Genomic DNA, 121071 nt, shown 5'->3' on the forward strand with positions numbered 1-121071 from the left:
ACCCCAAGCTGAAGGGACAGCTTCTTGTAGTGAAGGGATAGGTATCTCCAAGCCCATTCAATTCTTGGCCTTTGTGCTGAGCCTGCCAACACAGATGTTAATTGTGGGGTGAACACTTGCCTGCTGGAACCTGAACTATGAAAGGAAGCCAAACTCTAGCTAGTTCAAGTAAGAGAGGGATAAAAAACAACAAAGGGCTGCTACTGATTCCTGCAGGAACAGCCAACAGCATGCTGCTCATCTTTGTTGACAATGCAGCCTGGCCCCATGGAGGCAACCAAACACAAAAGCTGGATTATGGCAGCATTCAGATACACCGCAGGAGCCTGCAGACTGCAAAGGGAAAGGCCAGGCCAGATAGAAACATCTCACCAAGGGGGAGTGGATTTGAATCCAGCATAAGTGTGTGTAGCAACCAAACAAAATACCAAATGGCTGTTCAATCCTGAATGACAATTGATGGTTTGATTCTAGTTTCTAGAGGACATGTGTCTACATTACCATGTGGCACTAACTGACCCCGAGTTAAACAGCTGGTGGGCCGTGACCACTATTTATCTATCTGTTCCTAACTCTCTCATTGTTACTGGCATACCCTCTTGGGGTCTATGGCCAACATCTGTATCATCAATAATTTCAACAGGAATCTGCCAAGGGACCTCCAGACTGATATGAGAGACAGAGGAGTATTCTGCTCATTGAAAACTAACAACTACAAAGGAAACGTTAGAGGAGAAAACCCTAATGTATTTATTTTTACATCATATTTACTCCTTTGTGCCTATTTCCAGACCCTTCCTCCCTAAAAGAGATGTCCAGCCTGAAATGCCATCCATAAGTGGATTTGTAAATATTGCTTCTACACAATGAAGCAGTGAGCATATGCAAGCTGTTAAGCTTAATAATAAAGTGCTCCAAGGTTGGAGGGATACTGGTGCAGAAATTTCTGTAGTCAGGAGGGACCTGATCCGTGAGAAGGATTTGTTACCAGGAAAAATGGCAGAATTAAAATTGCAGGGAGGTTACAAAGTCCTTGCACCTTTAGTTAAGGTACACGTGGAAACTGGTGATTTGCAGGCTGAACTGACTGTCACAGCAGTGGTACACAATTTTGCACTGTTTCTACTGGGGAATGGCTTTTTAGATGTGGCAGAATCTGTCCCAGGATTTGTTAGTAGCAAGAAGGAATCTTGTGATGAAAGCCTCAGAGGGGCGGGTGAAGTCACATGTGCTGCTGGAGAAATAGGAGAGTGTCTCTTTAATTACTCTGTAGCAGTGGAAAATAAGCCATTGGGGGCAGGGATGGTTGAGGCCCGTTCCTGTAGCCCTGGGGCTCAGAGCAGGTCCCTGCTGGAGAGGGTGGATAGAGCCCTCTCCTATCCTGTGATCATCTCCCTGGGTGGTGGGGATAATCCACCTTGTAATGAGGTGGCCTTCCCAGCTGCTGACTGCCAGGAAGTGGCAGGTCAACAGGGGACAGGCCCTACTCTGGGGTACACAGAGACATGTATCCCGGAGATGGAAGTTGGGGTCCTGACAATTTCTGTGGTGGGAACAGACCTCTGTCCAAAGGGACAGAAGACTCTGTGTCTAAATTCATACCATGGTACACAAAGGGATTGGAAAAAGCAATACACACTGAACAAGCTAAACTGTGTAAACAGAGCCTGTCCACCATAGATTTGCTGGTTATCTTGTGTCTTTGGCTACTCCGCCTCTGGGTCAAGACAAAGGAGTTAATACTGGTGGTTAACCCTTTGAAGATGTGTGACGTACCTAATTTTTGGAAAAAACTTTTGTACATACTAGGGATGGTGACAAGACAGTCCCACATGCATGTTGCTTTTCAGCCTATACCGGTAAACATGCTGAAATCTTGGCACAGCAGCAAAAGCATAACAGTCCTACACTGCTGTGTAGAAAGGGAAACTGAGGCACACTGCCTCCTGGCATTGGTAGCTAAATGCTAAGACACCTACACTTTAACAGATATTGCTATCTGCATTCTGTTAGTTCATTGGCTCTCAAACTTTTGTACTGGTGACCCTTTTCACATAGCAAGCCTCTGAGTGCGACCCCCCCACCCCCATAAATGAAAAACACTTTTTTATATATTTAACACTATTATAAATGCTGGAGGCAAAGTGGGATTTGGGGTGGAGGTTGACAGCATGCGACCCCCCCCCTGTAATAACCTCATGCCCCTCTGAGGGGTCCCGACCCCCAGTTTGAGAACCCCTGTGTTAGATACTGTGGGCTGGGGGCGGGGTAGAAGAAGAGGGGCAGAAAACTGTGTAATACATTAAGTTTCTGTAATGCAGGCAAAGCTAATGAACAGTGGAGTAGTAGTATATCGAAGCCAGGTTCTCCAGCTTTCACTTCCTCCCTTTGTTAATCTGCTGACCACTGTTGTTTCCCTTACACAGCCTTGCAGATCTCTAGGCAACATGTTTCAGCCCAGCCTCTGGGAGTGGGGGAATAGTGCACAAGTGAAACATGGCATAAAATCCACTCATCCAGTGCAGCTGTGTGAAGATAACTGAACTAGTACACAGATTTTGTCAGTCACTAGAGAGATGACAGGGAACGATCAAAGTCCATTGCTGTGTGTGTTGGTCTGGATCTAAACTGTGATCAATGTGCACCCTTAAAGGGCAGCTGTTGTAGGAGCAGCAGTGATCTGTATGTTCAAAAAGTCTGTTACACCCCCCTCCCCCTTTTGTATTCTCTCCCTCCTTGAATACCCATGAAGTGGCTTTCCCACTTCCCCTCCCTCCTGGAATGCTTGTGGGATGAATGGGCTGCTTGAGCAGCTGGAAGATCAGAAGAGCTCCAGGTAGACTCTGATTAGGCAGCGCTCACACACCCAATGCATGGACACTGCCCGAGGTGGAGTGACCAATCAGGCGCAGCCAAGTCATCTCTAGTCGCAAGCCATGAGGAGCAGGTCCTTAAAAGGGGAAGGGGCCATATGCTTGGGAGTGCACTCATAACATTGTACCTCCTGAGAAGGGCCTTTGCCTAGACCACCTGGCCAGTGGTTTACTGCATTGCATAGCATCGGTGCCTTGGGAAGACTTACCTTCATCAGGGCCGACAAGGGGAAGCCAGTACAAATTACTGGGGCCTGCTGGTCCAGAAGGGGGCCCAGGGCCCAGCTTTGTTGGCCTGGTCTGCCCTTGCTGGGGGGCCTGAAAAATTTTTTTCACCAGGGCCCAAACCCGCTCTTGGCAGCGCTGATCTTCATCACACTGTCTATTGATGTGCTGTGAGACACTTACCTTCTGCCAAACTGGTGGGTCATTAGTCCTCCCTAAGCTTACTAGCTGGCCCAATTTCAGTTAACAGCAGCAAGGAGAAGAAGAGAACTCAGGCAAGATGGGGGCAGGGGTGGAGAAGGAGTAAGGAAAAAAAATCAATTACTTGTTAAGTTGCTCAAAATGAGGCAAAAAACAGCCCTAGTCTTTTCAAACTTATACCCTAATCTCTTACCCCAGAGAGAAGCAAGGTGGGGGTTGCCTTATCTGTAATGCACAAATATTTCACAGAAATTAGATTTTCTAAGAGGCATTTTTTCTGTGAAATGTACTGAGTGGAAATCATAAAGCATCTATTTTTTCCCTAGGATAGTGATAATTTTTAAAAATTATGATTGTTAATGGGTTAAATGAGTTGTCATGCAGTCCCAGGCTACAATGGGACCCTTTTAAAAATTGCTTCACTCTTGGCAGGAGGTAAGGTCATTATGGCATCTGTATAATCTAAAATCCCCACGCTGTAGTCACGAGTTTAAAGCACTACAGTACTAAGTTCATAACTGACTTACCATTAACACTGCTGCTGTGCATTCTACCAGCAGAGGGAACCCAAATGGTTCCAGGCTATGCTGACTTCCAGGAAGATCCAGATCTTGTGATAGGGAAATAACAGAATTGCCTTGAGAGAGGTGGGGGGAGAGGGAGAAAACTTTTTTTGCTGTTTCCTAGCTGGAAAAGGGGTAGGGCCAGAAGTGTCACTTAAACAACGAGGAGACTTTGTTTTATGTGGACATAAGCTTTCATGGGCTAAAACCCACTTCATCAGATGCATGGAGAGAAAAATACAGTAAGCAGTATAAATATTACAGCACATGAAAAGATGGGTGCTGCCTTACTCTGTGTGTGTGTGGGGCGGGGGTTAGTGCTAATGTGGCTAATTCAGTCAAGGAGGAAGTGGTCTATTCTCAACAGTTGACAAGAAGGGGTGAATATCAACAGAGAGAAAGTTATTTTTTGTAGTGCTAACGAGGCCTATTCAATCAAGGTCGAAGTTGCCCATTCCCAACAGTTGACAAGATGGTGTGAGTATCAACAGAGAGAAAATTACTTTTTGTAGTGACCCAGCCACTCCCAGTCTTTATTCAGGCCTAATTTGATGGTGTCCAGTTTGCAAATTAATTCCAGTTCTGCAGTTTCTTGTTGAAGTCTGTTTTTGAAGGGTTTTTTGGTTGAAGAATTGCCACTTTTAAGTCTGTTATTGAGCGTCCAGGGAGACTGAAGTGCTCTCCTACTGGTTTTTGAATGTTACAATTCTTGATGTCTCATTTGTGTCCATTTATACTGCTTACTTATCACTCCATGCAGATGATGAAGTGGGTTCTAGCTCATGAAAGCTTATGCCAAAATAAATGTGTTTAATCTCTAAGCTGCCACAAAAACTCCTGGTTGTTTTTGCTGATATAGACTAACACAGCTACCACTCTGAAAACTGTAACCTTGTTCCTCTTATCTGTCAGTTTTCTTAGAAGCCATAAGCATCAAGCCAAGCTAAAGAAGGGATTGACAAGGGGGAGGGGACATGCATTGTTTTGTGTCTCCTAGGGCTGCCGACTGATTTTTCAGCATGTACTTTAGCAAGATGTTCAACTCGCCCCTTGTCTAAAAGGGCTGCAACCGTCCGATCCCTACAGCAATGACTCCAGGCCCTTCGGAATTCAAAGAATGCAATTTCCACTTCTTTTTAACTGGTTTCTAGAGCGCTTGTTGCAAGAGGCACTGCCCATGTTTGCCTACCCCCCACCCCAGCCTCCACTGGTTAACCCTTTCCCAGCAGACTCAAGTGGGTTGTGCCGAGTTACTGAGCCCGCTGACTTGGTGCCTCCCAGGGGGATAAAGGGAAGTGGTCAACGCTTCTTAGTTACATCTGCAGTGGGTTTTTTACTCATGAGCTTATGCCCAAATAAATCTGTTATTTTTTAAGGTGCCACCGGACTCCTCGTTGTTGTTTTTGTGGCTACAGATTAACAGGGCTACCCCCTGATAACTGACTTAGTTTAATTACAGTGAGACCCAGCCCCGGCAGTTTTGTCTCCATGCGGGTTGCGAGGGTGTAATCACGTCAGGGCACAGCCTAAACCTGCAACACAAACAGCCCCCCCCCCCGGCGGGCGGATGGGGCACCCTAGCTACAGGGGGCCAGAGTGAGACGGGCGGGGTCTGCTCGCAGGGCAGCGCTGCGGGGGTTGCGCTACCGGTCCCGCGCTATTGCACCGGGCTGAACTCCCCGGGAGTGACCCGCGCCCCTGCGCTGCAGCGCGGATCCCCACCCAGAGCGCGGGGGGCTCGGCAGCCGCGTTTCCCGGGGCGCCGTTGCGACTGTCCAGCCCCCTGGCGCTTTAGTGTTTTTCAGTCGCCATCCAATGGGGAGAGGGCGGGGCGGAGCCCGGTGCCCGCCGTGTAACTCGGGGCTGGGAAAACCTGCAGGCCTGTAATGCTCAGCGCGCCCCGAAAGCAGGCCCCGTGGGTGGCGTCTGGGCTTCGCTAGAGAAGGCGCGAGAGCTGGAGGCGCCCCGGGGGCCCGGCCCTTTGCTAGCGGCTGGCCTAAGGCCCTCCCTTGGGGTAAGCGGGTGGGAGGGAGGCCGGGCACGTTCTGGGGATGCGCGTTTGCTCCTGCCGGGAGCAGCTTGGCTCCCGCACCAGAGCAGTGCGGGCAAAAGGGACGGGGCAAGGCAGCCGTTCTGGTGATGCACATTTGCCGGCTTTCACCCCCCATCTCTCTCTGATGCTGGTGGGTTTTGCTGTGTGTTTTCAGCAGTGATACATTTCAGAGCTCAGTCTGAGCCTGGCCGCCTTATGGAAAGGTCACTCCTTGCCTGGCTCCACCAGGCGAGAGCTGATCTCCGGCAGGTCTGGGGGAGAACCGTGTTATAACCAGTGGGAAGTGCTGTCAGTTTCCCTAGCGCAGGCGAGGCTTGGAGCAAAAGCTGTTACCCAGAGTCCAGCTCTTTATGCACCTTTCCCGTATCCATGCTGCCATCTGAGGCCCAGGAGGCCGCCAGGGTGAAGAGATCATTGGGGGCCGGGTGGTAGCACCCACTGCTGAGGCATTAGCAGCAGAGTCCAAGCAGAACATCTCGTTGAGCCCGCTGCTCCTCTGTCCAGCATCCCCAGGCCTGACAACCACAGAGCAAGGAACTCTGGGGGCCTGCTTACAGAACCAGGGGCCCAGTGACCAGACAGAAACAAAGCACAAAAGCAGGGAGCAGGAGCCAGTTCCGTGCTCAGTTGAATTCAGGACTTTTAAAAACATGCTTTGGTGGAGTTTTTGCCAAGACAGTGGGGCACAGTCTGCTGCAGGAGGGTTTGTACTCGCGGCACAGGTGCATCCTCTGTTGGGTGTATAAGGAACACGTGGTGATTTGAGCACTGGTTCAGGTGAATCCAAACTCTTGTTCTCATAAGGTTCTTAACCCCTCCAGCGTAGGCCATGTTTGGGTTAGTTTATTCCTCCCTGTAGTAATGTGTGCACCTGTAAAGCAGCCCATCTTTAACAAGCCCTTATGTGAACAAAAATGTTTCATGAAATTATTTTGAATGAAAACATTTGGGGGGTGGGGGAGAAGGATATAAATCTTCTCCTGGAAGAATTGTGAGCCTAATCACAGCCACAATTGATTAGTGCCCAGGGACCAGAAAAATCTGATGAGGGGAGGCAACATGGTCTGAGTGTAGGAATTGCATTCAGGAGCTTCTGATCCTGATTAGGTTCATGGCCTGGGGCTCATCGCTTCACCTATCTGATTAAGTGACAGGGGTGAACAGTAATTAGGAGGGCCCTACCAAATTCATGCATCACAGACAGTGAAATCTAATCTCACCCATGAAATCTGGCTAGTGTATGAGGGAGGGGCAGGGCTGGGGGCACTTCCTGTGCACTGGTCTCCAGATGCTAGTCCTGGACGGGCTGGGAGGCAGGGGGCTTCCTCTTCCCCTGCAAAGGCAGCTTCCAGGGCCTGGTCAGACCCATGTCCGGAAACCTCCCCCAGCTGCAGGTATCTCCATGGCTGCTGGTTGGGAGCCCAGCTCTGAAGGCAGTGCCGCCACTAGCAATAGCACAGTAGTGAGGGTGGCAATACCGCGGCCTCCGTCCCCCCAACATTAGCCTTGCGACCCCGGCATGACTCTGTTTGGGTCGGGACCCCTGTGGTTACTACACTGTGAAATTTCCGATTTAAATATCTGAAACCATGAAATGAACGATTTTTAAAATTTTATGACCGTGAAATTGCCCCTGAATTTGGTAGGGCCCTAGAAATTAGTTGCTGTTCGTGCACAGTTAAACACCAATTATTCTGGTCAAGATGAGGGAACTTCAATAAGTAACTGGCAATGGCTAAACATAAACCAGATCTTCTAAAAATGCTTTCAGTCCTAAGTGGTGAGAGAACCCAAGTTTGTTTGAAATTAGGGCTGTCAACCAATTAAAAAAATTAATTGTGATTAATTGCACTGTTAACCAATAATAGAATATAGTTTTTTAAATATTTTTGGATGTTTTCCACATTTTCAAATATATTGATTTCAATTACAACACAGAATACAAAGTGTACACTGCTCACTTTATATTTATTTCTGATGATAAATATTTGCACTGTAAAAAAAAAAGATAGTATATTTCAATTCACTTAATACAAGTACTGTAGTGCAATCACTTTATAATGAAAGTTGAACTTACAAATGTAGAATTATTTACAAAAAATAACTATTCAAAAATAAAACAATGTAACACTTTAGAACCTACAAGTCCACTCAGTTTTATTTCAGCCAGTCGCTCAGACAAACAAGTTTGGTTACAATTTGCAGGAGATAATGCTGCGCACGTCTTGTTTACAATGTCACCTGAAAGTGAATACAGGCCTTCTCATGGCACTGTTGTAGCCGGTATCACAAGATATTTACATGCCAGATGCACTAAAGATTCATATGTCCCTTCATGCTTTAACCACCATTCCAGAAGACATACGTCCATGCTGATGACAGGTTCTGCTCGATAACAGTCCAAAGCAGAGCGGACAGATGCATGTTCATTTTCATTATCTGAGTCAGATGCCACCAGCAGAAGGTTGATTTTCTTTTTTGGAGATTCGGGTTCTGTAGTTTTCACATCGGAGTGTTGCTCTTTTAAGACATCTGAAAGCATTTTCCACACTTCATCCCTCTCAGATTTTGGAAGGTACTTCAGATTCTTAAACTGTGGCTCGAGTGCTGTAGCTATCCTTAGAAATCTCACACTGGTACCTTCTTTGCGTTTTGTCAAATCTGCTGTGAAAGTGTTCTTAAAACAAATGTGCTGGGTCATCATCTGAGACTGTTATAACATGAAATATATGGCAGAACGCAGGTAAAACAGAACAGGAGAAATACAATTCTCCCCCAAGGAGTTCAGTCACAAATTTAACGCATTATTTTTTAAACGAGCATCATCAGTGTGGAAGCATGTCCTCTGGAATGGTGGCCGAAGCATGAAGGGACATATGTATGTTTAACATATCTAGCACATAAATACCTTGCAACAACGGCTACAAAAGTGCCATGTGAATGCCTGTTCTCACTTTCAGGTGACATTGTAAATAAGAAGCAGTCAGCAGCATCTCCCGTAAATGTAAAGAAACTTGTTTGTCTTAGCAATTGGCTGAACCAAAAGTAGGACTGAGTGGACTTGTAGGCTCTAAAGTTTTACATTGTTTTGTTTTTGAGTGCAGTTATGAGACAAAAAATCTACATTTGTACGTTACACTTTCATGATAGAGATTTCACTACAGTACTTTTATGAGGTGAATCGAAAAATAAACAAAAGTAGTATCATTTTTACAGTGCAAATATTTGCAATAAAAAATATAAAGTGAACATGTACTGTATTCTGTGTTGTAATAGAAATCAATATATTTGAAAATCTAGCAAAACATCAGAAAATTAATAAATTTCAATTGTTTAACAGTGCGATTAATCGCAATTAATGTTTTTAATCGCAGTTAATTTTTTTGAGTTAATCACGAGTTAACTGTGATTAATGGACAGCCCTATTTGAAATATGTATTTTTTTGGCAGTGTCCCTTTAAGACATTAACGGGTACCATTAGCCGTGGATTAATAAATGCTCCTATTTGGGGCAGGGACTGTGCATAGGACAGCAACAGACAATCAGGCACATTGGTGAATTCTGAACTGTGTAAATGGCTGAGTCTTGACTGTGTGTCAGTTCCTTTTTTAAATGCAAAGAGATGGAAAGTGCTGTTTGGAAGGCAAAGAAGAGGGTCCTCCCACCATGGATGGCAGCGAGGGAAGTGGAGCCAAGAAAGACTATGTCAGCAGTGAGAGCCAAGAGGGCGAAGAAGCCAGCTGTGGCAAGGTAAGCGGTTTGTGCAGCTGTGCATCTGGGGCTGCAATCGCATTGGCTCCTGCGTGCAAAGCACCATTGGGCCTGGTCAGCGCTTGGCTAGGAAACCTCCAAGGAGAAGGGAGGGTATCACACAAAAGTGGAGTTGGAGGCTCAGTCAGGGTGTTCTTCCCTGTGTCAGAGCTGCAGGGAGCGCTGTGCTGGCAGAGCTGCTGTCTCTCAGGAGAGACAGAAAACACAGAGCTGTTTGCCTTGATCTTATTACACTCTTCACAAAAGCTGGAGCCATAGTTGAATCCCTTGTTGGGTATTTACCTTCTCTCTGAGCTATGTTATTCTTCACTCCCTCTTGTGCAGCGTTCCTGGTACTCGATCCCTGCTGCTGGATTTGTACATGAGCCCTGTTCCCCCAGCCTGTACGGTGCTTTGCAATCCTCCAGGGATAACTGTTGTGTTTAGAAGTGTAAGGGATCATAATGGTTATGAAAATATACAGAAAGGAATGATCCAAAAGGGTTCTGATTTCTGCTCTGAGCTGATGTACATTAGGAATAACTCCACCCAAATCATCAGATTTATACTGGTGTAAAAGTGGTGTGAGAGGACAACCAGGCTCCAGCTTCTGACTTCCTGCTATTGAAAAACAGGAACTTGCAGAAACAAAGGCAAACAGTACAATGACCCCCTGTGCAGACATTCCTTACTCCTGGGGGAATTCTATGCCAAAAAAAAAAATTCTGCACACAATATTTTAAAATTCTGCATATTTTATTTGTCAAAATAACACTATGCAATCATGCCAGTTTCAATTATATTTGAAACCCCTTCAGCAACCCAGTTCCTGTTTCTCTGCCCCCTCTCCACAGAGCCCAGCAGGGGGGTCAGACACCCACACCCCCTCCCCGCAGAGCCCAGCTGCCAGGGCCCCCAGCCCAGACACCCACACCCGCTCTGCCACAGAGCCCAGGGATCCAGAGGGAAAAACAGCCTGATGCTGGGTCCTGAGGGGCTTGTATAGAGTTTCCTGCATGCTGCCTCCTTCCTTCAGGACATGCTGACAACTGCAGCTGCCAGGAACCCTCCAGCCAGGGGTGAGCTGGAGCTGGTTCGCACCGGTTCGCACGAACCGTTTGTTAAATTTAGAAGCGGTTTTAGAACCGGTTGTTAACTGGCTTCCCTGCGAGGGAAGCTTTGATGGGCTCTGGCCGGGAAGCCTGTAATTCCTCCTCCCGGCCGCTGGGGGGCGCTGCGCTGTGCTGCGGGAGCCATGTGAGCTGCCTCCTGGCCCCGTTGCTGCTGCTGCTCTTTGGAACTCTGGCCTGGGGGCTCCTGCTGCTGCCGGTGGGTCCCCAGATGCGTCCTGCTGCTCCCAGCCGCTCTCCCCGTGTGAGTGTCTGCACCTCCTGCCTGTCGCACCCGCTGCCCGCAGCCACCCCCTGCCCGCAGCCACCCGCAGCCAGCCCCTGTCTGCATCACCTGCCCGCAGCCAGCCCGTGTCACACTCCCTGCCTCCAGCGAGCCCTGCCCCACGCCCCTGTCTGCAGCCAGCCCCATGTCCACTGGTGCCCTGCAGTTCTCAGGGCACTAACCCTGCACACCTGCTTTAATGAGGGGGGGGCAGGGAGCAGCTGGGACCCACACATGTGCACACCCTAGGGTGACCAGACAGCAAGTGTGAAAAATCAGGATGGGGGGTGAGGGGTAATAGGAGCCTATATAAGAAAAAGACCCAAAAATTGAGACTGTCCCTATAAAATTGGGACATCTGATCACCCTAGCACACCCCAAGGGAGTGGTGGGGACCCACACATGTGAAAAGGAGCTCATTTCTAGTTCAGCCCCATCTTTTTTAAAAAAGAACTTTAGGTAGGGTCAACATACATCTGTATTTTCCCAGAGATGTCAGGCTTTTCGGTTCTTAAATCGCTGTCTGGGCGGAATTTTTAAAACTAAAAAATTCCTCCTGGGAAAATATGGACGGATGGTAACCCTATTGGTACAAAAAATACATGCTGTGGCACATCCCTTAAATCACAACTTTTTATAGGGAACCGGTTGCTAAGATTTTAGCAGCTCATCACTGCCTCCAGCTCCCTCCCCTTCCCTCCCCTGCAGTGTCTTCTATTGCGAGCTAGGCTCTGCCAGCTCCAGCGCCCCCCTAGTGGCGTCCAGCAGCTCTGCAGTCCATTTCTGTCAGGGGGAAAAGGAACTGTTGTGCCAAAACCATTAATTTCTGCCCAAATTCTGTATTGTGCAGTGGTGCAGAATTCCCCCATGAGTACATTCCTCTGCTGTTTCCTATGCTGGTTGTGTTTCCATGGGGGCAGCTTTCACATTTCTGCCCATGACAGTGTTCCCCATCTGATCCCTGCTTTTGTTTTCTCTTTGATCTCCTCTTGGCCTGTTCAGGACCGTGACTGTCTATTGTATGAACGAAGCAGAGCTGGTGGACGTGGCATTGGGGGTCCTGGCTGAGGTGAGCACTGAGGCCTGCTGGTCCATCTTCCTGCCAGTGCAGCAGTTTCCTAACATGTCCCTGTCCTGATGCTTTTGCCCAGGCTAATTTAAAATGGCTGGCTTCCACCACTTCCCTTGGGGAAACTCCACTGTAGGGAGGCTAAATGGAAGTGTTCTCCTTTGTAACCAGCCACCTCCATTTCAATGATGCCATGGTCCAGCGTGTGTAATATTGTATCACGCCCCCCTGGAAGCATTGTGATGTAAGCAACAACAGTGAATGGGTCAGGCAGGAGGAGGGAATGGATGACTTGGGGGTTGAAGCACAGACTTGGGAAGTGTGCATGCTATTTCATGCTGTGTCACACACTCCTGCATGACCTTGGGCAAGCCACTTAATCTGCCTGTGCCTCGGTTTACCCCTCAGAAAGTGGAGATAATGGTACACCCCCCTCGCCAGGGCATTGTGAGGGTTACCATTTGAGATGCTCAGACTGGTGAGGAAGGCCATAGGAATACCTATAAGTAAATGCGTGGAGAGAAGTCCTGCCTCTTTACACACACGCCCTTGTAATCAGCAGGAAGGCGGTGCAGAAAGAGGGCACCTGGTTAACGGGGTTTAGTAGCATGATTCCCAATAATTATTTATTTTGAGGGGAGGGGAGGTTTCTCTGGAATACTGCAATTCCCCCCCTGCCCCCTAAGCGTGTCTGCCTCTCCCTCTCCAACATCTGCATCACAGGGACCCTTGCTGTGGCTGAGGGAGCCTCCAGCCAACCAGTCCTGTGTCCTGTGCCAGGGGTGGGGGATGGGAGTGTGTGTGCGCATCTGGAGAGTAACCTGCTGTGATTTCCTTCCCGGCCTTGTGGGGGCTGGGAGACGCCACCTGGGTTTGATGTGCCGGGGGATGCAGGAGCTTGTCAGACACTCACTTGGGTGCGTAAATGCTACAGTGCTGACTTCACACACCTTGCAGGAGATGATGTTAATGGCATCTCAGCAGCTTTCTCTCATTAGGCTGGCAGCTCCCTGGGCTCTCTGCCTGGAGTCTCCCACTTCCTGTGGCCTTGATCCTGCAGTTAGATCGCTGCAGGCAGACCCTGGCTTGTGCATCGGCTTCAGTGATGGGTGCATGGGTCAGCCCACATGACTGACTGCCGGACTGGCCCTTAGTTGTTCCTGACTGTTAAAGTTCTCCTGTTCACTCCTGGAGAATCCGTTATTCCTCAGGAGATTAACCCCCCCCCCCCTTCCCCCTGAGCACTAAAGACCCCATTACACTCTCTTTGAAGGTGCACAGGTGTTAACTGCAGCGTCCTCACCAAACTTTAGCTTGGGTAACTCTGTCCAAATTTCCCCTGCAGCTTCAGTGGTGAAGAGCGGCGTTCTTCACTGCCCGGCCTAAGCCGGCGTGTTGTGTGCTGTTAAGTGGGGTGGGATGCAGCAGCTGTTGATCAGCCTTCCGTTGATTGGGGCCCCGGTGCCGCTGGGGATGGGTGTTTCTCCCTCTGGCTTGTGACACGCTTGGGACGAAATGCTTTATGGACACATACGGTTTGTTTCTGTGCCAGAATTGTAAATACAAGGAAATGGAGGGGAACGTTCCATCTGAAACCGAAGGGGAGCAGGAAAGCCAGCAAACGCCAATGGAGCCTCAGTGGAGTCCAGCAAGCAGTGGCGGGGCCAGCACCCCCAGGCCAGACCCCAGGCCTCAGGCTCAGCCAGATGCTTTGGGCTGTGCTAGCAGGACAGACACGGAGGACGACGAGGATGATGCTTTGAAATACGTCCGGGAGATATTTTTCAGCTAACGTCTTGCAGGGTTTTTTTAAGCAGAGCAAAAATAATGCTAAGGGAGCCGTAGTGGGGGGGAGGGTGGGGCAGACCCAGAGGCTGGCTCCAGTGGGTGGGGATACAGCAGTGTGGGGCTGTACGGGTGCCCCCAATGTCCTCCCAATTCAAAGGGCGCCCGGAGCAGTGGTGTGGATGGGGCCCCAGGAGAAGGGAGCAGGAGAGAATGTCTGAGAGGAGCTCGCCCTTGTTCTGCCATGAGCTGCATGGCCAATGTCTGGTTCAAGTACAGCCCTTGCCCAGCCTCTCACCTACCCCTAACACTTCCCCCTTCATAGCCTCTTCCTTGTGAGCCAGGGGTCCCCTCCTCCGCAGGCCAGCTCCCCAGCTGATACTAAGTGGCCTCCTGAGTATCAGTCTCTGCCTAGAAGTCATGGAGACTGAACTCCCCTCCCAGCTCTGGGGTGGAGCTCGGCAGGGCAGGGCAGGCACTTGAAGGTGTGGGGGAGACTTGCTGTGTAGCAACCCGTGATCTGTGAGTAAACAGTTTGTTCTGCAGGGCTGTCATTGGGGCACCTTTTATCAGTATTATATTAACTTTGAAAGGTTATTAAAATATTTAATGTCTCTTTTAAAAACAAGTGTCCGTGTGCTCTGACTGCACCTGTGCTGTCTCCTCCCCCACCTGTTAGCGTGATATCACCTGTTAGCGTGATATTTACCTTATCTGTCAGTGGACCTGCATTGTCTCTGCTTGATGACCTGGCGAGCCAAAGAAGCAAACCGGATCCATTGTCTAGGGCAGGCCTGTTCACAAGCTCCCCCTGCTGTGCCTGGTTTAAATGCACTTTAGTTATAATTTCTGCATCTACCCACAACTCTTAATACCCCCTGTGCATCTACCTCAGGCAGGAGTAGTAGTGAGCAGAGAGTGGTTAGTTTGCAAACGATCGCTCTCAAGGCATATTGTGTACAAAGATTATTGCAATGGTGCGAATACAGGGGGCTTTGAATCACGCGTGTTACTCAACCAGAGAGCAGATATGGCACCAGCTGAACATGTTCTACAACATTGCACCACCGTGCTCCAGCTCTACGCTAGTCAGTCCTTGGCCTGAGCCTACCAGACAGTGGGGAGAGGCTCAGTGGTGCTTTCTGCCCAACTGGGACCTACAAACTGTGTGGTGATGCCACTATCTCATTTGCCATGAACAAGTAGCGGGTGGTGATAGTTAGCTCTGGTCCGCACCCATAGAGACTAAATCTGTGCTACGGGGAAGGCTCAGCACCTGTTTCCCAACTGTCTGAGCTGCATTTTCTGCCATGTTAACATATAAAATATGAGCATCTAATTTGAAATATTTTGCGGGCGGGTTTGAATGCACACTGCTGTGCTGGAAAAGGTTTTCCACTGTCATCGTTTTGGCCTCCTCTTTTTCAGTCTCCTGGCTAAGATCAAAGATAGTAACATCTTTTACTGGGGACACCCGCCATCCACCTCCCCAGCTCCCTGACCGCCCCCATCCAACCCCCTTGCCTTCCTGACTGCCCCCCCAGGGATCCCCGCCCCCATTCAACCCCTGTTCCCCGCTCTCTGATTGCCCTGACCCCTATCCACACCCCCGCCCCCTGACCATACCGCTGAACTCTAGCCAACCCCCTCTGCTCCCTGCCCTCTTACCGCGCTGCCTGGAGCACCAGTGGCTGGTGGCGTTACAGTTGTGCCGTCCGGCGGGAGCCAGCCACACCACTGCGCAGCTCAGAGCACTGTGTCAGGCCGGGCTCTGCAGCTATGCCGCCCAGAGCATTGTGCCGGTGGCGCACTGAGCTGAGGCTGTGGGGGAGGGGTCAGGGTCAAGCCTCCTGCGCTAGGAGCTCAGGGGCCGGGTAGGAGGGTCCCGTGGGCCGGATGGGCCATAGTTTGCCCACCTGTGCACTAAACCTCTGTGACTGATTAATTAAAATAATGTCTTTATTTCAGTGAGTTAAATGTGTAGTAATATGGAATGATTACTTTATGAGTACATTTAAAATAAGCTTAGAAATACTGATTAAGAAAATGTAAAACAGAGACTATACGCATTATGTGTTCTGGGGTCAGCAACCTGTGGCACACAAGCTGATTTTCAGTGGCACACTGTTGCCGGCCTGGGATACCGGCCGCTGGCCTGGGGCTCTGCTCCTGGTCTCGGCCCAGTGCTCTGCAGCTGCCCCCAGCTGTGGCCCACTGGCCCCAGCCTGGGGCAGTGAGGGGTGCAGACAGGGGCAAAAGGGGGCGCAGCTCAGCACCTCCATCTTAAAAATTGTTCCAGCACCACTGGGATATTTTTAAGTCCTGGTTTGCTGCTTAGATCAGGCCCTGTGGAACAGCGCACTGCGTTTGATGTTGTGCATGCCGTCTGTCACCCTCATTTTTTTCCCCACTGTGACAAAAATGTCAGCTCCTAAGAAAGCAAAGTTAGATGTCCATTCATTTCAGCCTTCCTGGACAGACACATTTGGATTTATTCAAAAGAAGGACCGTGCTGTTTGTGCTTTCTGTTATGAAAGTGTTGTTTGTCGTACATCAAGAGTTCGACATTTTGAAACGAAGCACGAGAAAACCTTTCTTGACAAAGCAGACAAGACTGAATCGATCAAAAAGGCAGTAGCAGGATATGAGAAGCAAAGCAGTGTTTTTAAATATTTAAGTGTAAGTAAAAATCAAGCTACAGGAGGAAGTTACAAGATTACACAGTGCATTGCAAAAAACAGAAAGCTGTTTACAGATGGGGAATATCTAAAAGAAGTTTTTCTCAGTAGCTTGGAGGTTTTGGTCAATGATTTGCCAAATAAAGATACAATCATATCTAGAATAAAAAACTTCCTGTCTCTGCTAGAACAGTTGAGAGACGCATAAACAAAATGGCAGAAAACATTAACTAAAAGCAGATGACAGCATTAAAAGACACAGCAGTGTTTAGTGTTGCAGTTGATGAGCGTGTGGATATAAACGACGTTCCACGTTTGGCAGTTGTTGCAAGATATTGTGCTTCCAATGAAATCCAAGAGGAACTTTGTTGCCTAAAACCCCCGCATGGCACAACAAAGGGGGAAGATATAGTGGGAAGTTTTGTAAGGCATTTTGAAGAATGAGGAGTTGACATCAGAAAAATATTGTGTGTGACAACAGATGTGCTCCTGCCATGGTCAGAAAACAGAAGGGATTTGTGAAGTTACTTGAAGATCAAATTGGCCACCCAACAGTCAAATTTCACTGTATCATCCATCAAGAAAACCTGTGTGCTATGATTTCTAATTTAGAGCTTAATAATGTGATGAATACAGTGGTGCGAATTGTGAATTTCCTTGTTGCTCGATCTGCTTTGACTCATAGACAGTTTCAAGCACTGCTAGAAGAGATGGACACTGTTTATAATGACATTCCACTTCACAGCAACATTCGGTAGCTAAGTTGTGGCAAGGTTTTGATGCCTTTTGTAAACTGTTTTGATGCAATCAAGGCCTTTTTGTCGGAAAAAGGACAAAACTACCCTGAACTGGATGATGACAAATGGCTGTGTAAGCTCATGTTTCTAACTGACATCACCGCTCACCTAAACGGACTCAACCTCTGTCTCCAGGGTGCAGCAAACGGGTCTGGAGCTTTATGAAGCCTGGAAGGCATTAGTTGTAAAAGTAGCAGGTTTTTTTTCCTCGGGATATTCGAACTTTGACTTTCCGCTACTTCCAACACATAAAAGAGCTATCGACACGTTGCACTGTCAGTGTCGATGAGATTGCAATGTACATGCAACAACTGAAATCAGAATTTTCTGACAGATTTCAAGATTTCCAGAAATTTGGCCCAATGCTTTCTTTTCTAATTAAACCTGAAAACTTCAACGAAAGTGACTTGGATTTGTCTGAATTTCAGTGGATGGGTGTTGAAGATTTTGAAATGCAGCTCATTTAGGTAAAAAGCTCAGAATTGTGGCTATCAAAGTTTGGAGATCTGCGGAGGTCATGGGGCCTCTATTCTGACCTGCTGGACATCCCTGCCAGTGAAATTTAACAGTTTGAAGAAAATTGCATTTGCATTGCTTTCAGCATTTGGATTCACATACCTGTGTGAACAGGTATTTTCACATATGAAATCTGTCCTCTGTCCCTCTCAGAGTCAGTTAGAAGCCTGCGTGCAGATTAAAGTATCCAAATACATGCAGACATTGGAAAACTCAGCTAGGAAAACCAAGGGCAAGAATCACACTAAACTGATAAGATCTGCATTTTAATTAAATTTTTAATGAAGCATCTTAAACAACCTTATTAACTTTACATACAACAATAGTTTAGTTACGTAATATAAACTTAGAGAGAGAGACTTTCTAAAAACATTGAAATGTATTACTGGCACGCAAAACCTTAAAGTACAGTGAATAAATGAAGACTTTGCACACCACTTCTGAATGGCTGCCGACCCCTGATGTATTCCATAATATTTAATGTTGTATTCAGCAAGACAGCTGACATGCCCTTACTGCGAAGTTTTTGCAAATAAATCTCTGTCAAACTTCAGGGAATATCAAAAAAACCTGTGACCGATGTTTTTTATTCCCAAGTTTAGTGCTTTTAATTAGGTATCTTCTGCATGTCCAGAACCTTCTGCATCTTCACGTTCTGGCATGCAGTGGAAAACATGCTCCATTATCTTTAGAAAGAAATTGCAGAAGAGTGGTTTTTTCAAATGTCATTTGCTTCATTTTGGTTCAGGGATTGGGTTGGAAAGGGGTGACCGGGGAAGGGAAAGGAAGGGAAGGGGGGGGGAGGGTGGTGCCTGGGCAGAGTGAGGGCGGGGCCCAGGTCAGAGCAGGGGTGGAATATAGGCAGGGCCATGGGCTGGGGAGCTAGTGTCCCCAAGCTGCAGCTTCACCCACCGCCCATGACAGCAGATAAGAGCGGGTCGGCTCCCGCACACCCAGCGCGCACTGCAGTGCCCTTATGCAGCGGCCGTATTCACAGAGCTGAAGGCGCCAGCGTGGCCCATTCTGTGTGAGGGAGAGGGCTCGGGGGTCTCTGCCGCTGTGAGGCAGGCCGGGTGGCTCGGTATCTTTGCTCATCGCTCCCTCCCCAGGCTGCGAGCCCAGGCTGCCGTCGGGCATAGGGGCACCAGTTTAATAATATTGCGTTGGGCCCCATAAATCCTAAAGATGGCTCTGTGAACTGCCTGACAAACTTAGACATAGAATAGCGTTTCGGCCCAAGGCTGTACACAAGAGCTAGCTGACTATCAGAGGATTATAAAAACTTGATTGGTACGTTCCCACAAGCTTGCACTGCGTCTTCCTCCCTCTCTGCCTTCAGACCTGCTGCTCCTCAGGGGAAGGGCTGCCCGTTTCAAGAACCTCCTTGAACCACATGAGGTACATAGCAGCAGCAAAAAGCTGGAGCAGCAGCAGGGCCTGAGCCCCAGCTAGTGCCATGAAACCCCCACTGAGTTCAGAAATTTGAATGCAACCCCAGGCCTGGAACAGAAACAAGCCAAGGCCACCAGCCAGAAGAGCAGCCGAGAGGCCCAGCACCACAAACGTCACTTCCCAGGCCTCTCTGGTGTTTGCATATTGGGCCTGTATGATTAAAAATGGGGAGAAGCTACAGAGGACCTGGACAGTGTATACACAGAGCCTTGCCAGCACTAGCTGAAACTGGTCAACCCCCATGTCCATCAGGTCCTTGAATTCTAGGCACTGCAGCTCTCCAGCCGTCTGGTTCCACAGGCAGAAGTTGTAGAAGCCGATTCTTTTGTGGGGAAGGTTGATGATGTTCCCAGCTTCCCACATCAGGGCATAGAGCAACAAGAAAAAGGACCCTGCAGCCAGGAGGAGCATGCTCCAATACAGCTGGCACGCCCCAGTTCTCTGCTTCAACAGACCCATTCTAGTTTCCACACTAGCTCCTCAAGACCACAGTAGCGCCTCCTCGAAGAGACCTGCCATGAGACATGAATGGGGAGAGCCCTCAGTGTCAGTGTTCATGCCAGTAATCCCACTGCTACCTCCATCCCCAGGTAACATGCTGACAGAGGGAGTGGTGCAGCCCCTTCTCAATGGCTGGTCTACTAGAGGGTAACAGCTTACTAGTGCTCAGAGACTTTACAGTCAGAAGGGACCATCATGATCAAGTCTGACCTACTGCACACTGCAGGCTACAGAACTCACCCAGCCACTCTTGTAATAGACCCCTAACCTCTGGCTGAGTTACTGAAATCCTCAAATTGTAATTTAAAGACTTCAAGTTATTGCAAATCCACCATGTACTCTAGTTTAAACCTGCAAGTGACCCCTGCCCCATGGTGCAGAGGCAGGTGAAAAAGCCCCAAGATTCTCTGCCACGTTCAACAGCTGCTGACTGCTTATATGAGGGGCTGTTACACGCACTGTTAGTTTCCTGCATGTGGCAAATAGGGACTTTCCTTCCTCTGGGAACAAGCAAGGGAAGAAAGGAGCAAATTCTGTGAATTAACCAGGAGAACATTTAAACATTAAACTAGAAGCAAACACGATTTCCTGACCACAGCACTGGGCTGCAGGTACAAAGGTTAGAGTTCCAGCTGTCTGTGCAGTGGGGCTCCAGTTTGAAATGTGACTAGAAATACCCTGTTCTCTCCCCAATCCCACAGCCAGTTTGCTCTGGTGACAAGCCAGGAGACGGTCACTGTGCGGAGGAGAGGCATGAGCGTTGCCTGGTTGTTCCACTGTAAGTTACCCATCCGCGTGTCTAGCTTCAACCTAAAGATCTCTGTCAGGGTGGGACCTTCCAGATACAAACTCTTCTCTTCTGGCCTGGGAGTCAGTTATTAGGCCAGTTAGTTGCCAAGCTTGATAGTGTGAAAGCCTTGGTGTCATTTTCTGTAAATGCCTAGATTAGCAGCAGTGTCTCCTCCAAGGGAAAGCACTTTTGCTTTCAGTTCTGGTGAACAGATGAATGAGTCATGGGAAAACAAACACAAGGGGTGGGATTCCTATTGCCTGAAGTGGCAGTTAAGTGCCTACCTTTCCCTCCTGAATCCCAACAGAGGGAACTAAACGATCTGACCGTGGCCTCTAGACCCCAAGGAGACAGGTGCTGTGGGAACCAACCTGAAGGCTCTTGTTCAGCCTGACTTCTTAGCAGTCTTCACTGTCGACTTCACTCTTAGCTCCTTGGCTTTCTTTCAGCTGTATTTCTGTGGCTTGTGATTTAGGCTGAAAACCAAAATCAGATGTAAAAGGACAGTCCCCAGCAGGCCTATGCAGGGAAAGGGATCAGCAAGAACTGCTGCCTCAGCCTCTCCAGGCTGACTTGCTGGTTGCATCTGCATGTAGGTATCAACAAGGGGCTGGGAGTGTATGGGGGCCAGCCTACTCCGTGCTTGGCTTTGAGCACTTCAGAGAGAGAATTTGCCTCTTCAAGCATAGTTAAGGGTAAGATTATGTCACGAAAGTTACGGATTCTGTGACTTTCAGAGACCTCCATGACATTTTCTAGCCCCGGGGTGGCAGGCTGGATCTGTCAGCTGGTGGGGGCTTTGGAGCTCTGAGATGCCGTGGGCAGATCCACCCTCAGATGTTTGGTTCTGGCAATGAGGACTTCACTGAAGTCCCCTTGGATCCTGCTATTGGCTGTCACCACTGAGCCACCAGGGGCAGGTGCTGTCTCACATCTCCCAGAGCCTGGCAGTTATCGCCTGGGGAGGGGATACACTTAAAGCCTCTAAGCCACAAGCTCAAACCATGTTTTAAGTGTATCATGGTGGGACCACTGGGCTGTGCTCAGGGCTCTGGGTGTGGCTGTAGCACAGGTGGTTCCTGGGAATCCTCAGTGCTTCCAGCTCCATGCTGAGAGCCCAGGCCAGGGAGCCGAACTCGCGTCTCCCAGATAGTGCTCATAGCCAGTAAGCAGGTCTCTACGCTAACCAACAGGCCACAATCCATCTTTCTGCTATTTGACAAAGGCTTACATGACAGTGTAGGCGCCCCCTTCCCGCCGCCCACCCGGCTCACCCACTCTTTGAGGGAGGGGCCCAGTTCTCTCAGCATTACCCCTACACCATCAATACCTCACTTCTGCTTCCGCAGGCTTCGCTTAGAGCTCTTCTGGCGAAGCCTGAATGTGCTTCTGCGCTTGTCATTGGGGTCCAGTGCACTGTAACAAACACAACCACACAAATAGCTCAGAAGTAGGTAAAAGCCAGACCCGGGGGAAAAGGGGGGAACCACAGGGCAGGTACGTAGTTGAATAGATTAATAGTTCCCCCTTGATTTCCACCTGGGGCACCCTGCCACCCTCCCCAAAAGACCCTGGTTTCTTGCTGCAGCCTGTCCCATCCAAAGGGGGATGAGACCGGGGGGTGGGGGTGGTCACAGCAGCAAAAAAACTACTTGGCTGACATGGGGTTCTGGGCCTAGTTGGGGTGGGGCAGGAGCTGGGCCAGGGAGCTGGTGCCAGGCCGGCGGCCTGGGAAGGGCTGGCGTGGGAGCGGGTGCCGGGCTAGAGGCCTGGGGGGGGGGCTGGCATGGGAGCAGGTGCCAGGCTGGAGGCCTGGGGGCAGGGCTGGCGTGGGAGTGACCACAGAGGGAGCCCCCAGCAGCCCCTCTGTCAGTACCGCCCTAGCCCCAATCATGTCCCCACCCAACTTCCAACAAGTGTAAAAATAAAAATCAATAGAAAAATAGAAAAAAAAATCTTAAAAATAAAAATCAAGGTTAATTGTCAAATTTAGAACAAAACTGGAATTCTGCCAAACCCACCAATGATGTAAAGGCCCAAAGTCTTGCCATGGCCCTGACTGGATACTCAGTAATACACTGGAGACAGGTCTGGCGGCAGGGGGTGGCGAACTACAATGCCCCATCTGGAACCAGCCTGAAACCCGGGTGGCTATGGGAGTGTAACAATACCAGGAAACTCTATTTAAATACCTGTTATTCTAACATGATGAACTATACAAGGTACCTCCATCAGCACTGAAATGCAGCTGGTGGGGTGGGGCTGCAGCCAGCACGCTTCAGTACAGTATTGCAGGGAGAAGGCCAAGGCAGTGGAGTAAAGCCCTGCTCAACTAGGAAGAGCCCACAGGGTCTTTGATGTGCCCGCAACACAGAGAGGGTCGCGGTTTTTGAAGTCGCAGCTGAATGCCCAACCTCAGCCCCTACATTCCATGGCATTCAGTGGCCGCGGTTCACCCCAGCTGGAGCTGACGCAGGGCCCCGCTCAGGGGTTGAGGGGAGGCAGCTTGCACATCGGCTTCCAACAGCCCCAGAATTCCCAATTTGGGCCCTGGCACTGCTCCGGGAAGCCCTAAGGGCTGCTCTCTGTGTGCCCCAGTCGCTGTGGCATAGCCAGGGTGAAGGCTTGCCAGCCACCTCTCCCGCCTCCAGCTGCCCCGGACGGGTGTGTGCAGAGCCAGCTCGGTGCCTGGCAGAGGTCCCCTGAACCGGGGTATTCTGGAGGGTGGGCCTTACAGCTGCGCTGAAGTCCCTTTGTGACAGCAAAGGTGAACCAAAGGGGGAGAGGGCAGTTCATAAATCTCCCCAAAGTACCGCTCCTGGGAAGATGGAAGGCTGAGCTGACCCACTGGGATTTAAACCTGCATGTGATTGGTGCTGTCCTTTCCCACATAAAGGGCACATGCATTCTTCCAAGGCCAGGGAGTGTCAGCTTGGAGCCAGGGGAAAAACAAAGACAGGAAAGAACTCTGTGCGCGTGCGAGTGCGTGCCCTGCCCACCCGTCCGTCCATCTCCAGAGTCTGCAGTGACTCTGCCTCTCAAAATGGCTGCCTGTCCTGCAAGCAGGCAGTAGAGTTCTTAGATATTTAAAAGGTGCCCGAAACAGACACATCAATTACATTGTCAACACACGCCACCAGCAGCCGTTTTCAGGTGGGCACCATTGGGGCCTGTCATCAGGGATGAGCTCTTCCTCTGCCGCTACCATGCGGTAATTCGTCAAAAGGCTCTGTCCCTGCTAATCTATCATTCCTATATATCAGAAAGGCCATGGCCCAGCTACCTGCACCAGTATGGGGAGGGCGTGGTGGTCTTATCATTTTCTACTGCACCTGCTTGTTCCATCTCTCCCCTGGTTTGAATGGAGGGTGCCCCACTTCAGAGGGGAGGATCTGAGTAAATCAGGCAGCTCTCCAAAACGAGATTGGTTGCTCAGCCCTTTCTCGGCCTGACACTGTGCCCTGGTTCTGGCTTAGACAAGGACAGCCAGAGAGAGGGTGGGAAACAGAAGGAACAGGGGAAGGAGAGAAAACAATCAGAGCAGAGGAGACATCAGAGAAGAGGAGAAAACAGAAGAAGCCTGAAGAAGATCCATGCTACCAGAAACAGCAGCCCTGCCAGTCTCAGATGGGAGGGCCCACTCTTGGCTTCAGAACTTGGCAGAAATAACAGAATGACTAAGTCGTCTGACCCAGGGTAAGCGCTCTGCAGAACTAAACCACAATGAAAAACAAACAAGCAAAGGGGGAGGAGGAAGGGAAAAGAGATCCTGTTTCCTTTGGCATTCCAGATTAATCGCCAGTCTCCTGAACATCTCTAGAGCACACCCTAAAATGCTTCCAGATTGCATGTGTCACTCTGGAAGATGGGAACTAGAGCAGATGTCCCCCTTCCCCACCATTTGAAACTGAAAAACATTCAGCAGTTCAAACTTGACCCCTTGACCTCTGTTTTCCTCTCGGGGGCCCCCCACCCTACTCCATTCTGACACAGCTGGAGTGTTCTTCCTCACCTACTGATCCCTGCTAGGTCTTTGCCAAACCATTTTGGGACCTGAGCAGAATTCTGGACTAAATGGTGATAACTTTTGTGACAGCCCCATCCCCAAATTACAGATCTGTAGACAACTAGAGCGGTGTCTCTCAACCTTTTCAGACTACTGTTCCCCTTTAGTCAGATTTGTCGTGTGTACCTCCAAGTTACACCTCACTTAAAAACGACTTGCTTACAAAATCAGACATAAAAATTACAAAAGTGTCACAGCCACACTATTACTGAAAAATTGCTGGACTTTCTCATTTTTACCATACAATTACAAAATAAATCAATTGGAATATAAAGTACTTACATTTCAGTGTATAGTATATAGAGCAGTATAAACAAGTCATTATATGAAATTTTAGTTGACTAAGCACTGACTACGCTAGTGCTTTTTATGTAGCCTGTTGTAAAACTAGGCGAATATCTAGATGAGTTGATGTACCCCCTGGAAGAGCTCTCTCTACCCCCTGGGGTATGCATCCCCCTGGTTGAGAACCACTGAACTAGAGTACAGCTGGTATGTTTACTGCGTGCATAGGTGTGTCTGTGGAGATAATCTGTAACAGTGGGTGTACTGGTCTGCATGTGTATGAGCAGGTGGGTTTAAGTAAATGGCATGTAGTTGATAGGGGTAGGGATGAGCTCTGCAAAAACACAGGCGAAGTCATCCCTTTCCCCCCCTCCCCCGTCCTCTTCCTTCCCCTGTGGCTGGAAACAGCTCTCGTCTCTTCCCTCCCACACAGTGCCAAGGCTCCTGCTGCCATGTTCTGGTGTGAACCCTGGCAGAAATCAGGGGGGAGGGGGAGGAACGTTCACTGAAAATGTAGGTGTGAGTGAGATTAGGTGCCTAAAGGATTTGGTAGGGGGGTTTCTGGATCACAGTGGAGCCTACACTGGGACTTAGGTGTCTGAACCCCAGAATTAAACCCCTTTGTGGATCTGAGCCATAATTATCACTTATAACATGAAAACTAAAAATAATGGGGGCTGGTTCTGCTCTCAGTTACTCTGTTTTTTCATGGTTATAATACTCCACTGAAATCAATGGTGTTGCTCATGAGTTGCCCCGGGGCGAGAGAAGAATCAGGCCGAGGAGATGTAAACACTGATAGGGACATTTGACTGTGTGAGAGCCTGGAAGTTAGGTAGATACAATACAAAAATGCTAATAACCAGATTTTTACTTTTTCAATCAATTCAACTGACATCCTCAAGTAGAAATCTAATCCACTGCAAAAAGAGAGAGTGGAAAGTAGTTTCAGGTGCTTCACATATTCTCTTGAGCCCAATTCCCTATTTCTGTGATTCTTTACAGTCACATTTTTTTCCCATTAAAAATTTTTGCTTTCTCTCCCCTCTTGCGGTGCAAAAATCCCATGCAAACAACAAAGGAAGCTGACTATACAGAGAGTACTGCCAATTTCACAGAGTAAACAACAGGGGAAACTGACTATGATTAAACTAACTATACCCATAATGCTCTCAAATACACAAAGGAATCAAACTGAAAAAATAAATATATGTCTCCCGCATCTCTTTCCATTAGACTGATCGTAGGCATTCCATATATAACAGCAACAGGTAAACAATTCAGACAGAAGTAGGATTTTTAAGTTGATAGGGTCCCTTTAAAAGACTCAGGAGGGAATAGACCCCTGTATTTTGCATGCACAATATAATCTCAAAGAGACATCGCTCCTAGCCCACCAATAGGGTACTTACATGAGGACCACCATTGTGCTGATTGCTGAAGCCAAAAAGAAACACCAGCAAGAAGCGGCACTTGAAGTCCCGTTCAGTTGATCCTCTTTAGCACAGTTCAACGGCACTGTCTGGGATGGTGCGAGAGCAAACCTCGAGCCTGTGCACTTCAGCTGGTCTGAAGCTATTTACTTATGATGATAAACTTTGCCCTTGGTTATGTTTTGACTCAACAGATTTCACTTTCATTTTGACTGTTTGGGACTTCCCACACAATACTGGTTCTAGCCTAGTCACATGAATGTTCGTAATGCCACACCCTATTGTTAACCAATTTACAAAACAAATTTAGCACGGAGCTGGAGTGCTCAGGCAGATTTGCACTTGTTTCCTCGGCTGCTACTAAAAAGGGGGTTACTTACTGAGCGTAAAGCCAGGCTTCACTAGAAACTTTTGCCAGTAGAGCAATGTCAGTTGCAGCTGTGATGCTTTTACAACTTTTCTATACCAGCAAAAGCCCTAGTTTAGATAGTTATAGTGGCCTAAAAGTGCGTTTGCTGTGGCATCTTACTTTGCTTGGGGAACAGCTATAAGCTATACTGGCAAAAGCACTTTTGCTGGTATAAGCTGTGTTCACAGTAGGAGGGGTTTGGCCTTATAGCTATGCTGTACTATACTAGCTTTTCTAGTCTAGACCCTGACCTAAGTCTTTTTTTCTCACTCCCATTGACCCTCTTTTCTTCAGATCCCAACTTTCAGTATAGCTTCTGGTGGTTCTGAGTGTCCACTGCCCTTCACACACAAACACACCCGTTGTCTATGAAATTCTAGGTCTCTTAGGAACTGTCACACTGCACAGTGGTTATCTGTCAACTACTTCTCAGAAAAAGTTCCATGTGGCCAGGCAGATAACTAGTGCGGTCTGGCGGCAATGACATGAAGGAGAACAATACTTACCCCCAAAGAACTGTGCAGAGGATTAGTTATAGAATCGCTTTAAAGTGCTCTGAAGGTGTAAAAACGTGTATAGATTATTTTTACCTTCAGCAGAATCAGTCAGGAGATCAGATCAGAGCCCCAGAAAAAAGCAGCAATTACACCAGCTTTTTGAATTCTGATACTTCCAGGCTTCAGGAAGTCACCCCAAACTTTGCAAAATCAGAGAGTGGTAAAAAGAGGGGGGTTTAGCTTTAGGACCGTGGGCTCATTAGTCACAGAAAAGAATATACACAGAATTGATTTGCTTCTACTGATACAGTGTAGAATGAGCATGGACTATGAAATGGAATTCTAACCTGTTCCCCATTCACACTAACAGAGCATTTACACAAACAAGTGGAAGAACTAAGTGCCTTGAAGCAAAAATATTAATTCACCTTCTTGACTCAAATTTGTACACAGATTTGTTGAAGAAAGCACCCTGAGTTCACCATGGTCAGAATTCACACAGCCTAGACTGGGAGCTATGAAACAATGACCTAAAGAAGATCTAACGGTATGTCTATGCTGGCAGAGTTACAGTGCCGGCTGTTACAGCGCTGCTCAGAGAGCACTGAAAGGAAACCGCTATTGTGTGTTCACACTGTCAGCTGCTGGTGCAATAGTGTGTTCACACTTGCAGCAGTATTCGGAGTGGTGCAATCTGGGCAGCTATCCCACAGAGCACCTCTCTCTCTTCTGCCACTAAGAGTTGTGGGAAGGAGGAGGGGGTCGTGGGACATCCTGGGTCCTGTCCCGATGCCCTGTGATGCATTGCTTCACATCCCAGCAATGCCTGTACTTCCTTCCGCATTTAGCACCATCTTTCAACCCTTTGTGTACTGCATGCTCTGCCTCTTCAGTCTGCAGGAATGGATCCTGCACTGTTGACCAGTATGCTGCTCGCTCTGGCTAACACATCATGAGTGGCAGTAGAGTTATTCCTTAAACTACAAAGGCAAGAGGAGTTTGACATTGATTTTGCCACATGTAGTAGCTCTGACACAAGATTGCTTGTGGCATTCCCGGAGGTGCTGACCAAAGTGGAACGCCAGAGACCAGGGCTATTATAGGGGCACAGCACAGGGTAATAAGGATCAGGGATGCCTTGAGGCAGCAATTTGAAGCTGAAAGTCACTAATATTTGTTGCCATGCTTGGGAGTGCAGTGCTTGTAATGCTAGGAGGTGATAGTTATTGGTGCAGAAGGTGCATTATGAAGGTGTAAGAAAACTGCCTGTTGCTTTGCAGGGCTCTGTTTGCTTTCAATTAATGGAATAATCGCTTTCAAACCAAAACAATTCTTTTATTAAAAAACAACCACCAGAGGGGAGAGAGAAACAAAAACACACACATCAGCATTGTTGCACTTCTCCAAGCTCCTGACTGCATGCATCTCTGACCTCCAAGTTATCCTCTGCCTCTGGGTCCCCCTCCGCCTCCCACTCCACATCCTCGTTGAAGATTTTCTCCCCTGGCTTGGTCCACTCTTGACTGGCATGCAAGCCACCGAAGTATCCACAGTGGCCTTCGCAGTGGAGGTGAGGTCACCATCGACTATCGTGTCCAGCTCTTTGAATAACCAGCAGCTCATGGGCGCAGCACCGGAGTGGCAGTTTGCCTCCTGTGCCTTGTGGTAGGTGTTCTGCAGCTCCTTCACTTTGACCGTGCACTGCAGTGTGTCCCAGTCATGGTCCCTTTCTGTCATGCATCATGAAATCTGTTTGTAGGTATCATAATTCCTACTGCTGGAGTGCAGCTGGGACTGGACTCCAAATGCTGATGAGGTCCAGCAGCTCGGCATTGCTCCAATCAGGGGATGCCTAGTGCATGGAGCAGGCATGGTCACCTGGAAAGATGAGCTGAGACCACCACATGTGTCACCAAGCAAACAGGAAGGGAATTTCAAAATTCCCAAAGAAGGGGTGGGGATGATGGTTGGTCACCTGAGGGCAGGGCAGTAGAGTTCAAATCGATGACCAGAGAGGCGAGAAGAGGCATTGTGGGACACCTCCCAGAGGCAAATTGCAGTGCGGTAATCAACGAGGGTGTCTACACTGGCACCATGGTGCTGTACCGCCGGCGCAGAAAGCTGTACACCTCTCATCGGGGTGGTTTTTTTACAGCGCTGCTGTGACATTGCAGTCCATAATGTTTTATCTCTGAGGGTGACATATTACCTGTAATCAGTTTCTTAATGTATTAGGCTTAGACTTGAATGTTTTTGCTTTATTTTGCTTGGTGACTTACTTTGTTCTGTCTGTTATTACTTGAAACCACTTAAATCCTACTTTTTATACTTAATAAAATAACTTTTGTTTATTAATGAACCCAGAGTAAGTGACTAATACCTGGGGGAGCAAACAGCTGTGCATCTCTATCAGTGATATAGAGAGTGGACAATTTATGAATTTATCCTTTATAAGCTTTATACAGAGTAAAACAGATTTTTGGGGGTTTGGCTCCCACTGGGAGCTGGGTATCTGGATGCTGGAGATAGGAAACATGCTGAGCAGTTTTTAGTTTAAGTCTGCAGCTTTGCGGGTGTGGCCCAGACCTGGATCTGTGTTGTAGCAGGCTAGCATGTCTGGCTCAACAAGGTGGGGTTCTGGAGTCCCAAATTGGCAGGGAAAATGGCTCAGAGGTAATTCAAGCACATCAGGTGACAGTCCCAAGGGTGTCTCTGTGACCAAATTTGTCACAGCTGCAGCTGCACAGTTTCGGCGCACTAAGTGGCTTGGCAGCAGGGCCAGCTCCAGGCACCAGTGAAGAAAGCAGGTACCTGGGGTGGCCAACAGAAAGGGGTGGCACTCCATCCTTTGTTGGGGTGGCAAGTCCGGGTCAGCGGCAGTGGCACTTCGGTGGCAGCTGAATCGGTCCACTTCAGTCTTCGGCAGCAATTCGGTGGGAGCTCAATCAGGTTTTTCTTTTTTTTTCTTTCTTCTTTTTTTTTCGCAGCCTGGGGCCAGGGCCGTCCGGAGGATTCAGGGGGTCTGGGGTCTTCGGTGCCGCCGAATTGCCACCGAAGACCGGGCACTTTGGCGGTGGGTCCCGGGGCAGAAGGACCCCGCACAGCTAAATTGTCACCGAAGACACGGAGTGGAAGAAGCTCCGGGGGCCCAGGCCCCACCAGAGTTTTCTGGGGCCCCCGGAGCAAATGAAGGACCCCTCTCCAGGGGCCCGGAAAACTCTCGTGGGGGCCCCTGTGGGGCCCAGGGCAAATTACCCCACTTCCCCCCCCCCCCCGGGCAGCCCTGCCTGGGGCAGCAAAAAAGCTGGAGCCGGCCCTGCTTGGCAATGTATACACCCAGGAGTTACAATGCAGAAAGCTGCTTTACTGTGCAGAAACTTGCCGCTGTAGACAAGGCCTAAGAAAAAGACCAGTAACTAGAGAATGTAAAAGTGCAATAGAAGCACATATAAAACAAGTGACATGAAAGACTATTCCCTGAATAAAGGGCATATACAACAGGAGGAGGCTGGAAAAAGCACCGGGTGAGTTACTACATTGTCCTTTCTGGAGACATGAATTCCAATCCTGTTTCAAATCACAAGTGAAAATGCTGATTTGTCTCAGATGATGCTCTGGATTAAGAAAAAAAGGGGATGCTCCATGCAGTTAGGCTTGAGGTGTATAAGCAAAGCAGGTCCTGGCTCAGTGAAGGGCACAATAACCAACTGGAATCAGCAGAGGAGGTAGGTGAATTAGAAATGTTACATTTTACTTATTGTCATTGTTGGCCATAGCTTTTACTGCTTGCTTTGCTTCACTATTTGTTTTCCAAGGAGGCTGGGTTTGTGTTCCTCTGATGGAGGCAGGATTCCCCAGGTACCTTGCCCTGTAAGGTCTGAGGCCTTTTTCTGCAGCCATAGTAGGAGAGCAGCAGCCATGAGCCAAGACTCAGGAAGTCACATCCTCACATTCCTTCTAAATTATATCAAAACAATGTAATATTGGGCTGTTAAGAAGGCACCATCGCCAGATAAGCAAGGAATCTCCTAAGATGTTTAAAGAAAACTTTGTTTGATGGCCCTCTGTCTGGCAAGGAATCTCTTATCAACAGTTGGGGGTGTGAAATCTATTTTGTTTATCTCTATGGTTTCTGTCTGCTTCTTTGATTGTTTCTGTCGCATAATTAATTCTACAAGATTTAAATCAACTAAGATGGTGGGGTATGAATTATTTCACAATATGTTAGGACTGGTCAAAAAATTATTTTCTAACATTTCAGTAAAATGATTGGTTGAAGTATAGCTAAGCGGAACTCAAGTTTCACTAGATAAACTGAGGTCCAAGAAAGAGACCAGCTGGGAAGGAAAAAGAAAGGAAAAGGGAAAAGAATAATAGGAAGGAAAGACCTGAAAGTAGAACTCACCCCCCAAGACACAGCCCAAGAGCAGAGCTGCTAAGAATCCTCTGCATGACTGTGACATGAAGCACCAGAATCCAGATGAGACTGAACTTGCCTGGGCAACGGGGAAAGTCCACCTGTGTGATCAGCATTGGTGAGTACAGCACTGTATGCTTAGCATGTGTATTTTGCTTGGTAATTGTTAATAAATAGAAGATAAGGATATTACTGTGTAAGGCTCTTTCACTGGTAAAAAGATCCTGGAAATGTACAGAGGAGTATGCCCCGAGCCCTAGGAAATGGGTAAGAGTGGGTACTTAAGTGAACCAGATTACACCCGGAGCCTTAGGAATTGGGCATGGGTGGCCCTGAGCCCTAGAAACTGAGTAAGGGCAGGTGCCTTTCGCCCAGAGCCCAGCCAGAGACCTGGCAAAGGGCGAGGGTGTGTAAATCAACCAGGTTATGCCTTGAGTCCTAGGAACTGAGTAAAGGTGGGCGCCCTAGAGTGTGCGGGTAACAGCCCCACATCTGCCACTGCTGTTGAGGCTGCTATACCTGGAGGTAGAGTGCTTCAGGGCCCGTGAGGAGTGTTTGGGGGCCAGGCCATGACCTCCTAGTAAATGTACCATCGTTTTAAACTGATACTGTAATTTGTTATCCTGGTGAGGTATCAATACTGTTTGCAACATCTGCATGCTGGACCTAACCCACTTCATGTTTTCTTTCAACTGCAGGAAAACCTGCTGGAACTGCCAGCTGGAGAGTAGCAAGTGTGAACCTTCTGTGCAAAGGCTGTACAGCTAGTCATGTCTGTAAGTCTTTATGGGATCAGGCCTTAACATTTCATACACCACTCTCACTAGTCACATGCATGGAGTGAGTGTTCAGAGGATCGATGCGCTGTACTAAAATGAGCTATCTTGAGATCGCTACTGGCTCAGGATACAGCTGAAGCATCTACAGTTACAGCATTATCCTGTTTACTTGCAATATCCTGTTGTTCAGTACACAAGAGGAGGAAGTCAACTCTGTGTTACTGTGACATTCCCAGGGCATAGGGAAGCTGTGTTTGTTGTGATATAAAGCCGAGTAAATATGAGAGGGGGTTCCTTTTGGGGCTCTCTGTTATCTGACCCCCATTTCATGTGAGCGTGGATATGTTCCACAATGGTAATAGATACACATTTCTGGGACAGGGGCGTCAGGTTTGTATAATTTTTGGTGGTGCCCAGAACGGATCCAAGTCCCGCCCCGTCCCCCCACCTGCCTTGTAAGCCGATATATATTTTTAAAAATAATGTAAAAATGGTCTGGAAACAGTAAGTGTTTAACAGTTTCCCTATATTGCACAATGTGGGGGTGGGCGGGGGGATGAGGGCTCTGGCTGGGGGTGAGGGCTGCAGGGTGGGGCCAGGGATGAAGGGTTCAGGAGGGGGCTCAGGGCTGGGACAGAGGGTAGGGGTGCAGGGGGGTGAGGGCTCTGGCTGGGGGTGCAGGCTCTGGGTGGGGGCAGGGATCAGGAGTTTGGAGTGCAGGCAGGCCCCCCAATCCTCTCCTTGCCGGCAGCAGCAAGCTCCAGGGGAGCCCCCCCCCCACCTGACAGGACACTCACTCCACCACTGTCACTGCATGTGCTCCTAGGGACCCTCTCAGGTCCAAGGAGTTACACTTCCCCGGAGCAAGAAATCCTCATTCAAAAACAAGAGCGACAAGAGTTCAGAGGGAAATCAACAAACTTTCTCCCCCTCTCAACTCCGGAGAGAGACTGGGGTGGGGTGGGGGGTGAGACTTCATGCTGCATCCCGGGAGAAGCCCTGAAAGGAGCTGCTCACGTGCGGGAGGTGCAGCGAGAAGTCCTGCTGGCCACAGGGAAGCATGAGGCTACATTGCACCCAGGGAGGCAGAAGGGAAAGAAGCTGGCTCAGTGGGAGGGGGAAGGAGGAGAAGCAGTGAAGTTGTTTGCTGCTAGGAGACAGAAAAACAGCCTGAGTTTCTCCCCCCAAAGTGGAGATGGGGAGGAGGAAGCGTGGGGGGGGAGGGGTTGGAGTGCTCTGGCTACAGCCACAAAGAAGAGAAACTAGCAAAAGAAAAGAAAAGAAAAGAAAAGCAGAGGAGAGGAAGGGAAAGAACAAGCCCAAAGCAGGCTGAGCAGCCACCTGGGGCTCCCTGAGCTGCTGCAGTCACTCACTCACTCCTCTGAACCTCCACCCAAACACCTGAGCCTGCCACCAGCACCACTCCCTTTTGTAGCCAGCAGCGGCAGCCGCCAGCGAAGGAGCACAGCGCAGAGCGGCAGGGCAGCCGCCTGCTGCCCAGGGCACAGGCAGGGACGCTCTGGGGGAGGCATGTGGCAGCAGGTGGGGTCAGGGGATGCTCTGCGGGAGTTGTGAGGGGTGGCAGGCGGGGCTGGGGGAGAGACCCAGCCCCCAACATTGGTGGAGCTGGGCCCCTGTGCCCTGAATATTGCTGGAGCCTGGGAATCATAGACCCATGTAACTCACCGCCCATGTTCCAGGATTCATCACAAACTGCGTGAGCTCTCATGGAACCTCCCTGAAAAACTGCCCTGAAGCCAGTTTACTCAGCTGCGTGGGAATTCTCCTTGGCTGGTTGAGGATTCCCTGTGCAGAGAGGAATCCTGCTGGTGGTGTGAGCTGTGGCTGCCAGACTAGGCCCTGGAGGTTGCTGACTGTTGGTGCAGGTTAAAGTAGGCTGATCTAATCTGTGCCAGTGGACTGGCCTGGCGCTGAGCTGCCCAGTGATCAGGAGGGTGCAAATGGCACCTTTACAATCTGCTCTGGAGCTATGCTGAGGCACACTGGTCACAGCTCAGGATCTGTCCCACTACTTGAAGGTTTCCTATGGTGCCTATCATTAACTGAGGCAATTAGGAATTACATGGAAATCCAGTCCTGGGATTTCCAGGAAACTTCCTGTTCAGTTTTACTGACTGTAAGAATGCCTAATAATTTCTATTTTGTGGGGAACACTGTATATCAGTTCAAGGAATAAAACCAGAAACATGCATTGCATCATTGCCCCATATGTTAAGCTCTTCTCATAGGGTCACATGTTCGAACAACACACCTTTATTCTAGTCACAACAAACACTAAACGCACAGCGAGGTTCTGGGATACAATGCACTCAGGTATCGTCTGAGTACTGAGAGAAGCATCTCTGCACTTAGCACTTTTAGCCAACTCTACTGATGTTCTCAAACCCCAAGCTAGTGTCCTTGGGATTAATCCCGGCCCATCTTTGGGAAGGAACAAATATTAAATAGGCATAAGCACAATGGATTAGCTGGACAGCAACAAAGACAGCAGTTCTAGTCACATCTAGGATCCAGCACCATAGCAAGGCATGCGACAAGATGGAATTTTTTAAGGCACTTTACTTACTTTTAGCTTTTTAATTTTAGAATAAACTTCTGTTTTTTGCTTTTGCCTCACAGTGCAATAACATCCTCCTTTACTTCCCCAGACTCTCTAGCATAGGCAGTCCCTGATCTGCATTCCCTATATTCCCCCAAAGGTCCTAATCTGTGACTAGCAACCTTCAGCTGTACAGAACTGGATGGAATTCCCCTAGGAGTCCATTAGCACTGTTTCTTAAAGTGGCTGATAGGGTCTGAACTGAGTAACACAAATCCTTCCCCTTTTTAGTTTTCCATTCTGGTCAGACATCATTTTAATTCTGAAGAAGTCAGATGATTCAGGTGTTTTTCTTATGTCTGAAATTCACTGACAAAAAATGAAAAAATTCTAAAACAAACTTAAATGCTGTGCCTTCTTTAGCTGTCACTCAGAGGTTCCGGAAAACTAGAATCTGTCTTTCAGGACAGTGTGAGGCTAAACTTCTTTGCACTGTATACACTTCTGCTGCATTTTCAGAGCACTCCTGCCAAAGGGTTTCCCCAGGACTGGAGTCCTAATCCCTCAGGGTATCTGATGTGAAGCCACTCATTTCCCAGTGTTGATGTCCTGTCTGAATGGAGCCTGGCTGGCTGTATATTTTAGCTTGTAAGGTACCGTTTTTCACAACATTTGCATCAATTTCTAAGCCTGACAGGAAATTCACCCAGTTGCGACTGGACGGTCTTGTAAGTAGAGTCTGTGACCCAGGCTCCAGAGTTTTTCTCTTAGCCACTGCCTTGGTCTCACTATTGCACAATAATCCTTTTGTTGATGTCTTCTTCATGGCACATAGCAAAGATGCTGGATGGAATGTTTCTCTGTTGTCATGTTGGGACAGTAAAATCATTTTGCTTGATAATGTAGGCCTAGACATGTTCCCTTTCATATTTGAACAAGTTGCCAGGTCTGCTCTGTATAGAAAAACAAAACATGTCAGTCAGTGCCTTACATGTATCTCAGTCTACCCTATTCAACTTGCATTATAGACATGTCTACAAAATACCATCTGGATACCAGAGGATTCAGGGGGCCTGGGGTCTTCGGTGGCGGGGGGCCCCGCCGCCGAATTGCTGCCGAAGACCCAGCACTTCGGTGGTGGGTCCTGGGGCGGAAGGACCCCCCGCCACGGGTCTTCGGGGCACTTCGGAGGCAGGTCCCGGAACGGAAGGACCCCCGACCGCCGAATTGCCACCGAAGACCCAGAGCGGAAGAAGCTCCGGGGGCCCCGGCCCCGCAAGAGTTTTCTGGGGCCCCCGGAGCGAGTGAAGGCTCCTGCTCCAGGGGCGCTGAAAAACTGTCGTGGGGGCCCCTGCGGAGCTGGGGCAAATTGCCCCACTTGCCCCTCCCCCCCGGGCGGCCCTGTCCAATTCTGTCTATCAAATCAATTGATCTATCATTCTAGGTATTTTACAAATTCTATATTGTAGTTAATAACTCTTTCTAGCAGCATACAAATATAATCAAAGGAGATTTCTTCTACTATTGGCTAAATCCAGTGCTGGCCACACTCAGTTGAACTGCTCAGTACTGGGTTTTGACTTAGTTTTGGGGTACAAACCATTGAGAGGTGGAGATAAAGAAGAGGTAGTGAGAGGGCAGTCCTAGCCAAATTGCATTCTGGGTAACTGAACATGCTGGGAAATTTAAACAGCTAGGGTTCAACTGGATATGAGATAGTTTTTACTTCCTGTGCGAAACTGTTGTATAGTATCATGCCTCATAAATCGTTGCAAATCAACTCACAGGTGTCCATTGTCAATAAAATGATACCTACATACAGATTTTGTATGATTGTAAAGTGCTATGGGATTCTCCTGGATGACAGATGATAATTATTATAATCTATATGGCTTATGACCCTCCAATTTATCTATCACAGAGCATGAGATATGCATGTCAGTCTCAAAAGATAGGTTGAGTGGCTTGGTGAATAAATCTCTCAACAGGGATCAAGAGTCAAGATCAGCTTGAGATGCCAAACAAAAATGAGGGCTATGTTCTTAGCTCAGTTGCTACTGGGTAGGAGTTTGCATTACAAAAAAACAATGCATATGATAGACCACAAGTGGAAGTTTCTACTCAGGAGAGACTCAGAGGTAAGCTTGTGCAGTGAGAACAGAGAAATCCCTGAGCGGGTGAGATCCCTCATTTTTCAGTTGCCTAGCTGTGTATGGCTTAGAAATAAAGCAAGAACTTTTGCTTCTGTTAGTGCTGACACCCTCATTGTTCATGCCACAATGTACATTCAACGTATCACGGACAGGATAAGCAAGTTCAGTAACTGGACTCTTCTTCACCTACCGGCGCTGGCCAAAGGATTTTGGCTGTGGTTCACCCTCATGACACTTTTCATTGGATTCCCTACCCTTTGCACCAGGCACTATAGGGAGAGAAAGTTGCAATGTTTCTTGTGTCTGGCATGACTTGATCATCCTAACATTCGCTCCTTGGTTTGTTGTCCTGTTTCGGCAGGACCTTGAACTTTTCAGTGGAGACCTGTTCTTCACTTTTCTTTCTTCCCTGCTTGAACTGCTCTTTGCATTGTGATCCAGATCTGGGCCAAAAAGGAAAAAAAGCTACACCACATCAGCCATGTGTGAATTCTTTATTAGCTAAGATAATACATGGTTTTACTGAAATGCGAACCTACTCTGATAGTTTAGTTTAACTTACAAGAAATGGAAAGTCTGGCAGCAGGGGTGCATCCAGTATGAGCAGTGATCTACAACATGCTTTACAGCCTAATATACTACAGTGCAGGGGTTCTCAACTTTCTCTCTGAGGCCCCGCTCGACATGCTATAAAAACTCCAGGACCCAGGGGAGGGGTGGGGGTGCCTCAGGGCAGGGTCCTTGGGCATAGGCGTAGTTTGCCTTCTATTTGGGGGGGTCAGGGGTCAGCGGGGCTTGAGCCACCTCCGCATGGTGGGGTCCATGGAGGGAGTTTATACATTTAAATTATAACTCAAAGGTGGGGTGCTTAGCTCAAAAAAATTGAAAACAGCTTAAGGTGCAGGGAGGGGGTAGCGAGGGGCTGTGTGCAAACAGGGGGTGGCTGTGGGTGCAGGGAGGGGGGTGGCTAGGGGCTGTATGCGGGTATGGGGGTAACTCGGGGTGCAAGGAGGGGGCTGCTAGGGGCTATGTGCAGGTGGGGGGAGCTCAGGGTGCAGGGAGGGGGATAGCTGGGGCTGTGTGCAGGCAGGGGGGTAGCTCAGGGTGTAGGGAGGGGGATAGCTGGGGCTGTGTGCAGGCAGGGGGATAGCTCAGGGTGCAGGGAGGGGGATAGCTGGGGCTGTGTGCAGGCAGAGGGGTATCTCAGGGTGTAGGGAGGGGGATAGCTGGGGCTGTGTGCAGGCAGGGGGGTAGCTCAGGGTGCAGGGAGGGGGATAGCTGGGGCTGTGTGCAGGCAGAGGGGTATCTCAGGGTGTAGGGAGGGGCATGGCTAGGGGCTGTGTGTGGGTATGGGGGTAGCTCAGGGTGCGCAGAGAGGGGTAGCTGGGGCTGTGTGCAGGCAGGGGGTAGCTCAGGCTCCAGGAAGGGCATAGCTCAGGGTATAGGGAGATGGGTGTTAGGGGCTGTGTGCAGGAGGACTCCCTTGCAGTCCCTGTTCCCGGAGGGGTCAGCCAGCCACGGAGCCAGGTCTCCCCCACTAGGGGGCTCTTACTGGCTGCCTCTGCGGGAGCAAAGGGGGCTGGCAGCTGAGGAGCAGCTTCAATCTGGGGCACGAGCAGACCAGGAAATGCTGCCATTGCCTGCTCCATGGCACCAGCCAGAGCAGCAGTTGCCCCGCACTGCCCGGCTCTGGCTTCCTGCCTCCGACCTGGCTGGGGAGGGGGGAGAGAGGAGATGGCGGGGGGCGCTCAGGGAGATGTGGAGCTGCCCCCGGGATGGTGCTCTTATGCTGCACTTTGGGGTAGGGGCAGCAATGCCCTCCATGTCTCCAACCCAGCCCACCATGGGCTCAGGCTTCTGCCCCACAGGGAGCACCAGGGCTCGGGGCTCTGGGATTCAGCCCCGTGCCTCCCGGCTTCAGCTCTGTGAGGGGTGCCAGGGATTGGGGCTTCAGTCCCACGCCTCACCCGGCTTCAGCCCTGTGGGGGGCGCTGGGGATTGGAGCTTCAACCCGGTCCCTCCCAGCTTCAGTCCTGGAGGGGTGCCGGGGACCGGGGTTTCAGTCCCACTCCTCACCCGGCTTCTGCCCTGTGGCGGGTGCTGCAGATTGGGCAGAGGTTAACATCCAGTGGAAAAGATATAGATTCATCTCCTGTGTCCTGGTAAATTTACTCAATGAAACCAGTTCTGACATCCTCTGGCATGTAAGTTATTGCTGAAAACCTAATGGTTGTTGTATTTTTCAGCACAATCATTGCACTTCCATCATCTAACTCATTGCTTTGTAAAATGCTTTGGGATATCTGGACTAGGGAATGCACTAAACAAAAACAAATCCTGTTGTCTTTTGGCACCTAGAATACTTTAATTAAAAACATATAAAAAACCTTTTGTACAGGTAACTGTCTTTTCTGTGCAGCCGGTGACCCTTCTGCCTTGGTGCGTCTCTACACTTTGGGATGTCATCTTGAAGAACGGTGAATAGAGGTTTGCTCTCTTAGGTAAGGTTGCATCTTGGGACATGCTTTCTCCTAACCCCAGTGGCAAACAATTCTTTTCAAGAACATTCTCTTCGGCACCCTGAGTCAGTCTCTCAGAGCTGAAAGAAATGGCATTCACACCAGTAATTAATTTATTTCCAGACTAATTAGTGACTATATATATGTATATAAAAGACAATGACACTGTTACAGCTGGACGATCTCCTGCTGTTACATTAATGCCAAGTTAAAGCGGGGCATTTTCCCATATAGTTAAACTGTACAAAACAAACTATGGTGGCCCAATCATTTTATCTGATGGATAGTGATGCAAATGACATTTGGCCACTGTACCACCATCCAGCCAGGATCTTATACTGGTGCCCATGCTAGGAGTACTGGAGAGTCACCAGAGTAGCACAAGAGTAAAAAACAAGAACAATGATATTTCTTTTTTAGTTTCTTTTAATTTTTTTTTAATACAAAAGTATGAGAAATAAGGTACTATTGTGGGAAAGCTTGAATGAAGAGGTGGGTTTTGCTTTAATTCTCAATGTAGAAAATTTAGTGGTTAACTTTATTTCATAAGCTTTTCAGGGCAGGGACTAGCTTTTTGTCCTGTGTTTGTACAGTGCCTAGCACACTGGGATTCTGGTCCATGACTGGTGCTCCTGGGTGCTACCACAATAATAATAGTAATAATAATCACAATAATAATCAAAGAGGTTTCAAGTCTTGCTCTGACTCTTGTGAAGGTTCCTTCTCTGCTGAATACTGAGATCCAGACACTAAGTTTGTCGTTAGCTACTCATGCAAGCCATCTTTGGCATAAAAGTATTTTTTTTAAAGTATATGTTACTTTTATAAATAAACTGGATGCTGACTGGCCAAAGCTTTATCCCTCTTTCAAATATAATAAGTGTTTTTCTGCCATCCTGCAATTTGACTGGCTACCAGTAGCACTGATTCTACTTTTGAATGACATACCACCAGGAACTGCCAACCCAGGAATAGCTTACAGTGCATATTGAACAAGCAAAGGGAACTAACAGCCTATCAATAGGTAGGTATTTATGTACATAATGAACACTGAGCGTCAGTGTTACTTGTATAAAAGTCCTGCAGATCCAGAAGAGGATACAGCCTTCAGAATTCACTGCCAAGACAGCCCAAACCTGGAAGTGCAGATATCCATGTCTTACCTGTAAGTATGTGAGTAGTCCCATTGACCTCAGTGGGGCAAATCACATGCTTAAAGTTAAGCACATGTATAAGGATTTGCAGAACTGGGGCCTAAAATGGCAAGACAAAATGACAGAAGAACAGAAAGTCAGACAAATAAAAAAGATCAGTGGGGGAAAAAAGGCCACCACCACCACATATTCTGAAAATCATCTTCCAAAAGGGGATCATCCTTCCCCTGGTAAATGATTTTAATCTGTGTTTCAGTGTATTTCCCTCTCCACATCATAAAGAGGGACTTTGAAAAATCAAGCTGGGATCACTCTTTCCCCTCCAAGAGAAATTCTGGAAGTCAAATATAATGTTCTCTTACCTGAAGCATTTTCCCACTTGCTTGATGGAGGTTTTAACAGGCAGCTTTACTATAAAAAGTGGGAAAGAAATCATTACTGTAATGAATGTGCACCTCAGATTTAGAGGAAATAATTCATCATACAATACAATACCCTGATTTTTGTCTTTACAGTTTACTTCCACTTTTGATGGCTAATGTAAGTCATTGGAAGTTGTGGGTGATTAGGACCTCTGAAAATCAAGCCACTTATTTAGGTGCTTAAGTACAGATTAGTAGCCCAATTTTAGGCATGCAGCTTTGAACATTTTGGCCTTGGAGCATATATCCATTATCCTGCTAGTACCTCAGCTGGATTTACCATGATATTTGAAACAGCACAACTGATCAAATAGCCTTCAGATTAAACAAAATTTAGACTATTTAAGTTTGGTAGATGAGCAACATACATTATAACTTAAATTGAATATGAGTAAATGCTGATTTTATTTATTTAATTTATAATCATTTCTAATGTGCTCAGTACCTTAGCATCTGAGCACCTCTAACATTAATGAATTAGTTTCAGCACCCCTATGAAGCAGGGAAGTATTATTATTTTTATTTTACGGATAGGAAAACTGAGGCATAGAGCAGCTAAGTGATTTGCCCAAGATCACACAGGACAACTGTGGCAGCGCTTGGAATTGAACCTCAATTACCTGACTCCCAGGTCTGTCTTTAACCACAAGACTATCCTCCCTCCCATTTGTTAGTATAGTTCTATCAAAGAAAAGTCCCCTCTACCGCACCTAGTTTCAATATGTGTGACTCAGGGTCTCTGGGTTCAATACCTGACCCTGTCACAGACTTCCTGTGTGACTTGGGGCAAATCACTTCATCTTTTTGAGCCTCCATTCTCCATCTGTAAAATTGGGACAATAATATTTCCTTTCGCCCTCACTTTGAATGTCCTGCCTACTTACATTGTAAACTCTTAAAGAGAAGGACAGTGTCTCCTCCCATGTACAGAGAGAGCACCTAACCCACCCCTAAGCACTACTGTAATACAAATAATAATTATATCCCAACAGTCTTGCTCTGGGGATTGTCAGCTATCTGATTATCTCTAATGTTAATATGGCATTCAATTTTCTAGATATGTTTTACCCGTCCCAGTTTCCACTACTCCTCACCTCTTCGCTGTGCCTTTTTTTCTTTCACTTTTGGCCTATTCATCACCTTGGGAAGCTGACACCCAGAGATTGCCCCATTTCCTGCTGTTGAACCTATATAGCACATTTGTTTGAGGATGGCAGGAGGGAGAAAAAGTCTCTGGGATATGAAATGTTTTAGAGGTTGGGACACATTGGTCCAGTCCAAGTCTAAGAAAACAATAATCAAGGTCAAAGATAAATGCATTTAGTCATGCATTTCCATTAGTTATTGCTTAGTCATTCTTCCTTTAGCTAGTGCCATTTCCAGGAAAACCTGGCAGAATATAATCTACAAATCTCTATAAAACTGTTTATTTTTGGATATGCAATACAATAGCTGAGGACTGTGTATAACCCCTCTAAAGGCTGCAGGCCAAATCTCAGAAACCGTATTCCACTAATGAATGTTCAAGTTCCTTGTTAAACTCTTCTTCTGCAGACAGGCCTTGAACAAGCAAAGCATTTAAGCCTGTGCCTAACTTTAAGAACATGAATAGTCTCACTGAAGTCAATTATTCCTGGAACTCTTTGTGCCCACAATTAGAGGCTGAGGCAAAAAAAAAGAACAAGGCCAGATTTTTTTAATCTATCCCTCAAGAATACCTGGGCTGGTATATGTATTTGTACTATATCTGTGTAGATGTGAATATATATACACACCGCTCTGAAGCTACTTTTACTCTAAATAAATAGTGTGTGTTTGTGTGGGGGGATTAATAGTGAAATACAATATATTCCAACAAGAGAAACTCTTCAATTGCTATTATTTAATTTAAAAAGTTGGCAAGCTGGAGACCAGCAACAAAACTTTTTGTGGAATTTTTGAAAGTCTTAGCTGTCATCTTGATCCACTAACCCAAAGACGGAGAAGGAGGCAAAATGTAAGGAAAAGTTTAAATTATTTTTCTACTTATTTTTAAATATATTTTTTTCTGCTTCCCATCAAATTCAACAACAGAAAAACCATCAAGCAGATAGCCTCCTTGCTAATGGAAGGTACAGCAGCTCTGAATTCATGTCAGGAAAAACTGAGGGGGATCCAGAGGCCTGTTCTTATGCAGCATGAATGGAAAGCATGAAATCATCATTAAAACAAATTGTTACAGTATGACATTATTATTATCCCTCAGTATTATATCATGGGTTTGTTTTTTTAAACAAATAGCCTTCACAACATACAAGATCTTTACATATAAAAAAGAGAATTTATCCCTATGAGTTACCAATAAATCATAAGAACATAAGAACAGCCATACCGGGTCAGACCAAAGGTCCATCTAGCCCAGTATCTGTCTACCGACAGTGGCCAATGCCAGGTGCCCCAGAGGGAGTGAACCTAACAGGCAATGATCAAGTGATCTCTCTCCTGCCATCCATCTCCATCCTCTGACAAACAGAGGCTAGGGACACCATTCTTACCCATCCTGGCTAATAGCCATTTATGGACTTAGCCACCATGAATTTATCCAGTTCCCTTTTAAACATTGTTATAGTCCTAGCCTTCACAACCTCCTCAGGTAAGGAGTTCCACAAGTTGACTGTGCGCTGCGTGAAGAACTTCCTTTTATTTGTTTTAAACCTGCTGCCTATTAATTTCATTTGGTGACCCCTAGTTCTTGTATTATGGGAATAAGTAAATAACTTTTCCTTATCCACTTTCTCCACATCACTCATGATTTTATATACCTCTATCATATCCCCCCTTAGTCTTCTCTTTTCCAAGCTAAAGAGTCCTAGCCTCTTTAATCTTTCCTTGTATGGGACCCTCTCCAAACCCCAAATCATTTTAGTTGCCCTTTTCTGAACCTTTTCTAGTGCTAGAATATCTTTTTTGAGGTGAGGAGACCACATCTGTACACAGTATTCGAGATGTGGGCGTACCATGGATTTATATAAGGGCAATAATATATTCTCAGTCTTATTTTCTATCCCCTTTTTAATGATTCCTAACATCCTGTTTGCTTTTTTGACCGCCTCTGCACACTGCGTGGACATCTTCAGAGAACTATCCACGATGGCTCTAAGATCTTTTTCCTTACTTGTTGTAGCTAAATTAGTCCCCATCATATTGTATGTATAGTTGGGGTTATTTTTTCCAATGTGCATTACTTTACATTTATCCACATTACATTTCATTTGCCATTTTGTTGCCCAATCACTTAGTTTTGTGAGATCTTTTTGAAGTTCTTCACAGTCTGCTTTGGTCTTAACTATCTTGAGTAGTTTAGTATCATCTGCAAACTTTGCCACCTCACTGTTTACCCCTTTCTCCAGATCATTTATGAATAAATTGAATAGGATTGGACCTAGGACTGACCCTTGGGGAACACCACTAGTTACCCCTCTCCATTCTGAGAATTTACCATTAATTCCTACCCTTTGTTCCCTGTCTTTTAACCAGTTCTCAATCCATGAAAGGACCTTCCCTTTTAACCCATGACAGCTTAATTTACATAACAGCCTTTGGTGAGGGACCTTGTCAAAGGCTTTCTGGAAATCTAAGTACACTATGTCCACCGGATCCCCCTTGTCCACATGTTTGTTGACCCCTTCAAAGAACTCTAATAGATTAGTAAGACATGATTTCCCTTTACAGAAACCATGTTGACTATTGCTCAACAGTTTATGTTTTTCTATGTGTCTGACAATTTTATTCTTAACTATTGTTTCGACTAATTTGCCCGGTACCAACGTTAGACTTACCGGTCTGTAATTGCCGGGATCACCTCTATTTTTAAATATTGGCGTTACATTAGCTAACTTCCAGTCATTGGGTACCGAAGCCAATTTAAAGGACAGGTTACAAACCTTAGTTAATAGTTCCGCAACTTCACATTTGAGTTCTTTCAGAACTCTTGGGTGAATGCCATCTGGTCCCAGTGACTTGTTAATATTGAGTTTATCAATTAATTCCAAAACCTCCTCTAGTGACACTTCAATCTGTGACAGTTCCTCAGATTTGTCACCTACAAAAGCCAGCTCAGGTTTGGGAATCTCCCTAACATCCTCAGCCATGAAGACTGAAGCAAAGAATCCATTTAGTTTCTCTGCAATGACTTTATCGTCTTTAAGTGCTCTTTTTGTATTTTGATCGTCAAGGGCCCCCACTGGTTGTTTAGCAGGCTTCCTGCTTCTGATGTACTTAAAAAACATTTTGTTATTACCTTTGGAGTTTTTGGCTAGCCGTTCTTCAAACTCCTCTTTGGCTTTTCTTATTACACTCTTGCACTTAAGTTGGCAGTGTTTGTGCTCCTTTCTATTTGCCTCACTAGGATCTGTCTTCCACTTTTTAAAGGAAGTCTTTTTATCTCTCACTGCTTCTTTTACATGGTTGTTAAGCCATGGTGGCTCTTTTTTAGTTCTTTTACTGTGTTTCTTAATTTGGGGTATACATTGAAGTTGGGCCTCTATTATGGTGTCTTTAAAAAGGGCCCATGCAACTTGCAGGTATTTCACTTTAGTCACTGTACCTTTTAACTTTTGTTTAACTAACCCCCTCATTTATCTCTAAGGAAAAGGATAAATGGACACAAATCAGATATTAGGAATGGCAATATACAAAAACCTGTAGGAGAACACTTCAACCTCCCTGGCCACACAATAGCAGATCTTAAGGTGGCCATCCTGCAGCAAAAAAACTTCAGGACCAGACTTCACAGAGAAACTGCTGAGCTCCAGTTCATCTGCAAATTTGACACCATCAGCTCAGGATTAAACAAAGACTGTGAATGGCTTGCCAACTACAGAACCAGTTTCTCCTCTCTTGGTTTTCACTCAACTGCTAGAACAGGGCCTCATCCTCCCTGATTGAACTAACCTCGTTATCTCTAGCTTGCTTCTTGCTTGCATATATAAACCTGCCCCTGGAAATTTCCACTACTTGCATCCGAAGAAGTGGGTATTCACCCACGAAAGCTCATGCTGCAAAACGTCTGTTAGTCTATAAGGTGCCACAGGATTCTTTGCTGCCTCTCATTTTTGTATAGTTCCCCCTTTTGAAATTAAATGCCACAGTGTTGGGCTGTTGAGGTGTTCTTCCCACCATAGGGATGTTGAATGCTATTGTATTATGGTCACTATTTCCAAGCGGTCCTGCTATAGTTACTTCTTGAACCAGCTCCTGCGCACCACTCAGGATTAAATCTAGAGTTGCCTCTCCCCTTGTGGGTTCCCGTACCAGCTGCTCCATGAAGCAGTCATTTACAGTATCGAGAAATTTTATCTCAGCATTTCGTCCTGAAGTGAAATGTTCCCAGTCAATATGGGGATAATTGAAATCCCCCACTATTATTGGGTTCTTAATTTTGATAGCCTCTCTAATTTCCCTTAGCATTTCATCATCACTATTACTGTCCTGGTCAGGTGGTCGATAATAGATCCCTAGTGTTATATTTTTATTAGAGCATGAAATTTCTATCCATAGAGATTCTATGGAACATGTGGATTTGCTTAAGATTTTTACTTCATTTGAATCTACATTTTCTTTCACATATAGTGCCACTCCTCCCCCTGCACGACCTGTTCTGTCCTTCCGATATATTTGTACCCCGGAATGATTGTGTCCCATTGATTGCTCTCAGTCCACCAAATTTCTGTGATGCCTATTATATCAATATCCGCCTTTATCACAAGGCACTCTAGTTCCCCCATCTTACTATTTAGACTTCTAGCATTTGTGTACAAGCACTTTAAAAACTTGTCCCTGTTTATTTGTCTGCCCTTTTCTGATGTGCCAGATTCTTTTTTATATGTGACTGTTTATCATCTGATCCGGCCCTTACATTATCCTCTTCCGTCCTCTGCTCCTGACTATAACCTGGAGATTCTCTATCATCAGACTCTCCCCTAAGAGAAGTCTGTGTCCGATCCACATGCTCCTCTGCAGCAGTCGGCTTTCCCCCATCTCCTAGTTTAAAAACTGCTCTATAACCTTTTTAATGTTTAGTGCCAGCAGTCTGGTTCCACTTTGGTTTAGGTGGAACCCATCTCTCCTGTATAGGCTCCCCCCATCCCAGAAGTTTCCCCAGTTCCTAATGAACATGAACCCCTCCTCTCTACACCATCGTCTCATCCACGCGTTGAGACTCTGAAGCTCTGCCTGCCTACCTGGCCCTGCGCGTGGAACTGGGAGCATTTCTGAGAATGCCACCATAGAGGTCCTGGATTTCAGTCTCTTCCCTATCAGCCTAAATTTGGCTTCCAGGACATCTCTCCTACCCTTCCCTATGTCATTGGTACCTACATGTACCAAGACCACCAGCTCCTCCCCAGCACTACACATAAGTCTGTCTAGATGCCTCGAGAGATCCGCAACCTTCGCACCAGGCAGGCAAGTCACCATACAGTTCTCCCGGTCATCACAAACCCAGCTATCTACGTTGCTAATAATCGAATCTCCCATTACTAACACCTGTCTTTTCCTAGAAACTGGAGTGTCCACCCCCCCCCCCCCCGGAGAGGTAACCTCAGTGCGAGAGGCAACCCCAGCACCATCTGGAAGGAGGGTCCCAACTACGGGAAGGTTTCCCTCTGCTCCCATTGACTGCTCTGCTTCCCTGGGCCTTTCTTCCTCCTCAACAGTGCAGGGGCTGTCTGAGCGGAGGTGGGACAATTCTACAGTGTCCCGGAAAGCCTCATCAACATATCTCTCTGCCTCTCTTAACTCCTCCAGTTCCGCCACCCTGGCCTCCAAAGTCCGTACATGGTCTCTGAGGGCCAGGAGCTACTTGCACCGACTGCACACATACGCCACCCGCCCACAGGGCAGGTAATCATACATGCAACACTCAGTGCAATAAACTGGATAGCCCCCACTCTGTTGCTGGGCTTCTGCCTGCATTGTCTCCTAGTTAATGGAAGGGTGGTTTACAGAAAGCGGTTCTAAAATGTGGTTTGGTTTGTAGGTTTTAAGGGGACTACAGGGGAAGGGTTAGGACCGACAAGGGACTCCCAGTCCCTTCCAAACTCCCTTGCGAAACTCCCTGTTAGCAGCCCCTGGTCGCTTGTGCGCGGCTTTATAAAGCCCTGGCCTGAGTGAATGCCCCGCCCACTGATTAAGGCTCAGCCAATTATCAGAGGCTTTGAGCTTTCAAACCTTCCTTTGAAGCTCACGGCCTCCAACTGCCAGCCACAGCACACGGTCCTTCAAACACCCAACCAGACTGACAAACACAAGCTCAGCACACAGCAAGTAACCCCCAAACACAAACAAACACACACTACAGACAGTCACTTACCCCACAGATGCTGTATTTGCTCCTCCTTCACCTGGAGAACTCCCTTGCGAAACACCCTGTTAGCAGCCCCTGTTCGCAAAAGCCTGACCATGAACCAACTCCATAGGGTTTCCTGCATTTTAAGTGCTCAAATGCACACATTCTCCTTACTTATTTATTATTTATTATTATTAATAATAATGTTATTGTTATTATTACAGAACACCAAACTTGACAGACTCCCTATGAGTGATGAGGCCACCTATGTCGGAAAGGCAACTTATAGTATCCTCAGTATAGCTATAGACAGAAAAAATATGTTATCACATATGTATACTTAATTGATACACAATAAAGATACACACTCGCACACCGTTACTCACCCAATCCCTGTTCAGGAAAATAAGGACTGAGATACTGTTCTGTGTAATTTGCTTGCACAGCTGGTACAGCTTCTGGAAAAGATTTTAAAGATTTAAGGGAAAGCAAGCTTCAGGTTTTCTAGCTGAATAACATTTCAACATGGTTGCTTAACCAGGTCAGAAATGGGCCAGAGATCAGATGTGAGCAAAGATGTATTTTGAGCTTTGCAACATTTTGCAAATGAAATGTTATGACATTTTGTAAAGGCAAAAATATTGATTGTGTGTCTGTGGAGAATCTTTCTGGAATAAATAATTATTAAAGGCATAAATAAATAAAGTCCAAGAAAAAACAAAAATTAACAGTAGGGTGGGGCGAGGTGGGAGCAGGGAAGGCTCATACTTGTAATTGTATTCTTCTACTTTTCTCATAGCTTAATTTACAAGTTCCCAACTCTACGATAAGCTAGTGGGGTGTGTGATGTCTTTCTGCTCAGTTGTAGGCCCATGAAGCAGCAGTCTAATGCTATGTCCTACAAATCCCATCAATTATCAGTGCTAAAAGACAATATTTGGATTACAGGGGCTTCATACCCCTCTTCCCTTCCCCAAAAAGTGAGGCTTACCTTTCACCATGGGATCAATTTCCTTAAGTATTTTATGTAATGCCATACTGCTAGTCTGTAAGAGAGGACAGAGACATATATTTATGTTATTACACTGGTCTACAATTTTTGAGAAGTCGTCTGCTCCAGAAATAAAATGTGCTATTTATTATGTATTTTGATGTGCTGAATTCAAATATGACAATTAAAACAACTGATTGGCTACTGTTTCTAAGATATTTAAGTTTTTACATTTTATGTCTATGTATATTGTGTAGATAGTAGAGTTTTAATCATAAATTGTAAACCTAGGTCTTTTCATGTGTTTATGGTTGCTTTACATGATAATATTTCACCTGTCCTGTTTATGCAACATTTTAAAAATCAGCAAAAGGGTTATATAACTAAAATTTATTATGAAACAAAAAGCAAAAAACTATTATGTACATAGTTTAGTCCTATTCAGTGTCTACTCGGCGCTTCTTGACTTGTCTCTTGTATTCATTAAATGGAGCATCTCTTGTCACTGTCCAGCAATAGTCTGCAAGCATTGATGGGCTCCATTTGCCCTGATAGCGTTTCTCCATTGTTACAATGTCCTGGTGAAATCGCTCGCCGTGCTCGTCGCTCACTGCTCCGCAGTTCGGTGGAAAAAAATCTAGATGACAGTGCAAAAAATGTATCTTTAGTGACATATTGCAACCAAGGCTTTTGTATGCCTTGAGGAAGTTTTCCACCAACAACCTGTAGTTGTCTGCCTTGTTGTTTCTGAGAAAATTTATTGCCACTAACTGGAAGGCTTTCCATGCTGTCTTTTCCTTGCCACGCAGTGCATGGTCAGATGCATCATCTCGAAGAAGTTCACGAATCTGAGGACCAACAAAGACACCTTCCTTTATCTTAGCTTCAGTTAACCTTGGAAATTTTCCACGGAGGTACTTGAAAGCTGCTTGTGTTTTGTCAATGGCCTTGACAAAGTTCTTCATCAGACCCAGCTTGATGTGTAAGGGTGGTAACAAAATCTTCCTTGATTCAACAAGTGGTGGATGCTGAACACTTTTCCTCCCAGGCTCCAATGACTGTCGGAGTGGCCAATCTTTCTTGATGTAGTGGGAATCTCTTGCACGACTATCCCATTCGCAGAGAAAACAGCAGTACTTTGTGTACCCAGTCTGCAGACCAAGCAAGAGAGCAACAACCGAGGCCGGCTCCAGACCCCAGCGTGCCAAGCGTGCGCTTGGGGCGGCGTCCCGCGGGAGGGCGGCAGGCGGCTCCGGTGGACCTCCCGCAGGCATACCTGCGGAGGGCCGCTGGTCCCGCGGCTCCGGTGGAGCATCCGCAGGCACGTCTGCAGGAGGTCCACCGGAGCCGCGGGACCGGCGACCGCCAGAGCGCCCCCACAGCGTGCCGCCCTGCTTGGGGCGGCGGAAATCCTAGAGTAGCCCCTGGCAACAACCTTCAAATCGCCACAAAGCTGCCACTGATGTTGGTCATAGTTTATGCACCTCAAAAGTTGTTGCATGTTGTCATAGGTTTCCTTCATATGGACTGCATGACCAACTGGAATTGATGGCAAAACATTGCCATTATGCAGTAAAACAGCTTTAAGACTCGTCTTCGATGAATCAATGAACAGTCTCCACTCATCTGGATCGTGAACGATGTTGAGGGCTGCCATCACACCATCAATGTTGTTGCAGGCTACAAGATCACCTTCCATGAAGAAGAATGGGACAAGATCCTTTTGACGGTCACGGAACATGGAAACCCTAACAACACCTGCCAGGAGATTCCACTGCTGTAGTCTGGAGCCCAACAGCTCTGCCTTACTCTTGGGTAGTTCCAAATCCCTGACAAGGTCATTCAGTTCACCTTGTGTTATGAGGTGTGGTTCAGAGGAGGAGGATGGGAGAAAATGTGGGTCCTGTGACATTGATGGTTCAGGACCAGAAGATTCATCCTCTTCCTCTTCCTCGTCTGACTCAAGTGAGAATGATTCTGTTGCATCAGGAACCGGCAGTCCTTCTCCGTGGGGTACTGGGCATATAACTGATGGAATGTTTGGATAATGCACAGTCCACTTTTTCTTCTTTGACACACCTTTCCCAACTGGAGGCACCATGCAGAAGTAACAATTGCTGGTATGATCTGTTGGCTCTCTCCACATCATTGGCACTGCAAAAGGCATAGATTTCCTTTTCCTGTTCAACCACTGGCGCAGATTTGTTGCACAAGTGTTGCAGCATATGTGTGGGGCCCACCTCTTGTCCTGATCTCCAATTTTGCAGCCAAAATAAAGGTGATAGGCTTTCTTAACCATAGTGGTTATACTGCGCTTTTGTGATGCAAAAGTCACTTCACCACAAACATAGCAGAAGTTATCTGCACTGTTCACATAAGTACGAGGCATCTCTGCTCACTTTGGCTAAACAGAAATGTGTCCCTTTGCAAAATCAAACACTGACAAATAAGAGAGCACGACACTGTATGATTTCTAGAGCTGATATGGGGCGATTTGTTCAGCAGAGTGATGTAAGCTTTGTTATGATTGCATCATCCATGACTTCTAGGAATAACATGATGCAATTCATATCATGTATGACACAATACCAGCTTCAGATTGCATCATTCATTGTTTTGCCTAAAAAGCAAGTACTGTCCAAACCCAGTCATAGATTTATTCATAGATCCAGTCAAAGATGTATTTTAGTCATTTCTGGTTTAAATTGAGATCCCTTCCCTTTATAACTCACTTATCCTCTGCCATTCCCAAGTCAAGGGTCGTATATACTGACCCAATAGCATATCTTGAAAACTAGAGCCAATCAACAATTGTAAGCATCATTTTCGTTCTCAGTGACACAGAATTAGTAAAGTTTGACTACATTTATTTCAGAAGCATTTTGGCTGTAGATCAGTATTATTATTATTAGTCTACTCTTAATGAAACTGAGTGAGAGACGGAAAGAGAAAATGGCATTGTGCTGCTGCTCAATGGTTTGTTGAGGGAGTGCAAATTGGTTCATTGATTTCCCCAGAAGGTGAAAACTTGGGTAGAAGTTGGGTGGTTTGTTCAAGTGGGAGAGGGGTAATTGGTTGAGGCTGAGTGGTTTCAGGAAGGCTGAACTGTCTGGTTGGATTGTTGTTGGGATGGGCAGAATAGACTGACCATGGAGTGAAGCAGGATGTAGAGGTACTGGGGACATTCAGACTGATGTAAAACACTGGGTGACATGATAGACCTTGTTCCTGGAATTCTTAATTTGGGGATGGTAGTGCAAACTGAGAAAAAAATCAAGCAGGAAGACTCATGGAATATTGATTTTATGTGCAAAGAGATTCAGTTTTATGTTTCTTAATCATTTTTAGTGGCAAAGCTAATACATGAAATAATTTTACAAATATGATTTTTGGGATGACTGGGTCTCTTTACCAGGTTCATGAACTAATAAAACAAATGAATCAAAGGTAGTAGAGACATGGATTTATCATCTTTTATTTATGTTCTGCTCAGCTATATCTCTGGCACTGCATAACAGTGAGAAGGACCACAGCAAGATTCTTTAAGATGAAACTCACTATCCCGATTGAGAGTCTTTTAAAAAGATTTGGGCCAAACACTCAGCTGGTGTAAAATATCATTGCTCTACTGAAGTCAATGGAGTTATGCTGGTTTATGCTAGTAGAGAATCTGGCCCTTTGTGCACATCACTTTATTTGTAGAACTAGTGTAGCTTTTAATAAGTGGCAGTGCTTACTAAAGCAGGTTGCGTATCACTGTACTTTTTGAATACAATATTTAGTGTTCCTGGGCCATCTGAGGGCCCCTGACAACGCTTCCTTTAGGCGGTGGCCTGAGTGGTCGTGAGGTTTCCTTTTTTTTTTGTAATTCCTTGATTCCTCATGATTTAGCAGCCTGCCTGACAAGTGCTGTCTACTGTGTCAACCAGAATCTTTCCTACTGGCCTCTTCAAGCTAGGTTATGTAATACTTGTAACATTGTTTTGGCTCACCAGTCTACTATGCCTGAAATTTACAAATACTTTACATGCTCTCTATCACTAAATCCTAGTTTGGACTGACACTCTTGAGTAGGACTAATTTAGACTTGTGGCCTTAATTAATGCCCTTTTTGCACCTTCACTTCTCAGCTGGGCCCACTGTTTTAAAATCCCATGTATGAGGGGTACTGAGGGTAAAAAAATAAAGAAACAAACAAAAGCTAACCATCATATTAGGGATGGATGCAGATTGATCCTTCTGGACAGCATGATTTATAATAGGAACTATAACCTCCTAGATCACAAGATTCTTTCTGCTCAAATACAAGTACCTGGACTTTGGTGACATCATTGCTTCTGGAACTAAAGGGGAGATAGACTGAAACCTTTGAAAAGAGAAACGTATAAATCATATGACAGAATGACACCATCGACACCACAAACCAATAACTTACTTCATGCTACTATTGTTCGGAGAGCTCTCCGTAGACTAAAGCAATTAAATAATTCCAAACATCTTTTACAATTTTACTTATCGTACACAATGGGAGTCAATAAAGGGAAAATAGCAAACAGGCTTGTATTTACCTGCATAAGAAAAAGCATCATGTTTGAAAACAGTTTCTAAACACAATCTAAAACACGGTTTCTCTAAACCAATTCTGAACAGTTTGGACGAGATTTTTTTTTTTTTTAAATAGGAACCTAAAGTTAGGCATCTAAATAACTGGCCTGAATTTTAAAAGTGCTGAACACTCAAAGGCGCCCATTGACCTGTATGGATACTGCTGGCACTCAGCACTTTTGAAAAACTGGCCACTTTATGTAGGTGTTTACACAGAGATTTAAGAGCATGACTTAAAGCTCTAATTTTTTGAAAAATCTTGACTTTAGGGCTAGATTTTCAGTGATCAGGACCCACAATAAGAGTCTCATTTTCAAAAGAGCTCAGCTCCTACAAACTAAAGAATTCAGCACCCAACATACTGAATTCTTTTGAAAATCTGACCTCAATTGTGGAACCAGATTTTAAAAAATCTGGTTCTAAGGGGCTAGAATTGCGGGGCTCCTAGTTGTATCAAGAGGGGGCCAAAGTGGGATGGGGAGAAAAACACAAATATGAGATACCATTTTGAACTTCAGTATCAGACGTAGGCCCTGAACTTGTAAGAGATTCTATGCTGATGATCCCTTGTGCCGCCGCAGAACCCCACTGACCACCAACAGAATAGTGTAAGTAAAATGGCAGACACTGAGATCACTCTGATTTTGTTGCACAAGGCTTATTCTAATAACAAAAGATCCAAGACTCTCTTTCCTGCTTTAGAACTTCATTCCCATGTTCCCTGCACACACTGTGCAACTCCATCAGTTTTACTTTCTGAGTAAGATGTATCTGGGAAAAAACAGGAAGATACACCATGCGTCCTTTAAATCAACAGGCAGGATGGAAGCTGCACTATGGTTAGAAATGGGAAGTCTGAGACAACAGTTGATCAGTAACAAATGTGTATTAAGTTCTAGATATACAGTGCATTATTAATTACTATTTTTTGTATTCTGAAAGAGCCCACAGTATACTAGGTGCTGCCCCCACATACAGAAAGACACAATACTTCCCCTGAAGCTTTCGGGCTTCCAATCTAAGGCTCCAGTCCTGCAAACACTAATGCACATGTGTAACTTTACACATGGGACTTGCGAGATAGGATAAGTTGAAACAGAATCATCAGTTATACATTTCTAATTACTAAATAAATAATAATAAAAACACCCACCCGTCCTGAGGCCACTATATTTACAACGAAGACCTGAGTCCTTCCGTGAATCCCCTTTAAACTTGGCTAGGTTAACAGAACACTCATTTGATTGCTACATAGCTGTTCTTGGCCAACGGCATTTGGGTTATGCAACAATTTACGGGAACTTCCTTTTGACCTGCCTACCAACTGTGTGTCTGACTATGGTGTGTTTGTGTGTTCTAGACATGAGTGATAGTATTGTTTCTTTCCTGTTAGCAGGCAATGTACCTGAAAGAGCAGGATTCTTGTAAATTTCAATTTCCTGCCTGAACATAAGAAGGTTTATTTCAGGGGTCAGCAACCTTTCAGAAGTGGCGTGCCAAGTCTTCATTTATTCACTCTAATTTAATGTTTCGCATGCCAGTAATACATTTGAACGTTGTTAGAACGTCTCTCTCTCTAAGTCTATATTACAGGGGTAGGCAACCTATGACACACGTGCCGAAGGCGGCACACGAGCTGATTTTCAGTGGCACTCACACTGCCCTGGGTGTTATGCATTTTAATTTAATTTAAATGAAGCTTCTTAAACATTTTAAGAACCTTATTTACTTTACATACAACAGTAGTTTAGTTATATATTATAGACAGAGAAAGAGGCCTTCTAAAAATGTTAAAATGTATTACTGGCATGTGAAACCTTAAATTAGAGTGAATAAATGAAGACTCGGCACACCACTTTTGAAAGGTTGCCAAGCCCTGCTATATTATATAACTAAATTATTACAAGATTGCAATCTTATATAACTAAACTAAATAAGGTTTTTAAAATGTTTAAGAAGCTTCATTTAAAATTAAATTAAAATGCAGATCTTATCAGTTTAGTGTGATCCTTGCCCTTGCTTTTCCTTGCTGAGTTTTCCAATGTCTGGCACGTATTTGGATACTTTAAGCTGCACGCAGGCTTCTGAGTGATCAGTTGTTAAGAGGCTCTGAAAGGGACCGAGGACAGATCTCATGTATGGAAATACCTGTTCACACAGGGATGTGGATCCAAATGCTGAAAGCATTGCAAATGCAATTTTCTTCAAACAGTTAAATTTCACTGGCAGGGATGTCCAGCAGGTCAGAATAGAGGCCCCACGATCTCTCTCGGTAGCTTCAAGTGCACTCCGCAGATCTCCAAACTTTGATGCCCACAATTCTGAGTTTTTTAACTGAATGAGCTGCATTTCGAAATCTTCAACACCCATCCACTGAAATTCAGACAAATCCAAGTCACTTTCGTTGAAGTTTTCAGGTTTAATTAGAAAAGAAAGCATTGGGCCAAACCGCTGGAAATCTTGAAATCTGTCAGAAAATTCTGATTTCTGTTCTTGCATGTATATTCCAATCTCATCGACACTGACAGTGCAGTGTGTCGATAACTCTTTTATTTGTTGGAAGTAGTGGAAAGTAGAAGTTTGAATATCCCGAGGAAAAAAACCTGCTACTTTTACAACAAATGCCTTCCAGGCTTCATAAAGATACAGACCCGTTTGCCCTGCCCCCTGGAGACAGAGGATGAGTTCGTTTAGGTGAGCTGTGATGTCAGTTGGAAACATGAACTTTCACAGCCATTTGTCATCATCCAGTTCGGGGTAGTTTTGTCCTTTTTCCGACAAAAAGGCCTTGATTGCATCAAAACAGTCTACAAAGCGCACCAAAATCTTGCCATGACTTAGCCACCGAATGTTGCTGTGAAGTGGAATGTCATTATAAGCAGTGTCCATCTCTTCTAGCAGTGCTTGAAACTGTCTATGAGTCAAAGCAGATTGAGCAACAAGGAAATTCACAATTCGCACCACTGTATTCATCACATTATTAAGCTCTAAATTAGAAATCATAGCACACAGGTTTTCTTGAATTTACAGTGAAATTTGACTGTTGGGCGGCCAATTTGATCTTTAAGTAACTTTACAAATTCCTTCTGTTTTCCGACCATGGTAGGAGCACCATCTGTTGTCACACACAATATTTTTCTGATGTCACCTCCTCATTCTTCAAAATGGCTTACAAAACTTTCTGCTATATCTTCCCCCTTTGTTGTGCCATGCAGGGGTTTTAGGCAACAAAGTTCCTCTTGGATTTCATTGGAAGCACAATATCTTGCAACAACTGCTAAACGTGAAATGTTGTTTATATCCACGATGTCATCAACTGCAATGCTAAACACTGCTGTGTCTTTTAATGCTGTCATCTGCTTTTCATTAATGTTTTCTGCCATTTTGCTTATGTATCTCTCAACTGTTCTGGCAGAGACAGGCAGTTCTTTTATTCTAAATACAATCGTATCTTTATTTGGCAAATCATTGAACAAAACTTCTGAACTGCTGAAAAAAAAGATGGTTACTCACCTTTGTAACTGTTATTCTTCGAGATGTGTTGCTCATATCCTTTCCAATTAGGCACACACACCTAACTGGAATCGATATGAGCAAGCACTCGAAGAAAAACTTCTTTTATATATTCCCCATCTGTAAACAGCTTTCTGTTTTTTTGCAATGCACTGTGCAAACTTGTAACTTCCTTCTGTAGCTTGATTTTTACTTACACTTAAACATTTAAAAACACTGCTTTGCTTCTCATATCCTGCTCCTGCCTTTTTGATCGATTCAGTCGTGTCTGCTTCGTCAAGAAAGGTTTTCTTGTGCTTCATTTCAAAATGTCGTCAAACACTTGATGTGCGACAAACAACACTTTCACAACAGAAAGCACAAACAGCACAGTCCTTCTTTTGAATAAATCCAAATGTGTCTGTCCAAGAAGGCTGAAATGAACGGACATCTAACTTTGCTTTCTTGGGCACTGACATTTTGTCAAATGTACCCCTCAACTCTCAGCAGAAAAAAAAATTGCGATAGACGGCCCGCACAACATCAAACGAAGTGCGCTGTTCCATGTGGTGATATAAGCAGCAAATCAGGACTTAAAATATCCCAGTGGCTCTGGAACAATTTTTAAGGTGGGGGTGCTGAGCTGTGCCCCCTCTTGCCCCTGTCTGCACCCCTCACTCTCTCAGGCTGGGGCCAGTGGGCCGCAGCTGGAAGTGGAGCCCTCCGGACCAGTGTCAGGGACCGGCAGCAGGCTGAGCGGGCTGGCAGACAGAACCCCGGCTGGCAGGGGGCTGGTGGCCAGTACCCCAGGCTGGCAGTGGGCTGAGTGGGCCTGGTGGCTGGGACCACAGGCCGGCAGCGGGCTGAGCGGGGCTGACGACCAGGACCCTGGCTGGCAGGCGGCCGGTACCGCAGGCTGGTAGTGGAGCCCCCCGGACCGGTGGCTGGGACCCAGGGCCGGCGGCCGGGATCCTGGCTGGCTGGGGGCTGGCAGATAGAACCCTAGGCTGGCAGCAGAGCCCCGAGGCCGGCGGCCGGGACCCAGGCAGTGTGAGTGCCACTGAAAATCAGCTCGCGTGATGCCTATGGCACACATGCCATAGGTTGCTGATCCCTGGTTTATTTTGTGAACACTCAGCAGTGGTCTTGTCATTGATATGCCAGAAGTCCCGTTCTATTCCATTTCGATCTAATGGTAAAATTCCCATGGACTTTAAGGGGAACATGATTGGGCATGTGTATTTGTCTATAGTGTACTAAAGTATTAATTTAAACATGCTACTTGTTATAAGGGAATCAGATTTTATATCCAACAATGCTGACAGTGTGCTTTTGACACAATTAAACACAAGAGATGCTAGCTTGGTCAGTTAATAAATGCCAAGTACCATGTTACCTTCTTTGAAAGGTAGGAAGGTATGTGAATCGGCGTCACATATCATGAATAGTGAAAATATTTTGATATTCAGAACTCTGGGCTGAAAAGGTTTCCAAGATTATTTAGAACCATCCATGCCTTTTTCTCTAGAACCCCAATAACCCTCTTCTTTCCCTCCTCTTTACAGGCCCCAAAATGTTTGATAGGATTGATGGAGAAATGCGAGAAGAGTAACATTTTAAAGGACTGACAGAAATCCCCATAGGAAGGAAATCATGGAGAGAAAGTTTTTACAGAAGTAGAGGGAGAGTAGTAGGTGGCTTCTGAGGTCAGAGGGGATCTGGTCAAATCCCCTACCCCTATGCATGTCCCTACTGAAAGGGCGAGGCTATCAAATAACATGCTAGTGGAGACTGAATTTTAGCATCTTTGGCCTCTCTCAGATTCTTGGATGTTGATACCTTCCTTTCACTGGAAACCTGTGACCTAAGATAAATACATTTTACAGTAAAAAGAAGTGATCTTTTTCAGATTAATTACACTGGTCTACAATTTTTGAGAAGTTGTCTGCTTCAGAGATAAAATGTGCTATTTATTATGTATTTTGATGTGCTGAATTCAAATATGACAATTAAAACAACTGATTGGCTACTGTTTCTAAGATATTTAAGTTTTTACATTTTATGTCTATGTATATTGTGTAGATAGTAGAGTTTTAATCATAAATTGTAAACCTAGGTCTTTTCATGTGTTTATGGTTGCTTTACATGATAATATTTCACCTGTCCTGTTTATGCAACATTTTAAAAATCAGCAAAAGGGTTATCTAACTAAAATTTATTATGAAACAAAGGCAAAAAACTATTATGTACATAGTTTAGTCCTATTCAGTGTCTACTCGGCGCTTCTTGGCTTGTCTCTTGTATTCATTAAATGGAGCATCTCTTGTCACTATCCAGCAATAGTCTGCAAGCATTGATGGGCTCTGTAACAGGGTGGACCCCTGCTCCGGCCCTGAAGGGGTTAAAAACAGCCCTGGGCCTTATAAGAAGGCCCGGGAAGCCAGAAGCAAGACAGTCTTCCTCTGCCTGAAGAGGGAGAAGGGCCTGGCTGCAGGGAGCTAGAGACTGGATACCTGAGTGAAGCAGGGCTGGGGAAAGGCTGAGGAGCTGGGGAGCTCCAGCCTGGAAAGCCCCAGGCTGCAGCCTAGCTATAGGCCAAGAGGTATTGCGGGTTGCAAGGGGCAACCCAGGGGTAGGCAAAGGCAGCAGGTCCAAACCCCTTTGCCTGTGATGAGTAGGCTGATACTGCAGTCTGCCCCAGGGTGTGGGGCTAGACAATGACTGGCAGTAGCCAATACTGAGGCGAAGTGGGGATAGTAGGGTGGGGGTTCCCCTGGGAGGGGGAAACCCAGTTAAAGGGGCACCGGGGTCCTGGGAGGGACATGGGGGCCAGTAACGGACAGGTGGATCACCAGCCTGCAGAGGGCGCGCCAGGGCTGGACGAGCTAATTCCCCAGAGTCACCAGCAGGAGGCGCCGCAGGGGTGAGTCTGCCCGTTTACAGGCTCCATTTGCCCTGATAGCGTTTCTCCATTGTTGCAATGTCCTGGTGAAATCGCTCGCTGTGCTCGTCGCTCACTGCTCCGCAGTTCGGTGGAAAAAAATCTAGATGAGAGTGCAAAAAATGTATCTTTAGTGACATGTTGCAACCAAGGCTTTTGTATGCCTTGAGGAGGTTTTCCACCAACAACCTGTAGTTGTCTGCCTTGTTGTTTCCGAGAAAATTTATTGCCACTAACTGGAAGGCTTTCCATGCCGTCTTTTCCTTGCCACGCAGTGCATGGTCAAATGCATCATCTCGAAGAAGTTCATGAATCTGAGGACCAACAAAGACACCTTCCTTTATCTTAGCTTCACTTAACCTTGGAAATTTTCCACGGAGGTACTTGAAAGCTGCTTGTGTTTTGTCAATGGCCTTGACAAAGTTCTTCATCAGACCCAGCTTGATGTGTAAGGGTGGTAACAAAATCTTCCTTGATTCAACAAGTGGTGGATGCTGAACACTTTTCCTCCCAGGCTCCAATGACTGTCAGAGTGGCCAATCTTTCTTGATGTAGTGGGAATCTCTTGCACAACTATCCCATTCACAGAGAAAACAGCAGTACTTTGTGTATCCAGTCTGCAGACCAAGCAAGAGAGCAACAACCTTCAAATTGCCACAAAGCTGCCACTGATGTTGGTCATAGTTTATGCACCTCAAAAGTTGTTGCATGTTGTCATAGGTTTCCTTCATATGGACTGCATGACCAACTGGAATTGATGGCAAAGCATTGCCATTATGCAATAAAACAGCTTTAAGAATCGTCTTCGATGAATCAATGAACAGTCTCCACTCATCTGGATCGTGAACGATGTTGAGGGCTGCCGTCACACCATCAATGTTGTTGCAGGCTACAAGATCACCTTCCATGAAGAAGAATGGGACAAGATCCTTTTGACGGTCACGGAACATGGATACCCTGACATCACCTGCCAGGAGATTCCACTGCTGTAGTCTGGAGCCCAACAGCTCTGCCTTACTCTTGGGTAGTTCCAAATCCCTGACAAGGTCATTCAGTTCACCTTGTGTTATGAGGTGTGGTTCAGAGGAGGAGGATGGGAGAAAATGTGGGTCCTGTGACATTGATGGTTCAGGACCAGAAGTTTCATCCTCTTCCTCGTCTGACTCAAGTGAGAATGATTTTGGTGCATCAGGAACCGGCAGTCTTTCTCCGTGGGGTACTGGGCGTATAGCTGATGGAATGTTTGGATAAGGCACAGTCCACTTTTTCTTCTTTGACACACCTTTCCCAACTGGAGGCACCATGCAGAAGTAACAATTGCTGGTATGATCTGTTGGCTCTCTCCAAATCATTGGCACTGCAAAAGGCATAGATTTCCTTTTCCTGTTCAACCACTGGCGAAGATTCATTGCACAAGTGCTGCAGCATATGTGTGGGGCCCACCTCTTGTCCTGATCTCCAATTTTGCAGCCAAAATAAAGGTGATAGGCTTTCTTAACCATAGTGGTTATACTGCGCTTTTGTGATGCAAAAGTCACTTCACCACAAACATAGCAGAAGTTATCTGCACTGTTCACACAAGTACGAGGCATCTCTGCTCACTTTGGTTAAACAGAAATGTGTCCCTTTGCAAAATCAAACACTGACAAATAAGAGAGCAAGACATTGTATGATTTCTAGAACTGATATGGGGCAATTTGTTCAGCAGAGTGATGTAAGCTTTGTTATGATTGCATCATCCATGACTTCTAGGAATAACATGATGCAATTCATATCATGTATGACGCAATACCAGCTTCAGATTGCATCATTCATTGTTTTGCCTAAAAAGCAAGTACTGTCCAAACCCAGTCATAGATTTATTCATAGATCCAGTCAAAGATGTATTTTAGTCATTTCTGGTTTAAATTGAGATCCCTTCCCTTTATAACTCACTTATCCTCCGCTATTCCCAAGTCAAGGGTCGTATATACTGACCCAATAGCATAACTTGAAAACTAGAGCCAATCAACAATTTTAAGCATCATTTTCGTTCTCAGTGACCCAGAATTAGTAAAGTTTGACTACATTTATTTCAGAAGCATTTTGGCTGTAGACCACTGTTGTTGTTTTATCACAACAGTGTGTCCAAACTCACTCCTTCTGAATTAAGCTGCCCATATGTTATTCTCTGGTCAGATAAAAAACAACTTCCTAAGCTGAAAGAAGGTACCTCCATAGGTTAGAGTACAGAAAAGCCCTCACATTTTTGCTTCCAGTTCCTTTGTTCTTAGTGATGCTGTGAAAATTCTCTTCTGACGTTTTGGCTTTTCTCTAAATGGAAAACAATAAATAATCATCTTAACGCATAAGGGAAAATATTGCAGCTCAGGAAAAGGGTGCTACAGAATGCTAGGGTTCCAATGTTAAAAGCATGAGATGTGGGCAAACACCTGAAGATGAGTGCTTTTCTCTTTTTTTTTTTTTAAATTGGAGATATGCCAATCTCCTAGAACTGGAAAGGACCTTGAAATGTCATTGAGTCCAGCCCCCTGCCTTCACTAGCAGGACCAATTTTTGCCCCAGATCCCTAAGTGGCCTCCTCAAGAATTGAACTCACAACCCTGGGTTTAGCAGGCCAATGCTCAAACCACTTAGCTATCCCTCCCCCCCATTCTAGTCACAAAACAGTTATGAATCCTGGACACAAACATACCTCAAACTGGTAGCAGGCCCCACTCCTCCTCATCTCTGCATACCTGTCTTGTAACTGCTGGGATCGAGGGTAGGGGGTGGTCTTGGTGGCACTGTTGCCACTCTTTTGTAATTCCATAACATTAATATAGGGGTTCCGGTAGAGGGAGCTATGTATATATAGCACAGAGCACAACCAGATTGTGAGGCATCTGCTTATCAATCTATTTAAACCAGTGTTCCCCAAATTTTTTACCTCACATCCCCCCTTACCCCTGTCTGTGCCCCCACCCCCCTGGAGCCAGGGTCAGGAGCGGGGCCACAGCTCTGGGAAGAGAGGACACAGACAGGAGTAAGGAGGCCGAGACTGGGGTCATAGCTGGGGATGGGGGCGGGAGCAGAGCAAAGGCCAGGGGCCGAGGCCAGCCAACAGGGCCCAGGGCCGGCAGCCACAGCTGGCAGCCGGAGCCCTGGGCATGGGGCTGGCAGCTGGGTCGCGAGCCAGGAGTGGAGCTGGGTGGTGTTCCCTCCCCGCTCCCTGTGGGGGCTGGCCCAGGCCCCAGCTGTACCCCCCCCCGAATGTTTCTCCACGCCCCTTTAGGGGAGAGTGCCCAATAGATTGGGGACCGCTCTGATCTAAACCATTAATAAAACCCCCAACACTACCGTATACATACACCCCAAAAAGGCATATCATGGAGAAAGCTGTTAACTTATTACTATTTTTTCTTTAAAATTTGTGAGCTATTTTAGTTTTCTAGACTTGGTCAGGCAAAGTGTGGGTGAGGACTGCATGCAAACTTCCCCCAAGGGGAGTTGGACAATGTACTTAAATAGTGACCCAGGATATCCCTGGCAATTCAAGTCCTAACCCTCTTCTGACAGCTTTAACAAATGATACAAAATTCTGTGGCCATTTCTTCAAGGCCACAAGAGGGCCCACATCCTCAGAGGAGGAAGAGTATTGCACGACATACTGCATCAGCAAGTGCTCAAATGATAGTAATTCTTTTTTCCAGAAGTGGTGGTTTACTATGCTTTCAAACAGATCTGGCAAAAGTTATTAATCTTCCCCAAGTAACAGCTTACATAACAGTTTACTGTTTCTTGCTACTATCATACATACAGTAGAAATGATAATCCACACAATGTACAAAACTGCAAAACGTCTGTTAGTCTATAAGGTGCCACAGGATTCTTTGCTGCTTTTACAGAACCAGACTAACACGGCTACCTCTCTGATACAATGTACAATGTGCACAGGGCCGGCTCCAGACCCCAGCGCGCCAAGCAGGCGCGTGGGGCGGCATTTCGCCAGCAGGGTGGCATTTGGCTCCGGCGGACCTTCCGCAGTCATGCCTGCGGGAGGTCCACCGGAGCCCCGGTATGAGTGGACCTGCCGCAGGCATGACTGCGGCGGGTCCCCTCTTCCCGCGGCTCCGCTTGAGCTCCCGCAGGCATGACTGCGGCGGGTGCGCTGGTCCCGCGGCTCGGACGGAGCTCCCGCAGGCATGCCTGCGGATGCTCCACCGGAGCTGCGGGACCAGCGCACCCGCCGCAAACACTTCTGCCCTGGCCACGGGACTGGGGAAGGGCGGCGAGTGCGCCGCCCTGCTTGGGGCGCCGTAATTTCTAGAGCCGCCCCTGAATGTGCACAACACATTTTTAGTCTCTTTCCACATCTCAGCAAAGATTTAATAGCAAATGGCATGGTGAAAGTTCATATGACTAGGATTTCATTATTTTTACACTATGTACAACACTACGTGTGTTAGCAGAATGTGAGGTGAGGTCAGAAGTAATTAGAACTGAAATTCACTAAATAAAGGCCTGATTCTGTGAAGTGCTGAGCATCCTCAACACTCATTGACTTTAGTCTTTCACAGACGATACTCTGTATCTTGCAGGATCTATATTGCAACATCCTTACTTTTTTATTGGTTGCTTGCTTACTGGCTAATTTGCAAAGCAGTAATTCACAATGCAGTCATTAGTGCAAAATTTTAAGGTTCTAGTGATCCTCCTAATTCTGTTGGATGGATAAATGCTACTACAATTCACTGTCTAGCACGTATTTAACCCCTGAAATAATCATGCCCTACCACTTGTTCTTGTGTATGTTTTGTATGGTTCTTTTCCAGTGTTTCTAGATAGGAATTCCTCTCTTTCTTTGTTTTCATGCACTTCTTCTTGGAATTTACCTAGCAAACAAACCAGAATTTATATGGATGAGAAACAACAGCACCTTACACTTCTAAAGTTCCACTGTCTTGGGTAACTGAGGTCCGGATAAAAACAGTCATGTCTCCCCAACTTCTATTATTTTCATTGCAAATTTCCTCTATTGCCTGAAATCAGTTATCCAAAATGATTTAGTGTCCCCCATGACATTTGGACAACCAAGGTCATACTGTAGTGCTTTGCATCCTGAACCCTCGAGTAAACCACAAATATGCGTGTCCTAGAACGAACTTTTGTGGCGCGTCTATATTAGGGGTGGGCAAACTTTTTGGCCCGTGGGCCACATCTGAGTGGGGAAATTGCACTCAAGGCCATGAATGTAGGGCTGGGGCAGGGGGTTGGGGTGCAGGAGGGAGTGCAGGGTGTGGGAGGGGGTGTGGTATGTAAGAAGGGGCTCAGGGGAAGGGGTTGGGGCACAGGAGAGGTGCGGGGTGCGGCAGGGGGTCAAGGTGCAGAAGGGTTGCAGGAGGGTTTTGGGGTGCGGGCTCCAGCCTGCTTACCTGGAGCAGCTCCGGGGTGGCAGCGGTGGGCAGCGGGGCTAAGACAGGCTCCCTGCCTGCCCTGGCTCTGCACCGCTCCTGGAAGCGGCCAGCACCATGTCCCTGTGGTCCCTGGGGGGGGGGGCAGAGGTAGTGCCTGTGGTTTACAACGAACCACAGGAACCTTCTATGTCCCCAAAAGATAGCAATATGGAAATAAGCATCCTTCAAGTCAAGGGCAACAAACCAGCCCCCTGGATCCAGAGAAGGGATAATGCAGGCCAAGGAGGCTATGTGGAACTTTAGTTTCTTCATGAATCTGTTGAGGTTTCGGAGATCCAAGATCAGTCTGAGGTTGCCGTTAGGATTAGGAAGTAATGGGAGCAGAACCCCTGGCCTCTTAATTCCATCAGCACTGCTTCCACTGCTCCTGCCCTTAGGAACGACTGCACCTTCTGGGTTAGAACTTTCTCATGAGAAGGATCCCTGAAAAGAGATGGGAAGGGAGGGTGGGAAGAAGGGGAATAACTGAATTGAAGGGTATATTCCACTTCTATCATGCATAGTACCCAGCGATCTGAGGTAATGAGTGCCCACACACGACAGAGGTGGGATAAACAGTCCACAAACTCCAGAGAAATTGAATCCATACTGCGTCCTGGTAAGTTGTCCCATCAAAAGGCCTGCTTAGACCTTCCCGAGTGTCTCCAGGGAGTTGGGGGGAAGGCAGGCACAGGGGCAGATGAGGATTGGGATGGAGGCCTCCTCTTGTAGTCTCTGTTTGCTGTAGTGGATAGAAGCAGGCCATTGGTTGGGCCCTGGAGCTTGTATGCTTCCTGGTGGGGGCTGGTGTATGCAGCTTCAGGGATTTAAGGGTGGCTCTAAAGTTCTTTAAGCTATGCAGCTTCGAGTCTGTCTGCTCCAAGAAAAGCGATTTGCCTTCAAATGGAAGATTCTGAATTGTCTGCTGAATTTCATAGGACAACCGATTTTTGGCAGCTTTAGCCTTGGGAGTCAGCCCCTGTTGACCCTGTCTCTTCCTTTTGTTTGCTGCTGAAACAACCAGCAAGCCCAGTGGCTTTTGGGATGGACCAAGTACTTCTTTTCCATTGTCTTTGCAGTAGGTTGGAGAGATGCAGGAGTCTGCCACAGAGCTTTTATAGGCTCCAGGATGGCATCATCATTCAATGGCACGGCCACATCAGGCTGCTAAAATATCCACTCGGGCATGGGAGGATTCGGAGATCTCCTCCACCTGGATACCCAGGTTCTGGGCTACCCTCCTCAGGAGCTCCTGGTGCACCCTGTAATTGTCCTGAGAGGGCGTGATAGTTGTTCCTGACACCGCCTCTTCGGGAGAGGAGGAAGTAGAAGCCTGTACAGGCACAGGTCTGTGTTCTTCTCCTTCTGCCCTGGATGGGTCCCGTGGGGGTGGGTCCTGTAGGTTGTTACCAGGCTCAGCACCGGGGACCGATCCCTGTTCCGAAAAGGATGGTGGGGGAGCTCTTGACTTCAATATGATGGAGTAGGACCTTCTGGATTGGGGGCCATGGAGTGGATGGAAAGTCCAGGGATTCCAGAATGGCCACTGCAGTGGCATTTGCCACTGTGCTGGTGGCCAGGCCGTCGGCAGCATGCCCTGGGTCATGTCAGCTGTAGAGTATCACCAATTGGAGTGGTGTCTTCTCCTGCATGAGGCGTAGGACTCCGCTTCAGAATTAGAGTCTGGGGAGTCACTTCTTGGCGACCAGGACAGAGCGGTACCAACTGGCTAAATTTCCTGTAAACAGCATGGCCACGCAGCAGCCTATTTAGCGCCGTGCAGTCTGGGCCCAGGTGCAGCCGAAGCAGCCCAGCTTGGCCCAGCCCTAGGCATGGCGTGGTCCAGCCCCAGGTAAAGCCTGGGCAGCGCGGCCCAAGGCACAGCCACAGCAGCCTGGCCTGGCCCCAGGCACAGCCAGGGCAGCACGGCCTGGACCTAGGCGTGGCCGGGATGCCCCTCCCCCAGCCCAAACCCAAACCCAGCCCCAGCCCAGACCTGCTGGGACTGGGGAAGGGGCACCTATCCTATAGCCCCAGCCCCAGAGCTGCCATGGCACAGAGAGGCGCCTCTTCCCCGCAGCCCAGGTGCTGCTGCGGGGAGAGAGATCTGGGGGGAGTCCTCTCTCCCTGGGGCAGCCTGCACCCCAAGCCCCTCATCCCTGGCCCCACCCCAGAACCCACACCCCCAGCTGGAGCCCTCACACCCCTGCACCCCATCTCTGAGCTCCTCATCCTGGGCCCCCCCTCAGAGCCCAACCCCCAGCCAGAGCCCTCACAATCCTGCACCCCAACCCTCTGCCCCAGCCCTAAGTCCCCTTCCACACTTCAAACCCCTCAGTCCCACCCTCACCACATGAATTTTGTTATGTGCACCAATATGAAGGGGCTGTGTCACACATCACCTCGATATTGGTGCACATAACAAAATTCATTCCACTCATGTGTGGGGAAAATTAGAGGGAACACTGCCGACCGGTATTGGAGAATGGTGCTGGGAAGGAGGAGATTGGTACTGCGCCAACATGTCTGGCTTGCCCTTCGACAGCACCTGCCTCGGTGTCGCACTGGTCCTTGTTTCCAGTGCTACCACTGTCAGTTCTCAAACGGCTGGGGATGGCGGCACTGGGAGGGATAGTTAGACCCTCACTGCCTCAAACGTCTCCCGTGAAGATGGTAGTATTAGGGCTATCGAACCCTGGGAGAGCCCAATGGTACTGGATCAACAGTGTCCTTCCCACGGCTGGAGTCAACAGTACCTCATGCCCCACTGGTGTCTCTGAATGGCCCAGCATAGGTTGTACTCTATTGGTGTCTCTATGGCCCAAAGACCTTGGAGTTGGAGAACGCCCCCAGTCAGTGTTTCTCTGCTTCTTTGTCAGCACTGCTGATGGAGAGTGATGCCCAGAGTCCCGTCCAGGAGTTGACTTCCTCGGCGCCGGGAATGCATGTCGGTGCCGGGAGCCCTGGGCCGTAGGTGCGGAGTCCTTCCTCAGTGCCGGGGAGGCAGAATGGCGCTGTGCCTCCCTCAGAGATGCCAGGGCGCTTCTCACAGAAGTCGAAGTGCTCAGTACCGAGTCCACATGACTTGGCTCCAAAGGGGGACAGAGCACTGCCTTCATGAGGAGGAACTTAAGTCTGGTGTCCCTATCCTTTTTTGTTCTGGGTTTGAAGCCCCTGCAGATCCTGCAACAGTAGTGCATGTGGGCCTGCCCCAGGCTCTTAAGGCAGCTAGTGTGTGGGTCACTAACCGGCATCGGTTTATGGCACGACACCCACGGTTTGAACTCCGGGAACTGAAGCATATCCTGGTGCTGGGAAAGGGCTAGCCCCACTAAGCAGGCTTTGCTGCTGACTATACTACTAACTAGCTAATTAACTAACTAAAACTCAACTTAAAAAAGGTAACTATTTACATTGTACAAAACAAGTTCAATGAGAGAAGGTACTTGCGGGAAAAATGCAAGAACGAGCGGAAGTTCCAGCGACCGTCACGGGTGGTAAGAAGGAACTGAAGGGGCAGTGTGGTCCTGTATATCAGCGCTATGAGGGCGTGATCTAAGGGGGCACCAGAGGCAACCCAATGGATACCACTGAGGGAAAACTTTCTGGTGGCAGTGCTTGGGGAGAGCACACACCTACACCGGAATGGACATAAGCAAGCACTCGAAGAACCCCCAGATCCTTTTCTGCAGTATTCCTCCATAGGCAGTTATTTACCATTTTGTAATGCACAATTGATTATTCCTTCCTACGTGTAGTAATTTGCATGTGTTCTTACTAAATTTCATGCTATTTATTTCAGACCATTTCTCGTCTGTCAAGATCATTTTGAATTCTCATTCTGTCCTCCAAAGCACTTGCAACCCCTCCCAGCTTGGTATCAACTGCAAACTTCATAAGTGTACTCTCTATGATATTCTTGTTATCCTTTATGTCCCTAGCTAGTTTAATCTCATTTTTTGCCTTGGCCTTTTTAATTTTGTCTTTACATGCCTGTGTTGTTTTTTTATATTTATCCTTTGCAATTTGACCTAGTTTCCACTTTTGTATGATTCTTTTTTGAATTTCAGATAATTGAAGATCTCCTGTTTAAGCCAGGATGGTCACTTACCATACTTCCTATCTTTCCTATGCTTTGGGACAGTTTTGTGCCCTTAATGTCTCTCTAAAAACTGCCAACTCTCCTGAACTCTTTTTTCCCTTTGCCTTGCTTCCCACAGGATCTTAACTACCAATTCTGAGTTTGCTAATGTCTGCCTTCTTGGAGTCCATTGTCTTTATTCTGCTGTCTTCCCACCTACCATTTCTTAGACTCAAGAACTCTATAATTTCATGATCACTTTTATCTAAACTGCCTTCCACCTTCAACTTCTCAACCAGTTCCTCCCTGTTTGTCAGAATCAAATCTAGAATTGCCTCTACCCTAGTCGCTTCCTCCACCTTCTGTAATAAAAAGTTGTCTCCAATGCATTCCAATGATGCATATTCTTTTAAACTGCAAAAATATTTCTTTGTAACCAGAAAAGCTAGAAACTGTTTTTCTTTTGAAATGGAAAACAAAATTCTGAAGAACTTAGTACAGAAGATTATGACAATTACAGAACATTATGTGAAAACCCTAATTTTGTTTACTGTTCTGCATTATAGATTTGGACTGCACCTGGAAATACTGTACAGATCACTGACATGTGATAGACTAGGTGTGGGCAAACTTTTTGGCCCAAGGGCCACATCTGGGTGGGGAAATTGTATGCAGGGCCATGAATGAAGGGCTGGGGAAGGGGGTTGGGGTGTGGGAAGGAGTGTGGGCTGTGGGAGGGGGTGTGCAGGAAGTTGGGGTGCAGGAGGGGGGCAGGGTGCAGGAGGGGGCTCAGGGCAGGGGGGAGGGGTGCAAGATGGGGTGTGAAGTGTAGGAGGGGGCTCAAGGCAGGAGGTTGAGGTGCAGGAGGGGGTGTGGAGTGCGGGAGGGGGCTCAGGGCAGAGGGTTGGGGCATGGGGTGCAGGAGGGATTCGGGGTGTGGGCTCTGGCCAGGTACCGCTTACCTCGAGGGCTCCGGGGCGGCAGCAGCATGCAGCAGGGCTAATGCAGGCTCCCTGCCTACCCTGGCCCCGCGTCGCTTCCAGAAGTAGCCAGCATGTCCGGCAGTGAGGTGGGGCAGGCAGCTCCAATGTGCACTGCCGTCTCCTGTGGGTATCACCCCTGTAGCTCCCACTGGCCATGGTTCCGTGTTCCCGGCCAATGGGAGGTGCGGGGGGCGGTGCCTGCAGGCGACGGTAGTGCGCAGAGCCCTCTGCCCCCACCTCCCTCAGGGGCTGCAGGGAGGTGGTGCTGACCGCTTCTGGGAGCGGTGTGGGGTCAGGGCAGGCAGGATCTGGCCTGCAGGCTGTAGTTTGCACTCCCATGTGATAGACCAAGACAGTCTATTAACTGTACTTAACACTATTCATGAGGAGACTCCAGAAGCATATTCAATTTATTAACTAGCATTATGACTAGTTTGTTACATACACCCCTACCCCAATATAACGTGGCCCAATATAACATGAATTCGGTATAACACGGTAAAGCAGCGTTCCGGGGGGGAGGGGGGGGGCTGCGTGCTCCAGCGGATCAAAGCAAGTTTGATAAATTTTTTACCTATAACGCAGTAAGATTTTTTGGCTCCCGAGGACAGTGTTATATCAGGGTAGTGGTGTACTTTCACCTCCTGTTTAGCCTAAGCACATAAAACTGTTCTTTCAACTCGAGGAATTTCTTTCTTGCTACACTCAGTAAAGAGATCTAAGCAGCTGAAAGAAGTTTATAGTGTACCTGAGTATCTGGTTTTAGCCAGTGTGCAGCTGTGTCATTGGAATCTGAGCTGTCAGAAACGTGGGTACTGTGAAAGATTTAATGTTGTTTTATTTCCTTAGTTTTGGACTGGAAAAAATATTTTGTTGAATTCATTCATATAATAAGGCAGTGCTCTGCCCTCCCCCCACCCCAATAGTAACCCTATTGGGAATGCTATATAGATAGTGGTTTTCACATTTCTCTCATCTAAAGCACACAATCCCACTGTATAGGCTGCAGGACCTGCAGTTAAGCAATATAACAGTGGGGACCTTGATCATGGGGACTACAGGGTTGTCTGACAAACCGTGGTTCCTCAGTACAATTTGATGTGTGCAGATGACATTTCCGGTTTCTAGATAGTCATAATTCTACTTTGCATTTTCACTCTATTTTATGTCATTTCATCTAATAACATTTCATCTTGTTTTCCATAACTGAGCCTTCTATTAGTTCTCTACCAAGATCCAATGTATCGCAGGCATTAAGATAGGCCTGTCTGTATTAAACAAAATAAAACAAAACTTCATCTCTTCATTTGCTTATTATTCACCAAGAGGAGTGAAGACTTCAGCTTTGGGACATGTACTTCTTAGTAATTCATAATGCAGACAGTATTTTGAAGAGGCAGTTTTGAAAATAATGCACTGACAAGGGCCAAGAGATATTTCATTTCCTGTATTAATTAGAAGCATCAAGATTTTTAAAAAGTTACAAAATATTACTCCTTGTGAAATGAGTTTGGAGATCTCCGAACTATTCACAATAGGCCAATGTCCACATCTCATTAATCACCTGCACAATTGTCATTAATTAATTTGTCAGTTTCAGCAGTGAGATCAAGGAATGATTGGGCCCTGGAGATTGAATTCCTCCCGATATCTAGGGGTGGATCATTCAGGGGAGAAGCATATTGCTGGGTCATTGTGGGGAATCATGTATTACTATTGCTTACGACGGACCTATTCTATAGCTAAATGGAGTACAGGACTTCAGACTGGCTCCTTTCTACAGCAATACAGTAGAACCTCAGAGTTATGAACACCTCAGGAATGGAGGTTGTTCGTAAGTCTGAAATGTTCGTAACTGTGAACAAAACATTATGGTTATTCTTTCAAAAGTTTACAACTGAACATTGACTTAATACAGCTTTGAAACTTTACTATGAAGAAGAAAAATGGTGTTTTCTCTTTATTATTTTAGTAGTTTACATTTAACACAATACTGTACTGTATTTACTTTTTTCCCCTGTCTCCGCTGCTGCCTGATTGCGGATTTCTGGTTCCAAATGAGGTGTGTGGTTGACTGGTCATTTCGTAACTCTGGTGTTTGTAACTCTGAGATTCTACATGTACACTGAAGCAAGTGATACACTTTATCCTACAGCTAGACTCCTCTGCAAACATGTACAGTTGAAAAATAGTGTATTGATTTACATAACACAGCTGATCTAGTTCTGCATCAATTTACAGTCAGTGCAATTCCATCTCTCCCTAATGCCGTTAGAACCCCACACTGAGCTAAATGAGAGCCTAGCTTTCTTTTGTAGGACAGGGCCAAACTTGAGCAGACAAAGGGGTTCTATCTGCAGCCAATTGACCATTAAAGACTCAACCTGAGATTCATATATAATTATCTTCCAGTAATTTTAAAGGTAAGTTCTTGGTAATTAATCTAATGCCTCGTGTAGTTCTCTTTACCGAAGTGCACAATAAGGTAGAATATATCTCAATATCTCTCAATAGTTTTGATTTACCTGGAATCTTTGTCTAAAATGGCATCTGTGACAGAAGCATCTGAGTCACAATTAAGGTTCTCTGAGTTGGTCTTAGCTTGCTGTTTCACCATTTCCTCTAATTCTTTCAGACACAGATAATACTAGGGAAGATCATACACTTAGTTAATAATGAAGTCCATTGCCTTATTGAAAGGCACTTATCAAAACCAATATAGTGTTTGTTATTATTACCTTACAGAGTGCCACATTTTATCACATAAATAGTTTTATTCCAATAGCTCTAAAAAGGACTTTTCTTACCTTACTCTTGTCTGGATCACAGTAATCCAAGAGGGCATCACAGAAATGGTATCCTATTGACTCTAAGTCTTCAATGTTGAAGTGAGTACCCTCTCTATTACCTGAAACATCAACAGAGATACTCACAAATGAAGACATAACTGTCCTGCTCACTCCCTGCAGTGATATTTTCAGGATGGTGGTTGAAAGTAAGTTAAAATTTCTTTGGTTCAAGACTAGTTACTGCTCCACAAACTTATAATATAGCTCCCAGAAAAACACTCCACCCTCCCAAAACTCGTGTGAAGTCTGTTGGTTTTCCAAGACATCTTGGAACAGTTTTCTACCATCTCAATACAAAGCTCGAATGGCATGATTATGACATTGTCTTGTTCTTCCTGTGCTCCATCTGACTGAAGCCAGAGTATGAGCAAAACTTCTTGGAATGGATCTGATGGTCCCCATGCCTTTGATCAAATAAGGAAGTTAGTGCTTCTCAGTGTCCCTCCACCTCTCACTAGAGGTCAGAGGTTCATTTCTTTCTTTCAGGAGTGGCTCACAGTAATTCTCCACACTGGCAATCAATAAAACCAAAATGACCTTAAATAAAGCACAGTTTATTTAGCATACCAAATAGAAAATAGAGAGAAAAGTCATGTAACTACAAATTAAACTGAATACACTTGTTCATTCTAGAGACTGCACAAAATGTTAGGCTGGCTGGCCAAAAATTTTGGGATAATAATCACTGAATAGTTCCTATAGCAAAGCTCTGACATTCTGAACTTGGCAAAGCCATGTGTTTGGTCAGCACTCTTGGTCTGTGTGTGATCTCCTCCTTTCTCTGGGCAAGCAAACACCCTCTTTTATAGCCATGATCAGGACCTGATTTACCATGGCACCAGTGGTGCCATAGTGCTGGGCCCAAGCTCAGAAGGGGGCCTGTAACACTCGCTTCCTCCCCTCTGCAGAAACGGAGCCTCAGAGCAGTCCGGATCCAGCATGGGACCTGAGACCCCCACAGGGCCCTGGGAGATGTAGTTCCTTGGCCAGCTCCCTGCCAAGAGAGCCTGCCCTGGAGCAGGGACGATACTACATTTCCCAGCATTCCCTTGGCCGCTATCAACAGGAAAAGGAGGGGGGGAAGCTGAGAGACTCCATGCCCTGCAGTTTGCTGTGAATGAAGAGCTGACTGCTAGAAGGGGGTGGCAGTGTGAATGGGAAACAAGTGTGCCCAAGGTGTAGAAGGCTTTGGCCCAGATAGCACCCTCAGAAGACTTCCCCAGACTGTCTTAGGGATGCTGATGTGACCTCGCCTGGCAGCCCCCAAAGAAGGAACTGGGTGGACTAAATGGACAGTGCACCCCTCTATCTGAAGCCTACCAAGGGAGGTATGTGGATCCCACTAGAAGTTAAAATGAAAAGTAAGGGGGGGTGGGGGCTCTACTAGAGGACCTGGGCAGCTTCAGATACAGTACAGGAGAATTTCCACTTCTGAGCCATGAAAACAGAAATTGACTTTTCCCTTTCCAGATTTATTCAGAAAGGGAATCTAGCACCTGCCTTCCAGATTTGAACACCCTCAAAATTCAGGAGTGCTCAGGCTCAATTTGGGCAACTGTTACTTCATTTCTCCCAAATCAAATATGCTGATACACTGTAATTTGCTGTAGAAAAAGTAGGATAAAATTGAGCAACAAATGCTGGGGTCTTCCCAGTGCTAACTAGGACTGGAATTGCTATTTTCAATAGCCGTTACCATTTTTTTTAGTTTTGTTTGTTTAAAAGGAAGACAGTGATATTGCACTGGCAAATTCCCCATGGAAACAAAGAATGGAACAAAAGAATAATAAAGGCCCCTCAAGGATAGTCTTATAATATGGATCCAGATATCTTCCAATCACACAAGCTGAACATTGTTCCACTTTACAGCACTTCTGTAGCCATGCGGGAATCAGTCCTGTCTGTGTTCTGTGCACATCCAAAATTCTTACTGAATTCAGAAGTGCCTTGCTTTTGTGACCATACTACCTGATATTTTCAGCCCTTGTAAGCAAAGCAGGTTTACATTTAGTAATTGGGTGGGAAGCCTCTCAGAAAAAGTTAGGTGCTGTAGGAGGTGTTGCTTATTCACTAGGTCATGTGAGACCTTCCTGTTACAATCGTAAACCGGTGCCGCATAGAATGCACTTTGCTCCTAGAGCAGGGGTAGGCAACCTATGGCACGCGTGCCGAAAGCGGCACTCAAGTTTATTTTCAGTGGCACTCACACTGCCTGGGTCCTGGCCACAGGTCCGGGGGGATCTGCATTTTAATGTAATTTTAAATGAAGCTTCTTAAACATTTTTAAAACCTTATTTACTTTACGTACACCAATAGTTTAATTATATATTATAGACTTATAGAAAGAGACCTTCTAAAAGAGTTAAAATGTATTATTGGCATGCAAAACCTTATATTAGAGTGAATAAATGAAGACTTGGCACACCACTTCTGAAAGGTTGCCGACCCCTGTCCTAGAGTCTAGAATGTTTCTGGTATATCCATTTCTAGCAATTCCATTTAATTTGGTAGGCAGGCCCACTAATTAATTATGTATTGGTTTCCAGTACGTCTGTAATAACTGTGGCCTGAAGTTAATTTATGCATACCCTGTATTAAAATGCTCACTCTAACTTCATAGAATTTGTCATTTATCTCTGTTAAATAGGATTTTTTGAGGATGGTAGCTAAAACCATCACAGATCACTACTGCATCTGTAAAAACAATCAAAACCAGATTTTGTTTGATGACCCCTACAATCTTCCTTGAATAAAAAGGACTTACCTAGTTTAGATCCACAAAAAGTGGCTTCCAAAGTATAGCTGTTGCGGATGCCCATCTTCCACATCACTACTCGACCTGTCCCTTCTTTGCTTTTCTGTACTTTGAAATTGCAGTCTGGGAATGAAAACTTAAAAGAAGGATGTAGGGTCAGTTCCCTGTCTTTTAAGGAGCACCCTTTCCCACTAAAGGAGACATGAAGATAGCAGTTTTTTCTTAACTTCACTAATGTGTAAAACTTTCAAGCCCAAGTAGGAAAATAGTTAAAGGTTCAATCCATCCTTCTTTCACCCTGTAGTACATAAGTATTGCATCACACATGGTGCATGGCAGTCTTTCAGTATTTAGGTACAACAGAGCGGTGGGTGGAATGAGAATCCGTCTTTGATTATACCAGTTTGTTTTACTTTACACATGTAACACCTTTTAATACTGCTGTTCATACTATCCCCATTAGTTGAACTAGTACCAGACTGCTGGGCCAGCCCCCCAAAGCCTCCATTTCTGTTTTTAATACTAAGATGGTGTGAGATGCATGTTTAGTAAAAGTCTGAATAGCTCTTCTGTCATGGGTGAACAAATCAATAATTTGGTATCCTGGACCACATGGAGCTTTGGATCACCTCCTCATTGTTTTCTGAAGAAAACAGAATTAGACTCAAATGCTACAGTAATAAATCTAGTGTGATAGTTTGTGTGTTGTGCTATTATTGAATTGCTGAATCCCTATTGGTTTAGAGAATGAATCTGTTGTGTGTTTTAGCCAATCAGAAGTCATTTTTATCAATAAAAGCACAATCTTGTAATGCTTAGTACCTTTATAAATAAATTTGTTTCCAACTGACTGACATTTTAGCAAATCAGATTGGCTTACATAGGTTTCATTTAGTATAGGAAAGGACTATTTCAAGTTAGCAACTTGCTTACCTTATCTGGGCAGTTCTTGCTCATCATGAGAGGAAAGATGCGTTGGTGCAAGCATGGCACCTCTGCTTGCTCCCCACCATCACAGCCATACATGAAGACATTCTCTTTTCTGCTATGACCATGAAGATCACAATACAGGAGAATGTCACGTTCCTCCATCACTCTGTAACAAGAGAGGAAACAATATTTTACTATAAATGCTTTTTTTTTCTGCATCAGCCAGGGCTGATGGGTGGCAGCAATCTTCATAGGAATAATTAAATACATAAACATATGCTTAGCTTTAAGTATATGAGTAATCTCATTGATTTCAACAGGATTACTCATGTGCTTAGAATTAAGCATGCACTTAGATGCTTTGATAGATCAGTGCCAAATAGCTCAGCACCTTGCAAGATCAAGCCCAAAAAGTGTGCCATGGCTTAGTAACAACAGGATCCAAGGCTTGCATCAGAACTTTGTGTTCATTTTATTAAAACAGTTATAATGGATCAATCATTCTTCATGAGTCCAAAAAGTGGGAGTCATTTTTTTTTAAATGTGGGTAACTGAACTCTATTCCTTTTCATATCGCATTCCCTTGATCTTCCTTTCTTCAACAACTATTATCTGGGTCTTCCCTTCCATCTCCACATTTCCCTTCCCAAATACATTCACCCTGGCAAATTTCCCCTCCAGTCTTTTCAACCCTCAATAGGAACGATCTTCTGCCACTTCAGGTGTACATTAAAACAATTTGAAGTATTGCCCTAGAATGCTACTTTTATGTTCCTTCTTGTATGCCACATGATACACAATGCACAATCTTGAGACTTATAACACACTACAAATATATAGCACAAAACGGTGTAGCAGATAGCTCTTTTCCCACTCAGGGTGAAAGTAGTATCAGTTTCAAGTATTAGTTTTTTGCAGTATTGCAAGTTTTGGAATATGCTGCATTTTGTCTATAATTTTTTAAAAGAAACTTTGCAAAACTGCACAAGCTTTGGAAAAAAAATGGGATTTAACACATCCCCAAAAAGGCAGTTCCAGTAGGATTTTATGCAGGTGATGTGATATCACCAGAATCATTCATGCTGGGCCATCATTCTGCACAGGAGTTGGCAGTTCATGATGGATCAAGAAAGAAAGGGGAAAAAAGGATTACCCTTTTTTAATTGATAATGTGCTGAATGTGAGTCTGGATATTTGGGGCATTTCAGCAGGTTTTTCTAAATGTATTTATTTTTCTATTTTGCTATACCAGTTGCCTTTAAATTGTAAAACTGGGATGCAGGGTGAAGAGAGGGTTTTTCTGCTACACAACTTTGCAAAATCTAGCCTGTATCCATCTATCATAAAAACTTTTGTCCTCTCTCAAATCTAAAAAAGTTGTCTCCTATGGGAGAACAGTCATTTTCATTCTCTAGCAAGCTCCAAAGTCCTTCCCCAGATTCATCAGAAACTCTTGAAAGGGTGAGTATTAGACAGGCCAAAATGGAAATAAGTAAAAGCCAGTGTTTGAATTTGAACTTCTTTGAATATTTTTCTGATGGAAAGGTGGTAAGTTAGACAGCAGGATTTTTGTTTGAAGAATGTAGAGGCACAAAGGGAAAGGACTTATGATTAAACATGTACCTGAGAATCAAAACATATTGTAAATGATATTGTAGGTTAAATATTAGTTTTATGAGCACTGACAGAGCCCTTTCAAAGCTAAAGCCATTAGAAGAACTCAGTTACATAAGCCAAACCTGAATGGTGACTCTGGGTATGAAGTTATATGTATAACCAGATGACTAGATGTCTGCACTGCATAAGGAAGTGAAGCATTAAAAACCAAACACATTTATACTGAAATATAAAGTAAACCTGATAGGACTAGTAGTCAAATACAAGGTTGGGATCCACTCTGGACTTGGCCCACTTTAGGGCACTTTCCTGCACCGAGGGCCGGCTCCAGGGGTTTTGCCGCCCCAAGCAGCCAAAAAAAGTCACGATTGCGACACGATCTGCGGCAATTCAGCGGGAGGTCCTTCGCTCCTAGTGGGAGTGAGAGACCCTCCGCCGAATTGCCGCCGAATACCTGGACGTGCCGCCCCTCTCCGGAGTGGCCACCCCAAGCACCTGCTTGCTAAGCTGGTGCCTGGAGCCGGTCCTGCCTGCACCAATGAAGTTGGCAGATATTTTCCCACTGAATACAATGGGAGCAGAATTAGGGCCTCCATCTGTAAATCTTGATGGGGGGCAGTGAGGAGCAGGACTATGAAAAAAAATCACTTTCTATTCTGGGATTGATGGTTCCTGAAAAATTCTCCTCCACTACCCAAGATATCTTTTCCATTCCCTATATTAAAGCTATATTACAGGGTGCTGTGCAACAGAAGAACATTGTAAACTACAATAAAAACTCATGCTTCTTAGAATTTACACAAATAATACAAACGGAATTGGTTAAATATGAGATGAGAGGCAATAAAAATAAGGCAAATATAGTGCAAACAGTGGTTATACTAAATAACAGACACTACGAATACAAAGGGTTTTTTTTGTTCTGAAGAAAGGAGAGATGATGTTACCTTCTGATCATGTTCCGGGTGTACCAAACAGAAGGAAAAGATTCTTTCAGGTCTGATTTGTAATTACGATTTAAGTCCTGACCTACTAAGGAGCAGCGATAATTTCCCACAATCACACCATCTGGGTTCAACATTGGTACCACTTTGAAGACAAAAGTGTCACGGAGCAACCGAGCATCGCCTGAGTTGCCCAGAATGTAATCCAGAAAGCCCTTCATTATCCAGGAGCTGTTTGTTTCGCCTGGGTGCACCCTTGCAGTCAAAATCACAGCTGCCTTACGCTTTGCCTCCTTGCCACTTTCTGAGGGGCTGGTGATGGTTAAAACATACACTATGTTTCTTGCTAGTGAATGGCACAAGATGCGGATCTTGCAAAACGTTGACCTCACTGGATCTCTAGAGATGGCTGCCAGGTAGTCCTGCAGGTTGGAATAGGTGTAAGGATAGCAATGGGCAAAGTAGCAGGTGTCTCGATCATGTGGGAACTGGAATGTCCAAGTGAGTGAGAAATACTGATGCCCATCTTGGCCAAGGTTGTTTTTGTAATACTTGATTTCATCTCCTGTTCTTTGCCAGCCAACTCGGTGGATCTTCGCATCCACTTCTGAGTACAACAGTGGACGCATACCGTGGTTGTACAGGCTGGTGGGCTTGGTGAAATTGACAATGGTGAAACGATAAGGCATTCCTGCCTGAGTGTTGGTTACTCGGAAGTAGTACCATTGGGTGTGTCTGTTTGTATAGAGGTCAGTGCGCAGTGTCAGCTGGTACTCGAATTCACTACTGATGTACAGAAAGAAGACAAGCATTTTTAACTCTGGTTACCACAGAAATTAATTACAGACTCAAATCATGCTGGGGACTGTGGGATGGAGAAGGAATTCTTCCAACATCACAATAAAACACTGTACAATTAGCCACGAGCAAGTGTGGGGGGATTTCCACTTTCATATAAACAATCAAAGCATATGTCAGGATGTCAGACTAGATGGAATGCGTCAGTAATATAACCACCACATGCCTTTAGTGCTTACTTAAAATAATTAAAATGTGTGACCAAACCAAGGCTCATTAAAAAAAGGTCTTGTGCAAAAAAACTCACTCAACTAAATAAAAAAATATTGTCATCTCTAAAAAAAAAAGTGTGAATGTATGCGTATGAATTTGTGCATGTAGGGTGAAATTTATAGCTGTGCTGAGGGCCTACATCACCATTTTGAGGCGTCACTGCAACACCAGTAGTACATAGTCCTTGCCCAGACCCTTTGTACAGAAGTGAATTTCACCTATAGATAATATTTAATGCCATGGAACAGTTATGAGATTGTTCCATTTGAAGTCCACATGAAAATATTCTTAGGGCTTATTCTGTTAGTGTAATTCAGGGTGCAGGCTCCAGCATCACCCAGGGTACTTACAAAGGCGTATTTGACTGCAGCTGGTGTCTATGCTACCTCATCAAAGAGGAAAAGATCATAAACCTACACTTTGACCACCTTTTGCAGATTCCCACTCTCAAAACGTGCTTCAAAGCTCAAAGTGTTGTCCCAATCTTGAGCGATGACCTGCTTTGAGGGGTAGCTACCTCCTACTCGAGAATACACAAAACAGGATTCCTCGTTAGCTAGTGAAAGGAGCAGAACATACATATTATTCAGTTGTTAATGACTTCCAGCAATGCCTAAAACCTTTTACAGGAATTACACACTTGATTTTCAGGGCATATCTAGGGTAAATTCTCAAAGGAGTCATGCAACGTTTTAGCTACTCCTTCCCAATGCTTTTCAATCCACCACATGGCTAAAACATCACCATTATGCTTTGAAAACTTATATGATTAATAATTGTTGCTATTACTGTAAAGCTCCCTTTTTACTTATAAATAGTCTCTGTATTAAATGTATCTTGTTTACAAGTGACAAGCTAATGCATTAACCCACCAGTTCCCAAACTGTGGTCACCGATGGGAGAACTTACTGTTCACATACTTTTAATTTGCCTCCTTTATTGCAGCTGCAAAATCAGATTAAAAGAAACTAAAATGTTTCCATTATTACTTTTTATGTATGCAATTGCTGTAGTTGCCACAAGGATGTTATACAATCATGAACTACAAAGGAGATGGTCTGTGCTATCATGACTTGAAGGAGTGAGGTCCATGAGACAATTTCTCTATTAAGTTATGATCCATGCTATAACAACATATTAGCAATGGATTAGGTACCTAGGGAGATGGTGGAATCTCCATCCTTAGAGGTTTTTAAGGCCTGGCTTGACAAAGCCCTGGCTGGGGTGACTTAGTTGGTGTTGGTCCTGCTTTGAGCAGGGGGTTGGAGTAGACGACCTCCTGAGGTCTCTTCCAACCCTAATCTTCTATGATTCAAACATTTTAAACCCCTGCATCAATCCATCTCACTACTTATTCTTCGGTTCCCCTCCTAAAACCTAATGTGCACTGTTTCTGGCAAAAGAATAGTTACCATATGCAACCAAGAGATGACTGGGTGTATTGAAATCCTAAGATCCTGATTCAGCAAAGCACTTAAGCATATGTTTAATACCCATTGACCTTAATGTAAAGCACATGCTGAAGTGTTCAGAACTTGAGCCTAAATTAAGTGGTTCCTATACAATGTAAAGCACCTTGAGATTTCCCTTGATGGAAAGTGCTATATACACTTAGAGTTTTATAACACCTGCCCCCTACTTCTATTATTGTTACTGGGAGCTATGCACAAAAATCCATTAATCATTATAAAGACCTTACATTTAAATAAGGCCTGTCATCCCAACGCACATTACAGACATAGACTGATACACAAAATATATAAACAATATTGCTTCATTCACTGCTCAAACACTGCTCTGTCCAGACTGAAATGCACACAGAACACTAGGTGAGTGAGGCAGGAAATGATAAATACAATTTCCAAACTGTAGGTGGAATTTTAATTAAGCAGAATGTAATTATCCAAGTGGGTATTTGGCCAGGACAGCAGCATTAAAACACCCATCTCTTGTGAAAGGTGCCATGGGTCTTTAACAACTTAATCCCCAAGACCCATACACTCTTTGCAGCATGGTTTGTATGCAGCAATAAAGAATTCAGGGGTTAATGACTATAACTGGTTGAGATCTTGGTTTCACATAACATCCAAAAGAAGGTGCTTTCAGCAACAGAGCTCCCCTAACACTATTGTGGTTCAGAAGAGAATCAGAAAACAGAGTAATACCAAATGAATCAAAAGTACCACTGCCAGCAGCAATTAGCTATTCCCTTAGAGATCTGTAGTTAAATAGTCCCCCAATCTGACTCTGTTTAACTTAAGAGAGTTGACAAGGTCATAGTATAAGTGATAAGTTGCAAACAAGATACTGAGTCTCTTGCCAACATGTACCTCTAGTTTTATCCCTGCAATTATGGAAGAAAATCATTTTTAAACTTTCATACTCTCTTTTCTCAAATATTATGAAAACATCACTAGAGAGAGATTAATTAACAAACTAGTTTCAGGCTATTTCCCACTGATGTTCAGAAACTGCCTGAACTGCATTTTTAAGGTTGTTAATAACAAAGGTTAAGATTTTGTCTCGGTTATTTTAAGTAAAAGTCACAGACAGGTCATGGGCAATAAACAAAAATTCACAGGAGCCCTGACCTGTCTGTGACTTTTACAAATAATGTGGCAGGGGAGAAAGGGCCGCGGGGGGTTAGGAATGACACCTGGATCTAAATGGGGGGAACTGACAGCCCCTGCCCCACTGCCATGAAGGGGCACAGCCCTGGCACACAGCAGTGGCTCTGCCCCCAGCCGAAGCCGCAAGGGGTGGGCACACAGCACCAGCTCTGGCTACAGCAGCAGGGGACGGAGGGGGGGTGCATAGTCCCAGCTTCAGCTGAAGGAGTCGGGGCTGGGAGGGCAGGCACACAGCCCTGGCTGAAGCCGCAAGAGGAAGCAGGGGCGTGCAGCCCCGGCTGAAGCCGCGGGTTGGAAAAGAACAGCCACGGATCCTGCTGCAGCTCCGAGGAGGGCGCACAGCCCCTGCTCCAGCTATAGCCATGGGTCCAGGATGCACAGCCCTGGCTCCACCTCCACTGCTGACAGCTGAAGCCAAAGTCATGGAAGTCCAGTAAAGTTACAGAATCTGTGAGTTCCCTGATCTCTGTGATTAAATCATATCCTTATTAATAACATAAGCAGAACCCCTGGATGGGGAGAGAGCTCTAATTTATTTCTATATCTTCAGATATAGGAACTTATCCAAAACTCATTAAGTCAATAGGAGTCTCTCCTATGATTTTAAATTGGCTATGAATCAGGCCCCCCAAAAATAAAAGAAAACCAGTCAATCAAAATGGGTGCCAAAATTACATGCACCTTGAAATAACATTTCACAATGTGCTCCCACCTTCATCTGCTAAATAAACCACCGTCCCCTCTCTGGGGTATTGGTACAGTGGCTCGAGCTCCAGGCCTGTTGGTTGGTACAGTGGCTCAGGCTCACGGGGAATCCAGTCTGAGAAAGAAGAGACAGAGAGAGCTAAACTACAAAGGGTGTCCACCACAAATGAAGGCTCTGAAAGCTGCTCCTTGAGTCTTCTCCCTGCTTGCCAGGCAGCAACTTCAAAATGGTTTGTGGTAGGAATAAGTGAATCATGCCTTTTGGAAGATCAGAGTTTTTCTTAGGTTTATACAAGGGTTTTATCAGCTCATTCTTTACCTTGATAATTTGCCTTTAAAAAGATCATCTGAGTGGATGTCATGTTTTGGGGTGCAGTTCAGACCAGTAAGAAGTTGTGTCACACTGCCTGACCTGTAACCGGGGGTGCCTTAAATGTTCTGCTGCTGTGGCTCAGAGCCCAGACACCAACAGTCAAAATGGTTACAAGCAAATAAAAGTAAAATATGCTTTCTAGTGGCTTCCTACTCTATTGGCTTTAGTGGAATTACGCTTGATTTACAGTGGTGTAACTGAAATGAGAATTGAGCACTCAGTTCAGGCTATAGTTAATCAGTACTGGCTGCAGAGAACAAATAGTACAGAAATCTATCTTGTGACTCATGCCATCACCATTAATCTTATCTTGTGAATGAAAACCAGGTTGAAAAATTTCATGTCTCTGGTAGAAATCCACTGATGTGGCATAGTGCTACATTATTGCCATGGTTAAGAATTTTTATTTTTATTTTATTTTTATTTTTAACATACTATTCGTGAGAGGTATTAGACAGACAGCCCTGAAAGCTGAAATCCCTATTTACAATGTTAACTTCTGCCTTGACAACATGCCTGAAAAAGTGATCTGCAGAGGGGGAAAAAAGTGGCCTTCTGCCCTTTATTCCTCCTTTATGATGTATACAGGGGACCAAATTATTAACAACAACAAACAAGTAAGAGGGCCAGAAAAAGACCACCATCGCTAAACAAAAGTGTAAAGAGGCAGTTAAAGGAAAAAAGGCATCCTTTTAAAATTGAAAGTCTAAACCTAGTGAGGAAAATAGAAAAGAGCATAAACTTTGGCAAGTCAAGTGTGAAGGTATAATTAGGCAGGTCAAGAAAGAATCTGAACAGCAACTGTCTAAAACCACAAAAACTAACAGCAATTTTTTTTAACTACATCAGAAGCAGGAAGCCTGACAAAGTATCAGTGTGTCCATTGGACAATCAAGATGCTGAAGGAACACTCAAGGAAAAAAAGGCTGTTCTGCAGAAGCTAAATAAATTATTTGCATCAGTCTTAACTGCAGAGGATGTGAGGGAGTTTTCTACACCTGATTTCAGAGTGGTAGCCGTGCTAGTCTGTATCAGCAAAAAGAACAAGGAGTACTTGTGAAACCTTAAAGACTAACAAATTTATTTGGGCATAAGCTTTCCTGAGACATTCTTTTTAGATGACACATCTGAGGAACCATCTCAGATTGACGTGTCAAAAGAGGAGATTTTGGAACAAATTGATAAATTAGACACCAATAGTCATGAGGATAAGATGGTATCATCCAAGAGTTCTGAAGGGACTCAAATATGAAACTGCAGAACTATTAACCATGGTATGTACCCTATTGCTTAAATTAGCCTCTGTAGTAGATGACTGGTAGATAGCTAATGTAACACCAATTTTTAAAAAAGGCTCCAGAGGCAAATCTGGCAATTACAGGCCAGTAAGCTTAACTTCAGTACCAGGCAAACTGGTTGAAACAATAATAAAGAACAGAATTATCAGACTCACAGATGACCATGATTTGTTAGGGAATGTGCAGCACCAGTCAAAAACTCTAGCAGCACCAGTTAAAAACTCTAACAGAATGTTAGGAATCAGTAGGAAAGGGACAGATAATAAGACAGAAAATATCATAATGCCACTATATAAATCCCTGGTACGCGTACACCTTAAATACAGTGTGTAGTTCTGGTCGCCCTATTTCAAAAAGATATATTATAATTGGAAAAAGAATAGAGAAGGGCAACAAAAATGATTAGCGATATTGAACAACTTCCATATGAGGAAAGATTAAAAGACTAGGACTTTTCAGCTTAGAAAGGAAACAACTGAGAGGGGATATGATAGAGGTCCATGAAATCAAGAATGGTGTGGCAAAAGTGAATATGGAAGTGTTATTTACCCCTTCACACAGCACATGAATCGTGTCACCCAATGAAATAAATACGTAGCAGGTTTAAAACATACATAAGGAAGAACTTCTTCACACAATGCACAATCAGCCTATGACAGGTTTCAGAGTAGCAGCCGTGTTAGTCTGTATCCGCAAAAAAAACAGGAGTACTTGTGGCACCTTAAAGACTAACAAATTTATTTTAGCATGAGCTTTCGTGAGCTAAAGCTCACTTCTTCGAAGAAGCTCATGCTAAAATAAATTTGTTAGTCTTTAATCAGCCTATGGAACTCGTTGCCAGGGGAAGTTGTGAAGGCCAAAAGTATAACTGGGTTCAAGAAAGAATTAGATAAGTTCATGGAGGATAGGTCCATCGATGGCTATTAGCCAAGACAGTCAGGGACACAACCTTATACTACGGGTGTCCCTAAACCTCTGACTGCCAGAAGTTGGGAGCGGACAAGAGATCGATCACTCTATAATTGCCCTATTTTGTTTATGCCTTCTGAAGCATCTGGCACTGGTCACTGGGGGAAGACAGGATACTGGGCTAGATGGACCATTGATCCAAGCCAGTATGGCCATTCTTATGTTCTTATGACCTGGAAGATTTTTCATATAAAAATTAATAAGTACGTTTTCTTCCTGCTTGTTTTTTACATTAGAAATGTATATCCACTGGAAGATGCTGTTGTGACCAGGGGTCAGATGGGAGGGAGACAGGAAAGAGGAACGGTAGTGGTACTCTTCCAAGCTCTGACCACAAAATAAGACCCACCCACCTATCACTCACATCTGATTGTGCAGATCTTCAAACTATGATCACGCATGCTGTCTGAACTCCTTGGCTCAGCTCCCTCTCAGTGAGGTCCAAATACAACCATGATTCTGTTTGGCTTCCTTTGAGTGATGCCCTGCTGATATTTTGAGCTTGATTCCCCCTGGTGTGAGTTCAGCTAACATTTCTGTGGTATCTGTAAGGCTCTTTGGAATTGGCTCCTTCTTGACTAGGGACAGGAAAAAATGGCAGTACTCTTCTGAGGCCACTTGCTACCGGTGCCAGAATAAACTGCTATTCACAATATTGTGCAGCTCTTCATAATATGATATTCCCTCTCCTTTTATACATACTTTGATGAGCAGCGAGTTAACAATGTTGACATTTAAAGTACTATCTTTGGGCATCTGAGTTAGCATCCATTGAGATGAATGGATCATACCTCTTGGAATTATTGTTTTCAATTCTGCAAATATAGGCAGATTTAATTGAATCAGTTAGCCTCAAAAACATGACTCAAGTGTACCTCCACTAACAAAACAGATAGAGACTTACTTTTGCTTTTTAAATTAAAGTTCATGATTCTGGAAAACAAGCAGGCAGCATGAAAAAGGTGCTGTACTATGCTGTATCACATTCTACCACCATTTACCAGATGAATCTGAGTTCTGGTCATGACTGAAAAACTAGTGAAGTTATAACATCACTAGAGACAAGAGAATGAAAACTGGGAAAATATTTTTAGTAATTTTGTTTAAAACATTACTTTTTGTTTGGTTTTGACACCTATTTATCTCTAATTTCTAACGAGTGCTTGGGAGAAACATAGCTTTTGTTAAAGAGTGGACATCCTCATCCCTTCAATTAGATTGTGAAGGCTCAAAATATACAATCATGGGATCCCCAAGAAAATCTTTAGTTAACCCAAGGAAGATCAGACTTGATTTTTCTTACACACACACACACAAACTTCTAGAATTTAATCTAGCATAAAAAAGTAAAATGGGGCATAAATCTAATTTTTAAAATATCTTTTGCAGGTCTCCTTTAACTCTGACCCACAGAACCAAGTCTAGGGGCAAGAATGAAATTCCGACACTTTCCTTTGTTCTAGATATTAGACCACATGTTCTCTTGCAAGCCTTCTGTACAAAGAGAAGACTCCATTCTCTCAACTTCCCCAGTGGCACTCAACTCATTTCATTTTCTGGTGTGATTTTTGTTCTCCCTGAACAGACTTACTCAAGGCTGATCTTAGGTGTCAAGATAGATGCTGATTATATTAAAATCCATATGAACAGCAATTTGATAATTACATTTTTATAATACAGTTGTTTGTACATGTGAAATGACACACTCTCTGCATAAGAGAGACAAGATGGTGAGGTATTATCTTTTATTGGACCAACTTCTTGTTGGTGAGAGAGACAACTTTTGAGCTTACAAGGAGCTCTTCTTCATCTCTCTGAAAGCCCAAAAGCTTGTCTCTCTCACCAACAGAAGTTGGCCCAATAAAAGATACCTCAACCACCTTGTCACTCTAGTATCCTGGGACCAACACAGTTATTACAACACTAGATTCTCTGTATGACTGTTTCCAAAAATATAATTTTATTTATATTGTCAATTTTGACAACAAGTGTGTCCCTACGAAGTGGGTGATGGCAACCCAATCTTATACTACTCAAGTCAGCAGGGGTTTGATCACTGACTTTAAGGGGAACAGAATCAGGGCCATCAACAGTTCAATCTCACCTCAGAAAAGCGCATGATCTCCACATGATTGCTCCCAAACCACAGTGAATTTTATCAATAAAGCACAGGGACTGGCAAGGAAACTTCTTAATAGTATCCCATTAGCTTTGACAAAGATTAATTTGTAAAAATTATGAAGAGTTAAGTATTAGTATTATTAATGACCAATGTTTAGGACTTACCAATGTGCTCAATTCTGTCCCTGATGACCTCACATTGGTGTGGCCAACGTATTAAGCTCAGGTGACCTGCAGGGGATATGCCATAAAGATTGCGAGGCTCACGAAGCCGGGGTACCCATCTCCCAGAGTTATATGACAAGACAATCTGTTTTGTCCGTGGGAAAAGCTGATCACAAATGGAATCTATGTGAAAATGAAAAAATACACTAGTCTCTTCAGTCCTTCAAGTGACAGTATTCAAAGCCAATTGGTCTGAAACTAATGGATACTCCAGTACACCAGAATGGTTTCATGAATTTACTGTCATCCCACTGAAAAAAGGATCAATGCTGCATGCTATAAATCACCCTGAATTTAAAAAGCTGAGTTAAATGGACAGTGAATTATATCTATCACAAAATACACCAAGTACTCTGCTATAAGTAATAAATAGGATAAATATTTCAAGCCAGGGCCTTTCATTTGAGTCTTTGTAGATCTGTATTGGCAGCTTTTAACAAAGTTAGAAAGGATTTGTTTAATGTAATCTGGAGCAAGTCTCTTAGTTATAATTGTTAGGTGTGTTGAATGCAGGGGGAACAGGGGCACAACCAGAATTTTCCTAAGGAGCGGGGCTCAGGTAAGGTCACGTGCCAAGTAACAGAGGTCACATTCTGAGAAGTTCACATCTGTATATGGGGTTCCTCACCTCATATTGCCGCATGGCACATGTATGTCCTCACTAAGTCGCCATCTCTCCTTCTGGAGAGGGCCCAGAAGAGGCGGATGAAATAGCATGAGGAGATGGCATTCAGGGCTCTAGGAAATGGGAAGCTGGGTCTGGGGGTGGGAAGGGAGGTGGATGAGGAGTTCTGGCTGGTCTCTCTCACCTGGGTCCGAGACTTGGACCCAGGGAAGAAGCAGAGAATGAAGCTGTCAACAACTGGCCAGTGCAGGGCCATGAGCACCTCCAGGATGCCACAGACCCAGAAAACAAGGCTGCCATCTCCTCATGCTGCCTCCTCCATCTCTTCCACTTCTGGACCCACTCTGGAAGGAGAAACGGCAGTTTGACGAGGACTTTCATAGGAATTTGTTGTAACGCCTGTGGGCAAGGTTGAGTTAGGTCCTGGACTCATGGGCCCCTCTCTTGTTGCACCCCTGGAGGGAATTTTATCCTTTCAAAGTGTTCAGTTTGTTCTTGCTTATTACTTTCTCTGGGTCTGCTTTGTGTCAGCGCAACAAATAGAGACTGGGGTAATGCCTTTTCATCTCTGGGGACCTGGGTTCAAATCTAGATTACATCTAGAGCATGTAGAAAAGAAATTAGTTTAGCTGTCTCATTTTCATTCCTAGTGGATAAATGTTCACATCCTGAAGCCACCACACAATTTGGTAAAAACAATAGTTTCTGATCAAAGGAATGCAGCACATTATGACTGAGGTGCATTAACTGAACAACTGCGTGAGGAAGCATATATAGCTTTTGCTCAGACTACACTTGGCTCTTTTTTCACTCGCATGAGCACTATCGCTTCTTATCCTCCCTTGTGACCTTGCAGTGAAAGTGTATGGGAATAAATGGAGGGGTTCTAACCTGTGAAAAATGCACACTGCTCAAGATCTTCTGCCACAAATGGGTTAAAGGGATCTTCATCCTAAAAATAAGACAACAGATAGGCTCCTCTTATTTCTATTTAACCAAAAGGAAGCAGCAATAGTGTCCGTTCTGGTACATGTTCTAGAAGGATAAGTGGTTTTCAACAGTGAGATTACTTACTTGTTCATTATTATTATGAAGACAGTATATCATAATGCAAACATTTCAATGGTGGGGGAGAGGAGGACATGCCACTAAGGGAATGAGTTTCAACAAGCATTGCAAATATGAGGAACTGACCACTCTCTGCATAATTGATTGGCTTCCTTTTGGCCAATTACCTTGACAAATAAGCATGACTGAACATATTTTGCAGGAAATCTGAACAGAGCAGATGCCAACTCCAACCGCCCAGATAAACTATAGGAGACTAGAAGCAGGGCCGCGATCGCGATCTGCGGCAATTCAGCGGGAGGTCCTTCGCTCTGAGCGGGAGTGAGGGACCCTCTGCCGTATTGTCGCCGAATACCTGGACCTGCCGCCCCTCTCCGGAGTGGCCGCTCCAAGCACCTGCTTGCTAAGCTGGTGCCTGGAGCCGGCCCTGACTAGAAGGCTCAGAGGATTGGTAAAGGGATATTTAGTCTTCTCTCTTTGTTAACCAATTTGAAGTCACAGTTATAGCAGAAGTAACTGAAAGTTGCTGTTATTAATGGCTGTTCAGAGGTCTATGAAAAATGAATTTGACAAGTGTCTATATCACAAAAATTCCCAATTCCACACTTGGCATTTTTGTTGCCAGTTTCAGTAGAGAGGCCAAAGTTTAAAAGAGCCATGGAGAGCAAATTACTGTTTTGACCCTAAAGGTGATTTTGCCAGGTCAAGGTTGGAACACTCTGGCAAGGCAATATGAAGGAGTATGAACTGCTGCTGCTGCCTGTCCTGTACATTTTCACTTAATACAGTACTTAGTCTCTAGGACTGTCAGAATGGCACCCCTAACATGAATATCACATTTATGTAAAAAACCCACCTTCTTTCCTGAAATACCATGGAACATTTCTAACTCCAAAACTGTTTCACAACTGCAGCAGGAAATTCTGATTAATTTGTGGACACTATTTACATTAATATTTTAAATATTGTTATGAGCTGAGTTAAACTCTGCTATGGACTGAGATAAAACCTCATTGGAATTAATAAGTATGAACATGCCCTTCATTTAAGTTGTCTGTAAGGAACAGATAAGGGGTGACACCCAAAACAAGGCATAATGGAGTTTGCATAGAAACTAGCACCATGTGGGCAGAGTATGCCTCTCACTGGCTATTGCATGTGTGTGCCTGTGGTGAAAAAGACAAGCTGGAGTGCAGACAAGAAACTGAGAAAGACTCAGAAAGCCAAGCATCAGCCTGTGGCCCTGGCAGAAGGCTAGAAAAAAGGTTTTGAGGTGGGGATGCTGGCAGAATGAAACTTGGGCCTGGAAGCTCAGAAACTACTCCTTTTGGTTTTGGTTCTTCCTGCCTTTGCAGAACTTTGCACATACCTTGCAAATAAACAAGACTGCATCGAAGAAAATACCAGACTATCATCAATTTTTACTCCCAACTGGAACAACTTACAACACCCCGAACTTTGACTAGCTGCTTGGATCAAAAAGTAACAATACATGGTTTCTGAGAATTTACCTAGAACAGAAAAATATGATGACAAGATTTTCAGAAATGACTAAATGTTAATTTCAATTTTTGGGTGCCCAACTGAAAACACCTTATAGGGCTTGATTTTCAGATGATTGATGCTGAGCACTTTTCAAAAATCAGGATCCTTTACTGTGTCTCAAATTAGGTACCCGAAAATTGAGACATTCAAAATCAGTAGTCACTTTAACATCTTGGTCCCAAATCATTACTGTTGGGTTAACCCAACAGCAACCTAGTAGAGTTACAGAGTGGTAGCCGTGTTAGTCTGTATCAGCAAAAAGAATGAGGAGTACTTGTGGCACCTTAGAGACTAACAAATTTATTTGAGCATAAGGTTTTGTGGGCTAAAACCCACAAAAGCTTATGCCCAAATAAATTTGTTAGTCTCTGTCTGCATGCATCCGATGAAGTGGGTTTTAGCCCACGAAACCTTTTGCTCAAATAAATTTATTAGTCTCTAGGGGGTGCCACAAGTACTCCTCGTTCTTTTTGCTAGTAGAGTTAGTTCTCTGTATTGGCATGTGGGAGTCCTTGCTTTGATTCCATCATGCTTCCTCAGACAGTGGGGCTAGAAATACTGTGGAGGAGTGAATTCACAATCCCCACCCCCATGGAGAGCATGGTAGGAGGAAGGGTTTTACATTACTCAACAATGTAAAACCATACTGTTCCGAACAGTATCAGTGGTGAGCTCAAAGGGGGTTCCATCTAGTTCTGTGCTAAATGAGTGGTTTCAAAACTAGGGTCTATGGATCAACAATGGTCCACAAAACACTTGGTAGCTGTGGAGAGCTGGCTAGTTACCTGGTGTTGTCTCTCCTCTTGCTTTTGGCTGCTAAGCCATTTTAAAATAAGTTAAAACTACATCAGTGTTTTCATATTATTTTTTCCACAAAAACAACTGATGTAGTTGCCCCAGGGATGTTAATCACAAATGTGAGAGGAGATGTGCATGAGACAATGTCTTAAAGATTCAATCCACCCTATGAAAAAGTTTGAGAAAAGCATGAGAAAATATAAGGTATGAGGGAAAAGACAAACCTCTGGGCTCCCTCTGAGATGAAGAGAAGAGGAAGCAATTACCATCAGCATCATCACATACATCTCTCAGTTTTATTGATATGCCATGACATCACTTCACTACATGTTCGCAGTTTGGACATAATACAAAATAATGCTGTATTGGAAAATAGTTGAGAAACCAATCAGACCCCTGTGCAGACCTCAATCCCTGCATGAAGTTTGCTGTAGGACTGGGGACTGTATTTTTACTTTGTGCATCTGATAGCACTCTGTGTATACTCAGTTGCACTGGCAATTTTTCCCTGTTTGAACAGGATAGTGGAGAGAAAAATATTTTAAAAATAGGAAAATGTGGTTATAAACCCACACAAACTGACAGGGAAACTCAGAGGAAGGTGTCGTACCTGAAATTACTTTTAACTCTTTTTTTAAAAAAGTGGCTAGGTTTCCAGATCACAGGGCCTCTTTAAAGTGGGGAACTGGAATCAGATGTCATAAAGTTTGCATAGAAAGCAAATCATATTATACTGATGGGTACATTCTAAATAAATAAATATATACATACAAAAGGATGAAGGCCAAAGGGAGACATACCGAATTGTATTCATCACTTATTATGCGATTTATCAGCTGCTTATCCTTGTCTGAATCTTCTGACATAATCTTCAGAAATGTGAACATTAAATTGTTCTGCAGACTGTGAAATACATTACAATTTCAAAATGACGTTTTTTACACTTTTTCTACAACTGATTTCTACACAAATAAAAGGGCAGCAAGGGTGGGATTCTTCCTGAAATCTCTGCCTTCTATGAAAATATTTCTTTACAGTGACAAACAATTAGGCATGCCACCAGAGAGGTAGTCAAAATGCCATCACTAGCTGCATTCAAGGAAAGATTAAAACAAACACTAGAGGAAACCATAAAAGGAAACTCTTTTGAAAAGAGACCGGAATGGATTATAACTAGATCTCCTGGAAGATATTTGGGATGGTATTTACATTAACCTTTTCTCTAAATATTTCCCAATGTTGCTAATACCAGCACAGCTCCTGCTGTGATAGCAATGGAGATAGAGCTAGAGGGTAGGACTGGAATGTAGGCATCAGCAGATTTCCATGCCAGAGAATTCTCTAGGGCACTTTTCTCACAGACCCCTTGATAAAGGGAAGGGATGTGGTTGTAGAAGGGAGATATGCCACATCGTACTGTGCTCTGACTATTCTGCTGGCCCTAAGAGGGGCACTGCAACAAAGCAGACCTAGGCTGCTCTGATTTATGGCAGGGACTCAAAAGGTCCGATTGCTTCCAGAAACTGGAGCAAACGGTAAAGGTGATGCACAGCCATCTTTGCCTCTGCACTGAACAGAATTTAGCTTGGCTGCTGCTCGGAATCTAGGCCTCTGTTTATTTGATTCTCTTTCCCTGTGAAAAGATTCAGCTTTTGCAAAGTAGCAGTAGATTTAAACTGGCATAATTCTTGTTATTTTCACTGTTGTCCCCCAGGGATCTGAACAGCAGCATGAAACAGAACAATTTTCTCTATTTTACTTGGTTGGCAAAGTTACCAGCAGAAGTGAAGGCCTTGGAGCAGTGTTCTGCTGCCCAGTAAGATGATTAATGGTTTACATGTGGAAGGATTTTGTTTTCTTTGTGCTAGAAGCTTCAACTTCCAAAAGTGAAATAATAAATTCTGCACAAATTAATAGTTTAGGTCCCAGTCATCACCAGGGGTATCTAGGGAAGTGTGTTTTTCAGACTCTCTCTACATAACTCAGCAGGTTAACAGGGAGAAGGAAGTTCACGGAGGGGAAGCAGGCTTAATTTGTGCCTCTTAGTCTCTGTCCACCTCAGATGCCCTGGCACAGGCTTTCTTCAGCAGCTGGCCAGACACTGGCTGGCTTGTCCCATATGACATGTCTGACTCTCTCTCAGAGACTGGGGGCCGTTCTCCTGGAAGTCCCACCCCATCCTGTCCAGGCCCCATTCTACCTCCACTACACCATCCACAGCATCCCCAGTTGACACTCACACCAACAGCCTGCCATACACCCCTCCCTCCCTCACACCCATTCACCCCACCCATCCTGCCACACACCCCTCTCCCACTCACACCAACACCCCCATACACCCCACCCCCACTCACCTCTCCCCCACTCACACCAACACCCCCATACACCCCTCCCCCACTCCTCTGGCCATACACCCCTCCCCCACTCATACCAACACCCCTCCCCCACCCATCCTGCCACACACCCACTCACACCCCCTCCCCTCCGCCCAGCACCACCCTCCCCCTTACCCCTCTCCCTCTATGCTAATACAGGCTCCGGGCCCCTGACCGCGCACACCGTACCTGAGCCCCGCCCCAGCCCCGCCCCCTCTGGGCACGCCCCGCCCCGGGCCCAGGCGCGGAGCCCAAAGGGGCGGAAATCCCGCCCATGAGCGGCCGCCCGGTTGCCTTAGCAACCGAGTTCCCCGCCAGTCTCGCGAGAATTCTGCCCGCTCCCCTGCCCCCCCCGCGATGAGCCCCGCCCCGCGGTGTAGGCGCAGAGCCCACGTGGCGGGGGCGAGCGGGGTGAATAGTTCCCGGGTCCCTTCCCGCAGCGCTTGGCCCGCAACGTCCCCCTTTGCCAGGGACCCTGCCCCCCTGCAGCTGCCCTGATAGGAAGGAAGCCGGGCTGGGAGGGGGAGTTACCGTCAGCCCCCAGGTTGTGAGGCTGCCTCCAGTTCATACCACTGGCAAACCCGAACAAAGTTGGGGTGTTTCTGGCTTGTGAGCCTTCGGGTTTTGCAGCTTTCTTCTGCCCAGCTGTGGCTAGACACTTGCTTTAAATGGTTCCCTCTATAAAGCAAGGAAGGGGGGGGGGAGTCTCATGTAAACCCCGGGACTCCAGAAGCTGGAGCTTTATGATGCAAGAGTTGGCAACTCTGACACTAGTCTAGGCTGGGATTCTTGGCAAATCTGCCAATACTGCACTGCATGGCCTCCGGTGCAGCTACGGGTGGGTGTTGATGGGTATTGATGGTGGGAGGGGGAGCATTAGTGAAGCTAGCTCTCCAGTGGAAAAAGCAGAGTTGCAAATAGTGAGAGATTTTCCTGTAAATTGATCGTTCAAATGCTGCAGACACAACCTCAGAGGGCTGATCACCCTAGATCAAAATTTTCATGTGGTTCCAGTTGGTTACTAAGCATTTAAAAAACAAGTATTGAAATATAACCTGGAAGAACCAACTAAAATGTTTCAACTAAGGTTTCCATTTGAGTGATCAGAGACTGTCCTCGTTTCTCTAGAGCTGAGGTCTCAGGGTCATGAGGAATTGAGATTATTTAGGTGAGGCAGTGCACAAAGCAGCATGACCTAATGGCTAGAGTGTTGGACTAGAATTCAGAAGACTTGAGTTCTGTTTCTGACTTGGCCACTAGCCTGCTGCGTGACTTTGAACAAGTCACTTGACCTCAGCCTCAGTGTTCTGTGAAGTGGGGATAATGATATGGACCAAGGGTAGTCACCTGTGCACTCCTGGAATACAGGACATTCTAGTACGACTGAGAATGGTGTGGGCTTGCCCTCACTGGCATGACCTTGCCTGCATGGTGCATGTGATTTCAGACCGCATGGGGGATGCATTTTTGAAGAGCGTGCTGCTCCTCCTGTACTGATGTGGTGTGTGCAAGGTCATGCTGGAGGAGTGACACACTCTTCAGAATGTCATCTCCCCCTTATAGCAGACAAAACCACATCCAATTTTCTCTCGGTGCCAGATGGGACAAGCCTTAAAAAGCAGGACTGCCTAGTTCAGTGGTGCCCAACCTTGTTACACAGGAGAGCCACAAAACTAAGAACAACCTTGTGTGGGTCAAACAGATTCTACATATTTTAATAAGATTTAAAGTCACCTGTATTTGATTTATATTTTAAGTTCAGCTTGTTTCATATGTAATTAGTTTTTTTCTACGTACAGGTATTGTTTATTTACACACTTGTGTGACCTAAAATGATGTAAACACGATGACAAAAACTAATGAATTGCCCGTTAGTATATTGTGTTGAAGTAGGCCCCAGGCCTTACGAAATGCTCTGGTGAGCCCTGTATGGCCCATGGGCTGTAAGTTGGGCACACCAGGTCTAGTTTAAAACCAGTTGCATGGCCTGCCTAGACAACAGACAAAATGCTTTGAAATCTACTGAAGAAGAGAGCTGTATAAGAGCTAGTGTTAAGGCTGAAAGAAAGTTGTGATTTTTTTTGGTTCAAAAGTTGCAGCCACAGTTTGTTTAAGCTGCAGTTTTGGAGCGGTCAGCTCAAGTACCACAAAAGGTAGTGTGCAGGGGAGCAGGTGTATGTAGGCAGCTGTGGGGAGATAGGACCTAAACTTTTGTTTTGTAACTGACTAGATGTTGAGTTGGCAGCAGGGTCCTTTACCCTCCTATGGGGCTGGATACCCCTCTCCCCCAATTCTGTGTCTGGCTCTCTCCTCTGTATCCCCTTTCCTCCCCTCTGGCAAAGCACCAATGAAGGACAAACTCACCAGTGCTGCCCCAGGGTTGGGGCTGGCTTGCTGGGTGCTTGCAGTGCTTGGGACAGACTCTGCCTGTGGCACCATGCTGGGGCCTTGCTGACTCCCCTCCCCACTTATGGCTGGGCTCTGGGGTCTCTCCCTGCTCATCCTGCTCCTGGGTAGCCAGGTGGCCCAGTGAGCCAGAGGTGGGGGAGCCTGTCCCTGACCTGCACAGTTCCCAGGCCCTCTCCTTGTCTGCCTCCACCCCCACTCCCACCACAAGTGCCAGGGCACAATGCCACTTACTCAGATTTGGCCCAGATGCCCCTCCACATAACAGAGGGATGTCTGGGACAAATTGGAGCAAATGGCAATGCAGAAAAGTTGCAGAGTGTGTGGAAAGTTGCAGTTTTCCCAGCAAAATTGCAGCCCACCATTTTCTTTCAGCCTTATTTATACTGCCTTTGCTGCTTCTGTATTGTGTATGGAAGACAGCAGTTTCCAAGGGCTGTAAATCCAACACTTCACAAGAGTCAAGTTCACAGTACAATAAAAGGAGTAACATACATTGCTATCAAAGTAAATATAATCAAGTAAACCTTGCCCCTAAATCCTGCAAATAAATATTAATTAACCACCATCTCCTCCTAGCTCCACATGCTATTAAATAGGGTTAAAAGTAATTTACCTTAAATGCTGATTTTTCTTGTGGGTCCCTCAGGATTATTCCTTTAAACTTCAGTTGTTTAAAACAATGCCATTGAAATGTTGATGTTACTGAAGGGTTAATAATTACAGATTAGTAAATACAAGTGAGTTTGGGTATGTGGAAGACTGAGAAGTCACTTTCTTAAAAGAGTAGCCTTCCTTTTATGCTGCGTGCTTTGTAAACTTTTGAGCCCTAGATAAATAATAGATTCTGTTGGCTTTCTTGCCTTGCTAATGAGAAGGCAGCATGATGAAAGACATCCCCAATCTATTGTTGCAGGCAACTGTCAGGGATCTAAGAGTGGCAGTGAAGAAGGGCAAGGAATGATATAAACAAAGAAATTAAGAGTGAAAGTCCACCTAGGTCCCCCCCACTCCGCAAAAGTACATTGACGTACAGGAGAAATGGCGCAGTATTATGAAGCAATCATTCTTTCAGGTTAATGAAATGGAACAGACTAAGTGATGAAATTATAGAGAGACAGAAAGAGGCTGAGCATGACTTGCATTTGGATATTAATTTTTATTCCTGTAGGATTTGTCTAACCCAGCACTTGCTATGTAAATTACCACAGAGTGGAAATTTAGGTTCCTCTTATTAGTATAGTATGTTTATGTTGTGACTTCGAAAGGATCCTGTTTCTCACTGCTGAGTCATTACAGCAGGGGGGGTTCATATAACTGTTGACTTGCTGAGTGTGGCAATACATGGCAAATTAGACACAGAACATGTGTCAGGCCTCTTCCTTTCTTAGGACAGAGAATTCAGAAAAGGGGGGCCTATAAATGATGCACCATAAGAACAGAAATCTCTAGCTTATGATTTTTATGTACTTGCCTGATGTCAGATAACACTGGCCTACAATTTTTGAGAAGTCATCTGCTATTTATTATGTATTTTGATGTGCTGAATTCAAATATGACAATTAAAACAACTGATTGGCTACTGTTTCTAAGATATTTAAGTTTTTACATTTTATGTCTATGTATATTGTGTAGATAGTAGAGTTTTAATCATAAATTGTAAACCTAGGTCTTTTCATGTGTTTATGGTTGCTTTACATGATAATATTTCACCTGTCCTGTTTATGTAACACTTTAAAAATCAGCAAAAGGGTTATATAACTAAAATTTATTGTGAAACAAAAGGCAAAAAACTATTATGTACATAGTTTAGTCCTATTCAGTGTCTACTCGGCGCTTCTTGGCTTGTCTCTTGTATTCATTAAATGGAGCATCTCTTGTCACTGTCCAGCAATAGTCTGCAAGCATTGATGGGCTCCATTTGCCCTGATAGCGTTTCTCCATAGTTGAAATGTCCTGGTGAAATCGCTTGCCGTGCTCGTTGCTCACTGCTCCGCAGTTCGGTGGAAAAAAATCTAGATGAGAATGCAAAAAATGTATCTTTAGTGACATGTTGCAACCAAGGCTTTTGTATGCCTTGAGGAGGTTTTCCACCAACAACCTGTAGTTGTCTGCCTTGTTGTTTCCGAGAAAATTTATTGCCACTAACTGGAAGGCTTTCCATGCTGTCTTTTCCTTGCCACGCAGTGCATGGTCAAATGCATCATCTCGAAGAAGTTCACGAATCTGAGGACCAACAAAGACACCTTCCTTTATCTTAGCTTCACTTAACCTTGGGAATTTTCCACGGAGATACTTGAAAGCTGCTTGAAGTTTGTAAAAGGCCTTTACAAAGTTCTTCATCAGACCCAGCTTGATGTGTAAGGGTGGTAACAAAATCTTCCTTGATTCAACAAGTGGTGGATGCTGAACACTTTTCCTCCCATGCTCCAATGACTGTCAGAGTGGCCAATCTTTCTTGATGTAGTGGGAATCTCTTGCACGACTATCCCATTCGCAGAGAAAACAGCAGTACTTTGTGTATCCAGTCTACAGACCAAGCAAGAGAGCAACAACCTTCAAATCGCCACAATGCTGCCACTGATGTTGGTCATAGTTTATGCACCTCAAAAGTTGTTTCATGTTGTCATAGGTTTCCTTCATATGGACTGCATGACCAACTGGAATTGATGGCAAAACATTGCCATTATGCAGTAAAACAGCTTTAAGACTCGTCTTCGATGAATCAATGAACAGTCTCCACTCATCTGGATTGTGAACGATGTTGAGGGCTGCCATCACACCATCGATGTTGTTGCAGGCTACAAGATCACCTTCCATGAAGAAGAATGGGATCAAGATCCTTTTGACGGTCATGGAACATGGAAACCCTAACATCACCTGCCAGGAGATTCCACTGCTGTAGTCTGGAGCCCAACAGCTCTGCCTTACTCTTGGGTAGTTCCAAATCCCTGACAAGGTCATTCAGTTCACCTTATGTTCTGAGGTGTGGTTCAGAGGAGGAGGATGGGAGAAAATATGGGTCCTGTGACATTGATGGTTCAGGACCAGAAGTTTCATCCTCTTCCTCTTCCTCGTCTGACTCAAGTGGGAATGATTTTGGTGCATCAGGAACCGGCAGTCCTTCTCCGTGGGGTACTGGGCGTATAGCTGATGGAATGTTTGGATAATGCACAGTCCACTTTTTCTTCTTTGACACACCTTTCCCAACTGGAGGCACCATGCAGAAGTAACAATTGCTGGTATGATCTGTTGGCTCTCTCCAAATCATTGGCACTGCAAAAGGCATAGATTTCCTTTTCCTGTTCAACCACTGGCGAAGATTTGTTGCACAAGTGTTGCAGCATATGTGTGGGGCCCACCTCTTGTCCTGATCTTCAATTTTGCAGCCAAAATAAAGGTGATAGGCTTTCTTAACCATAGTGGTTATACTGCGCTTTTGTGATGCAAAAGTCACTTCACCACAAACATAGCAGAAGTTATCTGCACTGTTCACACAAGTACGAGGCATCTCTGCTCACTTTGGCTAAACAGAAATGTGTCCCTTTGCAAAATCAAACACTGACAAATAAGAGAGCACGACACTGTATGATTTCTAGAGCTGATATGGGGCAATTTGTTAAGCAGAGTGATGTAAGCTTTGTTATGATTGCATCATCCATGACTTCTAGGAATAACATGATGCAATTCATATCATGTATGACGCAATACCAGCTTCAGATTGCATCATTCATTGTTTTGCCTAAAAAGCAAGTACTGTCCAAACCCAGTCATAGATTTATTCATAGATCCAGTCAAAGATGTATTTTAGTCATTTCTGGTTTAAATTGAGATCCCTTCCCTTTATAACTCACTTATCCGCCGCTATTCCCAAGTCAAGGGTCGTATATACTGACCCAATAGCATAACTTGAAAACTAGAGCCAATCAACAATTGTAAGCATCATTTTCGTTCTCAGTGACCCAGAATTAGTAAAGTTTGACTACATTTATTTCAGAAGCATTTTGGCTGTAGAGCAGTGTAATTGCATACAAAGAACAGCAATAGAGGCACTCGGGGATCATAAAGTACTCATCCTTGCATGGAGCCTATCCAGTGACTAGTGAGAATAGTGACATCATGTCCCCAGAGGTGTGCAGTATTGCAAACTTAATTCTTTTCATACTCTAACTCAGCATTCTAGCTAACTAATTACTGGAACTGAATTGTCTAGGGGATCAGAATTGAAAGGGGGCAGATATATGGCATTGAGATTGCAGGGGTAATGGTAGTGGCGGTTAAAGAGAGGGATACAAAGAAGTAGTGTTGTATAAAAGTAGATCGTATTTTCTAAATGGGCAACCTACTCTATATTCTCAATTACTGAGGGACAATCCTCACTATTGCTATATTTGCTTTCCACAACCAACTCTCTGTATAACTTTTCATGAGTGATGTACCTGAATACTTGGATGCTAATATCTAAACTGTATTCTTAAATGTATTCACCTAAATTTGGGTTATTGCTGATTATGCACTATATGTCTCTTCTGACTTTAAAAACAAACCTTGTATTTGTGGATAATCTAAGCACTATACCCAGCTGTACAGACACTTTTTTCTTAACCTGTGTACTATATAATTTTTCAACATTAGCTTTAATAACATTTTTAAATCTGTAAAAGAAAATTTAGATTGGACATGGCGAATTACTGTAATGGCATAAGTTGTAATGAAATGCATGTTATGAGTTACTGATATTGCACTCCCTGCAAAGGACTTCCCAAGGACCATCTACAGTCCTAAAGGGGATTGTGTGGGTTAAGCAGTCTCTTTCCTCTGGACCATGACTCCCAGCAGGGGCACACAAAGGGTCTTGAAAGCCTGGGACAAAATCTGAGACTGAGGCCCTACCCTTACACACACACACACACACACACACACACACACACACACACACACACACACACACACACACACACACACACACACACACACACACGTCAGTTACAAAAACACAAATGTGAGGCCCCTAAGTTTGGGGGTTGAAGAGCAAGCTCACCTTGTACTCACCCTGTTGCTCAGCCACAGCTCCTGTCCTGCTGGGCTAGGGCCAGACTCCCCACTCTTGGTGTTGTGATCTGGAGCACAGGATCATAGCCCTGGCGTAGCCATCCCGAGCAGAAGATCACAAAGTCACTTGGTTTGGGGGTCTTCTCAAATTGGAGCCCCAGGGCAAACTGCCCTCCCCAGGAGGTCCTAATTCAGAGAAATTGGCTTTACTAGTGAGTATTAGTTATGTTTGAACTTGTGTCTTGCAATAATGGCTTGGGAAAATATGATACTAGCTGCTATAACTGTTGAAAAGCTATTTGCTGTAATGAAAACACACTGAGGTGTTCTCCAAAAATTGATGGGAGTTTTGCTGTTTTCTTCACAGGGAGAAACACTAGGATCTTTACCCATAGAATAGTAATAAGTTTTGTGATTGTGCAAGCCTTAAAGTGGTTTATTCCATAGGCGAAACCAGGATCATCACAATTTGACACACATGTATGGGGGAGAACTACTTTCCTCTGTGAACCATTTCCCATAAACAGTTATATAACACCCTCTAGTGTCATGTACAGAAGGGAATGTTTCTATTTCTCTGTAGGAAAGCCACTCCTAAGATGTGAATGCCCCACTCAAGAAATATCCGCCTCACTCAAGAAATTGCTTGCAATTGGGCATGTCTCTTTCAGACAGCACTTTCCTACCACAGCGTTTTGCTGCCACACGTAAGCAAAAATATTGTTTAAAATAATATCTAAAGCACCACTACTTTACAACAGAGGCTTTCCAACACCACCAGACAGTCAGAATTCTACTCAGATAGGTTTCAGAAAGGATCCTGATGCTTATGCTGAAAAATAACACTGATTGTTTAATTTACTGAAGATTTAACAATTTCTTGCTTTATACTCTCCCCCCCCCCCCAAATGCCAAGTGAGGGCTCAGGATAGCAGCTATGTGGCCTAGTGGAAAGTACCCTGGACTGGGGTTCAGGAGACCTGCTTTTTATTCCTGGTTTGCCATGAGACATTGGGTAAGTCACAGCCCTCTCTATGTCTCAGTTTCCCCATCTGTAAAATGGGGATAATGATACTGACCATCCTATATAAAGTGTTTTGAGATCTACTAATGAAAAGCAATCTATAAGAAGCTGGCTCTTAATATTAAAAATTGCTTGAGTTGCTTCAGATATATACACTGAGAACTAATCCTAGAGCAAAAGGTTAGAAAATATCCAAATACTCTAATGTAGTGGCTCTCAACCTTTCCAGACTACTGTACCCCTTTCAGGAGTCTGATTTGAGTTGCATACCCCCAAGTTTCACCTCACTTAAAAACTACTTGCTTACAAAATAAGACATAAAAATACAAGTGTCACAGCCACACTATTACTGAAAAATTGCTCTCTCATTTTTACCATATAATTATAAAATAAATCAATTGGAATATAAATATTGTACTTACATTCCGGTGTATAGTATAGAGCAATATAAACAAATCATTGTCTGTATGAAATTTTAGTTTGTACTGACTTCGCTAGTGCTTTTTATGTAGCCTGTTGTAAAACTAGGCAAATATCTGGATGAGTTGATATACCCCCTGGAAGACCTCTGTGTACCTCTGGGGTACACATACCCCTGGTTGAGAACCACTGCTCTAATGGTTATTAATATTAATAATGGCATACTCAAGGCCAGGACTCCATTGTGATGGGTGCTGTACAAACTACTCCAGTCCTGGGGGAATTCTGCACCACTGTGTGTGTGCATATTTCATGTGCCACACATTTTTGTGCGTGTGCAAATAGCTTCTGCTGAAAAGTTGCTGCAGTTCTGCCTTTTACCCACCGGAGGGCACTGTGGTGCTAGAATAGAGCAGCAGCTCCCAGCAGAAAATAACTTCTGCAGTTCTGCCTTTTGCCCACCAGAGGGAGTCGTGGTGCTAGAACACAGCAGCCACTCCTGGCAAGCCCCTGCCAGGACAGGGAAGAGAAAGAGGAAACCTTCTTCACAGCGCCTGTCGGCCAGGTCGGGAGACAGGGGCTATGGGGAGACAGACAGCATAGGGTTGCTGGGGGGTCAGACAGGGGCTCATAAGGGCTAGTGGGGGAGGACAGATTGAGGCACGGGGCCACATGGGCAAAGGGGGTGGGGGTGCAGAGCTATGGGGGGAAGGAGTATGGCTGAGTGGGGGCATGGACACACAGGGGGATGGGGTGCAGGGACACAGGGAGAAGAGGGGATGGGGCTGGATGAGGGGGTGCAGGGACACATGAGCAGGGGGGGAGGAGTGCAGAGCTACAGGGTAGTGTCTGAGTAGGGGCACAGAGACATGGGGAGATGTGCCTGACTGAATGGGAGAGGCTAGGATCAGGTAGGGTCTGCATGGAGTTGCTCCCTAAAAATTCTTCCCAGCCCCCGCCCCCCCAAAAAACCTGTTCCATACTTTCCCCACCAATACCCAACAACCCTTCAAGTTTATACCCAGGCTCCTTCTCAGCAATTCCTTCCCTCTCCCTCAGTCCCTCTGTTACCCCTGACTCCCCCAAGCCTTTGCACTGCTTCTGAGGGGTTCAGGAAATATGGTTCTGTACTGTAGTTTAAATGAATTATTACTCACAGTTCTGTATTAATATGGCTAGTAAGAAATCTATTTGTCAAAAAACATTTCCTGAATCTTCCTTTGTTGTCTGTATTGTTCAGACATACTTGCTGACCGGTATTTTGAAATAAATTACCCAAATAATTGAAACTGGTGTGATTATATTGTGTTATTTTGACAAATAAAATATGCAGAATTTTGCAGAATTTTAAAATATTGTGCGCAGAATTGTAAATTTTTTGGCACAGAATTCCCCCAGGAGTAAAACATTTAGCAAGATACAGTTGCTGTCTCAGAAAGCTAATAAGAGACAAAGGATGGGAGGAGAAATACAGGGGTGAAGTGTCTTTCCCAAAATCACAGTAGCAGAGCTAGGGCTTGAAACCATGTCTCCTTGGTTCCAGTTCACTGCCCTAGCCACTGGACAGCACTGGCCCTACTGATTGATTTTAGTGAGATGTTGTGTGGTAAGTTGTTTTCTTGCTTGAAAAAAATGTTTTGTCAGTGGTATTCACCAGCTTTACAACATTTTCTTTTTGCTTTGAATAAGAAACATTATCACACGGTATGCTAAGCCCAAATTAACAATGGATTTCAGAGTAAGTATTTTAAGATTACCGCTTTATATTCTAAGCTAGAATTTGTGTGTGTTTTTGAAATGTTTGAAATTATTCTTTTAAAACCAGTGAGTGCGCACTGAGAGGTAGTGCTTGAGCCAGCTGTGTGGTCATGATTAGTACTAATTAGCTTCCCTAGAAAAGGCCTAAGTGGACACAGGTGTGCCTGGTTATCAGGCCATAGTGGTGCAAGGGAATCAATGAGCCAATTAGACCATTAATATGAAAGCTGGACAGAAGTACAGGGGAAGGAGAATTCAGGGGTGAAGAGAAGGAGACACTTGGAAAGCAGTGCTTAATTTGTAATGAAAGAGGTGCCAGGGCTCAAGCAACTTTCTTACTTTCATAAGACACCGCAAGCCCAGAGGTGGTGGGGCCCAGCCTGGCCATAAAATTAAGCACTGATAGAAGGCTAGGAGAGGGCTCAGTGCCTGCTTTTTGCCCCTCACTGCAGGACTCACCAAACTTTGTGGGAATTATTGTTGTGGTAGCTGGGCTTGCTCTTTTGTTGCTCTGTCTGCAAGGGCAAGCAAGAACTGTTTTTCTGCACAGTGGGATTCTTAGACGGTCTAGAAGGTTTTCTGCATCTCTCTTTACTGCTCTACCACCCATTACAGTGTTTCTGCCAACACCCTGCCTGCCAGACCTCTTCAGCGGCTCCTCCATTCACACAGATACGAGCAAATCCCAGACAAGCCCCCACTGGTGACTGGGTGGTATGCCACTCCCCTGCCTCTTCTACAGACTCACAACATTGAGACTTTCTTGTTTGTAAACACCCCTGTAGTTTATTTACACTGTTTTAATCCCTCTATCAATACATAGGTGTGTCTCCCCCTCTTTACAACTTTCTAGTCCCTTCTCCAGAAAGGGAAGAGGTGATAAGGTCTCTGCTCAGAAACCTTCCTTCAGCCCACTCCCCTAACCCTCTATTTATCTCTCTCATAGCCCTCCCGTGTCCTTTTATACAGCTTCCCTGATACTGGGCTAATTGGCTCACTAGTACCAATCTGGAGTCTGGACTGGTAATCAGCTACACCTCTGTCCAATGAGGAAGTCTCCAGGGGAACCTGTTCAGTATTAATAGTGACAAGAGTGCTGGCTCTAGCACTAGCTTTTAGTTCTCTGTTTTGAACAGCTATATATGTTACTGCTGTGTGTGTGTAAAGGAGTTGTGAATATGATGTTACTGGATCAAGACTCTTGTATAAACTTTGAGAAAAATGCTTCTAATGTATTTTCTCCTTTGTTAATTCTTCTAGCTTGGTATAAGTATCTCAGAATGCTCTAAGGCTGTTTCCTCTGTTACTAAAGGAGACAGCTTACCCCAGGGGTCGGCAACCTTTCAGAAGTGCTGTGCCGAGTCTTCATTTAATTCTAATTTAAGGTTTCGCGTGCCAGTAATACATTTTAACATTTTTAGGTCTCTTTCTATAAGTCTATAATATATAACTAAACTATTGTTGTATGTAAAGTAAATAAGGTTTTTAAAACGTTTAAGAAGCTTCATTTAAAATTAAATTAAAATGCAGAGCCCCCCGGACCAGTGTCCAGGACCCGGGCAGTGAGAGTGCCACTGAAAATCAGCTCGCGTGCCAAAGGCAGCACGCATGCCATAGGTTGCCTACGCCTGGCTTACCCTAAGGGTATGTCTACACTGGCAGAGTTACATCGCAGGCAGTTACGGAGCCGCTCAGAGAGCGCTGAAGGGAAACGGCTGTTGTGTGTTCACACTGTCAGCTGCCTGCACAGTAGCATGTTCACACTTGTGGCACATGCATTGGTATTCAGAGTGGTGAACTCTGGGCAGCTATCCCACAGAACGTCTCTTCCACTTCTGCTGCTAAGAGTTGTGGGAAGACAGAGAGGGTTGTCGGGCATCCTGGGTCCTGTCCCAATGCCCCGTGATGCACTACTTCACATCCCAGCAATCCCTGTGCTTCCATCTGCATTTGGTGCCATCTTTCAATGGTTTGTGTACTGCACGCCCTGCCCTGCCTCTTTGGGCTGCAGGAATAGATCCCAAACTGTTGACAAGTAAGCTGCTCGCTCTGACCACCACGTCACGAATGGCAGTGGAGTTATTCCTTAAACTACAAAGGCAAGAGGAGTGTGACATTGATCTCACCACACATACTAGCTATACCACAAGATTGCTTGTGGCATTCCCTGGAGGTGCTGACCACAGTGGAATTCCGCTTTTGGGCTTGGGAGACAAGCACTGAGTGGTGGGATCACATCGTGATGCACATCTGGGATGACGAGCAGAGCAGTGGCTGCAGAACTTTTGGATGAGGAAAGCCATATTCATGGGACTGTGTGATGAGCTCGCCCCAGCCCTGCAGCGCAAGGACATGAGAATGAGAGCTGCCCTGTTTGTTAGAGAAGCACGTGGCGATTGCACTGTGGAACTGGCTACTCCAGACAGCTACTGATCGGTCACTAACCAGTTCGGAGTGGGAAAGTCGACCATTGGACTCGTGTTGACGGAAATGTGTGGGGCCATTAATCGCATCCTGCTCTCAAAGACCATGACTCTGGGCAATGTGCATGACATTGTGGGTGGCTTTGCAGAATATGGCTTCCCTGACTGCGGAGTGGCGATAGATGGCACACATATTCCAATTCTGGCACCAGACCACCTAGCCACCAAGTACATTAACTGGAAGGAGTATTTCTCTGTGGTTCTTCAGGTGCTTGTGGTTCACCGTGGGCATATCATGGACATTAACGCAGGCTGGTAGAGAAAGGTGCATGATGCACACATCTCTCGGAACACTGGCCTATTCAGGAAGCTGCAAGCAGGGACTTTCTTCCTGGACCAGAAAATCACCTTAGGGGAAGTTGAAATGCCCATTGTGATTCTGGGGGACCCTGCCTACCCCTTAATGCTATGGCTTATGAAGCCATACATGGGGCACCTTCACAGCAGCAAGGAGTGGTTCAACAATAGGCTGAGCAATGCAGAACAAGTTGTGTGTGCTTTTGGCTGTTTAAAGGCCTGCAGGCACTGCCTATATGGGAGGCTGGACCTGGCCGATGACAATATAGCCGTGTGCTGTATGCTCCACAATATTTGTGAAGGGAAGGGTGAAAGCTTCACTCAGGGCTGGACCACTGAGGCTCAGCACCTGGAGGCTGAGTTTGAACAGCCAGAGACCAGGGCTATTAGAGGGGCACAGTGCGGGGCCATAAGGATCAGGGATGCCTTCAGGCAGCAATTTGAAGCTGAAAGCCACTAATATTTGTTGCTATGCTTGGGAGTGCAGTGCTTGTAATGCTAGGAGGTGATCGTGATTGGTATAGACGATGCACTGTGAAGGTTTAAGGAAATTGCCTGTTGCTTTGCAGGGCTGTTTGCTTTTAATTAATGGAATAAAGATCGCTTTCAAACCAAAACAATTCTTTTATTAAAAAACAACAACTGGAGGAGAGAGACAAACAAAAAAACACATCAGCACTGTGGGGGAAGGGAGGCTCCAAGGAGGAGATGGGGTCCCAGGACGGTTAAAGATTTGTGTATGTCCAGGTATCATATGCAACTTTGTCCTTTGGAGTACAGTGCAGCGGATATTGTTCTTCAGCAGGGCGAAGCTGCTGAGGGACAGGTGTTGAGTGCAGTGGGTACTGGGAGTCTGCAGAGCTGGACTGTGACAGGACAGGAGTGGACTGCAGCGGGTACAGACTGGAGCCAGGAGGTTGATAAGAGTGTGTTGGTGGTGTCTGGAGGGGGAGCATGTGAAAGAGTTTTGCGACAGCAGCTGCAGGGGAGGGTAGGTGCAGAGCTGCTTGGTTTGCAGTACTAGTAGCACCTCAGGCATGTCTGCTTGGCGCTCCATAATGTTTAAGAGCCATTCCGTGGCTTCATTCTGGTGCACTGCATTCTCCTTTCGGTCCCTCTTCTTGCTGTCCTGCCACTCCTTCAATTCTTGTTTTTTGTCTGTGGAGTGCATCGTGCCCTCTTTAGTTTTTTGTGGCCGCTTTCTAATTCTGCACAGCCATTCAGCCGGAGATAACAAAGAAGGAGGCTTGGCTCCCAAGGTCATATCTGTGAAGTCAAAATGCAACGTTTTAGAGAAGCAGTATTGTTTGCAACACACAGACCACTGATGCAGTGATTTAAAACACAGCCACTATTCACATACATATCACTAACTGGCTGACTCCAGGCAAGCACACATGAGCTACAAGACCCCGAAAATAGTGAGTAACCACAGGGGCAGGGGAAATCCGTGTTCCAGGACCGTACTGTACACTGGGCACGTGGCTCTTGGGGAGAGCCAGCACTGGGTGTGTGTGTGGGGGGGGCTTATAATCATTCTTCTCCCCACATTTTCCACAGGCTGTGTTCATTATGGAAGATATCTTGCTGCTGAGGGTGAGCAAGGAATCAAGGGAGGCTCTTCTCCAAGACTGCAGCTTCCGCTCTGGCCCTTATGCAGCTCACCTGTGTGCAGCAATGATCTCCCCCCCAGTGACAGCAGAGTGGCGTGGGAAAGTTACCCTTAATGGGGCAAGAAACAAAGCAGCTCTGCCAAAGAACCTGCACAGAAGATTGCCCAATTTCTCTATGAGAGTTTCGTGGAGAGCTCTGAGGCAGATTCCTGTGAAGTGATGGAACATCCTGTTCCGTCGCTCAGACTAGGCATGTGGTGGCACGCACATCATACAGATACAAGACTGCTTTCTGCAACCCTCCTGCCCCCCACAACTCGCTTCAGTGATTCCCAAAATCAAAGCCACTTACCAGGGCCCTCCTCTCCTGTTTGCGCTTCACCAAGCTCTGACTTCTGTGACTGGCTAGCCTCCTTCAGGGTAGAGAAGAGCTTTTGGCTGCATGCATCTCTGACCTCTGAGTCATCCTTTGCCTCTGGGTCCCCCTCCACATCCTCGTCCAAGATTTCCTCCTCTGGGTTCGGTCCACTCTCAACTGGCACATGAGCCACCGAAGTATCCACAGTGGCCTTCACAGTGGAGGTGGGGTCACCACTGAGTATCACGTCCAGCTCTTTGTAGAACCGGCAGCTCGTGGGCGCAGCACCGGAGCAGCAGTTTGCCTCCCGTGCCTTGTGGTAGGTGTTCTGCAGCTCCTTCACTTTGACCCTGCACTGAAGTGTGTCCCGGTCATAGCCCCCTTCTGTCATGCATCGTGAAATCTCTTCCTTGGGTATCATAACTCCTACCGCTGGAGTGCAGCTGGGACTGGACAGCCTCCTCTCCCCAAATGCTGATGAGGTCCAGCAGCTTGGCATTGCTCCAAGTGGGGGATCGCCTGGTGCATGGAGCAGGCAAGGTCACCTGGAAAGATGCGCTGAGACCACTGCACACGTCACTGAACAAACAGGAAGGGGGCTTTCAAAATTCCCAAGGAATTTAATGGGTGGCGTTCACGGTGGGTCACCTGGCTGGGCAGTAGAGTTCAAACTGATGACCAGAGAGGCGAGAACAGGCATTGTGGGACATCTACCGGAGGCCAATCACAGAGCTGTAATTGACCAGGGTGTCTACACTGGCTCTGCAGTGTTGTAGCCCCAGCACAGAAAGCTGTGTGCCTCTCATTGGGGTGGGTTATTTTTACAGCTCTGCAACTGCGCAGTTTCTGTGAACTAAGTGGCTTGGCAGTGTGTACACCTCGGGAGTTACGGCACAGAAAGCTGCTTTACTGAGCAGAAACTTGCCAATTTAGACAAGGCCAAAGTGTCACAAATACAGCTAACATCAGGGGCGAAAATAGGCTAAATAATGAACAGAGGAAAATATAGAGAAACTTTTTAAAAAACGGGTTTCAGAGTAGCAGCCATGTTAGTCTGTATCCGCAAAAAGAACAGGAGTACTTGTGGCACCTTAGAGACTAACAGATTTATTTGAGCATAAGCTTTCGTGGGCTACAGCCCACTTAATCAGATGCATAGAATGGAACATATAGTAAGAAGATATGTATTCATACAAAGAACATGAAAAAGTGGAAGTAGCCATACCAACTGTAAGAGGCTAATTAATTAAGATGAGCTATTATCAGCAGGAGGAAAAAAAAACTTTTGTAGTGATAATCAAGATGGCCCATTTTAGAGACTGGGAGTGGCTGGGTCATTATACATGTTGAATCTATTTCCCCATATTAAGTATCCTCACACCTTCTTGTCAACTTTCTGAAATGGGCCACCTTGATTATCGCTACACATTTTTTTTTCTCCTGCTGATAATAGCTCATCTTAATTAGCCTCTTAGAGTTGGTATGGCAACTCCCACCTTTTCATGTTCTCTGTATGTATCTATATATATATATCTTCTTACTATATGTTCCATTCTATGCATCTGATGAAGTGGGCTGTAGCCCACGAAAGCTTATGCTCAAATAAATCTCTTAGGCTCTAAGATGCCACAAATACTCCTGTTCTTTTCAAAAAGAGTATTGGTAGTTATAAATTTTGAAGCAGCATGGCCACATGGTGGTGGTAGCTGATAAGGAATGTAGAGTAACGACTCAGAGCTTTGCTTTTCACTAAGCCATGGTGTCAGATACGGGCTTTGGATTACACAGTATAGGAGCACAGGGGGAAAATATGCAGAATTCAAGCTGTCTATAGGTATATCTTCACTGCAGAGTTAATTACACTCGAGTTACTCCTCCTGAGTTAGCTTGAGTGAGGGGACCCACGCTGCACAAGAACACTTAAGTTGCTGCCTCCACTCGGGCACTGCACTCACTTTGTGTCACAGTCAGACTTCTGGGGACACATTCCGAGGTTCTTAGCACTGTCATAAGTTGAGCTGCTCTCTAAATTCTTTCCCAGTGAATTTGAGAGAATGGATCTGTTCTTTCTGGGCACATAGGGGGAACTGTGGGAAGGTACTTGAGTAATGGTGGTACTTGAGTGGTGCTAGCCTGCATCCACGCTAAAGAGAGGTCATGTTAGCATTGAGTGTTAGCAGCCTTTGGGCTTTTGACTGTTTCACCTGATGGGCCAGCTAGCTAGAGATAAAAGCCCCATTGCACTCACTATAAGCCTTTCTGTGTGTGGATGAGACTAAAGTTAGGGGCAATATGAGTTATAACTGGAGTTTACTTTGCAGTGAAGACAAGCCCTAGGCTGCCAGAAGGCAGAGTTTTGCCGCTTTGCAGCTTCAGGCACTAACCCTCTTGGGAACAGCAGTAACGTTTTATTGGGTTATTTCACACCATGCTCATACAACTTAAGAAATGCCTCTCTATCTTAAACCTCTGTAAAGCAAACAAGGAAGTTTGGCGCTAATATAGGCCCCAGTTCAGCAAAGCATTAAGTACTTGAATTCAGTAGGATCTACACATGTGGTTAAGTGCTTTGCTGAATTGGGTCCATAAACTAGTTCCAGTCTTGTTCCCTTCATATAGTCCATTTTTATTTCTCATATATAATTCTTCCTTTAATGTTGAATTATTTTAAAACTCATTCATTGCTCATTAAGTCTCTAATCCTGCACATGCTTATCTTTACCATTGATTTCAACAGAACTGACAGTAGTAAAGCCAAGCATGAGTACAAATGTTTTCAGGATGTGGACCTAAATTAAAAGATCACTTCAGCAAGCCCCAAATTAATTTAAGTCTCTTTACTCCTACTCCCTCTCATCCCATTAAAGATTTGGGGATAATCCGATATCTCTTGGAGATAAGACAACAAAATGAAGACAGCCGTCTAGATATTATGCCCTATGCTCATCTCCCAATATTTTTTTCTAGTCCCATGAGACTTAATTTATATATATTATAAAACAGATATCAAAATATAAAACTGATCCTCTTACCCCAAACCTTTCAAAGATACATTATTTCACTTAACCTACTAATTAACTGTTTAAACACAGTAGCACTAATTTGTTAACCTTGCCCTTAAAGTCAGTGATTTTCCTAGATGCTATTAGATGCTTGCCCTTAAAGTCAGTGATTTTCCTAGATGCTATTAGATGCTATTAGAACCATCTCACTGAAAGAGTTCTGCAGATTCTCTGGATCTTTACAGTATTTGTGAAATTCTTGATCAAGCATATTCTTTTAAATATTTCTTTTTTGTTTTCCATTCCTGATCTTTTCAGCCACTTTTCTTTCCTCAGCTGGTCTAGCAAGATTCACATCCCTAACAACCAGTATTAATTGTGTTTCTGCATTTGTTTTTCTTGTCCTTGTGCAGTTTTATTAAGTCTCTTGATCTTTATTTGAAAGGTAAGTCTAAAGGAAAAATATTTGTATTTTATGTTACTGTTTGGATCAAGAATTTAGTGAGATTTTTTCAATTTTATTTTAAGGGTTTAACAATGAGATTCTCAGACTGTATGGTGATGAGTGCCTAGAAATACCTGAGATCATTTTTATAGCCCTGGAACAAAATAAGTGGATGTTTAAAGATCTCTATCGTCGTTAAAAATCATTCTTTTGGAGATTGTCTAAATGTCTAAACCCCTTCCCATATTTATTGTGGGATAAGGAATTCTATAAATATTATCATTAGTGGGATGGGAATGTACTTTGTTCATATTTTCCGACTAACTCTTTGACTTTTGTACAAAAAAATAAATGTCTCCCCCAGCACCTCGAGGAATTTTCCTTATTCTTGGCTTCTTTCTTTTCTGCCTCCTTCCATTTTAAAGTCTTGGCTACAGCTTTGTGCCATTTTAGCAACAACTTGAAATGACATAAAGGGGAAATTGTTTTTTAGTATTATAAACTTGGCCCTGGTTTGTTAAAAGGTTCATAAACATTGTTCCAGTTTTGAGCTGACCCCTGGTGTTTTATGGTTTCTTTCCAAACCCATGATGTTGGATTTTTTCCAGCACAAAACTAGGAGTGGGAATGAGAGGTGGAGTGGACCAATGTGAAATGAAATGGAAGGAATAAATCTATGCAAACTTATAGTTTTGTACAGCTCTAGCTGATCCAATTGCCATTTGGATTATAAATTAACCGGGGGCAGAAACCATCTTTTTGTTCTGTGTTTGTACAGCACCTAGCACCGTGGGGCTTTGATCCCTGATTGGTGCCCCTGAGTGCTGCTGGAATACAAATAATAATTGTGTTATTTAACCAATGGCTGCTATAACTCTTCTTGAAATGTGATATGTCTGCATAAGGTTTGCTTTCATACTCAGTATCCATCTGCTTCTATCAATGGTTATCCCTGTCATTGCCATGACAATATTGCTGTGAACTGATTTCTGCGATTAGCTCATTTTTAAAAACTCGATGCTATAGCTATAATCAAATCGGGTTAAAAGTTACAATGTTATTGAGGCCTAATCATGCCTTCATAAAAGAGTTAGAACCCTGGACCGACAGCCCAAGGCTTGAGCCTGATTATAGGGATGCTACACTACACTACAAACCTGTTGTAACCAACTCAATCACAGCTGTAATATAAACAGGGTTGGAGAGCCAATTTCAGAGCAAACTGTGATCTCTCTGTTTCCCTCTTTATCTAATTTCCTTTGTGTATGGGTGGGGTGTGGGAGTTGTTTTTTGGGGTTTTTTTTGTTCATGAAAGCAAGGGCTCTGCTGGCATTTCCTCAGCTGCCTCTGCAAACATCTTGACAGCTAACCAGCAAATCTTTTGAAACACAGTCTGTAGTGTCACTTCTGCCATTCTTTACTATCTTCTTTCCAATTTTATTGACATCGGTATTAGGCAAAATTCCTTTCCCAGACCCCAGGCAGCCTTTTAAAAAAACTTCAATCAGTTCAAGAACAGCATATGACTACGCAAACAGGCTCACAATATGAAATCTCACAAGAAATAGGTGTTTCCCCACCTTCCCTCTCACACATCTTCTGAATGGTTATTGCTGGCCATCCCATGCACACATTCAAGACTATTTGAATGAACAGTGAGAGTTACTTACAAGATCCAGCTAGATTGCCTTGCCTTTAGTGGCTTTTGTTTTTTAAATAAAACCTTTGCCCCCATAGCAGCAATAAAGAGGAGTGGGGGGCATGGGAGTGAACGTACCTCCTCCCAGGTTTTTGTACTTGCTCAAAGTTCCATAGGCCATGGAACTGGGAGGTATGCCCTGACCACTTGCCATCATTTGTGGTCCCATACTAAATAAATACAGTTTCTGCTCTGTGGTCACAACACCATGGATATTTGTCATTTCTCCAGACAGAGGGGCAACCAGGCCAAATGGTGTTGTGATCTGGTGCATGGAGAGTCTGTTCCTGTATGGCTGGGTGCACAGGAGTTCTGGCAGCACCAGCACATGCCCTAAGTGGGTAGGACAGACTGGAAATTCCCTGGCTAAGGGAGACCTGGGGTCCCTGCAGAAGGGGAGGGGACATGAATGGGGACTAGAACAAGGTCTGTGCAGAGATGAGAGGACACACCAGAATTTGTCTCCTCTTTTCTTTCCCCCCAAGAAACTTTGGAATTCGTGCCACTGCTTTCTCCAATGTTGTAATTTGTACAGGGGTGATTTTAGGTACAGGTTTGATAAATGGTTGCTTAGGGTACCACATTCTGAGGGAATAAGGACCCCGTGACTTTAGGAGGTATTTGTCTGTAAGAAGTAATCAGTCCAGAAGAGTCCCTGGGCTCTCTGAACCCACCCCCAAAGCACAGACTACGTTTGGCAACTGATCTTTGATTATCAGCAGGTAAGTATGCCCAGTGGTCTGTGATGGGATGTTAGATGGGGTGGGATCTGAGTTACTACAGAGAATTCTTTCCTGGGTTCTGGCTGGTGAGTCTTGCCCACATGCTCAGGGTTTAACTGATCACCATATTTGGGGTCGGGAAGGAATTTTCCTCCAGGGCAGATTGGCAGAGGCCCTGGAGGTTTTTTGCCTTCCTCTGCAGCATGGGGCATGGGTCACTTGCTGAGGGATTCTCTGCAGCTTGAGGTCTTCAAACCACGATTTGAGGACTTCAGTGACTCGGACATGAGTTGGGGGTTTGTTGCAGGAGTGGGTGAGTGAGATTCTGTGACCTGCATTGTGCAGGAGGTCGGACTAGATGATCATGGTGGTCCCTTCTGACCTTAAAGTCTATGAGTCTAAGACAGGCTGGCCAGAAGACATGTTCTCTGACCTGGCAAAAAGATAAGAGAAAGACAGTGGGGAGGCTGAGAAGGAAAGAAGTGTCCCGGAGAAAGGGAAAAACTCTTGTTGTGGGGAACATGCAGAAATGGGAAGGATGGTGACTGGAGTCCTACTTTGTCAATATGGGGAATCGTTAAAAAAAAAAAAGCTGTGTTAAATGCTAGTCCTGTTCCACAGCAATGCTTCAACAAAGTGCAGCTTTCATAGTTTTACTCAGGGTTTGGGAGCATAGCTACACTAAACATTCTAATTGAACAGAGGAATAAAGCTGGATTTCAAATCTCCATAGCTTCATGTGATAGCCTAACAATTCATTTATAGTAAGGCCAGCACAAAATCCTGCATAACACAGGCCACAGAATTTCACCCAGTAATTCCTGTAAGGAACAGCAACAAATCCCTCTTGATACTCCTTACTGTGTCTATTACATGTCTAAAACCCTTCTTAACATGGACGGAGTTGTGCTATGGCACTATAGCATATGGAATATGTGCGGTAAGGTATCTTATTTCGATAAGCAAACATTTTTTGTAGAAGCGATGTGGTTTGTATAACATACTTGCCTTACTTTGCTTGCTAGTTTTTGGAGTAGCGCTTTAAGATACACGTCTGAGTTAAACAGATCAGCAAGCCAACTTGTAAACAGACAGGATATCAGGCAACTGAGCTGTCCTCTCATTTTTTTTCCAGTTTGAAGGGACCTGCATCTAGCTTGAAAGGAATGCTACAGAATAGATGATGTGATGCCTAAAGAGAAAGTGAATATTCGGAACTGATACCTGGTTCATCTACAAAACAAATCTGTATTGCAGAAACATTTAAAATAAGTGGTTAAATGAGAGACGTTCTGTGTCTGCTACTTGGAAATGACAACCACTGAGCCCATGAAACAAAGGTGGCAATGACTAAATACCCAGCATTATTTCATTTGAGTTCACTATCTTCTCTAAACCATGTGACCATAGCATTTCCTGCTGCACACAGCTATCACAAACATCAGAAGAGATATTCTGCCCCAGCTACCCAGTGCCTGAATGTACCCTATGTATAGAACATTTGTATTCTATGAGGGGAGATTGTGGAATCTCCATCATTGGGGATTTTTAAGAGCAGGTTGGACAAACACCTGTCAGGGATGGTCTAGATCAGGGGTGGGCAAACTACGGCCCGGGGGCCACATCGGGCCCTTCAGATATTTTAATCTGGCCCATGAGCTCCAGTTGGGGAGCAGGGTCCAGGGCTTGCCCCGCTCCGGCACTCCAGCTGGAGGCTTGCCCTGCTCCACACATGCTGTGGCTCTGCGCAGCTCCCGGAAGCAGCGGCATATCCTCCCTCCGGCTCCTATGCATAGGGTTAGCCAAGGGGCTCCGCAGTTCCCATTGGCTGGGAACCATGGCCAATGGGAGCTGCAGGGGCGGTGCCTGCATACGGGGCTGCGTGCCAAGCCGTCTGGTTGTGCCTCCATGTAGGAGCCAGAGGGGGGACATGCTGCTGCTTCTGGGAGCTGCTTGAGGTAAGCGCTGCCTGGAGCCTGCAACCTTGACCCTCTCCCGTGCCCCAACCCACTGCCCGTGCCCTGATTCCCCTCCCACCCTCTGAACCCCTTGGTCCCAGCCCGGAGCACCCTCCTGCACCTCCACCCTGCATCCCCAGGCCCACCCCAGAGCCTGCACCCCCAGCCGGAGCCCTCAGACCCTCCCGCACCCAACCCCCAAATGTCATGAGCATTCATGGCCCACCATACAACTTCCATACCCAGATATGGCCCTCAGGCCAAAAAGTTTGCCCACCCCGGTCTAGATAATACTTAGTTCTGCCTTGAATGCAGGGGACTGGACTAGGTGACCGCTTGAGGTCCCTTCCAGTTCTATGATTCTATGAGTTGTTTGAAGCAGGTAGCTGCACTTTGCATAGGTACAGAGTTTCCATGGCCCACCTCCAACCTATGAACTTAATAGCTGCTTTTTTCCTGGCATCTGCCAGCTACAGTGACACTGAGTATAATTCAGTGGTGGTGTCAGTGTGGACTGATTGTACATCCGGTTAAACAATTGCCCATTATATGAGGCAAAGTTTACAAGAAACATTTTGGAGGTCAAGATATTGGGAGAGCATGCATGGAAGAACATGTTACAGAACAAATATAATGAATCACACTAGGAAACTATGGCATGGAAATATTCTTTGGTATTAAGACATTCTTTTTCAGGAGGTTGGTGTGGGGTGAAGAGAAGCATAAGAGTTAGTATAAGGGTTCTTGTTTGGGGCGGGTGGGAGGCATACTGGTTGGGTTTTTTCTATTGTGGTTGGTTATTTTTTGATTTGAGGTTAGGAGCAGCTCCTGGCTCAACTTTTGATTTGACTGTATTTTTAACTTTTGGCAAAGGCACCGAGAGCCTTGGATAGGTGCTTTTTATATAGATTATAAAGCAAAATAAAGAAAAAGAAGCTATTTGTATCTCTGTTCTGTGTGTGGACTGTAAACAAACCCATTACTGAGATGTCACTGACCTGAACAGGACCAAAACATATCCTGTGCATCACCCTGTTGTTTGTTTATAATTGTAGAGATCTCAGAGTCAATACTTTAAGAGAGTTAATGTTGTAATGGAGCCTCCAAAAGGCCCCCTCCAGCTCAGGCTTTCAACAAGGGTAGGTAACACTTGGAGTCTGCACAGCATAAACAAGTGAGGCCTCATACAAATGGTGCCATGGAATGTGCCTTCCTGGGACCAGATACATGACCAGTAGTAAAGGATGCCTTCAGGTTTAAAAAGCTGTGATTTTGCCCATTTGTCCATGAAGCTGTCTTCTGAATATACCTAATTGCACCTCTGTCAGAAATAAGAGATGTTGTTTCCTCAGTGGCGGCTTAGCCTCCCCTGGACTATTATATCTGCCACCTATGCAGATGTTCCAATCTTGATTTCAGGTGACAGAGAATCCACCACAATCCTAGATAAGTTGTTCCAGTGTTTAATTATCCCTCACCATTAAAAACCTGAATTTGTCTAGCTTTAGCTTCTAACCATTGGACCTTGTTTTGCCTTTGTTTGCTAGATTAAAGACCACTCTACTATTAGAAATCTTTCCCCATGTAGGTACTTTAGTCCATGATCAAATCACTTAACCTTTTCTTTGATAAGATAAATAGACTGAGTTCACTGAATCTCTGTCCGAACCTTGAATCATTCTTGCAGCTCTCTTCTGAACCCTTTCCAATTTGTGAACCTCTTTTGTTAAGGAGTGGA

At 45.3% G+C, this 121071-nt stretch overlaps 3 protein-coding genes and 1 long non-coding RNA gene across 14 annotated transcripts; 2 read left to right on the forward strand and 2 right to left on the reverse strand.

The window, feature by feature from the left end:
• The first annotated feature begins 5715 nt into the window (after window positions 1–5715).
• CYREN (cell cycle regulator of NHEJ) lies at window positions 5716–14540 on the forward strand. 3 transcript variants are annotated; one of them, XM_045002594.1, is made up of 4 exons: window positions 5716–5876; window positions 9517–9666; window positions 12064–12130; window positions 13683–14540. In XM_045002594.1, the coding sequence occupies exons 2-4, from the start codon at window positions 9539–9541 to the stop codon at window positions 13920–13922; spliced, it is 435 nt and encodes a 144-aa protein (XP_044858529.1). In that variant the 5' UTR covers window positions 5716–5876; window positions 9517–9538; the 3' UTR covers window positions 13923–14540. The 3 variants fall into 3 exon arrangements, with proteins under 3 accessions (XP_044858529.1, XP_044858528.1, XP_044858531.1); XM_045002593.1 differs by having other exon boundaries at window positions 9537–9666; XM_045002596.1 differs by lacking the exon at window positions 5716–5876 and adding an exon at window positions 5948–6692 and having other exon boundaries at window positions 9537–9666.
• Window positions 14541–18321: 3781 nt separating this feature from the next.
• Window positions 18322–26679, reverse strand: TMEM140 (transmembrane protein 140). The gene is made up of 4 exons (XM_045000130.1): window positions 26413–26679; window positions 21980–22065; window positions 21021–21125; window positions 18322–19870 (listed from the first exon to the last, which is right to left on the reverse strand). Exon 4 carries the CDS (start codon window positions 19815–19817, stop codon window positions 19242–19244), a length of 576 nt encoding a protein of 191 aa, XP_044856065.1. The 5' UTR covers window positions 19818–19870; window positions 21021–21125; window positions 21980–22065; window positions 26413–26679; the 3' UTR covers window positions 18322–19241.
• A 5297-nt stretch (window positions 26680–31976) lies between these two features.
• Window positions 31977–34429, forward strand: LOC123355390. The gene is made up of 3 exons (XR_006575097.1): window positions 31977–32023; window positions 32455–32532; window positions 34236–34429. It is a non-coding gene; the product is annotated as an uncharacterized LOC123355390 (long non-coding RNA).
• Window positions 34430–34778: 349 nt separating this feature from the next.
• On the reverse strand, window positions 34779–96646 carry AGBL3 (AGBL carboxypeptidase 3). Of its 9 annotated transcripts, none has more exons than XM_044997793.1 (22): window positions 96286–96320; window positions 94522–94624; window positions 91202–91262; window positions 89626–89808; window positions 84707–84814; window positions 81782–81920; window positions 80297–81079; window positions 77736–77898; window positions 76812–76938; window positions 74006–74106; window positions 73724–73845; window positions 71947–72013; window positions 65475–65573; window positions 62944–63012; window positions 53974–54027; window positions 49662–49716; window positions 49057–49128; window positions 42438–42626; window positions 41284–41332; window positions 39645–39847; window positions 37439–37517; window positions 34779–36048 (listed from the first exon to the last, which is right to left on the reverse strand). In XM_044997793.1, the coding sequence occupies exons 2-22, from the start codon at window positions 94606–94608 to the stop codon at window positions 35652–35654; spliced, it is 3207 nt and encodes a 1068-aa protein (XP_044853728.1). In that variant the 5' UTR covers window positions 94609–94624; window positions 96286–96320; the 3' UTR covers window positions 34779–35651. The 9 variants fall into 9 exon arrangements, with proteins under 9 accessions (XP_044853728.1, XP_044853718.1, XP_044853689.1 ...); XM_044997783.1 differs by having other exon boundaries at window positions 39636–39847; XM_044997754.1 differs by having other exon boundaries at window positions 37439–37691; window positions 39636–39847; window positions 81782–81884; window positions 96286–96318.
• Between the last annotated feature and the right edge of the window lie 24425 nt (window positions 96647–121071).

The sequence above is a fragment of the Mauremys mutica genome, chromosome 1 (assembly GCF_020497125.1).
Source record: "Mauremys mutica isolate MM-2020 ecotype Southern chromosome 1, ASM2049712v1, whole genome shotgun sequence".
NCBI lineage: Eukaryota > Metazoa > Chordata > Testudines > Geoemydidae > Mauremys > Mauremys mutica.

Coding starts and splice junctions, on each gene's coding strand:
- CYREN (XM_045002594.1), top strand. CDS start 9,539: ATGGAAAGTGCTGTTTGGAAGGCAAAGAAGAGGGTCCTCCCACCATGG. Junction 9,667..12,063: donor AAGAAGCCAGCTGTGGCAAG/GTAAGCGGTTTG, acceptor TGGCCTGTTCAG/GACCGTGACTGTCTATTGTA. Junction 12,131..13,682: donor CATTGGGGGTCCTGGCTGAG/GTGAGCACTGAG, acceptor TTTCTGTGCCAG/AATTGTAAATACAAGGAAAT.
- AGBL3 (XM_044997738.1), bottom strand. CDS start 94,608: ATGTTCACATTTCTGAAGATTATGTCAGAAGATTCAGACAAGGATAAG. Junction 84,815..89,625: donor GGACAGAATTGAGCACATTG/GTAAGTCCTAAA, acceptor CTTCTTTCTCAG/ACTGGATTCCCCGTGAGCCT. Junction 73,846..74,005: donor GTGATCCAGACAAGAGTAAG/GTAAGAAAAGTC, acceptor GATCTTCCCTAG/TATTATCTGTGTCTGAAAGA.
- TMEM140 (XM_045000130.1), bottom strand. CDS start 19,817: ATGGGTCTGTTGAAGCAGAGAACTGGGGCGTGCCAGCTGTATTGGAGC.